This window comes from Saccostrea echinata, unplaced genomic scaffold (genome assembly GCF_033153115.1).
Source record: "Saccostrea echinata isolate AGI-Se365-2 ecotype Australia unplaced genomic scaffold, CSIRO_AGI_Sech_v1 ptg000008l, whole genome shotgun sequence".
NCBI classification, from domain to species: domain Eukaryota; kingdom Metazoa; phylum Mollusca; class Bivalvia; order Ostreida; family Ostreidae; genus Saccostrea; species Saccostrea echinata.
This window is the reverse complement of record NW_026889757.1, coordinates 8,347,901-8,492,079: the sequence shown is the minus strand read 5'-3', so window position 1 is coordinate 8,492,079 and position 144,179 is coordinate 8,347,901. Positions and strand designations below refer to the sequence as shown.

Genomic DNA, 144,179 nt, shown 5'->3' with positions numbered 1-144,179 from the left:
GATTAGTCATATTGATATGGAATCATCCTCAGGTAGTGTAGATTCAAGTTTGTTCAAATCATGACCCCCAGGGGTAGGGTGGGGCCACAATGGGGGATCAAAGTTTTACATAGGAATATATAGAAAAAATCTTTAAAAATCTTCTTCTCAAGAACAACAAAGCCACAATTAGTCATATTGATATGGAATCATCCTCAGATAGTGCAGATTCAAATTTGTTCAAATCATGACCCCCGGGGGTAGGGTGGGGCCACAATGGGGAAACAAAGTTTTACATAGGAATATATAGAAAAAAATCTTGAAAAATCTTCTTCTCAAGAACAACAAAGCCACAATTAGTCATATTGATGTGGATTCATCCTCAGGTAGTGCAGATTCAAGTTTGTATCAAATCATGACCCCTGGGGATAGAGTGGGGCCACAATGGGCGATCAAAGTTTTACATAGGAATATACAGAAAAAAAACTTGAAATATCTTCTTCTCAAGAACAGCAAAGCTTTGTTAAGTCATATTGATATGGAAGCATTCTCAGATAGTGTAGATTTAACTTTGTTTGAATCATGACCCCCAGGGTTAGGGTGGGGCCACAATGGGGGGTCAATGTTTTACATAGGAATATATAGAAAAAAATCTTGAAAAATTTTCTTCTCAAGAACAACAAAGCCTTGTTAAGTCATATTGATATGGAAGCATTCTCAGATAGTGTAAATTTAACTTTGTTCGAATCATGACCCCCAGGGTTAGGGTGGGGCCACAATGGGGGATCAACATTTTAACAAGGGAATATATAGGAAAAAAATCTTTAAAAATCTTCTGCTCAAGAACAGCAAAGCCATTTGTTATATTGATATGGAATCATCCTCAGGTAGTTCAAAATCCAAGCCCCCCCCTCCCCCCCCCCTTAAACTTTTCAATACTGAAGTGATTTGTGCTTTTTCCTAGCCAATGTGCTCAGGTGAGCGATGTGGCCCATGGGCCTCTTGTTGTATTTTAAATTTAATAAAGACTGATTTCTGCTTTTTTTGCTGCAGGTAAGTGATGTGGCCCATGGACCTCTTGTTTTGGGAGGGGGTCAATATAGGGGTTATTATAATGAATTATATTAGTAATTTTTATTTTCTTGAGAAAAGTTGGGTTTTTACATCACCTTAGCAAAGGCTCCAGTGAACTTTGATGGAAGCCCATTGTCAAGACTGTAAAAATCATGGCTTCTTGGTCCATGGCTTAACCCCCCCAGGGTGGAGCAAAGTTGGACATATATTGAAATCTCCTTAAACTCTGAAAATTATCTTCTGTTCATAAGAATTTAACAGGAAACTTTGCCTAATTATACCCCACGCAACAAGTTGCGGGGGGTATAATGTTTTTGACCCGTCCGTCAGCCAGTGTGTCAGTCAGTCAGTCAGTCCGTCAGTCCTGTTTTTTTTGTCAGCGCAACTCCTCATAAACCGCTGCACAGAATTTGGTCAAACTTTGCAGATATTTAGGACACAATGTGTAGATGTGCATATTACCAGGAAATTTCGATTCCTTTATTTTTTCTGGAATTTCGGCACTTTTCAACTTAGATTTTTGGCCATATCTTGAATATAGAGATGAAGAGTTTGTCAGCGCAATTCCTCATAAACTGCTGCACAGAATTTCACCAAACTTTGCAGATATTTAGGACACAATGTGTAGATGTACATATTACCAGGAAATTCTGATTCCCTTATTTTTTCTGAGAATTTTGACACTATTCATTTTTGGTTTTTGGCCACATTGAATATAGAGATGAAGAGTTTGTCAGCGCAACTCCTCATAAACCGCTGCACAGAATTTCACCAAACTTTACAGATATTTAGGACACAATGTGTAGATGTGCATATTACCAGGAAATTCCGATTCCGTTATTTTTCTGGGAATTTCGGCACTTTTCAACTTAGATTTTTGGCCATATCTTGAATATAGAGATGAAGAGTTTGTCAGCGCAACTCCTCATAAACCGCTGCACAGAATTTGGTCAAACTCTGCAGATAATTAGGACACAGTGTGTAGATGTGCAAATTACCAGGAAATTCCGATTCCATTATTTTTGACTTTAGAGTTTTGCCTATTATTGAAGATACTTTCCAGCTAGGTAATAAGGAAATCCACTGGAATCAGCTTTTGTAATGAAATTTTATATGAAATATTTTATAACCTTAAAAGAACCCTATTGATTTTGAGATCAAAATATTAATGATTTAACACACACACACACACACACAAAATCTTAGATAGTTCTCAACCCCCCCCCCCCCCCCCCTCTCAAATTGATGCTTTGGCTTAAATAATTTCATAAGTACAGTTTATAAACAAATTCATATGACTACATCATAATTTTGTTTCCATCAATTATTTAAATGTGTAAATTGTCATGTGTTGGACATGGACTTACACTCGTTAACAAATCAAAATCACTGAGGAATTTAAATAACAGTTTGTCAGCATAACTCCTGCACTGAATTTCCTGAAACTTTGTAGGTATTTCAGACATAATGTATAGATTTGTATATTACCAAGAAATTTTGATTCCATTATTTATCTAGAAACTTCAGCCCAGTTAAATTTGTAACATACAAAGATTTGAATGTCCTTATATGCAAGAAGTTTTGATGTGATGATTTTTTGCAAGTAAGGCCAAATAAAAAAATATGTGTGGTTCCGGTTACCCGACCTTCCCTATTTTATACCCCCAACCCTAAACTTTTTTTTGGCAATTTTCAAATTTTTTCCAGAATTTTCCCCAATTTCCATCAATGGCTCCAGTGTAAGTTTTAGTTTCAGCAATGACGGCCTCCTTGCAAAACATAGTGCAAGTGTTTAATAGTGTTAAATCCAAAGCAAGCTAGCATGTAGGTGTCCCCTACCAATATTGACTAGTATATTATCACACCACATCTAAATGCTATTTGCAAAGCAGTGATAGGTATTATTTAGAAAAAATTAAGAAAATCATTTTGTTTAAAAAAAAAAGAAAAAAAAAATCCCTACCTACCTACCCTAATTTTTTTGGAAGTGTAATCGGAACCACACATATTTTTTTGTTTGGCCCAATGCCCCTTTTTGAATTATTATACTGTGTATTTAAGATGCACTATGCCATTCATTATGTGTTGCATTGTTGAGTTTTGGGGGAGCGTGGGGTATGTGAGCTTGCTCACTTTTTCTTTCATTATAAATTGAATCTTAGCTATTTATTAAAGTAAATGTGAAATTTATGGGGCCTATGCCTATGGTTGAGGCCCCCAGGGTGATGTGGCTTAGTTGGTCATATATTGAAAACACATTGTGTCTTTGATGATCATTATACCCTCGCTCCAAAGGAGAGTATACTGTTTTACCCTCTTTCTGTCTGTATGTCCATAAGAAATTTTCATCACAGTTTTCTCAGCAACTACTCATTGCAGATGCTTGAAATTTTAGCACACTCTTTGTTTAGGCATGCCACATGGTGGGATTAATTTTTGTTCAAATCTGATGTTAACTTGCTGTTTATCTGTGCATCTGTCCATACTAAATTTTCATCACAGTTTTGTCAGCAACTACTCATCACAGATGCTTGAAATTTCAGCTCATTCTTTGTTAGGCATGCCATATGGTGGGATTCATTTTTGTATCAATTCAGTGTCAATTATTGATACCCCCTCATAATGAGGGGGTATATTCACATCAGAGTGTATATTCACAAAAGAGTTTTACACATCAAAGCATGGGTATTACTAGTGAGATCTCGCTCACAGACTTCTTGTTGACTTCTGCATAATTATATGTAAATGTTGCTTTGGTCTATATCACTGCAGTTGTATTTAATTAGGGTCCTGCATGAAAATGCAGGAACCCAGTATAAGAATCACATAATCTATTTCTCTGTCCATTTAGGTCCATCTACACTTGCTTGTCCAACCATCCGTCTGTCCATCACCACTTTTGTTATGATTTGGCTACTCAAACAGTTTTTAGCTCACCTGAGCCAAAGGCTCAAGTGAGATTTTCTGGTCAAAATTTGTCTGTTGTCTTTCATTGTCGTCATCTTAAAATTTTTACAATTTCATTTCACTACTGTAATGATTTTCCCCTTAGATTCCAAAAAATCCCCTGACGTTCCCCTGTCTGTCCCTGACATTTTCCTGTCTCCCCCTGACTTTCTCCTATGATCCCCTGTCGTTGTCCCTGACTACCCTGTCTACTCCCTGACGTCCCCTGACTTTGCCCCTGTTATCACTGTCTACCCCCTGATGTCCCCTGACATTCCCTGACGTCCCTGTCAACTCCCTGATGTCCCCTGACTAAGTCCCTGACCACCCTGCCAAACCCCTGTCGTCCCCTGACATTCATTTTGACCAGGAAAAAGGGTTAAAAAATGTTTTTGTTTCTATTTACTTGTGAGAAATACGTTACTCTTGGCAATTCTTAAGTTTTGTGAAAATATATATCTAGTAAATTGTTATTTTTTTGAATATGTTTAGTAATTTATTTCTTAATATGATTGTATTTGATTGTTTTAGTTTAGTACATGTAGCTTTTAGATAAGTTTTAAGGAGAATAAACGCCAGTTACTTTGAAAAGAATGAATTACAAATTTATTGCGTCTTGTCATGAATGGCAAGTAAATATAACTATATTTATTTATATGTTAATCTATATATCCACATGTATTTATTTATTTATTTGTTTTATTTATTTATTGACTAATTTATTAATTTAATCTATTCATATATTTCTTTTTAGATATATTTTCCTTATTGAATTATTAATTAAATGATTAATGTTGTATATTTATTTAGTTTTTAATTCATTTTATTTTAATTAATTATTAATTCTATTTTATTCAATTTATTTGTGAGTTTCGCATAAACAGTCGTAAGGTAAAACAAAATATGCTTCAAAGTATCTTTTAAGCATATTTACATTTCTTTTAATTCTTTTAATTTCATGATGGGTATCAAAATGATTGTCTTATTACACACAATCTGAATTCGGAATTTGTTTAAATGCTTCTTTTACTTTGGTAAAAAAAAAGAAAAAGAAAATGTTCCTCAAAAACTGTCACGGTTGTGAGAGTAGTTCCGAGCTGTTGATAGTTGACCAGTGACTCTGGGTACACAGACCAGACACCTATTGTTCTTTTGACTGACCACTATACACAGTTTATTCTGTGGCAGCACGACCGTATCCACTCTGCAAGTGTTATTTCTTTCACAACCGTGACAAGTTTTTGAGGAAATTTTTTTTTTACCAAAGTAAAAGGGAACAATAAAACAAATTCCAGATTCAGATTGTGCGTAAGTAAAAATAAATTAAATAGATAGATTGAATACAAAAATAAATATATAAATGAAAAGAAAAGAATAAATAAATAAGCAGACAAATTAATAAATAAACAGATACATGAATTAATAAAATCAACAAAAAATTAATACATAGATAAATAAATAGATAAATAATGAATAAAAATATAATTAGATAAATAATGAATAAAAATATATTTACATGCCATTCGTGCTACACAAGACGCAATAAATTAGTAATTTTTTTTTTTAAGTAACGGCATTTATTCTCATTAAGATTTATCTGAAAAGTTACCATACAATCAATAAAATAATATTTTGAAAGAATTTGCTAAAGCATTTCAAATAGAAAAACTAATTATTACATCTACATTTTCACAAAACTTGAAAATTGCTAAGAGTAAGGTATCGATTTTCTCACAAGTAAATAGCAACAAAAACATTTTTTAACCCTTTTTCCTGGTCAAAATGAATGTCAGGGGATGACAGGGGTTTGGCAGGGTGGTCAGGGACTTAGTCAGGGGACATCAGGGAGTTGACAGGGACGTCAGGGAATGTCAGGGGACATCAGGGGGTAGACAGTGATAACATGGGCAAAGTCAGGGGACGTCAGGGAGTAGACAGGGTAGTCAGGGACAACGACAGGGGATCATAGGAGAAAGTCAGGGGGAGACAGGAAAATGTCAGGGACAGACAGGGGAACGTCAGGGGATTTTTTGGAATCTAAGGGGAAAATCATTACAGTAGTGTTTTCTTCTCCAGAGCCACTGGGCCAATTTCAACCAAACTTCATTTAAGTTTGTTCACAGGATCTTTCAAGGGGAGATAATTAAGAATTTGTGAAAATATAGTGGCATCTTTTAAAAATCTTTTTTCAAGATTTACTGGCTAAGAAAAGATGAAAGCTTCATTACGTACTCTAGATCAAGTTTTTTCATATCATATTATTAGTTATTTATACAGAAGCAACCTTAAATATTATAGAATCAAGTTTTTTTTTAGCTCACCTGAGCCGAAGGCTCAAGTGAGCTTTTCTGATCGAAATTTGTTTGTTGTCTGTCGTCGTTGTCATAAACATTTCACATTTTCATCTTCTCCTCAAGAACTACTGGGCCAATTTCAATCAAACTTGGCACAAAGTATCCTTGGGTAAAGGAAATTCAAGTTTGTTCAAATGAAGGGCCACACCCTCCTCCAAGGGGAGATAATTACGAAATAGCAAAAAATTAATGGCATTATTGAAAAATCTTCTTCTCAAGAACCAATGGGCCAGTAAAGATGAAACTCATGTGAAATTATTGTCAGATAGTGTAGACCTCTATTCAAGTTTGTTCAGATCATGACCCCCGGGGGTAGGGCGGGGCCACAATGGACATTCAAAGTTATGCATAGTAATATATAGGAAAAATCTTCAAAAATCTTCTTCTCAAGAACAGCAAAGCTATGATTGGTCATATTTATATGGAAGCATCCTCAGGTGGTGTAGATTCAAGTTTGTTCAAATCATGACCCCCAGGCATAGGGTGGGGCCACAATGGATGATCAAAGTTTAACATAGGTGTATATATGAAAAACCTTCTCAAGGACAGCAAAGCAATGATTGGTAATATTTATATTGAAGCGTCCTGAGGTTATGTGGGTTCAAGTTTGTTCAAATCATGACCCCCCCCCCCCCCCCCCGGGGTAGGGTGGGGCCACAATGGACAATCAAAGTTTAACATAGGTGTATATAGGAAAAATCTTCTTCTAAAGAACAGCAAAGCAATAATTTATAATATTTATATTGAAGCATCCTCAGGTGTTGTAGATTCAAATTTGTTCAAATCATGACTCCCAGGGGTAGGATGGGGGCATCATGGGGCCACAATGGATGATCAAAGATTTCATAAAGTATATAGAAAAAATCTTCAAAAATCTTCTTCTTAAGAACAGCAAAGGTATAATTGGTCATATTTATGTGGAAGCATCCTCAGGTGGTGTAGTTCAAGTTTGTTCAAATCATGACCCCTGGGGTAAGGGTAGGGCCACAATAAACGATGAAAGTTTTACATAGGAATGTATAGGAAAAATCTTTAAAAATCTTCTCAAGAACAGCAAAACCACTGTTTGTCATATTTATATGGAAGCATCCTCAGGTGGTGTAGATTCAAGTTTATTCAATTCATGACCTCCAGGGGTAGGGTGGGCCCACAATAAAAGTTCAAACTTGTAGAGAAAAAAGTCACAGTTAGTCAAAAAAATTATGTAAGCATCCTGAGTTAGTGTAGATCTAATTTTGTTCAAATCATGCCCCCACTCCCTTTTAGGGGTGGGTTGGGACCACTTATCTGATGCACTTAAGCTTTTCAATACTAAACTGAATTTTTGCTTTTTTTCCTAGCCACAGTACTCAGGTGAGCGATGTGCCCCCTGGGCCTCTTGTTCAAATTATGATCCTCAGGGGTTAGAGGGGTGCATAACAGAGGGTCAAAGTTTTATATAAGAATATATAGGAATCATCTTGAAAAAATCCTCTGCTCAAGAACAGCAAAGCCATGATTAGTCATAGTATTATAGAAGCATCCTTAGGTAGTTTCAAATTTGTTCAAATTTAGGGTGGGTAGGGTGGGGCCACAATGGGCGATCAGAGTTTTACATAAGAAATAAGAATACATAAGAAAAAATCTTTAGAATTCTTCTGTTCATGTCCAGCAAAGCCATGATTAGTAATATTGATATTAAGAAGCATCCTGAGATAGTAAATTCAAGTTTGTCCCCAATAAACTTTTCAATACTGAACTGATTTCTGCTTTTTTCCTAGACAGTGTGCTCAGGTGAGCAATGTGGGCCATGTGTCTCTTGTTAATGAAATGTTTTCAATTTTTGAACGTTAATACCTTGCTCTAAGAACAAGACACCTATAGAGTTTATAATCATATAACTATGTACGATAAAACACACTTATAACGAAGTGCCAGGGACGGACGATTTTGCTTTGTTATAAGCATAATTCATTGTATTTGTTAAGTTTACAATATATTTTAAAGTTACAGGGAATGAAAATCACTTCGCTATAAGCGTCAATTCATTATAAGAGTGTTCGCTATAACCATGTTTTAGTGTATATCTGTAGTATAAAATTTTAAATGGTTATCCATAAAACTTCTGTTGTGATGAGGTAACTCAAATACAGTTGAACTTTGGTTTCTTTAACTCCGATATCTTGAATACCATGGATATGTCAAAATGATCTGGAAGTCCCAACCACTTGTAGTATTTTACCCTCAATTTCTCAAATCCTCAGATATCTCAAAGTTTTTTCTCGGCCCCATCAGCTTCGAATTGACGAAGTTTGAACTGTATATAGTTTTCAATGTAATTTTTTTTAAATTCCGCACAGAAGTATTTCTCTTTAAGAGGAAGGCTTTTTATAAAATTAAGGGGACCCCTTCATCTGATGTATATATGCCTGAAAGTATATTTATGTCCTTTAACATTGGGGCCTTCTCTGACTCTCAATTTACTAGTTATTGCAGTGGTCATTAGAGACCATATTTACAATCTTTGAAAATCAGAGTGCATGCCACTTCACACAATGCAATTGCTTTTGAGGTCTGAATCTCTTCTTTTTTCATCACAGTAGGCTAACATATTTACTAAAGGACTTTTAAAAAGCTACAAGTCAGGCTCTTATGTATTGGAGTAATTTTATATGATGAGTCTATTAAATACTTAAGGACATATGCAACGTAGTTTGAACTTTATTGTCTTTTTCCCTGGAGTTGAAGAGTTCCAATACTTAAAGGAACTGTGTGCTACATTTTAATATCTATATATGCTATTGCACCCTTCTTCTAAAACAAGTTTGGATAAACAAAACATCTAGAATATATGTTTAGTAATTTTGTGTATTTTTCTTTGAATTATACAAGAATTTGCATCAATTGTTATGTTTTCAAAACCCCTGGTAAATACTGCATGCAGATTTTTTGTCTACGAACATCTGATGGCACTATAATCTTAAATTAAGAATACCTCAAAAAATTATCAGTAGGTAAGGTATGTTGCGTGTGTCCTTAACACCCCCCCCCCCCCCCAACACCCACACCCATCCCTTTGCGTAGGAGAACTCAAAAGTGTTCAAGTCTTGTTATACATGTATTTCACTTTGCTATTATTGTATAAAAAAAGTTAAACCATTTTCATTCCTGTTTTTAACATGGTCTCTTTTCTCTTTTAGGTGAAGAGGACCAGAGTGAAGCAGACGTTGAGGGCTGAAGATGCTCTTCAGCAGCCTGAGGAGGTGGCACTGCCACTTCCTGAGCCTGTGCAAGAGCTGCCTCAGGAGAAGCTTGAACAGACTGTAGAAGTGACTGTGTCATCTCCACTGTGTGTGATTGCTGACCCTGAGGTAGAGCTTGTACAGCCTGAGGAAGTGTGTCTGCCATCCCCTGAGCCTGTTCTGGCTCTTCCTTGGCCAGAACCTGAGGAGACTGTGGAGATGGCATTGCCATCTCCTCTGTCTGCTCAGGCTCCAGTTGAGGATGAGGTTGGACAGACTGAGGAGATGGAACTGCCGTCTTCCCAGGTTGTTGAGGGTCGTCCTCAGCTTTCTAGCTGCGGGTCACCGATGACAGAGATCCCTCTGGTTCAGCCACCACCAGCGAGGCGAGGCTTCACCGTGGCAGATGTGGTAGAACATTTATTTAGAGTGGTAGATGTTCCTCTGCTTACTGGGGTTGTTTTCCCTTTCTTCCCTGGTTGGTAAGGGTTACATTTTTCTCTTTTTCTTTCCTGAGTTGTCTTTTTTCATTTATAAATAGGGTTAAATTTTCTTCCCTTGTTCTGTAAATTTAATTTCTCAAGGTTAAAACTAGATTAAATTTAATAAATTTTATTTTTTTTAAATAAAATTAATCATTTGTGTTTTGATAGGGTTTAATTTTCTTCTCTTTTCTTTAAATTTAGTATCTGAAAACTATAAATTTGTGTTAAAATTTTCCTATTTATTTTCTCGTGGATGCTGCGTCTAAATATCTCAATGCAAGCACACACCGTTATTTAGACGTTGTCAGTCATGAGAGTAACTAATGTTTGTTTCAATTGATAAATGTCTCAAGTTTCTTCTTTTCTTTAATTTCTGTTTAAAAGATTTAGGGTAAAATTAAAATAAGGTTTAATTTCTGTTTAAAAGATTTAGGGTAAAACTAAAATAAGGTTTAATTCTATGTAGGATTAAATTAAACTTTAAGACGTTAATTTAGTTGAAAAATTTTCTGCTTCCGAAATAAAGATTGAATTTGCATTTTTTTTCTAAAATCAAAAGAACAACCTGAGGATAAGGTTAGATTTTCCTATTTGCTAATTTAATTAGGCAAACACAAGCATGCACCTTTCTTTAGGCATAAGTAACTTAAGTTAGTTTTCATTGAAGTTTCATTTTCTCTTTCCCTTTTCTTGACTCAGTAAATTTTCTTGACTAAGTTGATGAAAAGAATTTAATAAAGTAGAGTATTAATTTGTTTATAAATAGGATTTGATTTAGTAGAGTATGGATTTAGTGGTTAAATAGATTTGAACATAGTAGGGTATTGCTTTAGTTGATAAACAGGATTTATAATAGAGTATTGGTATAGTTGATAAAAAGGATTTAATTTAGTAGATTATTGATTTAGTTAATGAATATGATTTCAGTAAATTATTGATTTAGTTGATAAATAGGATTTAATTCAGTAGCATATTGACTTAGTTGATGAATGTCATTTAAATTACTAGGGTATGTTCCTTTAATTTTCTTCTCTTTAATTTCAACTTTTCAAGTGGTAAAAGTAAAGTTAGCATTTAAATTTCTTCCCCCTGTTCTGTAATTTTATTTTATCAAGGTTTAAACTAGATTAAATTTAAATAATTTTGGGTTTTTTTTAAAAAAATTTATAATGAAAAATTTGTATATTTTGATAAATAGAGTTAAATTTTCTTCCCTTTTCTTTAAATTTAGTATCTTAAGACTACAAATTTGTGTTAAAATTTTGCTATATTTTCTCGTGGATGCTGCATCTAAATATCTCAATGCAAGCACACACCATTATTTAGACGTTGTCAGTCATGAGAGTAACTAATATTTGTTTAAGTTGATAAATGCCTCAAGTTTATTCTTTGATTACTGTTTTATAAGATCTTGCGATGAAACTAAAATAAGGTTTTAATATTTGTAAGGTTAAATTAAACCATAAGAAATTAATGAAGTCTAAAAATTTTCTCCTCTAAAATAAAGATTGAATTTTACTTTTCCTGAAATCAGATTAACAATTTGAGAATTAGGTTAAATTTTTCTATTAACTAATGCACTAAATAAGGGAACACAAGCACACTTTTCGTTAGGCTTAGGTATTAGTTTTCATTGACCTTTCATTTTCTCTAATTCCCCTTTTCTTGACTTAGTTGATAAATAGAATTTGATTTAGTAGCTCAAGTATTGATTTAGTTGATAAAAAAGGATTTAATTTATTAGTGTATTGATTTAGTTGATAGATAGGATTTGATTTATTAGAAATAAAGATTTAGTGATAAACAGGATTTAATTTAGTAGAGTATTGATTTCTTTGATAGATAGGGAGTAATTTAAGATATAATTTAGTAGCATATTGATTTAGTTGGTAAGAAAGGATTTAATTTAGTTTCTTGTTGATTAAGCTTATGAAAATAAGATTTAACTTACTAGAGTATTTTCTCTTTCTTTAATTTCAATTTTTCAAGTGGTAAATCTACAGTTAGGCTCAAATTTTCCTTAAAATTATTAACTAGAGGTTATGTAAATTCTAAAATCCATCTCTCTAATTATTATTGAATTAGTTCACTTTTCCTACTTAAATTCTCTCCATTTCCATTGTATTCTGTGTGTGCATGATGAGTTTTTTTGACACTTTGTATTCATATTTTGTACTTGGCAATGCACTGATTTTTTTGGTATATATATATCTTGGCAGTCCTGGGAGTGATAAACTTTATGATATTTGGTTAATTGTTGTGAAACTTGATTATCTTTTCTTAATTTCTCCCTCTTTTCACCAGCTGGTAAAGTAAAATGTATAATTTGGGTTTTCTTTTGATAGTTAATGAATTTATCTAATTTGTCTGACATTTCATTGTCCTAAAATTCTCATTATTAAAGTTAGGATTACTTTATAAATTTATGAACCATTTTGTTTCCTTTCATTTCAAATCATCAGTAGCTTTTAATAATATGTGAATTCAGCCTAGGTTAATTCTTTCTTAAAAAATAGTAGGCATTAATTTTTTTCTCTCGTGGGTGCTTTGTCTAAATATCTCAACTCAAGCACACACCGTTATTTAGACATTGTCATTTATGAGAGAAAAAGTCTCATGGTCTTATTGAATTTAAAATTGGTAAATTTAATAGTTTCAATTTTGATTAATTTAATTAATTTATCGAGATTAATTCTCTTCCTTCTACAACAGTGCAAATGGAACAAGATTTCAGTCATTCTAAATTTAGGAGTTTCATTGTTAATTAGGGTATATCTATTTTCTACCTTAATTTATTTTACTGTTAAGTGCATCTCAAGGTGTCTCTGTAAGTGAATTTTTGATTAAATAGGACTTAAATTTAGATTGATAATTTTAGATAAATTTAGTAAATGCAGTTTTCTTTCTTTATTTCAGCATATTGTCTCCTTTATAATTGTATTGATTCCAAAAGATATTTCTTGTTATATTTTCATATGAGTGTGGTTTATAAATATCTTAAATATCTTAATTAACTTGTGCACATACTATTATATAGACCAGCTGGTGCAATTATTTTATTCTCATTTCCACATTGAGGTTAATTTTTCAGTTTAAATTTCATTTTGTCCTCTTGTTAACTCCTCAGAAATGTTTTTTTCTTTTGGTTGTGAAATTAAACTGTTATATTGTTAAATTTTTAATTTGAATTGGCCGGGTTTCCATTTCATTTTCCTTAAATTCATTTACCTGTAATATTGGGATCTGTCCTTGAGATGTTTCTATTTGATGTATAAAGTCATTTATTGTTTTGTAATGTATGATATTGTATATGTTTGTGTATCTAAATGTGGGTTTCCTGTACATGTAAATAATCTGACCAAGTGGGACTTCTCTTTTTTTTCTTTGGGGTTGCAAGTTAAGTTATAATTTCAGGGCTATTATAATTATCATTTTTTAACTGAAATCAATTTATTTCATTTCATTGGATTTAATATAATAAATTTAGGACGTTATAATTGTTAACTATAATACTTGAATTTCAGTCCCCCTCTTTTTTTATAATGGAGTTTAATTTATGAAAAATTCAATGAGCATTTATTTCTCTCTCACGATTACAGGTTTATTTTTTATAGTGTTAATTTCTCTGGGTTGGGATTAAGATAGCTGTAAAGTTAAGTGATTTATTACACGATGGGTCTCCTTTATGCTTAGGCTCCATTCCTGAGATACCAGACTATTTTGGGGGTCTGTGATTGCATTGCTTTGTTGTACTAATACATCATTGTATTATGTTATAGATGAAACAATTGTTGCTGATAATTGATTGTTGATACGGCTTGCTATTTCCGTTCATTAATTTGATATTTCGTAATCGATTGTCGCTTAGAGATTTAAAAGCTTTCCGAAGTACAGTTTGCCTGATTCATATACCTAAAATGATCAAAACATGAAACCAAGAACGGTAGCTTGTTTGAAGGAACGCGTCCGCATATCTGATTCTTCTTTGTTAACAAGTTAGTACATTTACTTTCCTCAAAAACTCAACATTCAAAAAAGTAAAAATTACTTCTTTAAAATACAGATCGTTCCGGTCTTAAGACTTCAATTAGAAGCAATGATTGATTTTGAAAATTTCTGGATCTTTCAACACTTGAAGTATTATTGTATTAAGTTACAATCACTATAGCTGTCTGTCCATTATTTTTCCTGTATTCAGATCAAACATTAGAGGAGGATGCTCTTCCTGCTGCATTTGAACTATATCTTATGCTTTAGTACTTTGTAAGGTTATCTTATTTGTTCTCAGCATTTTTACAAGTCAGTTATCCAAATCAAATTTGTATATGATGCTTCTACTGTTGTGTTATTCAAACCAATTTGTACTTGATGCTTCCATGGATGCTTCCTTTAATGCTGTAATCAAACCAAATTTGTATATTATGCTGCTGCATCTGACCTATATTTCTTGCTTCAGTGGCTCTGTTTATTCTTAGCAGTTAGGTTATTGTTCTGATCAAAACTTGTATAGATGCTTCTTTGGATGCTGAGTCTGATGATGAGTCTGACAATGAGTCTGACATTATAGTCACTATGCCGAATCTGATGACAAGTCTGATGTTAGTCACTTACAGACCACACTTGCATGCATGCTGTCTCAATGTTGCATCTGCTGCATACATTTGATAGATTAATTGTATTCAACCTACATTTTAGGTGTGATTACTCAGAAAAGAGACAGAATTTATTGTTGGTGTACGCTCTATATTTTGGTATATAATTTTTTTTATACAGAAATATACAGTATTTGCATTGTATCATGTCACGTTTCCTTTGCTATTTTGTATGTTGCATTTAGAGATTGTATATTGTTTAAATGTCTCGTCTGCACACACTATTCTGTATGTTTGTCTGCCACAACCCTCGCCTCGCCTCAATTCACCTCAGCCTGCTAGATGTACAGTAAGTGGTTTCTTGTCTTGTACATGATCATTGCCACTTAACTGATGATGAGCTTGTAGCTCTACTGGTCAAAGACGAAAAAAGATCATGTGATGGTAAGGTTATGTCGTCAGTCCATCTGTGTTTATCTGTTATGTACATGTAATTGTTTGTATGTTGATCTGTAAAATAACAAAATTTGTTATTAAGATTCAGTGTCAGTTTTGGATTTAATCCCTACAAGTTTGGATTGATTTCAGTTAATTTTAATAAACTACAAGTAGGCAACAAAGTTTATAATTAAGCTTCAGTGTCGTTTTGGGATTTTGACTGACAGTGTTGAAATGATATCAAGAAAACTTGCCACATAAAGAGATTTATCCATGGATCATTACTAAATTGATTTTGATATTGTAAATTGATATTGCCATAGTTTAAGCCCAATAAAGTACTTTCCTTTAGCTTCCTTCATTAAACCAGTAGAGCTTAAGCCACAGTCAGAGACTTCTAAAAGTCTTCATTGTACAAAAAAAAAAAAAAAAAAAAAAAAAAATACAAAAAAAAAAAAAAAAATACAAAAAAATACAAAAATAAAAAAAAAAAAAATACAAAAAAAAAAATACAAAAAAAAAAAAAAAAAAAAAAAAAAATACAAAAAAAAAATATGGTGGGTTATGCTTGTTGTATGTAGTAGTAGTATAATGTGTGTGGTTATGAATAAGTGCATGTGTATGACAGGTGTACATTCATGTGTGGGTAATATTTGTGCAAGTTATGTTTGTATATGTTTATGTAATGTATATAATTATATGCAGCAGTGTGCTCTTTATACAGTGACTGAACAACATATCTTGACGATACAACATCTTGGTTAACATACAGACCTGACATCAGATTAGATTATAAATAAGAATTTTTTTTTCAGATTAAAATGCATGAATCATATGATATCTTCATCATAAAGATCTACCTTTTTCCTTTTTAAATTTAAAATTATAAATGTTAACTGATCTAAAGTCAGAGGTCATTTAGTTTTCTGCTATTCTACATCCAATGGTTCTCTAAAGATATCTTAGAAATCTTGCAGTTTTCAAATTATGCACAACGGTTGGACTTGATTTACAATCATGACCTTTTAAAGTCAAAATTTAAATCCCCATATTTCACTTAAAGTTTCATGAATCAAAATTCTTAATTATCCATGACGCTAGCTCATGTGAGTGCACTTAGTATAGGGTTGGGGTGGGGTGGGGTGATTAACAAACGGTTTTCTAGTATTTGTCAGGTGATGAGACTATCCAGTCCATCAGGAGCTGCAGACTATGATGAGTGTTTCATTTGTTTCAGTTTATACCCTATATTGTGAAATGATGAATTCAATGTTTATTTTGAGTAAGTTAACTTAAGTTTCTTTAATTGCACATTCCTTTTATTAATGTTTTTCATCCATTCACTTAAATGTAATCTTCACATGATGTTTTTGTAATAATACTTTTATAGGAATTTTCTTGTCATTTTTTGTCAGTTATTTTGAATGGTACTAATCTTGTGTCTGAGTTTCTATCTGTGACAGGCTCTCAGGAGGGATGGCCAACCAAACGAGGAAGAGGAGACAATTGCGAGAATTAGGATACAGGGTATTCACAATACCAGTGGACCAACATTGGAAAAAATAGCAAGAAGGTGAACTTTTCATTTTGTGTTCTTTTTCTTCTTAATGAAAGGAAGCACTCGTTTGACCTCTTGATTGACTCTCTTTGATAGAAGCTATAGAATAAAAGGTACACAAGTCTTAATCTCATTGTAGAGAAGAACATCTCTCGTCAAGAAGAGTCCAGAAAGGGGAATCAACTGCAGCCAACCATGGTAAATGGGGTAAGATACCAAAAATGAACCCACTTCCTTGTACTGACCTCCATTTCTTAAGCTCATCCACACTTCACATCTACATTAATATTGGGACCTCTTTTGATCTTATTTTGATCTTATAGCTTTATTTTACAGAATTGATGACAGCTGTACCCCACTACCCGTAGTACCCTTAGGTTAAGAAGAGTGCATCACCTGCCAGCAAGAATACCAAGAGAAGGATAGATTTTGGCTAACCCAAAAGTTACGAAAAGGTAAGGCATTAACTCCATCTCTTACACTGGATCAATTAATATTGCTCTTTCGAATTCATTTAATAAAGTTTTTGTACCTTTGCAAAATAATCTTTCCACATTCTCTGTTAAGGAGGGATTCTTGCCTGGTTTCTAAGTAAATCATTCGAAGTATATTTACATGTTGTATATATTTAGAGAGAAAAGATTTTAAAGATCATATTTTTCTGTCCTCCTCATAATTCGATCTACATCTATAAATAGAAATGATAAGCTGAATTTGAAATCTTGCATGATTATTGTAATTTTTGGCAGGTGGTAGCATATGAAAATATTTCCTTTTCTGCTTCTCAAAATTACTACAGAGAAATGAATTCAGATAAAATTATTAAACAGTCAAAAACTTTAAGAATTTTTCTGATGTAGTAATAGACTTAATTTTAAAAATATATAAAATAAATATGATTTCCCATGTCCAGACCCCCCTTCTGATTTTCAGTCGTTAAATTTTATGCAGTACAGTAAGCAAAAATGAACTTAATTGTCAACCATTGTGCAGGTTACTGTAGATTCCTTATTTTTTTTTATAGAGTTGGGACAATACATTGAGATATCGATAATATCTTTTCTATGTGAAGACAATACCCATATCGACACAGATGTAGAAATATTGAAATATTGCAACAAAAAAAATTGTAACTCGCATTTCCTTTGCTTACTTAACATTTTGGGTTTAATGTATGAAATAAATATGCTTAATATAGACATAAATATGAAATACATAATAATTAACACCACATGTGTAAAATGATTTTGTTTTACAACAGATAAATAAATTATTCTTATTTGTGAAGAAATGTTTTGTCCATTTCAATACAAAAAGGACATTTTATATCCAGTTCAAAATATCATGATACATATTGTATCATGGCTCAAATATTGTGATACGAATTGAAATAGAAAAAGTTGTATCACCTCAGCCCTAATTTTACATGAGTACTAAATGCAGCGAGATGACTCGTAGATGTCAAATAGTGAGAACATGTATTTCAACCAAGTTAAAATAAGAGCGAAAAATTTTATTTTGGGAGCAGCTACTAGTGCTCGTATTGAAATTATACAATAATTAATTCTACAGTATAGGTAAACATATACCACGAGAAAAATACACTCATCATATTCTCAATGTATTACTTGAAAATTATGTATTATTTTTTTAAGTTTTCAAATTAAGATATATCAGAATCAAATTTGTTTCATACTAATTTTTAGATTTGTTTCATATTCAGAAACATCTCTGATAGGGTCTTAACTGGGTTACACTTTGACCTCTTGACTTTCATTTGATAGGATGTAGAGAAGCAAGGCCGATCAGAAGCACTAGACCAATTGACAGAGAGAGAACTGGTAAAGGTTTGCTTACCAGACGTAAGGTGAGCTGTATTCCTAATTAACATTAGTTATCCTGGAGGTACTAGGCATGAATTTCCCTGCAACCAACATAAAGTACATTGATATGTACCTGCTGTGAAGTGTACAGCTTTTTCTGCTGCTGACTAGGACAGACGTGCATGTTTCTGTCAGCTGCATTATTGTCTAGTATTGTACTTTATATTGTCAGATGCAGATTATTTTACTATAGTGTTTCTCTGTTTCTGCCATCACTGCATATTGGTATTATAGTTATTATAGAAATACATTATAAGCACTGCAAGCAGGTAGTTTAGTTTGACAGTGGGGTCAGTAAGCTTTGCCTGCACATGTTAATGCCTGTTGCTATCTTGGATTATTTCCAAGATGTAAGATAGCAGTATTTATTTTATTTACTTTTGTACGTATGGTTATACTTGTGTTTGTAGTTAAGCAGGTTAGCCACTACATGTAAATTTATATTTTGCCCTTTTGTGGGTTGTTGATTGAGATGGACTGTTATTTCATTTCCTATTGTTTGGGGAGGGGGACTTTGGGGCCTAGTATAGACTGGGTCACTCCGGTTGGGGGAAATGGCTAGGGGACACAGTCCGCAGGAAGTCCTGCCTTCTTTAAGCTTGACGTTTGCTCCAGCTGAGTGTAGCACACAATGCCCCCGGGGGAGGGTGCTCCTGATATTGTCACCCAGTTTGGGGAGGAGACTGTTGCTATTGATGGCTGATTTTGATAAGTCTGTAGAGACACAGTTTCCAGTAGTTTCATTTCCTGATCCAGGAATGACATACTTTCCTGGAGGGGGTTGTTGACCACATTCAAGGGGAAATAAATTCAAGAAAATATTTCCCAAGTCCAGGGTGACTTCGATGAGGTTAACAGCAGGGTAGATAGCCTTGTTCAAGATATAGGGGCCTTGTGAGGAGACATTGGCATATTGCACACCAATATGACTCAAATGGGAATTGTTGGAAAGAATATGGGTTCCATGGAAAGAAATATGGTGGACAGCTTTACTTACCTTGGTGCCAATGTTACCAAGGATGGTGGAGGAACTGCTTGCATCAGGAAGAGAAAAGGATTGGCCAGCACATCCTTCAGGAGTCTAGCCAACATCTGGAAGGCTACAGACATCAGTAGAAAGATCAAAGTCTCCCTTCTTCTCCCTGGTCCTCTCTTTATTGTTATATGGATGTGAGACTTGGAAGCTTACCAAGACAGAGGAAAAGAGGATTGACATCTTTCAGACCAAGTGCCTAAGAATGATTCTCAAGGTCAGATGGCAGCAGCATATCCCAAACAAGACAGTTCTGGAAATGGCAGGAGTAGAAAACATCAGTGGTAAGGTGAGGAGGAGGAGATGGAATTGGATCAGCCATGTGCTTAGGAAGGATCCAACAGATGACTGTGTTGTGGCCCTCGGGTGGACGTCTGAGGGGAGAAGGAAGCAAGGCCACCCCAAGACAACATGGTGGCAGATGGTGGAGGTGAAGTGGAATGATGCAGGCTGGAAGTCTTGGAACACGGCACGCTGTGCAGCCTCAGACTGACCCCAGTGAAAGAGGGATGTTCAGGCCTTGTGTGCCTTCTGGCATGGAGAGAATTAAGGTAAGACAAGAAAAAAATATAGGACTTGGTTAAGCAAGATTACTCAAATGCTTGCAGGAATGTTGAGGTCTCAGACAAGACTCGGTCAGTTATAAAACTGCAAAAGACCAAGTTCACTGACAGTCAGCCTGTAGTGACTAGTAGCCAGGTGAGTACCAGGGCATAGCATGCATGTAGAGCAGCCCGTAAGTACTGTATTGCCTCCAGGATCTGTTTCTGTTCATAATCCTGAGATCAGGTTTGTATCTGCAACTCAAGGTCAGTCACTTTCTTAAATAGGCTACAAAAGTTTGGGTCTGGGATTTGCCAAGTACCATCATGTTTGGCCACATCTTTTCAGGGGTCACACTTAGTGGGGGATTCCCAGTAGATCCCAGCATGGGCCCATCAGTTCCAGGTCATTTTGCTTGGGTAATGGGCATGCCCTTGATCACACTAACTACATCTGTGTATTCTAGTGCAGGTAATTTGGATAGTCAGGGCTCTGGCTACTATGGTGGGTTGGTAGAACTGTTGGCGGCACTGGGGGAGGGGGGTCGGTCATTTGTTCCTGGAATAGGAGGTTGGCCTGGGGTACCTCAAGGTCACACTTAAATGTCTATTGCAGATACCCAATTTCTAAGTTAAATTCCTCTTGGTACACAAAGCAGCATAAGCTGGAATATTCCAGCTGAAGTCAAATGTGATGAAATACAATAGGGATGAAGAGTGGGGACCATTCTATTAAAAAATCTCCATAATTGCTGAATACCATCAGTGGAGTGACCAATCTTCTGTTTGCCCTTAGTCTTACCTTGGAGGGGGCAGCGCTTAAGTATATGTTGATATTATGCATCATAGGGGTGCTCTGTTAAGTCTCGTTAAGTTTCCAGGAATTCATTCTCTGGATGAAGGAGAGGTTTGGGAAAACTTCCTTTAGGGCAGCCCTACAGCTGGAATTCAGTTTGATAGCTCAGAAAGCAGGAAAAAACAATAGAACAAAGGGGGATAGAGTCTTGGACACTGTCCAGAAGGCATTTGGTGGAATAACCTTGTCTGAATATTCCAAGAACAGGTTATTGTTAGGTTTGCTCTTGGGGGGCAGGGGTAGTGAGGCGGGGCAACAGTTAATCTACAATTCCCATTGTACCCTGGCAATAAAACAAGTAAAAACAGATAAGTCACCGAGCAGTGGTTTGTTGTCCATGTGCCGTTAGCCCATTTCATCAGAGTGGGACCATGAAGGGCAGAGAGATTTTCGCTCTCCCCCTGCTCGCTGGTGTAATGCTCTTGGACTTTGGAGTGCTGAGATAAGTCAGATGAGCAGAAATCTAGTTATCCCCCTTGTAATTTGCCAGAGACAATAAAATGATTAAAGACTTTCCATTTAAGTTAATGAGCAGTGGTTCATCATCCATATGCTGTTGGGTTGATTTCCTCAGATTTGGACTGTGAAGGATGGAGAGATTCTCGCTCATCTTTTGCTCACTGGTGTAAGCTCATGGACCATAATTGCCAAGATAAGTCAGAGGAGCAGAAAAATAGTTATCCTGGTGACTCCAAAGAGAGTCCGCAGCCTAAAGTGTAGACCTCAACAGAAAGTTCAGCCCAGAGGGTCAATAGGACTCAGAAATTGGGACATATACAACAGAAATGTGAATATAAGAGCAAGCTGGATTCCCTGTGCTCTTGGCTTAAAAAAGCTGACAAAGAGATGAAGTATAAGAGGCATTTCTCTAATGTTGCTTATAGAGTAACCTTTTCTTACATGCCAAATGTCAAGGCCACATTATTCCCTTAGTAAAGTTTGGGAGCCAAGGTTTTAGCTCCAGTGCATGGCCTGTTCCTACTAAGATAGGGGAGCCAGTAAATCAGTGCCATTATTGGTACAGCTGCTGACATCACCATTATCTCATGAGATGTTTGTGAGTGACTGAGGCCCCAGCCCGAGATAGTAAGAGACACCATTATCAGATTAGCTGGTGAGGGGGCAGGAATGACTTGCTAGTGTCTCGTAAGTCTTTATATAAGGACTATGGCTTTGCACATCAGATATGTGTTGGTCCCTTACAAGATGACATGCTCTTAGGGATAGATTTCCCACATGCTCATGGTACTGCAGTTTTGTGTGAAGCACGAACACTCAAGATCAAGGGTATAGACACAACCTTTAAAAGTACCGAGGCATCAGTGCAACTACTCAATGCGGGTTCAGCCTATAGGGTATGTGTTTCTCCACACACTGTGCAGGTGATTGAATATGATTCGAGTGCATATATGCCAGAAATTTTTACTGGAGCCTGCCAGTATTTTTCTTCCTGGTACATTAGCTTCACAGACTTATTATGCTGCAGTATGAAGAGCTAAGTTATGTGTACCGAACCTGACAGCTAGAAAGTTAAATAATTAAGACAGGTTATAACCAAAGTCAGGAAAGCAGTCCCTGCTGTGTTTGTTTGCTACTCATTAAGAGTGTATGGACACCTTATTGGAAAACTGCCGAGTTGGTAGATCAAGATAGCTCTGTAAGACCTGAAAAAGACAGCCTTTATATCAAAGTAAGTATGGGTTATTTGAATTTACAAGAATGGTTTTTGGTCTGTGCAACATCCCTGTGACTTTCAATAGGGCAATCAAACTAGTGTCACCTAAACTGAACTTGAAAATAGCCAAAGCATCCCTGGGTGATGTCTTATTGCTGGGGGCTTCAACACTAGCTCACCTTGACCACCTACGACAGGTATTAAGAGATTCAGAGAGTATGGTTTGAAATTTAAATGTTGGACGTGTGAGCTATTCAAATCAATTTTGAGTTCTTCGACAGAATAGTGAGTTAGCAAGGAGTCAAGATAGGGGACCAGTGCATTGAGGCAGGACATGACTGGCCTGTGCCATGTGATGTAAAAGATGTTGAGCATTTTCTAGGTTTCACCTACTACCATCACAGTTTTATTCCCCAATTTTCTCGTATTGATGTATGCTATATGCAGTTACTGGAAACAGTGGTTTCCAGTGAAAAGATGAGCAGCAGAATGGTTTTGAGGAACTCCTTATTAAGTTAATGACTAAGCAATCTCAAACAGTCAAGGTCACTTTATTCTGGACAATGATGCCTCAGATCATGCGGTGAGGAATAAAGCCAAGTCCAGAATGGGAAGGAGGGAGAACAATATAGGTGATGGCAGGGCAGTGCTGATACTGTACTACCAGGAAAAAGAGTTGCTGACAAGAATTCAGTTCACTTGTCAATTCCACCATTACCTGCATGGCAAGGAGTTCACATTCAGAACCAATCATCATAACCTGGTCTGGTTGATGAATTTGAAACATCTCCAGAACCAGTTCAGTCACTGGCTAGAAGAACTGAGCCAGTATAATATGTGGATTGTTCACTGCCCAGGGAAGAAACACTTGAACACTGATGTACTATTCCATAACATAACTGATAACATGCCAGAATTTACTAGAATTCCAGTAGCAGATTTGCCTCGCAGTGGATTCAGATACTGCTGTTTAAACGCATAAATGCTGGCACAACTTTGAGACTGAGATAGACGATATGACTCCTATATCTCAATTGTTTCAGGAATTGCCTGTGAGAGAAAGTCAGTCCACTGAGCAGAGTACGTATAGGGGATTAATTTCACGGGTTGTAATTTTCATGTTTTTCTCTCTTTTGACATAATTGCAGTTTGATGAATTTGCGGAATGGGTTAATTTCCACCTAAATCAAATTTTTTTCCCACTCCGCAGCAATATTCATATAATGAGAGAATCAAAATACTTGCCGTTAAAAGGCTTTGGTGATGAACACTGAATGACTTCCCTGCTTGCTATTACGGCGAGGGGTGTGTACTAACCAACAATTCATATATCAAGGCAAATCTGAAACAAGTCACCCAAATGTTCTCCTTTTTGAATGGATGATAAGACATCACAACAAAAACCATTGGGTCAATACATTATGTTGATGAAATAATATTATCTGGTATTTATAGGAGTTCCAAGAGTTATTTGAATTAAAAAAATTCTAAGGAAAAGAAATTATGAGTTACTCAAAATGTCAATAAAATTAGGTGATCAGTGCCCAAAGCAATGTTAGCTACGCACAGGTAATGAAAACCTTCGATACATGTACTTGTGTTTTTAGCAAACAATGGGTGTTGGCTATTGAACAGCCATTCAGCAAAAATTATAGGTCATTTTCTGCAGATTTGTATTTTAGAAAAATGTGGTAATTAAAAGTACAACTCCTAATTACAGAATGACTACATGATATATACACATACCTAGTGGTAGCCTAGAACCCCCACCCCCACCCCCCCACCCCCGAAATTTTATTTAAACTTATAGTGTTTCTTGAATTCACGGAATTTATTAACACAGTGAATATAGTGAATATTTACACTGCGAGCTAAATCCCCCCTATACAGTTATTGTGAGACATTAGATCCTACTCTCCATTAAGCTACTGTGTCAAACACATGGGATCATGATCCGTTGACTGCGGGTACCCCTGGGGTGCCGAGTTTTGAGACTGCTGTCAATGGATTGACAGGTCCTTATCCTGAGATTGAGAAAGTCAAGCATCAGATTAATTTGTAAGGTATCTCAGGATGCCACTGCAGGAATTTCCCTTAATCGTCATACAGTTCAGCAGAGTTGGCTAGCAAGCAGAAGTCTGATAATGCCATTGTGTACTTCAGACAATATGTAGAGTCTGGGGTGTTACCTACTGAAAGTGACATGATCATCTCGAGTCTGGAAGTGGAATGTTATCTTCTGGGAAGAGATTGTTTTTACCTAGATGAGACTGGAGTTATTTGGAGGGAACCAAAGAATTTCAACATGCCTCGTCAGTCATTAGTTCCGAGAAGTCTTACATGTAGGTCTGAGGTATTATGCATCTTGTTATGATATTCCATCATCTGGTCCCCAGGGGGATCCAGAGGACTAAAGAAAGGCTCAAATAACAGTTCACAGTCTGAGAGCTCCAAATAAAGTGTATATTTGCAGATAAAGTGCATTGAATTTTACAAAATTCAGATTAAATTTTAAAACTGTGCATACAGATATGCATTAGTAATCATAATTATGCATTGAACTCCGAAAGTAATTAATGCATACTCTTTATAGAATAAAACAAGTATGACATATTTAATAATGTAAATTGAGGTTAGCCCAAGTATTTTCATTTTCTTATATGAAATATACACTTAAAGGCATTTAATTGATTGTTTGTTGTTTTACATCCCATTCAAGAATTTTTCACTCGTGTAGAGACATCACTGTATCCTGGTGAAGGCCTTTACTCGGCACTTGTGGCCATTGAGCAGTGAGTGATCTATCGTGTCAACACCTGCCGTGACATGGGACCTCGGTTTTTAAGGTCTCAACTGAAGGACCTGCAACTTTCACTTAAAGTGCTGAGTGCTTGGCAAAGGAAGATTTGCTTCCTTTTTTTTATTGACATAGGTCAGTTGCGGCCAAGATTCAAACTCATGACCTTCCGATCACCGAATGAGCTCTCTACCGATTGAGCCACTGTGATGGTAAAAAGCGTTTTTGAATAATTACAACAAATCTTAGTCATGGTGACCGGTTTTGGAAAAAGAAGTAAATCAGAATAAATGGATTTTTTTTAAAAGAAAGACTCTGCAGCAGGCATGTTTACTGCTGATACAGTCAAGCTTGTGTCTGCTATTTTGGAGGATACTATTACTTCTGTTATAAATGAGGAGAAACACAGGGTAGAAAAAGTTATGGAAAAAACAATTGGTATCTGGAGGAAAAAGTATCCTTTGTTAATAGTGCAAGGTGAGGGAAATCAGAATACATATATGTAGAATTTGCAGCAAGCAAAATGTGAAAATGGTTTGGGCAAACCAAGGTTTATCTGATTTTCAAAAAACTGCATTAAAGAGATGTAATACATGTCTAGAACATTTTAAAGCTAAGAAATTAAGTTTAAATTGCTACACAGAAAAATTGGAGGAAAAGCATCATAAACAGGAGTACAGATTTAACAGTTCAAAAACATGTGTCAAAGATGGAGAAGCTGTTAAAAATATTTTAACCAATGTTTCTATTGAGGATGAACAAGCAGATACAAATTGTTCACAGAGTTGTCCAGTGTCGGGAAGAGTTTGGCTTAGACCCAATCAAAGATTCTCTGATGGAGTTTCAACAATGATAAGAAAAAAAACGGGGGTTGTTGTTCAAATAAAATCTAAATATTCTATCTTTCTTGTGCAAACACATTGTATTGCACATCCTCTAAATCTCGCCATTTTTGGTGCAATTGAAAAATGAGCCAATACTTGATAAATTCAAGGGAAAATTTAATTCTTCGTATCGCTATATGCATGGCTCAAGTAACCACACAACAAAATTGGCAAAAATACAGAAACTCTTTAGAGACCCAGAGCTCACTGTTATTTAAGGAACCCATGTCATTAGATGGCTGGATTTGAAAAATGCAGTAGAAGCAGTGTTTGAGTCTTAAAATTCAGTGTTGGCTACACTGTTCAACTTTGCAGCAGAAAAAGCAGTCCCAAGCTCAGGGACTTTCAAAGTACTTTTTAGAATACAAAACTGTACTTATGGTTGCTTTTGTACTTGATGTGCATGAAGTTTTGGGGTGTTTGAGTGAACAGTTTCAAAAACAAGATATTGTTTTCATTATATTCAGCCTTTGATGGAAGGTTCACTAAAAAGCTTGATTTTCTTGAGGGTAAAGATGGATCAGCACAGTGAGAAATAGATGTTGCATAACACTAAAAACTGAAGAGGTTAACAGGTTGCCTTTTTGAGGGAGGAAAAGCTTACCCATTATTCAGAAAAGGTTGAGAGTGATTTGATAGTCTGAGGGAAAGATACATAGCCCCAGTGGAAAAAAAATATAAAGCATAGATTCATAAAAGAAGACAATCAGATAGTTTTCTTCAAGAGGCCTCAGTACTTTATGATGCTCATGAAAAATAAATCAGACAATGCCATTGAAGCCTTTGGTGTGTTCTTTGGTGAAGTCAGAAAGCTGTTTATTTAGTGCATTGGGATGTGGAAACTGCACCAGGAAGGAATTAATCAGGTCTGAATGCAAAAAAGCTAAGCGAAGAGTGGCCTCTGTTGAAAAAAATGCTGTCAGGATCATACAAAAAATTGCCAGTGTCTGCAGTGTACAAAACAGTTATCAGGGCAGATGATATGTTTCCTGAATTTTCAAAGTTATGTACAATTGCCCTTTGTATTACATGTACTTACATAAGTGTAGAATGTGAGAGAACTGAAAACAGAGTAAAGTCAAAATACAGGAGCTCTCTCTAGACAGAGAATTTGAATAATTTAATTACCATTGCTCTGAATGAAATAAGTTTGACAATATTCAATTGAATAGATTTCATAGCATTATGGGATGCCAAGAAAAGAAGAAAATCTAGGTTGACCCAAATGATTAAAGCAAGGGCCACAAAGATTAATTGATTGTATGTTGTCCCATTCAAGGATTTTTCACTCATGTAGAGACGTCACCATATACCGGTGACGGGCTTCAAATTTAGACCTTTACTCAGCACTCAGGGCCATTGAGCAGTGAGGGATCTTTATTGTGCCAATGCCTGCCGTGACACGAGGCCTCGGTTTTTAAGGTCTCATCCGAAGGACCCACAACTTTCACTTCAACGTGCCAAGTGTTTGGCGACTATTCGTCGCAGCCAAGATTCAAACTCACGACCTTCCGATCAGGGGAGCGAGCGCTGAGCTACCATGACAGTGGGGCCACAAAGAAAGACAAGTGTTGATTCAATTTCAGAGACTTGAAATTTTTTGTTATTTGAAGGTGGAAATCAGACAAATCACAATAGCTTACTTTTATGTTATAACAGAATTATGACAAATGCATGTAGTCATGTTAGTTTTTTTATTTTTTTTAAATTAACATAAATTAATGCAGGAAGTATTCTATCTAAGAAAATATGCTTAGCTTTTTGTCAAGAAGCAAAATCTGCATTGATTTTAAAATCTGAGAGTAAGTACACTTTAAACTAAAAAATCTGGAGCTTTGACAGTTCAACTTGTATTGTATGGTCTAGGACATTAAGGTATTTGTCAGGACACATGACATTTTACTCAAATAAAGAGAGGTTCTTTGATAAATAGATTGAGTTGAAGAGTTAGACTGGAAGCCTGATGGAGAGGGAACACTTTGACTTTCTCGGGCCATTACCCTGCACTGAGGGCGGGAATGAGTGCAAATACTTAGGTCTATTGGCAGGAGCATCTAGTCAGCAGTAAATCGTCATACAGGGTACATACCAGCTTATGCTGGGTAGAGAGATCTGCACACCAGCAACTTTGATGTTTGCCCCACAGCCTTCAGAGTCTTTTTTTTTTTAAATGGGGAGGAGGATGAGGTAGACAGATACATGTGAGATCTAGAGCAGGAAGTTCAGAGTGTGCATAACATAGCTTGTCAGAAGTTAAAGACTGCTCATCAGGTGATGAAAAGAGCTCATGATCTTAGATCTGCACCTGTAAGTTCGAGGTAAAAGATTTAAACTCGGAAAACGGATGCCCAAGACAAGAGTCTTGTGTGATGTATCGTTTTTGTGAACTAATATTAACTGTTATGGTACTGTGAACATTTGTAAATTTGTAATGAACATTTGTGTTATGTGTATCACAATTTTTTAATATGGTAAGCCCTTCTAGGTTTTAAGTGTGTTCATATATGTACATTATAATTTGAAGAGATGCCCTTAAACAAAATGAGAGGAGTGTAGTGGTCCTGGAGGTGCTGGGAATGAATTATCTTGCCACCTACAGATACATAGTACAATGAATAAACATCTGCTGTGATGTGTACTGCTTCTTTCTCTCTTTATCTGTAAGCTACCGAGTAGGACAGACATTTCTTTCAGCTTCTTTAGATTTGCCTTGTGGCTTATGCAAATACTGCTGATGAATGCACGATAGGAGCTAGACGATAGGAGCTAGACGATGTGATTCCTCTAACCCAGTTGTTTCAGGAAACTAAGGAAAGGCTTAAACAACAGTTCTACTAGTGAAGAATGGTCAAGGACATTAAGTTATATTTCAGGACATGTGGCATTTGCTCATATCAAGAGAGGATCTCTGATGAATCGATAAGAGTTCACATGTTATCAAGCTGGAAGCCTGATGGAGAGGGTGCACTTAGACTTTCTCAGGACATACCCTGCACTGCACGAATAAGGACATAATCGTGATGGTCAATAACTTTACAGCAATGGTCCAGTAGAACTGTACAATCATACCTTAATGGATGCAGTCAGTCGTTACATTTACTGCCAGCCCAAGACTTGGGACAAATACTTGGGTCCATTGGCTGGAACATTGCGGTTGGCGATAAGTCATCACACAGGGTACACACCAAATTGGCTTATGCTGGGAAGAGATCAACATATCAGCAACTTTGATGTTTGCCCCTCCCCTTTAGAGTCTTTTCAAAATGGTGAGGAGAGTGTGATGGACAGATATGTGCAAGATCTTGAGCAGCAAGTTCAGAGAATGCATGACAGTGCTTGTAAGAAGTTGAGGACTGCTGAGAAGGTGTAAAAGGGGCTCATGATCTAAGATCTGCACCTTCAAGTTCAAGGTAGAGGATTTGGTTTATTGGTGCTGTAGTACAGAAAAGAAAGTCTGGAAAGGTCCAGGTATTATGATAAAGGCCAAAACCCACACAGTGTTTGCTGTTAAGTCTCAGAGCGAGGTCAAGATGATACAGTACCATGACAAACTCAAAAAGTGCAAGTCCAGACAGTTGAAATGGTTGTGTCATATATTATGTGAAAGTTGTCTGGGTAAAACACAGACCCAGACAGTTGTAGTTCTCCTCTGCATGATGTAGCTATTCCCGGAACACCACTGGAGGCATGGGTTCTGGATTAAGTTTTGGGGACAAGGGGAGGAAATTACAAAGTAAAGTAGACTGGAAGGCAGCAGAACAAGTAGGTCGTACATGGGTACCTAAGATTTATTGGTACATAAGACTTATTGAAACCAATTTGGGGTCCTTCAGGGGTACTCAAAAATGGGTGAGGGAAAGGTTAAGTTCAGTGTACTCAGTACACCCAACTGACCTAGAGCTACTTAAGGTAAACTAATAAGTCAAAACAATGCTGTGTTTGTTTGAGAACTAACCTCAAGAGATTAATGGTGCTATGTGATAGTTGCCAGGACTGGTTTCACCCAGGATATGTAGGTATTATTGAGGCTTATGCAAAGTCCATACCCCGGTATACATGCCCTGTGTCAGTGATCACTAGAGTAGGGGGTTAGGGTCCCCCAAGAATGTGGAACCATGTGTAACAGTTGGCTGTATAAATTGTACATATTAAGCATGTCTTTTGACCTATACAAGGATTTGCCCTGATTGAGAGATACTGGTGTTATTGTGAATTTTCTAAGCATGTCTTTTGACCTATACAAGGATTTGCCCTGATTGAGAGATACTGACTGGTGTTATTGTGAATTTCCTAAGCATGTCTTTTGACCTATACAAGGATTTGCCCTGATTGAGAGATACTGGTGTTATTGTGAATTTCCTGCTTGATTTACTTATACTCATGATGTTAGCACGAAGATATTACCCATTTCAGGATGGAGCATTCATGAAAGAGTTGTTGGCATGAAGTTAAAGTAAGACATGTTTGTCAGGGGGTTGTGATGTACGAGTATGTGTTTAAGTGCATTCATATGTATGTATGTTTGTATGTCCATAATAATTTGCCCTATGGTATAATGAGCTGGGACATCCTTATACAAAATGGGGAGGAGTGTAGTGGTCCTGGAGGTGCTATTCACAATTTACCCTGCCACCTATGGGTGCGTAGTATACTTATTACGCACTTAGTGTGACATTTACATCTCCTGTCTGTCGTTTCTGGTAGCTGCTGACTTAAAAGACATGTTTCAGTCAGCTCTGTTACTGTCTAGTACTGTACTGTATACTGTAAGGGCAAGCAGTGTAATAAATTCTGGATGATTTTATTATAGTGTTTCTCTGTTTCTGCCACCCCTGCATAACCGTTTTAGTTAATATAGAGAAACGCATTATTACTAAGCCGTTTTCTCTTAATCATTGTCTCCATTTCTGTAATATTTTGTATTCATCACTTGCTGTATTTCTGTTATATTTTGTAATTTCATCACTTGCTGTATTTCTGTAATATTGTTTTCATCACTTGCTGTATTTCTGTAATATTTTGTATTCATCACTTGCTGTATTTCTGTAATATTTGTATTCATCACTTTTGCATTTGTTTAGGAATTGTACTAATGTTGTGTCAGTTTCTATATTTGACAAGGATACAGTGGAGGGGCAGACAACTCAACCCAGAGGAAACCATTTCTAGGATACCATAATGCAGGATACAGGATACCATGATACCAATTAACAGGCCAACATTAGCCTAATTAGTAAGAGATTGAACTTCTGGATTTTTGTTTTAAATTTTTTGTTTGAACCAAGTAGAGCACTTGTTTGACCCTTTTTTTTCTATTTTGATAGAAGAAAGGTTACACAGACTTCAATCCCTAAAATTGGAGAATGACTCGGTCACTCATCAAATAGAGTCCAGATACAGGGATAAACTGTGAACATCCATGGAAGAAAGGGTAAGATACAAAATGTATTGCACTTATCCTGACTTTTTTATTTATCTTCACACTTGATGTAGATTGCGACCTATTTTGATCTTAATGCTCCAAGGGTATGTCTTACAGAAGCATGGACAGCCATTCCCCATTACTAGGATTATGAAGAGTGCATTTAGGTTTTGCAGGCATCAATCCCTCTGTAGAGAACAACTCCATTATTTGCCAGAAAGAATGTAGAACATTGGTCAACTGTCCATAACCATATAAGGAAGAATAAGGTACAAGCTATCTTCCTTGACAGGATTACTACTGCAAGCAATACTATTAAAAAAAATTAAAACAAGCACATGCACTCAATTAAAAAACCTGAGCAGAAAATGAGGGGGGCCAGTTTATATCTTCTTTTGCTAGATGCCTGTTTGGACCATAATTTCAGTATTTTTTTTTTTTGAATTGTACTGTGTTATATTTTTCTTGATTTCGAGACAGTACCTGCTTTTTTTTATTTTACTATTTTCAGAGTTTTAAAAGAATTACTTTAAAACTTCATGTCACCAAGGAGGTGTACATGTCCACAAGACTGTTATACAGAATCTTTTTGATCAACCATTTTAAAATATGCATTTCTGTTAATCTTAAGATATTTGCATGTAAACAATTTAAATTTTCATATTAAATATTCAAAATTATGTGAATTTTTTTGGAAGGATGTGAGGAAATTTAACATGAATATATTTATATGTTCCATTGAAAATCTTCAATCTTTGATTAAATCTTCAATATCTTAGTAGGTTAATAATTTTTATTTTCATACATTATAAATATATTGTGATCTTGAGGTATAACTTGATAAACATGAGAGCATATACGAGGGTTGTCCCAAAATTCCGTAGAATGAGCCTTTATCTTTTACAAAAATAAACGTATCTCTGTAAAATTTTCTTGGTGGATGAAGTATGTTATTAGTTGGTAAATTATGAAGATTTAACATGATGGTTTGAAAACAATTTGAGTAATTACAATTTCAGTATTAACATTCCTTACACCCGGAGCAATCCCCGACATCAAAAAAGACACACTTAACATTACCAATTTTGATTGGGGTAGATACACTTATTACAAGAATCAAAATTTTTTAATTCATTATAAAGATTATAGAAATAAATGAAAAATATCTTGATTGCTATGATACAGTTTAACATTAGAACTTACAAACAAAGTATGCACATGTATATGTATCCAATAATAATGATTTTAATAGCCCTATGTCTCTAAGGTTTTTTTCTTCAGTCTTTGCAAATGAAGTTGCAAAAATGTCACTTTGACAATGATTTATTTCCCCTCTCACTTGTCTATTATTTATAGTTTTACTTTTTTCACATGCTTAAAATTTTTTGATATTATAAGGAATGGAATACATTTCCATGCGTACCAAACATTTACAACTTCTATGTTTCTGTAGGAGTGAATCCAATTTATAACATTTGATCACAGTCCAGTGTGCCGCCTTTGTCAACCGCTATTTTTAGACAAGTCAGATTTCAAATCGGTGCATATAAAACATTATAAAATTCATATTAATCAAGACATAAGCCACAAAATTTGAGGAAATGTAGTTAACAATTTTTATTTCTATTTTCAAAATACTGAGTGTTAAATACCTTTTCGTAAATTTTTAAATATCAAATTGATTTTTAATTGCAATTTATGGGTACTGAACTGCCTTTTTATACCAGACTCAAAACCAAGCTTGTCTGTGGAAATTTAGGACAACCCTTATACTTTTCTAGATGTTGAAATATAGCTGTTTAATTTTGAAGGGTCTGTTCTACTAAACACCTTGAATAAAAATTAGCATGGTAAATTATATCTTACATGGGCTAATTGTTAACTTTAAAGTGGTTTTAATTACTTAAATAGAAAAATTATTTCATTAACAGGAAATTAATTTGAAAGCCCAGACCTACTTTAATTGAAAGAATGTAGAGCAAAAGAGTCTTCTGGATTAGTTTATGCAAACTTTTGAAGATGCGGTAAGAGTCAAATCTTTTCACGTGCTTTAGTTTTAATTTTTTATTTATATAAATCTAGACTGGTCCCACTTTGACCTCTTATCTTTCAATCGACAGGCTGTAGAGCTGTAGGGGCTATCAGAAGCAGCAAAACGTAAAGCTTTTGGAGAGTTTGTAACGGTTAAGTTTTTGTCTTAAAAATATTACATGAGGTAAGCTGTTTTGTTTATTATGTGAATATTTCTGTCTTCTGTGCTCTACCCTCACTATCTTCATTACAAATCTCTTTACACTTTCCCTTTATAATTTGATTCCTACTGTGTCATTGTCTCATTAACTTAATTTAATTGTGATTAGTTTTCTCCTTCTGTCATTTTCTTTCAATTGTATTGAAACTATACTAATTTTGTGTCAGCTTCCATCTTTTGCAGAGGAAGGATGGAAAGAAGATGGCCAACAAAAACAAGGAAGAAGAGATTACCTGGATATAGTAACCATGGATACAGAATGTCCACTTTGCCAATAGACCACCATTGGTTAAATTGGTAAGCATTTGTTATGCAATTTGATTATTGTATATTTTTGATTGAAATCAAATGTTTGACCTCTTGACCCTTTATATTGACAGAATAAGGACTAGGCAAATCTCAATTCAGCTGTGGAGAAGAACTCAATCACTCATGAAGAGGAGTCAAGACAGCAGGGATCAACTGCAGGAGTCAAGACAGCAGGGATCAACTCTAGGAGTCCAGAGAGCAGGGATCAACTCTAGGAGTCCAGAGAGCAGGGATCAACTGTAGGAGTCCAGAGAGCAGGGATCAACTGTAGGAGTCAAGGCAGCAGGGATCAACTCTAGGAGTCCAGAGAGCAGGGATCAACTGTAGGAGTCCAGACAGCAGGGATCAACTGTAGACAGCCATGGAAGACAGAGTAAGATATAAATTCTTTATTTTTACTGGCCCAAGTCATTGTGCTCTTCCACTTTTGATTTAGTTTGGGACCTCTTTTTATCTCTTATCTTTATCTTACTGAATCAAAACAGGCATTTCTCTATACTTAGGAAGAATGCAGCACCTGTCAGCAAGAGTACCAAGACCAGGACTGATTGTGGCCAAACCCTGTAAGTAAAAGTAAGATAAAGATCCACTCCTTGCACTCTTTAAATTTATGCCACTTTTTCATTGATTAAAGTCTTTGTGCTTTTAAGAAATAACATCTTCACATTCACTGTTAACAGGCTGAGGGTTCTACAAATTGCCACCCTGTGTCCAAAAACAGATTCTCATGTTAGAAGAAGAGTTTAAAGGCAGCTGATCAACCCAGGCCCAAACTGAAAGTAAGGATAAAATCTAAGGTCTACTATGTTCACTTTAAAAGATTACTTTATTCCTTTTTGCTTGATGAAGTCTTGTTCATTTATTTTTAAAATTAATATGTTCAAATTCCTCATTCATAGGCAGATGATTTTGCAAGCCTCCATCCCATCTTTAGGAGCAGATCCTCATGTTAGTGGAAGTTTTAAGACTACTGATTGCCTGCAACTTAATCTAAACTGAGGGTAAGACACAAATTGTACTCTTTCACTCTAAGAATTTTCTCGTCTCTTATTTGCTGGTCCAAGTACTTTTCTTAACCTCTCAACATTCTGTGTTAATAGGCAGAAAATCAGACTGACCTTGTTAAAAAGGAGATGGTAATTCTTCAACCAGAGTTCCAATAGTAAGAATTGACTGTGGCCTAAGTTAGAAGTAAGGATAAGACCCCAGTTTTAGAGGACCCTGTTAGACAGAAGAAGAGTCCCAGCTGGAAGCTTTACTGCAGCCACCCAAACACATGAAGGTAAGATGCAGTGTTTAATGCTTGCTCACTCTCTCTCAATTTATATTAAACCATTTCCATTGGAATTTTATTTTTACCTTTAGTTATTTTTGTCTTTGCAAAAGGTGAGAGTGGAGCTGCATACCCCAATCCAGCAATGAAGAGGAGTTTCCCTATTCATTTGAATTTAAATCTCGCATGGTAATGGTAATATTAATTTGATTAGCAGTTTTTCCCTATGAACAGGCTAACGGTCAAATTGACCGCTTCAACTGATAAAAATGCTGCTTTAAAAAAGAAAAATCAAAATTTAATTGTTGTAAGGTCCACAGAGATTTGTCATAAACTTTAACCCAATCCTGTAGCAATTGATCTTTTAATTTCCCTTTACTTTGAAATAAAAGGAAAACACTAGACTAGACAAATAAAAAATGAACTCAATAGTCTCTGTACCTAGTATTTTTAATTTTGCACTTTTCTTCCTGTACACAAAATTCTTGTTTTTTTTTTGTCCTATAAATTAAAGAGGGTCCAGTGTTGACCTTCTTTTGACTTTCATTGAAAGTGAAGGAGAGAAGTATTGTAGATTCCTAAATATAAGTGAGGAATTTTGTGCAATTTTGTGAGGTAAAAATATATAAAAAGTCTATGCAACAACTCTAAAAAAAATGTCATTTTAATGTAACAAATGCATAGTTTGATGTTCTTCTCACATAGCATAAATAAATATTATGAGGATATACAATTTTTTGGTTTGTTTAGTTTCAAAAATATTCTCAACATAAATACAGAGTATCGATTTCTTATTAAAATCATGTGCGTAAGATTAACACTTGAAGTAAATAAAAATCAATACATCCAGTAAGACTAATTTTGAAACCTGTCAGCCAACCTGGAAAATTACGGACTCGTGAAAACTTGAACTCTTGCATATTGATCTCTCGAAGTTTTTTCGCGGACTTCGAGGTATCAAAAATTAATGAAGTAAGAATGCATTAATTATTTGAAAATCTCTACTTATTAATTAAGGGTTGAATTATTCGCAGGTGACCATTAAGGACTTTTAGCCTCTTGTTTTTGATAAGATCTATGATTATATGCGTAACGTTCCTTGTATTGAGTAACTGGTAATAGTCATTAGCACTTGCGCGCAGTAAACATTTATTATTTCTTTCAGATGTGGCACTGAGCATGTACGTGTAAGCAGATACAGTCAACATTGAAATTATGAACATGAAAGATTCACCGCAACACAGGTAAAAGACTGCCATTAGATAAAATGTGTATTTGCCAACAAATGCCTTGTTCACAAGGAGAGTTTAATCAATAAAAACATAAATTACTGCAAATTAAATTTAAACTGTGTTCACAGAGAATTTAATGCTAATTAGTTTAATGAGAATTCATTTACTGTGCATCAAATTACTTTGCATTAACTCTTTATGAACGCTTAACAAATTAAAGTTAAGTCAAATTAAATTTTGAGCCATGTGTAATAGTAAATTAAAGCCACATGCCTAAATATGTTGGTGGTCAGATATAAGTACTTATGCTATTTTTGGGTGAAAAACAAAAGAAAATCACTGAAAATGTGTATGTACATTTGACAATATGTTAAATATTTTATCTGCTTTGCATAAGGTGATGTGATTATATAAATTTAATATATAAATATAAATTATATAAAATTTCAATGTATATTGGTTTACTTTGAATTATTTGCCATTGAACACAGTTTAGTTTACATTTTTTTAATTTGCATTATTTAATTTACTGCACATTAATTTATGCAAAGTAAATATTTAATGTGCATTTGTGGGAACAGAGCAGAAATTTCTTACCATATATACTAGCCTATAAGTCAGTTTTTGTGGAGTTAAACTTTGTACCAAAACTCTTTGTCCAACTTATACATGAGTTATGAAAAGATTGGTATTTTAGTGGGTCAATCCCTCTAAGCTGAAAAAATGCAACCAACTTAAAGGCGAGTATATATGGTAATTACCAAAAACATTTTTGATCATGAAACAAAAGTTATGATTTTTATGTCCCCTTGATATGAGATTCGGGGGCATGTAAATATAGTTTTTAGTCTGTTTTTCTGTTTATCTTTGCCAAAAAAAAAAAAAAAATTGGTCATAATGGCTTTTGTTAGGGTTATTTTGACCTACTTTTTAGAAACTTGAACTTTGAACATGAGCTGTAATACAGAAGCATCTGTGCTTCCAAACACATTATTCTTGTTTAAGGTGGCAGTTATTATGATTGCATGGATCTTTTGTAGTGGAGGGAGGAAAGGAGGATTGTTTGACTTGGACTACATGGATACCACAAGGAAGGATATGGTTAAAGACTTACAAGAAAGGACATAACATTGTTAATCATCATTATTGAATGTATATATATATTTTTTTTTTCCCAAGGGTCATTGTAAATTCTATTTTTGTCTTTTTTCGAACCTAATAGTTGTCTGTTAGCCCTTTCTCAAATGTACTGTTCATATTCTATATATTTTTAATCTTGTTTCATTGAAAAGTTACGTATATCTATACATTATCAAATTTTCAATGTGCACATTTGTTGTGCTGCAATTCAATGCAAATTCACTTGTTTTGGGGGGTTCTATTGAGGTAGGGGGGGGGGGGTCTAGGAGTTTGATTAAGTTGAAGGAATTGCAGTTATAATCTTTGCATGCACTAATTTGGTGCTGGTATGAATAATTCATATGTATGATGAATGTGTCTAGTCTTAGATACTGGTCCCATTTGAACATCTAAATTGTACATGCTTGTTGATGAGCACAATGGGTGCTTACATGCATACTGTTTCAAATACATGTCAGAACTGTGCTCTGATTGGATGTTACTTCTACTAGAACATCTCTCTGGGCTTTGTGTCATATTCTGGTTTTGTAAAACAGAGCATTCACATCTCAATTCTTTCTCATTTCCAGTTTCCACCATAGAAATTATGAGTATGCAAAAGAATTTAAAACTTATGCCAATGAGTGGAAAGTTTATGCACTGAAATTTTCTTGGATGCTGAAAGGTTGTGTGCCTATAATTTTGTGGATTTAATTTTGTTCTTAAAAAATGTAGCTGACGTATGTTATCAACTTTGAATTGGGGAGGGGTGTAGCCATAGAGTAGGTCACAGTGACTCACCTAATTTCCAAGGAGGGGTGGGGGTATACAAGGGGGAGAGTAATTAACGGTTCATTAATAGTATTTTTGGATTTATTGGTTATAATATAGCATTTCAAAATTCATGCAATTCTAATGCTATTACAAATACCTTCCATTTTGTATCCCTGATGAGAATGTACCTGATCTAAATTGATATTGAGGTCCGATTAAGATAAGAAAATTTTTTGTCCCTGACTAGTAGATGATCAATAATGTATTCACTCCAGTCATTCTAAATATAAACTTGTTCCCTTGTGTAATATTGCCAGAAAGGGGGGGGGCATATATGCATGTTTCTCATATATTTCTTGTTTACTCTGACTTTGTGCTGTATTAGAGTGTTTGTTGACATAAACAGTTTCCACCATGGAAACTTTGTGTGCAAAAAGAGAACTGAAAACTTGTGACGGTGAGGTGACATTTATGCGCTGAAATTTTCTTGGATGCTAAAACGGTGTGTGCATTTTATTTTCTGGAATCAACAGTGTTCTTGAAAATTTTTAGCTAGCATAATTGTATTGCCTTTCTGACATGGGTTCAGTTATGCTTCCAGTTTATATCGATCGATTGCTTGACACACTCAAAACGTAGGTCACCATGACTTGCCTCATTTTGGAATTGGCTTACCTCCTGTATGACTTGATGCATCTTGATGGACCGTGCACGTGTTGCAGCCTAATAGTAGGTTGTGATGACCTGTAGATTTGTTTCTGAATGTATGCAGCAATTGAATACTGATTCTGTTAGAAGATCTAAATCACAGACATTATTGTAACATTTTAGGGATTGCTCAGGGCTGGTAATTATAAGGAGATTACTTTTGAAGGGGGTAGTATAAATTTTCTCTTGCAGATATTTAAAGATACATTTGTCGATTTATAGTTTGCACTTCAATTGTCATTTGGAAAGGGGAGAGAATCCATAGAAGGCTTATGGTTTACCTATAGTGTTTGTGTCTTTATTTAGATACATTGTAACAGCATTTTAAACTTCATGTACTTCTTGTGCTGGTACAATATTTGTTTCATATCCCCTATTACAGTGTGCCTGGTGACTAAACTGGACCTTTTTGAAAATCTTGTGTTCATGCATATTTTGCTGTCATTATGAACATCTTGTGCTTTCATGCACACTTAATTTATCTCATGTGTATATTTAATGTCCTCATGAACATCTGGGGCTTTCTTGTGCACTTATTTTCAAATCTGTGAAAAATTTATGCCCTGACTGGGTAGTATTTCCATTAAGACATAAGTAGTTTTCATTTGCTCTGGCTTTGTGCTTTATTTTGGTCTTTGTTGAAAAGAGCTAGCATTTCCGTCATATTTCTTATTTCCAGTTTCCACCATGGAAATTGTGAGTGTACAAAAGAATTGGAAACTTATGCCAGTGAGGTGAAATTTTTATGTGCTGAAATTTTCTTAGATGCTAAAACGGTGTGTGCATATTATTTTGTGAATTAAATAGTGTTTTTGAAAATTTTTAGTAAGCATAAATGAATTGCCTCTCTGGCATAAATTTATTCTGATCCCTGTTTAAACTTTAAATTTTGGGCTTGTAGTACCCATAGAGTAAGTCACAGTGACTTCTGGGTTACCTCATTTCCAGAGGGAGGGGTGGGGGTATTCTTCTATGGGAGGGAAAAGCTAGTTTCTGTTATTGTGGATGTATAGCATTTCAAACTTCATTGCAATCCGGTGCTTACTGGTTCAGAAAAAAAAAACTCAGCCATTTTATAACTCTGATGAGAATATGCCAGTGTCTGGATCAATACCAGTTCCATTGGAACATCTCAAGTGCTCTTATAAGCACATCTGGTCCATGCATACTGTTTTGAAACTGTGTTGAAAGTATGCCCTGAATGGGTTTTGCTTTGATCTATTGCATCGGTTGATAATTTTATGTCTCCCTTGAAAAAGAAAGAATATTGCTTTGCACATATCAGCCAGTATGTTGGTCTGCTGGTATGTCTGTAGACCAAGTGTTGTCGGCTCAATATCCAAGAAGCCTTTGCTGATAGTCGTCAAACTTGGTACACTGGTGCCCCCTGAAGAGAAGTTGATCCCATTGATTTAAGATCACAAGCTAAAGATCAAGAGTCAAACTAGTACAGATATTTGAAGATATATTGTTCATTCATTATTTTGAGAACCATTAATTTGCTTGACAGTCATCAAACTTAATTTACTGGTGCCTTGTGAGGAATAATGACTTCTGTTGATTTTTAGGTCAAAGGTTATGTCAAATTGGATATGGGGCAATATTGAACACTCAATATCTCAAGAAACCTCTGCTTAACAGGCATCAAACTTGGTACACTGGTTCCCTGAAAAGAATAGATTATCCCTATTGCTTATCAAGTCACAAGCTCTTAGGACAAGGGTAAAACTAGACAAAGGGAGATATTGTCTAGTTGGTATCATAATCTTCAGAACCCTTCCCTTGACAGCCACCAAATTCAGTACACTGGTTTCCTTTATCAAATATATGATTCCCATTGAGATTGAGGTCCAAAATCGAAGGTCAAGGGTCAAATTAAAAGTAAGAATGTATCTTTAGAACCCCTTTAACTTGACAGTCATCAAACCTGGTACACTGGTTCCCTTAAAGGAGTAGATGATTACTTTTGCTTATTAAGCCACAAGGTCAAATGTCAAACTGAATGGAGGAAGATATTGATTACTCAATTTCTTGAACAGTTTCCACCATGGAAATTGTGTGTGCATATTTACTTAAAACTTGTGCCAGTGAGGTGACATGTTTATGCACTGAAATTTTCTTGGATGCTAAAACGGTGTGTGCATTTTATTTTCTGGAATCAACAGTGTTCTTGAAAATTTTTAGCTAGCATAAATGTATTGCCTTTCTGACGTGGGTTTAGTTATGCCTCCCATTTCTTGATGCACACCAAAAGTAGGTCACCATGACTTGCCTTAATTTGGAATTGGCTTACCTCCTTTCTTATCATTAACATTGCAGGGCTAATATAAATTGATGTATCTGGGGGGACCATGTGTGTTGCAGTTAAAGGGTAGGTCATGATGACCTAATATGTTTCTTGAAAGTATTCACCATTTGAATATTAAAAGATCTAAATTAATTTTGAAGTTACAGACATGATTCTTGTTTCCTTTTTGGGGTTGCTGAGCGCTGGTAAGGAAATTTATTTTGAAGGGGGTTATATAAATTTTCTCTTGGCGATCGATACTTTAATTTACACTTGTTAATTTATAGTTGGTATTTCAGTTGTCATTGGGAAAGGGGAGGGAATCTTCTTGGAGGGAAAGCTTACAGTTTGATTAAATAGCATTTGCTTATTCTGTGTTTGTTCGGGTAATGTCATTTTAGATATTATATGCACTTCTTGTGCTGTTAGGGTACTCATTTCATATCGAAGATGAGAGCATACATGCCTTGTAAAGAAACTGGTCTAAGTTGAACTTATCAGTACTTATTTCATATCCAAGGTGAGAACTTACATGCCTTGTAAAGAAATTGGTCCAATTTGAAAATCTAGATTTTCCACCATGGAAATTATGAGTGTGCAAAAGAATCTGAATCATGCCAGTGAGGTGAAATGTAAATATGCACTGAAATTTTCAGTGACGTCCAGATATGTATATTGGAATGTATGCCCCATTTGATATTCATTCTTGAAGAATATCTCTTCAATTTGAAAAACATGATTTGATTTCTCTTTCCTTTTATTGGGGGGGGGGGGGGGTATGCTTAAAAGCTGATGAGATTAGTTTTGAACAGGAAGGGGGAGGGATATGAAATTTCCCTTTCTGATAATAATTTCCACTTCAGGGTGTTGACATTCTTGTTCTGAGCATGTTGTACATGTTTGTCAGTTAATGGTGATTGTTGTGGGAGTATCAATGTATATTAGCTCACAATCACCTTAATCCAACCTTTATTTTAGAATATATACATGTAACCTTGCTTTCCCTGTTCAGTTCTTATTTTCTTATTTTTACGTTATAGAGAAAGGGTAATTTCTAAAAAAAATATGACCTTGCCAAACAAAGCATTGGTTTAAACCTAATCATGGGGCCATGATGATATCCCCAAAAATAAGTATCTAAAGTAATAGGAAATGAATGATCAATATATGATCATGGTATAACATAAAGGATAATTTTACTAAATTTGGTCTACAAAGGAATATATACTGCATCAGTTTGAAATTTTCGATTTTATTTCAAATTTCAGATAATTATTTTATTTAACACTCTTACTTTATTTTCTGAGGCATGACACAATGATTAGAATATGAAAGGGCTAACATAATATTCTTTTGTGTATTTTTCTAAATATTTCAGGTTCTTTGTTCATTCTATGCATCTTTTATAGAAAAAATATGTTATATTTTGAGATTAATTGTAACTGAGCCTTGTTTTAAAAATTCTTTTTTTGAATTTCAAATATGTATTTTAATTAAGGGATGGCAATTGCCAATTGATTTAAACTGCAACCCATTTATGAGAGCCAATTTAGAAACCAGTTAATCATATCAAAATATTCATTTCTTTGTGTATTAATTTATTTATTAAATAGCTTTATTTCATAAAATTTTAAGCTCTATTCATATACATGTTTTTTTAAAATTCAAAATATTCAGGTTATGTTTAATCAGAACAATTAACGTATGATTTTGATTTCAGTAAGCATGAAAATAAAATCATTTAAAAAAAGAATCTGAAATATCAGAAAAATAATAATTGATCAGATGTTGTAAATTCAACTGCCACCATCGGAACTACATCTACATGTATATGGGGGAAAAAAAACTAAAATTTTTTGTTTCAAAAATAACTAAAAATAATCAATTACAGATGACAGACGAGTAAGATACATGTTGAAGGCAGTTAATAATATTTTCAGTATTCAAAAATGATAATTAATTTTGATATCATTTGCACATGATTAAAAATATGCCTGACAATAATGCGATGTTTACAGTCTAATAATAAACTGACCAGTCATTCTGGAGAGCCATGCATAGCTATAATTTTTTCTCAACAGTTATTTAATATGTAAAAATTATATCACACATTCAGCTTCATTTAAGAATTTCAAGTTTGATTTATTTGCTCAAACCAAAATATTCATAGATGTACAGTATAATGTACTATACAATTTTTTTTACAAACAAGTCGGAGATACATTTAATTATACAATATAACAGAAATTTACAGTTAATGAATAGAAAGAAAAAGATCAAGTAAAACAGCATAGTAAATTTTCAGAATAAATGAGTTATTTTCATTATCTATTGTTTTTGCTCGACATTTCATGAATTTGAAATAATTACTTTCAGATATAGACAGGTATAAAATATTTTCAAAACAATTACTGTAAACGTATTGCATTTAGGTGTGTATTCTACTTTTGCAGAAAGTGATCTGCTAAATAGAGAGTACATTGCTAATTGTCGTGTATATATATAAATATTCATATACATCACATTCAGAAATTGCTAAATCAATTCTAGTCAATGAAAAATTTTTATTTCCACCTTATATCATACACACCAAATAAAATACATTTTACAATAATTAATGACAGATTTTCCCAGAATTACCAAAGTTCTGTCAAAGTTACTATTGACCAGTTACAGATTGCCATCCCTGTAACATTAATTGTGTATGCTGTATGTAAAACTGTTTCCTTTAGAATTGTCTTTATATGCATAATATTTGTAAACGTCTTAATGTATTTTAAAATATGTTGATTTTTTTTATGTGTGTTATCTTTTTCTCTATTTATACTTAGGCTACATTGGGGAGGGGGATAATACAATCTGTCCTATAAATAGCTATTTTCCCAGCTCTTTTAGAAAAGATATGTGTATTAATTATCTTTTTCTGCTTCATTGGGAAGGGGGGATAATTCAATCTGTCCTTTGAATGGCTATTTCCCCAGCTCTTTTAGAAGAGATTTCTTAACCAAACTTGAACTAAATACAGCTGTATGTATCTTATTGTAGCTTATTTGTTTTCGTAATCATAATTAAGGACAGAGTGTTTTCCACATCATCAAATGCATTATCTAAACTGAACTTAAAGTGAATATATAGTGCACTGCATACTTGACCTTATACACTAATATAGATTAGTCAATCAGTAGATTTGTGCAACTCTGTCATAAGTAAAAATTTGCTTAAAATGCACAAAAAGAATGATTTTGACATGTTGAGCCACTTTTAAGCAGAGTGTCAGATAGATAGGTTGAATCAATACTACATTCCTATATACTACAGAAGCCAAAATCTGCACTCAAGTTAGGTTTGGGTCTGCATGAAGAATTAAGGCATCAATATGATTCCTTCTTTTAACTACAATCAGATTTAAAGGAAAAAACAAGGTGAATTTCTTTTCTTGTTGCAATACAAATGAACATTGAATGGGTCATTCATGGTGTAAGACAAGAGGGGTAGGGTATTAAGCACAGACAAGTTCAGCTGATAATTTGGGGTTTGGATATTTACTCTCTTAGAGGGTTGCCAAAAAGTAAATTTATTTTCAATATAGGCTTGTAAGAAGAAGGGTCCATTGTTTGTGTTGTTTCTGCACACAGTCCTCAAAAGATTTTGCACCAAGGATGGGATTTCTGTAAGTTTTCCTGGGTGGGGCAAGGGAAGGTTAGGGATTATTTTGTGAATTTGTACAAAACTTTATTGCATTGTTTGTTCTTTTTGCATATTATTGATGTAGATGTTGAATTAATTTGTTTACAAGAATATTAAAGCTTAGTATTGATGTTGCAATTCAAATTATAATACATAATAATTGTGTTAGATGTGTAAAGTTAATGATTGAGTGCTGTTTATATCATTATGGATGATATCTTTAAAACTGAACTTGCACATATTTTACGTAGATCTAGGAATGCATGCAGTCTGATACATGCAATGATCTGACTTGGAGCACACATTACATGTTGTAGTGACTCCATCTTCCCAATGTATGCATGAGAAACAAGACCAAATGCAGGTTTCCAATAAAGGGAGTCAATTGAACCATATCACATCAAGAAGACAAGCTTAACTTGTGCTTATAAGTATGCACCTTTAGATATTGAGGTGCTTGAATGCTCCACACCTGTTTTTTAATGACTGAAGGACAGTGTTTAGGAATGTTTTCATCTTAATACAAGTAGTATCAAAACCAATCTTGCATTAATGCACCAGTGGGTTCTTGGTCAAATACATGATTTGGATGCTGTATGTATACATCTATTGATGCCACATCTGTCTGGATTCATCTTTTCTGAATTTTATGATTTAATGGATGGATGAAAAAAAATGTTTATAATTGTTCATAGCTAGATTATACACCAACCAGACTTGCACATCTGGAGCATTTTAGGAGATATTTAGTGCAGCAGTTTAGATGTGAACTATAAAGGGACTGTAAGAACATGAGCAGAAAATTTTATGAATTTAATTCATAGGTGTAGGTTGAATTGATTGCTGTACAAATTCTATGTTGTAAATATATATTCAGATGTTGTTCAATTTAATAAATCTTGTATACAATTTGAATCAGTGTTGTGTTAATTTACATAATTTCACATATTGTCACATAATTTGTGAAGCACAAGTGAATTGGGTTCATTGCAGTTTACATTTCCACATATTTTTCCTTAAGATTCTTTGCAAATTAGAAAAAGATCATGTTCTCATGAACTACCATGGGATTAGTAAGAATATTTCCATTGTGATGTGATTGAAGTCAAACAATGGTGCAAACTTTTTTTTCAAAAATGATCATTGACAAAAATGTGTGACAAGTTATCAGAAAAATAATGCAAATATAAGACATGAATTTAATTTTTGAGAATTCATGAGGTACATGACACGCTGCATATTTATCATGAAGTGCTAACACGCTTCATGAAATATGCATGGGGAGGTGAAGTTTCGTAGTTTATGTCCTCATGAATTCTCAAAAATTAAAATTCACTCTTAAGGACAGATGATACATTCCTCAATGGTATGTAATTTTTTCCAAGGTTTTGTCATTGAAGTATTGCTACTTTAACATGTTTACTCACAAAAAATTGAGGTACATTACCAGGCATTTGTGCAAGATACCAGAGGAATATAGTTTTCTTAAATAATCCTTTTGGAAAAAAAAAATTAATTTGACAATATCAAATTTTTTAGTGTTTGGATTTTTAAAGACGATTAAAACTGGTTTAGAAATCAGAAGGTAATTAAAATTTTGAATATTTTTCACATATTACGAAGATTTACATAACAGATATCTGAGGAACGTATCGTCTGACTATAAATTGCACTGCTAAGATCTAAGATTGCAGAGCTAAGATCAATCCTCTGGTAAGGGAGATAAATCTTACTGGGAGAAATAATAAAATTATAATGAATAGAAAGTAAGTTTTTGTCAAATTTTGTCCCATAAGATATGTGCTGAAATGTGTAAATTTTTATGCCCCGCTATGAATATGGCTGGGGCATATAGTGTTTGTCATGTCCGTCTTCCATCCTTCTGTCCTTCCGTCTGTCCTTCCGTCACACTTTGCGTTTAGCTCTGTTCAAAGCTCAGTTTCAAAGAAACTATCCAAGATATTTTTATCAAACTTCATATGCTGATAGATATTGATGAGAGCTATGCAACTGCATCAACATTTTTGGACCTTGACCTTTCCTTTGACCTTGACCTCACTTTTCTTAAATTAGTGTTTAGCTCAGTTTTAAAGATACCATTCAAGATAGTGTAATCAAACTTCATATGTTGATACATACTGATGTAAGGTATTCAACTACATCAACATTTCTTGACCTTGACCTTTCTTTTGACCTTGACCTCACTTTTTAGCTCACCTGAGCCAAAGGCTCAAGTGAGCTTTTCTGATCAAAATTTGTCCGTTGTCTGTCGTCGTTGTCGTTGTTGTTGTAAACTTTTCACATTTTCATCTTCTTCTCAAGAACCACTGGGCCAATTTCAACCAAACTTGCCACAAAGTATTCTTAGGTAAAGGGGATTCAGGTTTGTTCAAATGAAGGGCCATGTCCTCTTTCAAGGGGAGATAATTTAGGAATTAGTAAAAAAGTAATGGCGTCTTTTAAAAATCTTCTTCTCAAGAACCACTTGGCCAGGAAAGATGAAACTCATAGTGAAGTATCCTCAGGTGGTGTAGATTCAAGTTTGTTCAAATCATGACCCCCGGGGGTAGGGCGGGGCCACAATGGAGGATCAAAGTTTTACATAGAAATATATTGGAAAAACCTTTAAAAATCTTTTTCTCAAGAACAGCAAAGCCGTGATGAGTCATATTTATAGGGAAGCATCCTCAGGTAGTGTAGATTCAAGTTTGTTCAAATCATGACCCCCGGGTGTAGGGCGGGGCCACAATGGAGGATCAAAGTTTTACATAGAAATATATAGGTAAAATCTTTAAAAATCTTCTTCTCATTAAGAACAAAGCTGAAATTGGTCATATTTATATGGAAGCATCCTCAGGTAGTGTAGATTCAAGTTTGTTCAAATCATAACCCCTGGGGTAGGGCGGGGCCACAATGGAGGATCAAAGTTTTACATAGAAATATATAGGAAAAAACTTTAAAAATCTTCTTCTCAAGAACACCAAAGCCATGATGAGTCATACTTATATGGAAGTATCCTCAGGTAGTGTAGATTCAAGTTTCTTCAAATCATGACCCCCGGGGGTAGGGCGGGGCCACAATGGAGGATCAAATTTTTACATAGAAATATATAGGAAAAATCTTTAAAAATCTTCTTCTCAATAACAGCAAAGCCCAAATTGGTCATATTTATATGAAAGCATCCTCAGGTAGTGTAGATTCAAATTAATTCAAATCCTGACCTTCCTCTCAGGAACAGCAAAGCCCTGATTGATCATATTTATGTGGAAGTATCCTCAGGTAGTGTAGATTCAGCTTGTTCAAATCATAACCCCCTGGGGTAGGGTGGGGCCACAAAGGAGGATCAAATTCTGAAATAGAAATGTATAGGAAAATATCTTCTGATGAAGAACTGCAAAGCCATGATTAGTCATTTTGATATGGAAGCATCCTCAGGTAGTGTAGATTCAAGTTTGTTAAAATGATGACCCCAGGGGATAGGGATGGGGCGTAATGGGGGATCGAAAATTTTACATAGGAACATATAGGAAAATATCTTCTTCTCAGAACTGAAAATCATGTTTAGTCAATTTGATATGGAAGCATCCTCAGGTAGTGTAGATTCAAGTTTGTTCAAATGATGACCCCTGGGATAGGGAGGAGCCACAATGGGGGATCAAATTTTTACAAAGGAATACATGTATATGAGAATTTTTTTTTTTTAAATCTTCTCAAGTACAACAAAGCCATTTGTTAATTCCATTTAGCCATCAAGTTAAAGATATTAGAGAGGGCCCATTCCTTAGTTGCTGTAAGCAGTAATAATGATTGAACTTGCACTGATGATGCATTTAGAGATGCATGCTAATAAATAATAAATATGCTTTGAATCTGGGTCTGACTAACACTTTTCAGGTGATTTTACAGTTAATTTTGGGAACAGGTTCATTATATTCCTAGTAAGCTAAAAATCCTGCCCAGATAAAACTTGCACATGTTTTGCAATTAGATGCAGTACACTACTTGAACATTTGTTTACTGAGAGCCTTTGCCTTAAATTGTAGATGACATTTGTCAATGTGAGCTTTCTTATAATCTATCTTTTTGTTTTAATTGTCTTCTTTTGGAAGGAGGTATAATGGTAAAAAATATTTAAAAGTTTTTTTCCCCTCAAGAACAGCATGGTGGCTCAAATTTCTCAAATTTTAAAATAATTTTGATATAAGTCGAATTCATTTAAATCATGGCCTATAAAGTAGGGACAAGGATGTACAGTGCAGGAAACTAATTTTGTTACAGCATCGATGCTGATTTGAATGCTTCCTTTGCTTGCTGATTTGAATGCTTCCTTTGCTTGCTGATTTAATGTTAGTAATCCTTATCCTGATGCTGTTTTATAATTAGGTCAATGCTACCGGAAGTAGCATCATGCTACCGGAAGTAGATAATGAATTTCAGCATTGCCGTTTAAAGCAATAAAAGTGCCTTTTACAATTATTTGATCATAATATCTCACTATGTATCAATAATGTGAATACTTTAACCAATATTCTTCTTTTCGTTTTAATTTTTTACTGAATTAAAATTCATTGATTTTCTGATGCTAGTAGAATAATGCTGATTTTATGTAGGTCAATGCTGGTTTTATCCTATGCTTGCTGATGCTGATCCTGGTAATGCTGTTTTTTAAATGCTGATCCTGATGCTAGCTCGATCCTGATGCTACTGATGCTTATGCTGATGCTGGTTTATGTAACAAAATTAGTTCCCTGCACTATAAATGGACTAATAAGTATTGGTTCTTTGAAAAAATATATGGAAACTGTTAGTAACGTTAATATAAGCATATCCATGTACAGTGAAGGAATTTTTTTAGGTCACCTGAGTCAGGTGATTTTTGTCTGTCATCGTTCATTCTGCATTAACAAATGAACATTTTCAGGCTTTTCTCTGGAGCTACTGAAACAATATCAACCTGTGTCTTTCTTTGCCTTAGGTGCTTTGTATCCTACTGACTTAGTTGTGATTCAACATGTACTCTGGCGATTGAAAATTGTTAATTTAGTGAAAGACATATCTGTTGATCAATTTGCATTTGAGTCTATGTATTTTCAAGTCAAAGATTTTAACAGTGCACAAGCATGTAATTTTCGGACATATAGCAAAAGTATCTTACAATTTGAATAAATGATATTGTGTAATGTTTTATATACTTTTGGTAGATTTTAATTCAAACCGAAAGAAAATTAAAGCATTAATTCATTATTCATTGTATATAGCAAACAAAAGTGGAGATACAAGTAATTTTAACCTAAACTGTATACATGTATAAGTAAACGTCATGAAACCCAGAAACCGCAAAAGAATGGAATCAACAAAAAAGAGTTGAGCTTGCAGATATCCATATTTCGTCCCCCAAGTGCAATTAATCCATGTGCTTTATACATATATCATCTTTGATTTTCATGCCTAATCTCCTTCATCAGAGGAATGATCAATCTTCTATAAAGAAGAAACTTCAAATCTGTTCGAACAAATATATAATTTGCTAAGTTGTCCATGCAAATGCAAAGTTCTGATGAACAATTCAAGCACAATTTAATCTACTTTCAAACGGCAAAATAATATTAAATTATATATACTGCAGTATTCCGTATTTATAAAAGTTATGGCCTTCATGGATTTTTGTACTTGTTAAATTTAATAAGATTCTAAAATTACAAAGTGTATAAACTTGCAAAATTAAAAAAAGTGGAAAAATAAATGCATTTGCTAACAGGTTATTTATAATGACCTAGAAATTTTCGAAATGCTGACTTTTATTGAGACTGTTGAAAACCCTGACACATTATCTTATTTGTCAGTATCCTGCCTGTTTAAAAGTTGATCGTATACAGAGCCTGCTCTAGCGTACCGAATAAGTTAGAGACTCACACAACATATGCAGGTGTTTGTAGAATTTTATCATATAAATACACGTAAGAAGTGGCCAATCCGGAAATAACTCCGTTTAACAATAGTTCAGTTGTTAGTTGGCAATAAACATTTATAATTATAAGAAAGATTTAGATAACAGTTTCATCCTATAAGCACTATGACGTACCTACATGTATTGTGCGATTTTTGTTGTGTGCTGAAAACTCAATAGGTGACATATTTTATCTGAAGATAACTACCAGTAGTCAAGCGCAAATGTCCATCCGTACATCACAAAGAAGATCAAACATGAACCTTTAAAATATCAACAGAGGTGGGATCAGGTACCAAGAAAGAGTAAGTATCCCCTGTGACACACACCCGCTGTTGCTCATTGACATGATTGGGCAAACAGAAAATCCATAGACAATTCAGTGTGAAAATAATGGCTTAACAATTTGTATGTAAAACGTCAGTCAACATTCGTCTTAACGATAGATTGTAAATGCTAACAAGGTCATTGTATCGATCACAAACTTTGCGAATTATTGACAAAACAAGACTTTTCATATCCTTGTATTATCAACTTATTTGCCACTAGCTTGTCTCGTTTTAGAAATCGTTCGTAAGGAGAACATGTTCTCGCTTATCGAATGAAAGGAGAGACATTAACTCCATATGCAGGTGATAATGGTATATTGCTACATAAACAAGGGGAGTGGACGGTAGAAAAGCTGAAGTCTTCAAGTATATCATAGTTTTTTTTTTTTGTTAGTTTGCCGTTAGTGTCTTTCTCTAGTAAAAAATTCTAATAGGTATTATAATGGATCTAAACACATGTTAATATGGTCTTATATTACATTTTAATTGCGTCTTCTTCCAGTGTTTGTCAGAAAAACACAAGAGAATTAAACGTTGAGAACCAAACCTTGTCATCGATCACCTCTTCTAAACTTTGTATCACTCTGTTGGAATGGGTCTTTTTTCCACGGGGTCAATTTTTTATAGATTGCACATGTAAAAAAGTGACCCAGTGGGTCCTTTTTCTACGAAGACATTTTTGTTTACGACTGGGTGGTCATTTTTCAATGCCGAAAAATGACCCCCGGTTAGTCATTTTTTTTTCTAAGGGGGTCATTTTTCATCTTTACAACGGCGTGGGTTAGAGCGATTCTCTAGAATCGTGGAGTAAGGAGTTAGTCCTTACGTCGCGGGTTCGAAATTCACTTTGTGACGCGGATACCGGTCCTTCGGATGAGACCCTCACTGCTCAAAGGCCGTTAGTTCCGAGTATTGAACTAAATTTACTGCCCTTTACCGGCAAATGGTGGCTTCTCAATATGAGTGAAAAAATTCCCAAAGTACGAAAGCCCAGAAGGCTCATTCGAGATTCGAGTTTCGAAATACGAGATTCGAAATTCGAGTTTCGAGATTCAAGATCCAAACTAACCAATCAAAATGCGGATTCAATATTTGATTACTCCCCTTTGTTAAGTTTTTACTATTAAGAAATCACTGAATGTATTTATAACAAATGGGTCATTTGCTTAAATAATAATACATGTACAAGAAAAAATGTTATATGTATCAAAACAAAATAAAAATGAATTTTGGGTAACGTTTTGAAAAATAAAAATAAAATCTTATTTTCCTCATTAAACGAAACAATAAATACACATATAGAATATTACATGGTCTTATCGTTGAATTGCGAAATAAATTATTTAATAAGCACATTGATGAGAGAGAAAATTATTATTGATAGGAAATACTAAGGATCGTCTTTACACTGCACAGTAATTTAATTAAGGATACTTTTCATTACATATAAGGGTGCATTTGTGCAGTTAGACTGATTTACTATTTGATATGGAATAAGATAAACCATTCTGTATTGTATATATAATTTTTAAATAATTCAAGTATTCAAAGCCTTAGACCAAGATAAGTAATTGAAAACTTAATTTTTATGTATTTTTCCTATTGGGAAACAGTAGTGTATATTCCCTTCTGCTAATGTGTAGGCTAATGTGAAGTCACGGACTTCACCTAAAGCGCATCATTGCCGAATTGCGAAATGGCAAGGAGGGAGTCGCCGCCCCCTCTCAATGGGGGGGGGGGGGGTCGGAGGACCACTTTCTGCGATCTTGGAGACATCTATCGTTGTCATTTTTCCAGTGAATATAATTATTAATCATTTAAACATATTTTTATGATATAGAAATTTTAAAAAATCTTCATGACCACTCTTAATAAAATTGAGAAATTTTAAAATTCTTGGAAATTATGGAAACTTTTTTACTGAATAATCAAAATACAATTTCTAAAATGTTTTATGTTTGACTTCCTACTAACCCAAACATGTTTCCTAATTTCTATTCCCTGTCCTAATCGTAGACTCCTGTTGCTGTCATTTTTTAATAGTCTGATATGGACTCCAAGGTAACATTTCAATTTTAGATTTAACCAGCTATAAAAATCAAAAGTTTTGTATACTGTAAAAATTGGATAGACATAAAAGTGTGGATTGCTAAAAATACTTTCTTGCATTTGATGAAAAAATATTCTTGTAACTGGTAAATAAATAAGATTTATGATCAACTTCCCCTATTTTTCAACCAAATACATGTATAAATAAATATTTTTTTACATCAAGAAAATGTTGTGTAGGCTACAGCCTTCTTGCCTATATGGAATATATACCATTGGGAAAGCGAACGCGATTTTTCTTTATCACTACTACGATGTCTTTCAAGATTTCCTGTGTTCACTAAAAAGGCATACCTGAACTAAGTAATTTTAATACGTACTCCTTTAGGCTATACGATTATTTCAAAGTCCTAAAGGTGTATAGGGGGTCCATTGTTTTGTTAAAATAATTAATTTTTTTTATCATTATTAAATACTTTTATATCCTTTTTTTCTCTGTGGCCATTACATCATGTATTGAAACTAAATATCTTGCGAGACCTGAGCTGTTTCCTTATAAATAATTATCGAATATATAATTATTTTGCCCATGCATCGCAAGATTGAAACTGAAAGTTGATAACCGAACACTTGTATACCGTTGTAATAAAATAAACAACATAGCCATAGGACCCTGGGCACGTATCTCTCTCCCCTCCTCCCATTCCACTTATATTTTTACCGATATAATATATTATAGAAAACATAGCAACTTTATGCTTGTGTCCTTTCGAAAATAACGTCTAATAACCGTGATAACCCCCTGTTTTTTTTGGGGGGGGGGAGGGAGCTTAACAGTGATTTTTTTTTTATCATTTCCTACGGGCCTGAACAAAGAGAAATCATCATTATTAAGCATGTATATTTCAGCCATCCGCACTTAAGGGGCTGTCTCCTAGTTTCACAAACTTGGTCACTGATCGGTTTTTAATACCTCGTCACAAACTATATCCACTTTGAAACCCGTATTGGTCACTGGTCACTTTCTAATACTTTGTCACAAACTATATCCACTTTGAAACCCGTATTGGTCACTGGTCACTTTCTAATACCTTGTCACAAACTATATCCACTTTGAAACCCATATTATTAATTATTATCAATCGCTAGTCACTTGTTTAATTGCACACTAATAATTCTGATCGACTACAATACGCCCCCCCCCTTTCCCTCTTTGAATCCGATTAACAATATTTATTATTATGACATCAAACCTGTAAACAAAGTAGATAATACGATATAGATATTCTTGATATAAATCTATTTTAATATTTAAGAAGTTATGATATGAATTTAAGCATATTTTTCAGACCAAAAACCCAATATTTTTTTCTAATTTCGTTCTGATGTATATAACACTCTTTCTTGCATTGTAATATAGTCAAATGACCTCTTCGGTTTGAATATATTCAACGATTCCTTGAAAGTCAAAACTTAGCAAAGGGAAGTAATTGAATCTTAAACCGCCTTTTGATTGGTTAGTTTGGATCTTGAATCTCGAAACTCGAATTTCGAATCTCGAATTTCGAATCTCGTATTTCGAAACTCGAATCTCGAATGAGCCTTCTGGGCTTTCGTACCAAAGGGACTTTGAACAAACATTTGAATGCAGGTGCATGGAAAAGATGAAGCTAACATACTTATAAATCTTATAAATAAGAAAAATAAGAAAAATCGAGAACGGTGCAAAAACACGAACCCCTCGAAACACCAGAGGTGATATTATATGCATAGGAGGACTAAGCATCCTTTGTCGACTGGTCACAACCACCGTTAAACCTCAATGTTTTCATCAGCGACGATATGCATTATGCACTTACCCTTGCTGCATATATTGTCCATCGATATGTATTGTTGCAATGTAAATAGAGGGCCAAATGATGATACAGATATATACCGAGAATCTCTCTCTGTCCGATTGCAGTGAAATATTTTTCAAAACCAAGCTTTTTGGAGACAAAAAGTGTAAATGTTGGCAGCACATATTGTCGCCAAGAACAATTTGTGCCGACATGTAATTAAAAAAGAAACTGTTGCCCATTCTGCAGGGAGAAAAAAAGACTCTTCTCGGCACATATTATCCCTGGTGCTGATATATATCGATGGAAGATATGTAAGGTGGGGGTAGCTTTAAAATATCGCCAGGGTGTAATAAAGAATTTTTGCCCCGGGTTAAAAATAGAACCAACGTTCATTTTTCAAAGTTGAATATTGAACATATTGAATAATGAAATTGTGCATGCGTTTTGAATTCAAGGGTAGTCATGCCTCAAACCTCCAACTTTTCTCGGTTATATATAACATAAACTGCGAGTTGCAGATATTGCAAATATTAGAGTGGAGCATCGTTAATCTGGACCTCTATTCCGGACGCTTCACTTTCTGGACAAAATTTGTGGGGAACAATTCACAGTTAGATAAACCAAGTATGTTTCAGTAATCCGGACAAATATCTTTGGTAAACAAGCTTCCGGATTAACAATGCCAATATGAACCCAAACTCGTAAATCTGTACTTAATAGTACTAGTATTTTGCGTAACCATGTATAAATACTAAGTTTTGTTTCTTAATAAAAATATGCTGCTAAAATTGAGATAATACGCGAAATGTGCACTATACATAATGATTTATAATACATCATAAAAGTGTTAGCATATTGTAGGGTTTTTTGCGTAGTTCATTAAGAAATAAATCTTATCGTGATCGGTCTTTGGAAAATCTGAGATCTTAGAATGCAACATGTTTGGTACAAATTGTCTAGCTGAGATTGGTCATATTTCAGTTAACGAGGTTGGATTCTGATATTTAAAGTCTTAAACTTTTTTTGGTCAAGTATATTTTTAGTTTCTACACACATAGCTTATTTTAAAATCAAAACAAAAAATGGGGGTCAATATGCTTTTTTTGGCGCTACAGTACATTTAATATGATCTTTTTTTGCATTGAAATTTGTGTCTTATTCAAAAATCACATCATGGGACAAAATAAACCATAAGTCTATTTAAAAAAAGACACATTAAATTTGTGACTTAGAAAAAGTTTCAAATTGCTTCGCATAATCAATTATTTGACCTTTCTGCACTACAAAATGTGATTTCCTGGCATTAAAAATTTAACAAGCAAGAAAATTATTTTAAAGTCTTAAACTTTTGCTGAAATTAAGCTGATTAATCAAAGTTATCCTATATATTTAGAAAAGAAAATCAAAAGTGGGGGTTTATGATGTAAATTTTCAGAAATTCCTTGAAAAGTGTTAATTTTCTGTTAAAATTGGCTCATTTTTTCCCTGAACTTTTAGATTATATTTACTGTATTTTCACAATATGATGAAAGAATTCATAAGAAATAATTAAATGGATATTTCAGAACCAGCATAAAACATTTCACTGCAAAATACAGCTCTGTGTGCAACCAGCATGGAAAAATAGGAATCTAAACTTAACAGTACTGCAAATATTTCAAAAGGAAAAATTAATCATTTTCTTCTAAAAAACCTTCTGCCACAAAATATAGTTCCTGGCTTAATCCTATTTGAATGGAATTTAATCTAGGATTTTTCATTGGATATAGTTTAATTGCATTGTAGAATCCAGATTTAATGTTAGAACTTAAAAATGATGCAGGATTTTAGAAATAAGGTCCTGACAAAAGTCTGCTCAGAAGCTCAGGATCGAACCTCCGTAAAGTGAACAGGTCCGTGGGAAGACATTTCAGTTGGGAGGAAGAGGGGGCATTTATTAGGCCATTATTTTCCTGATTTTTTTAAAACAGATTTTTCCGTTTACCTGATCATTTGCAGGAGCACACGGCGTGTCTGACTGGTCCGTAAATCTAGAAATTTTTACTGTAAATTAATTTTAAGCAATTTTGCGCATGCAATGCATTCGCAAAAAATTCCCGCAAATATAAAACAAGATTTGTTTGTTTGTTTGTATGTTGTTTAACGTCCCTCTCGAGATTTTTTTCACTCATATGGAGACGCCACCACTTGCCGGTGGAGAGCTATACTCGGCACTGTGAGGGATCTTTTTCGTGCCAGCACCTATTGCGGCACGGGACCTCGGTTTATACGGTCTCATCCGAAGGACCAGTCTCCACGTCCCACAGTGGGATTCAAACCCGCGACGTAAGGATCAACTCCTTACTCCGCGACTCTAGAGCAGACGCTCTAACCACTGCGCCACGCGGGCGACTATAAAACAAGAAGAAATAAATCTAAATTAATTTTTCAACTCCAATTAATTTAATATTTTTTTTCCTTAATCAATAATTTTTGTCTGAAAGTTTGTTTACATTATTTAGTCCTTCACTCCTTATACGTATTATTACGACCTGACAATAATTTTGAGAATTTGGTAATGAGTTTGACTTTAATTGTCAAACAATTGGCCAAGTTCAAGTTCAATTTATTCAACCAAACCAAAATGATTACCTTCAGTAATTTTCTTTATGAAATCTATTGGAAATCTACAACATTCAATATCCTGTAACACACAATTCATTTTAAAAGTATTTTTCTAGATTTTGTAAATTTGTCCTTTTGAGGAATTATTTACGTCAATGGACGTTTTGAGTAAATTGATCTTGTAATTTTTGTTTTATCGCTGTTATCCATTTATAATTTATACTGGCACCCTGATTGTTCCATGTATTTGATAAAACACACATATTACAAATTTTCTGCATGCAATCTAACCATGGGTTTGTTCAATTTCATCAAAATACAGTTTAAATATATATTTGTATAATACATTTAAAATTTTGTTTTGCGGGCCTAAAAATATCTTTGTCAAATATAAATTATTCAACAATATACATACATACATACAACAAATAAATGAATATATATATATATATATATATATATATATATATATATATATATATATATATATATATATATATATATATATATATATATATATATATATATATACAAAAACTACCTGAACTTGTATAGATAATAATAATGCTAGTTATTACAAATAACGTTGAAATATATATATATATATATATTACATGTAAAAAAAAATGTTTTATCAGAGACAAAGTTTTTGTTATGTCTCTAGTTTTACAAAGTGGAATCATTTCTATGAAATATCTGGCGAATTAAGATTTACTAAGTGTAAATATTCCTATGAAATATTTGAGAAATCAACGTTTTTGTTTCATTTAAGTAAATAAATACTTACTGTTTTTTCCCGTAAATTTGTTTTGTTTATCAGAAATCAGTAAATATTAACATGTACAGTGTGTATTTGTACCTCGATCTATCGGTTCTATCTATGTTAACCAATTTACCTTGATCTTAATTCTCCTGTGTGTATATATTTACAGAATTGTTTTATTTTAAAAGGAATTATATGTGACGTTAGATATTTGATGACTTTTGAAAATATTAGTAAAAAATATTGATTTTATTGGATTTATAAAGATATGAAGATATCAATATTTTCAAATTATTACGTTTTACTTATCGACACCACATAAATAATGGAGATTAGAATAACTCTGCCTTAATTTACTATATTTAGACAATCAATAGCAAAGGCAACACTGAAAAAGAGCGATAGAAAAGCGAGCAAATAAGTTTGACAGATTTAGAGAGAAAAGCGAGGAAGAAACAATCAGATGAGAGAGGTTAAAAGAAAATTATGTTGTATTAACAATATTATGCACACTTAACAACCTCTTCTTTCACCATGGCTTTAATGCTGTATTTTCCCACAATCATGCACGTGGAGGTTGTTGTTCTTATTTAACACAATTACAGCAAAGTTTTAAATCAGTTTTACTATAGAAACACGAAGTTATTCAAGGTCGGAATCTGTGGAATATATAATTTTAACATACATACATGTAACATATATCTTCACTCTGCTTAGGTTTTTTTTTTAGATAAGATACGCCATGTACCTTTTAGCTAACTACATTTATAATACGACCTCTGTTGACTATTAGGATGAAAGCCACGGATGTGTTGGGTATACACAAAGTTATAAATATGAATTCAACAATCTGTGATCCTGCTTATTATTAACAAATGCCGGATCTAGAACACTAAGCTATCCTGCTCTCCTCAGACCCAGAGTGCCTGCTTGCTGGACCTTCCGAAAATTACTATGATGTCTCATTCACTTGGTATTTTGCTCTTGGCTTTTTGGTTCTCAGTTGTTCAATCTGACGATAGAGGTAAGTGTCATAAATCAAGACAAGCTTCTATCTGGAAAAAAAAGATTACACTAGATGTTTGGATTAAAATACTGTCAAAAAAAGATAATAATTTAGCATATGTTTATTGTTCTCGTATGGAAAATGTAACATTATTATTAGTTACAAAATTCTATAGAAGTCAAGAAGCACTAAACAAATAATTAAAAATCAAAGAAAAGGTTTGGCCTTTGTATGAAAATACAACGAAATGAAATTTTCTCGAAAGTATGTAGTGCAATAAAAATATTTGAACTATTCCAAAGAGGATTGTTTTATGAGGTCTTTTATGAACTGTTAACTGGTTATTATAATTAGGTGTCTACTATGATACAACGCCCAGAAGCTGGCACGAGTCTTCTAAAAATTGTCAGCAACTAGGAGCTTGGGAAAATACCGATTTCAGCATTGAAGGATTCAGAGTACCGGCCCGACCATCGGGTTTCCCTCAGGATCAGTTTTTCTGGATTGGAGCAGATGTTCATCAGACTCCATGGTTAACACTTTTGGGTAGTAGTTTGTGCATATATAGATACCCGGTAAAGGTATTTTATATAAACATACATAATTGTCTCTAATGGACATGACTGCTCTACTTTTTGGGGAAAAAATCAAACACCCCCATTAAAAAAATATGTTTGAAACACACTCCAAAGTAAAATAGTTAATCACGGTAGTTTCAGTTTTGTTTTACATTAAAAGGATTAGATGAAATTTCAATGCTTTCATATTTGCCATCTTTTTATAGATTTCCTACCGAAAGAATTCGATAGTGGAAATTCTAAATTTCTCTAAAACCAGGAGGGGGGGGGGGGACTAAAATACAATAGGAGGGAAAAAAACATAAAAAGAAAACAAAGCAAATGAGAAGACATTCTTTTAAAAATGATCATAAAAACTTAAAAAAATGTATGACAAAAATTATATGAAAGGACAAATGTATTTGCTGATTTACTTATGAATATTATTGAATTTTTGAATTAATTTTTTAAAGTAAAAATGTCTCAAAGAAACGCGTGTAAACATTGCGTGTAAACAGAAAAACAATTTGTTCAAAATTCCGATATGCGCCTGTGTAGGCATTTACCTTATAAATCAATTAAAAATATGCTTTTAAGCCTTTGGTATTGACTGGAGGTCTTATGAAGAGTTTTTGAATTTCTTATTGAAGGTTGCTTTGAGACCCGGGATGCGGATGAACATATTGATTTTGAGAACGCTGCTAATCATGGAAAACGCACATATGACTGCTATTCTTTCTGTGATAACTACGATGATATTACGACAATAGGCATATCGGTAAGATACTAAAAATAAAGTATTTAAGCTCTTTCGCGATATTAACTGATGTCTGAAATCTCCCAAAGTACCACAAAAGAACTATCAGAGAGAGAGAGAGAGAGAGAGAGAGAGAGAGAGAGAGAGAATGTACATCTCATTATAACGAAGAATGACCTCATTACTATTAAATTAAAAGAAATAATCTCGTTATTACGAGAAAACGATCTCGTAATTTAGAGAAAACGATCTTATTTTTAGTAGAAAAGATCCTGTTTGTTTGTTTGTTTAGCGTCCTTTCGAGAATTTTTCGCTCATATTGAGACGCAACTACTTGCCGGTGGAGGACTGCAAAATTAGACCTGTACTCCCTACTTACGTCCTTTGAGCAGTTAGGGATCGATCTTTTTTTTTAAGTAGCCAGCACCTACTAAGTTTATATGGTTTCATCCGAAGATCCGGTCTGCACGTCCTGCAGTGGGATTCGAACCCGCGGCATAAGGATGAACTCCTTACCTCGCAACTTTAGAGCAAACGTTCTAACCACGCCCACGCGGGCGACAAAAGATCTCTTCATTACGAGAAAAATCTCGTAATTGCGAGATAATATGTCATTATTACTAGAAAAGATTTCATTATTACGAAAAATTATCTCATAATTTAGAGAAAACTATTTCTTAAAGCTTAATTTAGAGAAAAATCCCGTTTTCACGAAAAAAGATTTCATTATTACGAAAAATGTCCTCATAATTTAGAGAAAATTATCTCATAATTTAGAGAAAATTATCTCTTAATTTAGAGAAATCGACGCATAATGTAATAACCCAAAATGGCATATCACAAATTTAGAATTATTACATTTTGTGTAATTACATTTTGCGTCGGGATTAACGCAGTATGTAAATATTCTCCTTTTGATTATTACATTTTGTGTTTTTTTTTAATTTTTGCGTTGTAAATGTAATAAAACTAAATGTAATAACAAAAATCTTTTTTATTGTGTTCAATACAAAACATCATTAAATTGCATGATATAGGCATATCTTTAATACTTTAAAATATGAAAAGGTTAATATGAGTCGGTTAGGGGAATGAAATACATTTAAGGTCCTTTATATAATTTTATATTTTTCCTTTGATTGTTTACAGGTTAGACAAAAACTGCAAAAGGAGATAATAAGTCTCTTCAGACAATAGTGCGAAATATTGGAAATAATGGAAATATTTATTTATTTTTTGAATGTATATTTTAATTTGCTCTATCAGCCATTCAGAGGTGATATGGACGTAGTCATTAGGCACGATAAATAAATTGCCTATCAATAATAAATCATGCAGTTTTGTCATGATTGAAACTTTGATTCAACCTTTGGTGTGGTATTATAAGAACGTAAAAATAATAAATTCTCTATGATATTCAATGTTATTAGATTTTTTTTTCCAGATTATAGAACTTATCTCTAAAAAACAAAAACTTACAACCTTTCTTAATGACATACTTTAGCATATCCATGTATATAGATACTATTTTATAATTTCTAGAAAACGTCATGTTACTGTTATAAGGACGTAGAAAAATACCGCAAGGAAGACGAAATGTGCTTTTATGAGACTTTGCCGGAGTACCCCGGTGAACTATTTGGAGGGCCATTTCTCGGAAGTGTGGTGGTATACAAATACAACAAACACAGTCCATTAACACACGGTAAAACTTTAGTTTGAAAGACATCATCAGTTAACATTTGAAAAATCATTTTATGATTATTATTTTAGATAAATTAATAAATTCCGCTACAGAATGTTCCCTATAAAATACGAAATCTAATACCTCCTATTTTTATTGACTTTACTTTGTACATGTAGTTAGATATTGCTTTGTTGGTGTCATAAAAATGATAATCGACTGGAATAAAAGTGAATAAATTGCTCAAAAAGAAACTTAATTGAATGGTGCAGCAAAATAAATTACTACACGCAAAGTGAAAAAAATATTCTCATTTCCGTTTTTAGCAAATGACTTTGGTAATTGCGCTGCTGTGAGATATTTAGGAACACTTCCGTTACATCATCAATTTTCTTCCTGTCTGAACAGAATTGGGTATATGTGTTCAAGTAAGTAAAGCAAGCGTCAACATAAAATATGTATTGTCATACAATAAGGGAAAAAAGAATCGATATGCATGCCTTGTGCATGAAATAATGACATTCTTACTTGCATAAACTGTACAAACCACAAGGAATGAATTTATTTTTTTGGCTGTAAAATTTGAACTGAGTTTCTAATTTTGATTTTATTACAGACGGCCAAGTATCTCCCGTAGAGATGACCTGGACAGAAGCTGTCAAACAGTGTGGTACTTTGAAGGCAGACGTCATTGGTCACTATACAGGCTTGACTGATTCTGTCAAATATCGTGCATTTTGGACAGGATTTTACAGACAAAGCTACGAATACTGGAGTAATCCTGGTAAGCAAGCATTAAGGTCAGACGACACGTTCCCCGAATATACATGTATATAATTTTTCTCGAGAATTTGTCATTGAACTATAGCTACTTAAAGCAATATGAGCTGCATTTTTAAGAATTTTAATTTTCTGTTAAAATATGCTGTTATGATAAATCAGTATGTAATTTTAACCTTTATGATCAATTAGACTAAAATAAAGTATTAATTTTTTTCATAAGAAAGGTTTTTGTACAATGGAATGTATAGTATTATATAAGAAATCAATATTGCACAGGACGACAATAATGTAATTTTGCTTCAATCAATTTCCATCGCAAATATGAACAACAAAAGTTTATAAATATTCTTTTTTTTTTTCTCTCATTGAAATTGTTAATTACAATTTTCCGCAAAAATTTCCGACTCAAAGTTGCAGCTCATATTGCTTTAAACAAGTTTTTTCACAAAAAATTGATGCATCTTACCAGGCATTTGGGCAAGATACCAGAAGGTAATATTTCTTATATAATCCTTATAGGTAACCCTTTGATTTGGCAATGTCACAATTTTTGGTGTACAAATTTTCTAAAAACATATTGAAAACAATTTAAAAATTCAGAATGACAATTATGTATAATTATTGATATAATACCAAGGTATACAAAACATATATTTGAGGAATTTGTCGTCTGACCTTAACAATAAAAGTTTTTGCATAATTATTTTTGACGCAGGGACCAGTAGGGCGTTTACGTCGTGATCGGGAGCCCCGGGTTCGATTCTCGTTCGCCGCGCCGCGTCAAACCTAAGACGTAAAACATAAGTAGTGATTGTTCCTGGAGTTGGAAGTGAAAGTCACGGGTCTTTCGGATGAGTCTTTAAAAATTGAGGTCCCGTGTCACGGTAGGCTTTTGCAGGATACAAAAAACCCCTCACTACTCAATGGCCCTGAGTGCCGAGTATAGGTCTAAATTTAAAGCCCTTCATCGGTATACGGTGATATCTCTATATGAGTGAAAAATTCTCGAATGTGACGTTAAACAGCATACTATCAATCAATCAATCTTTGATACAGGTAAATCCATACTTTTTAATCTTGATTTAAACAAAAAAGCTATTTCTTTATGTTCATCTTATATGACCAAGCTGTACCATGGCTTGTATATTTCGGCATTTGACTGTATTCTTATGAACTCACATGACATTAACTTTGTAACATTGGAGTTTCTTTTAAATTCATATATATTTACGTTTACTACAAATTAATCGTTCAATACAATGTGCGGGTCTAGAGGGCGCCCCCCCCTCTCCCACACACACACACCAATCCCGAAGGAAATAGGGTTTTCATGTTTAAACAAGTAATTTACTTTTATTTACGTGTCAACAAATTTCCGAGTCCGACATTTGTTTAAGTTGATGCCCCCCCCCCCCCCTTGTTCCGTGCAAACAAATTCTTTTAATCAATCAGTAACTTTTTAACTTGTTAGAACCGTTTTTTCAACGCCACCTACATGGAAAATTCCTTACGCAGTGGAGTCTTCCTTCAATGAAACATACCATGTTGTGCAGATAATTATTACACAATTATTAACGTACTTAAACATACTTTAAATACGACTATTCATACAGACATAAATATGATAAATAAGTATGCTGTCGCTTTTAAATTCATGACAAAATAAGATGTCTATATGTATCATGGTTTTGCTCAGGAGATGATGACTTAAGCAGCAATCCAGAACGTCACCACTGCGTAGCAGTTAAGGTGAACGAAGATGGAACACTTTACCCCGTCACTTACCCACAAGTTTGCTCAAAGATATTGCCTTCCTTATGCGAAAAATCAACAAAAGGTGACACTATTATGATATTGAAAAGCTATGTTAAAAACCATATATTAAACATTCAATTATAAAAGTTAAGGGAAAAAATAATTATATTTTTATTATGTACAGATCGTATTTTGGAAATTATATTAAATTCATTCAAGCTACTCATCTTGGACAGATTTCTAGTTACCGATAATGTTATTATAAAATTTACTAATGATATGATGTGCCATCTGAATATGTTTGCATTTATTTATTATTTTTATCACTAGTGGGTTATTTTAAACTACTTAAATATAATCTTTATACCATAAAAGAGTTATATACCTTTACACGAAGAAATCCCTTTTTTCGATTAGTAGTATTAATAATGAATACAATTAAATAACAATGTATAGAGTATTTACTTAATTAGTAATTAATAATTCTTTTTAGTTGATGGTGGTTGGACAGACTGGTCTAATTGGGGTGAATGCGTTCAAGTAAATGGAGAGTATAAAAAATCTGCAACTCGCACATGTACCAATCCTTCTCCACGGCATGGTGGAAAAGATTGCGAAGGAGAAGAAATTATACAAGAATCTTGTATTCCACCTTCAGGTAATACTTTCATGGCTTTTGAAAATCCAATTATACCCTCAAATTAGGGCTGCGCAATAATATCGATATTCCGGCATATTTCGATTCGTTAACAAAAAATATCGTATTGCGATACGTTTTTCCAGTACCAATATACCGGCAAAATGCTTGGGCTTTAGATTTATAATGTAAAATAATTATGAAATTTAGGATGTCAGAAACGTTTTCAATCGGGCCAAACAATACCAAAGGGTAAAGGTTTCTGTTGTATGGTCGCATTTAGTTGCCAAACTGTAATGAAATCAACTGGATTTTTTGTTACAACGTGTTTATGTTTTATACACTGTGCTTATAATTTGAAGTTAATAAAATAAGAAAAGAGCATTTTATTTGTTATTGAAAATATTGCAAGACATATCGCAATACAATTTGACATATCGCAATATATCGCAATAAGAAATTTCCAACCGATACCCAGCCCTACCTCAAATATTCCAAACACCAACAAGAGCCATTAACAGTCACATGAGTATGATACAACCCTGTAAAGGGTCCATGGAATGGTATATAATAACACAAAATAAAGTGAAAGAAACAGGATGATCAGGGATCACCAAAAAAGTTAGTCTGGTAATCATCAACAACTCAAAAACTTGCCTGTACATGTCATGGCTATATCTACACTCTATTACTTTCACCAAACATACAAGACAGTAGTGCTTTAGTATAAAACACAATATTCACGGAGTCTTTAGTTTAAAACACAATATTCACGGAGTACATCAAGTATAATCCCCACACATATATCATGGTCTTTCTTGGTGTCTGAAATTTTTTTATCTTATTTTTATTCATGTATCATTTACAAGTAAACCTGACCATTAAAAACTTAGAAAGTACCTTTCATTTTGTATATCAAGTCCTTGTAGAATTCTTGTATTAAATACCTCATATCGTGATTACTTAATTTAACTGAACTCTTTCGAGGTTGAGTAGGAAATGTCAATTAGCTTGGAGCAATGTGCTGATGAAAACACTACGAGATCGATCAATATAGATTTTAAAGGAAATATAAGAAATGAGTCCTGGTGAAATTTCTTGGTAATTGTTTTGTGGGCCACGCTGATGAGTTTAGTATATACTAGTTCTCTTGAATTATATTTTTTGTAGATATTTTCTGCTAAGCAGACTCTTCTATTTATAAATCCATTTCCTTTTGATAAAGGTTACTATTGAAAGTGTAAACATTCCGATATATATATATATATATATATATATATATATATATATATATATATATATATATATATATATATATATATATATATATATATAAAAGATAATAGTGTATTTCATAGGACATTTTATTTCGTTGGAGAAACAGAGGTTACACAGGAGGTCAACTAGAAACAATATGCTCATCAATTTCTATTGATATTTATACATATTTCTAACATTTTTGTTGCACTTCTGACCGTGGAAATTTTAGACTTTGAAAGGAATTTCTAGGCATAAATTATATCAGCACATGTTCTACTCGTATGCTCGTTACTGTATAATAATCGAATTATCTTAAGTTTATGACAGTTTTTGGTGCTTTGTTTCTCAATTTCATGAAACAAATTAAAAGAGAGGATATAAACACACCTAGGTTGATAAAATTGAAAAATAGAAGTTTCCATTATTAACAACGCCATCAATTAAGTTCTTAACCAATTAAATAGATATAAAATTGATGATCCCTGAGTCAGGGTTCAGGCCACCTGATCATGAAACATCTTAAGCTTGAGTCAAAATCTTTATATTATATTGAAATGTTGTAAAAATCAAGCAGACTAAAATTAAAATATTTTTCAATATTGCTTCACAAAAGTGTTGTTATCTACAAATTTAGAGATAAATTCTATAATTAATGAATATTCTATAGGCGATTGAAAATTTGACTTAAGTCTAAGTTTGTTTCATGATCCTGGGGCCTGGTGTTACGTCAGAGGTCTAAAGATCAGATTTTGAAAATTCATCAATGCACAAATTCTTTAATTATCTCATTCTCTGTCCTATATTATTTAGCATACAAACTTATTATATAGTTATAATGAGCGGGGATGCCTCTTCCAAAATTGTGAAATTTGTTGCCCACGGGTCTCTGTTGAATATATCGTGAAAATTCATTATTCCGCTGTAAAATCTTCCACTCTGCCCCTTGAAATTAAGCAAACATACTAAGTGCATGGATATAATGAGCATTGGTGCCTCTTCCAAGTTGTGAATTTCTCGGTCCCTGGATCTAGTATCTCTGGTACTAGGAAGGGGCTCTATTGATAATATAGTGAAAATACATAAATTACTCTGAAAATCTTTGCTCTAGAAAATTAAGCAATCAAACGAAGTGCATAGTTTAAAAGAGCACGTGTGCTTCTTCTAAAACTGGGAATTTCATGACCCCTGGGTAATGGGTTAAGGTGGGGCCCATTTGATTCTTAATTAAAAAAAACACTATTCTTTGAAAATCTTCTTCGCTAGTCCTTGACATCTAGGAAGAAAACAAAGTACAAAGTTGTAATAAGAAAGGCTATTTTAAACCAGAATTTTGATATTGTGGACTACTATGTCAAGAGTTCAGGTACTGGACAGACTCCTATTAATTAGGTAGCTCGTTCTGTAGAACGTTCGCTTTGTGATCGTTGGGTTGTGGATTCAAACCCCGGCTGCAACTGACCTAAGCCGATAAAAACCAGGTACGACTCTTCCTTCACCAACCGCTCGGTACTTTGAAGTGAAAGTTGCAGGTCTTTCGGATGAGGTCTTAAAACCGATGCCCATGTCACGACAGACGTTTGCACGATAAAGATCCCTCACTGCTCGGTGACCCAGAGTGCCGAGTAAAGGTCTAAAATTGAAGCCCTTCACTGGTATATGTTGACGTCTCTATTTGAGTGAAAAATTCTCAAATGAGACGTAAAAGAACATAAAATCAATCTATTGAGTTGTAGTCTACTGAGAAAAGTAATTTCCCATTGCTATTCACCTATAGCTAAGATAATTAATCACTGCAAATAATGTAATTTAAAGGTCAAGTTAATGAGAGAATTATAGAAGAAATTTTATAATATACTATATGAAGAGTACTTTCATAGTTTTTAATAGTCATTTAGAGTTGTAAGTAAAAGATAAAAAAGAGACAAAATAACTTTATCTCTGTACATTTAATGTTCTTAAAAACAAGAAAGGCCAATGTGAGAGGGAGTGAGATGGTCTTCTTATAGTGCTCAAACACTATTGATTTGTTTAGTCAGAACGGTGATAGTGAGAAATGGGGACAAGTACAGGCAAGTAAATATTGCTACTTTAAGATCTATTACTGAGTACTAGACTAATTATTTTGTTGATCCCTGGTCATTCTATTTCTCTTGCTTTTGGGCAACATAGCTTTATCTATCAGTTTATTTCATTCGATACTTCTATGGATCCTTCACAATGTTGTATTATACTCATGTGTGACCGTTAAGGCCCTTGTCCCCCCTCTATTTTGTTAAACTTATAATAATGATAAATGATTGATCTTTGATATGTTAATTTGATTGTCCAAATTAATGAATCCTTTTTTCTTTCTCTAACAGAAGAACTCTAATAAAGAAAGTTAACTCAAAATGGTATCAGGGTGAGTAAAAATTTGGAGATATTCATAATAATTTTGTTTTCAACTCAGAATTTGCTTTGTTTAGCTTCAACTTTGCCCAAGAATATTTAATACTTATTTGAACCAAATGACCTAGATTTGTTTTAGCCAGCCGTTTATCTGTTGACGCTTCACAATTCAAACTCGCAACTGACCTAACGATAAAAAAATAGGTAGCGACTGTTCCTTCCCCAAGCGCTCGGCACTTTGAAGTGAAAGTAACGGGTCTTTTGGATGGCACCTTAAAATCCGAGGCTCTGTGTCACGGCAGGCGTTAGCACGATAAAGATGCCTCACTGCTCAATGGCCCTGAGTGCAGAGTAAAGGTCTAAATTTCAAGCCCTTCACCGGTTAATGGTGACATTTCTTTATGAGTGATAAATTCTCGAACGGGACGTAAAACAACACAAAATCAATCAATCTGATTGAATTAACCTGGCAGTCATCTGTTGACGCATCACATTGGAAAGGTAACGAACAGTAATGCTTAAAAGTCCGTTTAAATAGTTCATGTTCTGATGAGCAAAACCAACGTAGACCTCTGAAAACAGAGATGCAGTCAGGTAGCAGGATCGACTAGTCACAACACTGTGTGCTTTTTGTCATTATCGTTTACACGGAAAAATCGTAGACAATAAATGTAACACTTATGGTTTACGAGAAACATCAGTCAGGAGTGAAAATGAATATTGTTAAATGATAAAACGTCGTCGATATATCTAAATGTCGATTGAATGCCACAACAAAAAACTTATTCTTTTGTTTCAGAACAAAAAAGTCAATATGATAGAGAGCATTAAAAAAAAAAAGAAATTCAAAATTTATCAAAGAAATAAAATGCCCCAGAAAACCATTTGGCCAGAAAAAGACAAAATATTTGTGAGGGATACAATGATTTCACGTTCATTATAGTGAAATATATCCGAGAGTGTGGGTACATCAAAATAAGTTGTAATGATTTAATAAATTATTTATTCACCTTCAATTAGCAATAAAAAAACCCATAAACCTACCACTTATTTTTTTTCCAGATTATTACCAAGTGGAGACATTTATATTTTTCATAAGAATATTTTCATATAGTTGGTCACCTTTTCCTTACTTTGATTTCAAAGAATGAGGAATACTGAAAAACAAGATGTGTTTGTGAAACACTGATGCCCCGTATGGCAACTTATAGCGAAGGTTAAACTTTCTCAAATGCAAATCAAATATGATGGTACCGTACCCAAAGTGTACTTGTACCAAGGAATATACCTGTGTAACATGAAAGCCCTAGCAGCAACCATTGAAAAGATATGGAAAAGGTTAAAGTTTTTCAAAAGTAGGTCAAACTCCAAGGTCAATGTCAAAGAGTCAAAGTTGTTGGTATCCAAAGGAAGGTCTTGTCACAAGGAATTTACATGTGAAATATGAAAGCCATAGCTTCAACCAATCAAAAGTTATGAGCAATGTTAAAGTTTTTGCAGACAAACAGACAAACAGACAGACAGACGGACGGACAGGGCAAAGACTATATACCCCCGAATCTTCGATACGGAGGCATAAAATAAAAAAAACACTTTTTACAAAGTTGAAAGCTAAATCATGCAGATAAATCTGTTTTATGTTTTGTATAACTTAACGAAAAATGAATGTTTTGTCAAACTTTTTTTTCCAGGAAATTCTGCGCAACATCGGATACACCAGAAGAAAATTCAATTGAAAGTTCGAACAACTTTGTAAATATTCTAAACAATGCTACTTGTTAAGCTCTTAGGTCAAAGTAATGCAGTATTCTATTTAACATCATCTTCAATTCTGAATTAAAACTTAACTTCACCTTTATATATACATGTATATCCAATCGTGCATTAATTGATTCGATCTGACGAGCTTTTTGTGATTCTTCACTTGCAAAGAAACGTATCTTCATATAGAAATATTGAGCAATCGAATGATTATTGTTTTAACAATGCCGTGAATCACATGTATTGGAAAAACAATATTTGAGTTGATGTTCAAAAGATTGTTCATGAGCAAGTATTTATGACATCACCACCAAATGTGCTTGATAAGAGCTAAAGCGACCATCCTTTTACTGTGATACAATGGAAGACAAACGTTTGAAATTTGTAAATCAAATTTAACAAGCAATATATATATATATATATATATATATATATATATATATATATATATATATATATATATATATATATATATTCCACGACCAAAAATATCTTATATGGGCATTAAATGAGATATATGTCACGATTTTTATATTCTCTGTTGATTTATATCTGTTGCTTTTGTTACTGGAATTCTAATACATTATATAAAATGAGCAAATTTCATCGTGTTTTTATGCCCCCATTTCGAAGATTCTGGGGTATATAGTTTTTGCCCTGTCCGTCTGTCTGTCTGTCTGTCTGTTTGTCCCCAAAAACTTTAAGATTGCCCATAACTTTGATTGGTTGGAGCTATGGCTTTCATATTTCACATGTGTATTCCTTGTGACAAGACCTTTCTTTGGGTACCACCATATTTGACCTTTTGACCTGACCTTGGAGTTTGACCTACTTTTGAAAAACTTTAACATTGGCCATAACTTTTAAACGGTTAGTGCTAAGGCTTTCATACTTAGCATATGTAATCCTTGTGACAAGACCTTCCTTTGGATACCAACAACTTTGACCCTTTGACCTTGGAGTTTTACTTACTTTTGTAAAACGTTTACTTTGGCCATAACTTTTGAACCGTTGGTGCTAGGATTTTATACTTCACATATATAATCCTTGTGACAAGACCTTTCTTTGGATATCAACAACTTTAATCCTTTGAAATTGACCTTTTGGACTTTGACCTACTTTTCGAAATCTTTAACTTGGACACAACTTTTGAAAAGTTGTTGCTAGGGCTTTCATATTAAACATGTTTTTACCGTGTGACAAGACCTTCCTTTGGATACCAACAATTGTAATCCATCGACCTTGACCTTGGAGTTTGACCTACTTTTGAAACACTTTAACCTTGGTCATAACTTTTGAAAGATTGGTGCTTCAGCTTTCATATTTCACCTGTATATTTCTTGTGAGAAGGCCTTTCTTTGGCACCTTGATGTTTGAATTACTTTTGAAAAAGTTAACCTTTTACATATCTAGTCAATGGTTGCTGCTAGGGTTTTCATATTTCACAGGTATATTCCTGAGACAAGACCTTACTTTGGGTATCAACATATTTGATTTGCATTTGAGAAACTTTAACCTTTGCTATAAGTTGCCATACGGGGGCATCAGTGTTTCACAAACACATGTTTTTTAGAAAGACTACTGGCATAATTTTGTTTTACCATACATGAGCATGTAGTAGCATAATTAAGGATGATCCATCATCATCATTAGGTAGAAAATATATCATATTTTGAGATTGCGCCGCCTGGTCATACATTTGCCTACAAAAACAATAATTTATTAAAAAATAAAACGTATGATTTATAGTTTATTTTCTAGATTGAAAAAGATGATTCAAACTAAATATGTAAAAATTCATTGATGTACCTCAAGTCCACAAACTTAATGAAACCCTCTCGTACTATTGTTGCATATAAAATATTGAACTCATTTGTCGTATTCTATGCAGTTTGCACGACGGTATTTAGTGCAATTCTCTGTTATCTTTGGACTTTCAGTAAGGCGTGGCATTCTCGACGCTACATAATTAGCATCTCTCTGGTGACCTAGATTCTCACTGGTTGGTAGCTAATCAATATTCATTACATAGCACAGACAAGTAGAATGGTGTCAATTCGAATAATCTTATATTATTTCATACAAGTAGAGGAAAGAAAACGCAAAATTGTAGAGTGTTGATTATTTCCAAAGATACTTTCCATTATGTAGGTTGCATAGAAGTCAGGCCCGTAGAAATGCTTTTTAAAGTAAAGGGGGGCTTAAAAATTACAAGCAAAGAGAGAGAGAGGGATAGAGAGAAACAAAGAGAGACAGAGAGTGAGAGAAACTACCTAAACTGCCTCAAGTCCACCTATAAGTTGAACTTGAGTGTCTTTGAATTGAAAATGGTTAATGTTGATAATTACCATCACATAAAAAACCTGTTTCTAAATTTCAATATATTTATCTAAAGATTGAGTCACAAATATATGTCCTATACATACTGCATACAAATACATACATACCCCCTCCCCCATTCTCTCACTTTTTACAATTACTATTTTAACTACAATGCTAGATTTTGGTATATATAATACTGTACATACTATAACAAAACCAACTGAACATCCCCCCCCCCCCCACACACACAACACAACTTTAAATAAAATACGATTATAAGAAAAATACTTGTATAATATATTTGTATCAGTAGTTACAAGTTGTAAGTATTAAACCTTGATATTTTTAGATATAACTTTATATTTTACTCTTGCTTTGAAAAACAGAGGAAATTCGATACAATCGAACTACTTGTCTTTTATAAAGTGCCTTTAAATTGTTCAACAATACATGTACATCAATTAAATTACGTTATGATGTTTGACTCACAGCGCCATTATTATTCTAGAGACGGGATTCTGAAGTAAGAAATATATTGAATTAATTTTTATATATTTAAATTATATATATATATATATATATATATATATATATATATATATATATATATATATATATATATATATATATATATATATATATATATATATATATATCGTCATTTTTTAAAATTTTATTTGAAATTCGACCAAATAACATAGCACGACCAACTGAAATTTACACAGCTTTCCGTTCCATGGGACAGAAATTCGGCCAAATGTCAACGAGTGTAGCAGGGAACCAGTGAAAGCGTTTCTTACGGTGAAGAGGTGGGGGTTAAAGGTCAAACGAAACGGTTCTTAACACTAGGGTTTTACTCTTTAAACATAAAGATTGGTATGAAGAATTCAAATTACGTGTAGTAAAGATTTTTTGGCTTTGTTTAACTGAGAAATGATGGAGTAAACTTGTGTACTTGATAAATTTGTTACCCGCTTATCGTTCTTGATTTGGTGGTTTTATGACGTCACAGAGACACATTGATGTAAATAACGCATTAGATCTAAAAACGCATTAGATCGTGTTGTAATTTTAACGTACTTTATTGAGTAAATTTTAGCCATTTTTGTTGACATAAATGTGATTATGTTTACAGATAAGCTATCTGATTCTATATTGTAGTCGACTCTGTTTGAACTAGACGTTTATTATTCACAGCAATTGAAAATACCCCATGGAAATCAAGATTCCCCTTCTAACAATATGATTACTTATTTTAAATTAATAGTTTAGAAACAAAAATATTCTTATTCATATATATATATGATACGTGCCAAAAGGATTTCAGAGTCTTTAATATTTAATTGATTTAAGTCATCGTTTGTCAACAACAATCTAAAGTTGCTGATGTTATTAATTTCTTAACCAATGAGAATCTAGATCACTATTTGACTGACAGTAAATTATCAAGCGTCTAGAATGTCACGCCGGAAAGTCCAAGGTTAACAGAGATTTGTACTATTTTCCCTTTTTGTATGCTGTATATTCGAACTTCAAATATAAAATTTTGAATGAGGTTTCAAAAAAATTCAAAGTTATCACAAAAGTATACAGTTATGGAATGGGTACTCACGAAATAGCAAAATTTACGGTTCTCCGATGGATGTAGTCCCATGGAGTAGCTCTGATTTTACCGGGTGTAGTCCTCAGATGGGGGAAGTAGTGCCTTCGCAAGGAAATAGACAATTTTATGGTATTTATCTTATATAGAGTAATAACAATAGAGTTATAATAATTAATTATAGTTTTCATATTGTCAAAGTTATCACTGTTGTTAACTATAGTAAACTATAGTTAACTATAGTTTACAGTACTATAGTATTTTTGTAAGGGTTAATTGATTTCGGCTTTCCTTGAGAACGTTCGCGTGCTGCATAGCATAATGAATTCTAAAAATCAAATGGAAAAACAAATTATCAATTTTCTTGTTCAGTTCTTCATTAAATTTATTCAATTGTAAAAGAAATGACAGCTTCTATATTCAGTTGGCACTCTTGCTCTCTATTTCGTATTCTCTCTCATTCTGTCGTTTTTATGTTCTCCTTTTTTGTGGAAGTCCTAATCAACGACTATGATAAGAACTACATGAACCTGTGTATATAATAGTGTTTTCCCGCGTTTCGAAGAATAGCGGGAAAACATTGTATGATAGGAACGTGTTTTATTGGAATTACTTGTCTATGGTAGGCGTGGCAAAAGGAAGGGCAATGAGAAGGCAGTATTCAGTAAGGTGTTTGGGTCATTCTAAGCCAGTGCTCTTCAGAACCACACGTGTTTTGCGGAGTTTTTCGGGAGCATGGAGGCCAGTAATCTTGAAGTCCTGCTAAGCAGAGTTTCCGACATGATGGATAATAAGTTGCAATCCTTGGAAGCAAAAATGGTCAAACAACAGAAACAGCAACACGAGCAACAGATGTCAAAATTGCAGTCGGTCACCGATAAAACTTTCGTTTTCAAGAAGAAGGGAAATGAGGCTCAGTTTAAGTTTAACAACGCTGTGAAGGAAAAGCTCGTGGGGGCTAACACAAGTTTAAACGATGGCGATGGAGAGTCGGCATTTCAGCAAATAACGGACGGTATTCAGCTTATTAATAATAGACAAAAGTTAGTGAAGCTTGCGGATTCCTCTAAAAACGGATGGAGAACCGTTCAAGAATATACACAGCACGAGCTTGCCTCAGATGACGAAGACGAAAAAAGAATATTAAAGGCAGAGATTCGGGCAGAGAAAAAACTGAAAGATGAAAGAATACAGAAAGCAAGAAGTCAACGCAGGAATGCGCCTTATACACCCCCAGAGAAAAGCGTGCAGGAGCGGGCAAGCAGAACCGATGCTAATAGAAAACCAGGAACCTGTTTCAAGTGTGGCTTTACAGGCCACTGGGCTAAGGAGTGCACAAATAAAGAAACAGTTTCTAAGATAAGTATATTAGATAGTATTTCTAGAAAGTTTTGTAAGAATATTGGCGATGATGAAGCGAAGTATCAAGAAAAAATTATCAAACACGAGGGTGTATTTTTAGAAACTGTAGACGAAAACGAAAGTCCAGTCGGTCGTTCAAAGACTCATTTATCAAAATGGGAAAGTATTGGGGCTGATAATTACATTTTAGATATTTTAAGAAACGGCTATAAAATACCTTTTAAGAATGTGCCAAGTCGTGCGTTACTTAACAATAACAAGACGGCTCTAGACAATAGCAATATTGTTTACAAAGAAATACAAAAACTCATTCAAAAAGGTTGTGTAACTGAGGTCAAGGATATACCTCATGTTGTAAATCCCTTAACTGTTGCATTCAACAAAACGGGTAAAGCTCGGTTGGTTTTAGATTGCAGACACATTAATCAATGTATACATAGTTTTCCTTTTAGAATGGAGGACACAAAAATTGCTCGCGACATTTTTAACAAAGGTGATTTTTTATTCAGTTTCGATTTGAAGTCATCGTATCATCATATTGAAATTTTTGAAGATCATAGAAAATATTTAAAGTTTTTTAAAGTTAGTAAAACTTCAAGGTCAAGGTCAAAGTTGTTGGTATCCAAAGGTAGGTCTTGTCACAAGGATTTCATATGTGAAGTATGAAAGCCTTAGTACCAACCATTCAAAAGTTATGACCAAGTTTAAAGTTTTTCAAAAGTAGGTCAATCTCCTATGTCATGGTCAAAGGGTCAAAGTGGTTGGTATCCAAAGGAAGGTGATGTCACAAGAATTACATATGTGAGACAAACGGACAAACAGACAAACAGACAGACAGGACAAAAACAATATACCCCCGGGATCTTTCGATCCGGGGGCATAATAAAAATGTCAAAATTACCTGAGACATAATTTTTATGACACTGGTTTTACCAAATGGAGATACTCTGATGAAATATCTGGTGAATAAAGTTGAACGAAGTGGAAATTTTCCTATGAAATATTTGAGAAATCGACATTCCTGTTTCATTTTAGTAAATGAATACATTTATCTTGCTTTGATTATCAAAAATCAGTAAATATGATCATGTACATCTATACCATTAGAAACACAGTTTCATCTATGCTAACCGTTTTACTTCTGTGCGTAAATATACTGACAGAATTATTTTATTTTTAATTTTAAAGAAATTAATTATATGATTTTCAAAAGGTGATTACCTAAAAGAAATAGTACAACATATTAATTTTATTGGATTTATTAAGATACAAATATATATTAAATAATAAAACAATTACCCTTTTTACCTACTCCACAAAAAAAAATGATGGAGATTTAAATAAATCTGCCATAATTCACTATACATAAATCAACAGCAAATTCGAGAAATAGAGGTAGATTAGAGGACACAAGCAGTTTCAGAGATTCAGAGAGAAAAGCAAGGAAGAGAGAACATTATGTCGTATTAACAATATTTTATGCACTTCACTATCCCTTCTTCCATCATGGTTTTAATTCTGTAGTTTCCCAAAGTCATGCGCATGGCATATCTTATTCATATTCAACTATAGAAACGTGAGGTTATCTGAACTTGGAATCGGTAAAAAAATTTATTTTAACTTGTATAATATACTAGTATATCTGCACTCTATTTCGTTATAATTATAACGAATAACACTGTAGGACTGACAGACACGGATGTGGTGTACACAAAGTTATCAATCTGAATTTAACAGTCAGTCGGTTCCTGCTCCCTGTTATATCTACTAACAAATGCCGGATCTACGACACTAGGCTGAACTGAGCTACTCAGACCCAGTCCGGGGTGTCTGCTTTGATGGACTGTTGGAAGATTACTATGATGTCTTATACACTTGGTATTTTGCTCTTGGCGTTCTGGCTCTCGGTTGTTCGATCTGACGATAGAGGTAAGTAAGTAACACCAAGACAAACTTCTATTTGAAAGAAAAATATTACACGTTGCATGGGATGTAAAATACTGTCAAAAAGGATGATAATTTAGCATATGTTCATCGTTCATCTTTTATGAACCTCTTTTTTTTTTTTTTTAATTTTTGGTTATTAGGTGTGTACTATGATACAACACCCAGAAACTGGCTCGAGTCTTCTAAAAATTGTCAGCAATTAGGAGCTTGGGAAAATACCGATTTCAGCATTGCAGGATTCAGAGTACCGGCCAGACCGTTTGGTTTCCCTCAGGATCAGTTTTTCTGGATTGGAGCAGATGTTCATCAGACTCCATGGTTCACACTCTTGGGTAGTAACTTGTGCATAAATAGATACTTAGTAAAGATATTTTAAATAAACATAGATAATTGAGTCTAATGGCAATGACATTTTTTTTATTGGGTCATGTTTTGGCTGACTTATTTCATATCGATTGTTAGGCCTTTGTTTTTGTGATGAATTGACTACTGATAGTTTCGTCTACCTTATCAATACATAGGGTTAACGGTGGGCATGACCAGTCAACTGAGAATGCATACTCCTCCTAGGCACCTGATCACTCCTCTGGGATTTCTAGGGGTCCGTGTTTTATGCCCTCTTCACATATTTGAATTGTTTATGGATTTTTTGAGGTCGATCACTGTTCGTTATCTTTACCTTTTACTTTTTAAAATCAAATTTCCACAAAAAAAAAATTATATATTTAAAACACAGCTCCAAAGTGAAAGTGGTAAATCACTGTTATTTCAGGTTTATTACTTTTAAAAAGGATTAAATGAAATTTCATTTCTGTCATTTGCCATCTTTTTATTAGATTTTTTTCATAAAGAAATCTGAAGTCCAAATATAGAGGAAGGGACACTAAAATACAATAGCAGAAACAAAACAAATGAAAGGATATCCTGTTAAAATGATCTTTGAAAAACAGGACAATCTTTTACAATGTTTGACAAAAGCTGATTCAGAAGACTGTGATGTGAAAAAACAAATTTATTTACTGATTAAACCTTTAAATATTGAATTTTTAGAAGCAATTTTTAAAGAAAAAAAATGTCTCAAATAAATACGTGTAAATATTAGCATAAGAATAATTCTATTCCGATATGTGCCTTTTATCCTACAAATCAATTAAAATATACTTATAAACCTTTGGTATAAAATGGAGAGTCTTATGGAGAGTTTTTGAATTCCTTATTGAAGGTTGCTTCGAGACAAATAAAGCCACCGAATTTATTGAATTAAAGGACATTGATGCTCATGGAAAACCAACATATGACTGCTATGCTTACTGTGATTACCACAATGGTATTACAGCAATAGGCCTATCGGTAAGATAATAGTAATCAAAGAAAATACAAAGCTTGTACATCTCATTATAACGAGGAATGATCTCAAAATTACGATAGCATTATCTCGAAGTAACAAGATATGATCCTGTATTAACGAGAAAATTCTGAGAAAAGATTTCGTTATTGCGATAAAAGATCATGTTATTTATACAAAATCTTCTCTTGTATTAAAGAGATCTTTTATCTAAACAACGAAATAATTTTCCCGTTATTACGAGATAATTTTCCCGTTATTACGAGATAATTTTCCCGTAATTATTAGATATTTTCTCACAATTACGAGATCATTTCTCTCTATTAAGATCGAGATCTGTGAAATCTTTATTTGTTAGTACGAGATCTTTTCATATAGTTAAGTATACTATTTTTTCTGTCAGATCTTATTTTCTTAGATCAGTCTTTAATACAGTACCGGGAACTAATTCTGTAACAGTCTTCATGCTGATTCTGTTGTTTGCTCGCTGAATTGAACGTTTCCTTCGTTTGCTGGTTTACTGCTAACAATTATATTTACTCTTATCCTGAACATATTGGTCAATACTGATTTTACATATAAGAAAAATGCTAACTTTGGTAGTACTGTTTTGCTCGAAAAACATGCTGATGCAAATTCTGACAATCTTTTTATATTTATACTTATGCTAATTCTAGGTAGGTACCAATGCTTATTTTGCTAATCTTGATGCATGTAAATGTATCAAAGTTAGTTTCCTGCCCTGAATCAGCCAATCAGAGATACATTGTCAATTACGAGGGTTGTTCCAAAACGTCGTACACTGGGAAAACAGTTTAGTTTCTCTTTGTCAAATTAAATTTCTTGTCTTAGTAAAAAGCAACATTCTATCATCATGAATTTTAAGTTTCATGATAATAGCACATTGAATAAGAAAATGATGTAAAAATGAAGAGAGCATATAAGTGCACATCGGCGCACGAAAGCAAGCGTAATTTACGTCTCTTATAACTTCAGGATCATTTTTTAAGTTCTGCCCCGTGTGCTTAACACGCATCAAGCATCTCGTTGATTTTTTTAAACTGGCAAACCACTCTTGACTGAGGGACTCTAGATTACCATATAAATACATATTACCAGAGAAACAAATGCATTTGGAATAGTTACATAATTATTCCGGATTTTGTTCGTCAATCGACAGCCCATATAGTTCTTCCTATAAAAGTCATAATATTATTACTATGAAAGATATCTATTGAAGAATTCACTATTTTAAGGAACATTGAATAAATTATGGCTTTACAAAATTTGGTTAGTATTGGTTGAATGTTAAGGTTGTCTACGACTTTTTGGGACAACCCTCGTATAAATCTGTTTCGTTGTGATCAAAGCCTTGATTTAACTTTTGTTTCAGTATTATAAAAACGTCAAAATAATTCATTCTCTATGTAATTCCATTTATTTAATCAGACATTTTTCTGCTGATTTGCCTGGAAAAATAAAACTGACTTCGGGAAAACAGAAACTTGTAACATTTCTCAATGACATACTTTAGCAATAAATGTATATAGATACATGTACTGTTTTATAATTTCAATAGAAAACGACATGTTACTGTTATACCGATGTAGAAAAATACAGGAAAGTAGACGAACAGTGTGTTTATAAGACTTTCCCAGAGTATCCCGATGAACTATTTGGAGGACCAAACGACGGAAGTGTGGTGGTATACAAATACAACAAACACAGTCCATCCACATATTGTAAGGCGTCAGCTAGACATAATCAATATTAACATTTGATAAATTATATAATGATATAATATTAGATAAATTCATTAATTCCAATATGGAATTTTCCATTTCATATATAATACAAAATCTATTACGAGTATTTTAGTGGACTTTTCTTCGAAGTCCTGTGTTTCTTTGTTGATGATATAAGAAAGAAACCCAAACCCAAATAAAAAAACGACAGGATTATAATTATAATAAGGGAGAAAAAGAATAAATTGCCAAAAAAGAATACTAGTTTGAATGGTTCAGTAAAATTAAGATAACACATGTAAAGTGATAAAAATGTTCTCATTTCCGTTTTCAGCAAATGACTTCGGTAATTGCGCTGCTGTGAGATATCTAGGAACATATCCGGTTCGTCATCAATTTTCTTCCTGTCTGAACAGAATTGGATATCTGTGTGCAAGTATGAAAAACAAACGTATTGTCATACAATAAGGGAAAATAAAAAAACGATGCGCATTCCTCATACATAAAACAATGTTCTTACTAGCATAAATTGTACAGACCAGAAGGGATTTCATTGAGCAGTAAGATTTAAAATTGAGTCCTTAATTCTGATTTTATTACAGACGGCCAAGTATTACCCATAGAGGTGACCTGGACGGAAGCTGTCAAACGGTGTGGTACTTTGAAGGCAGACGTCATTGGTAACTATACAGGCTTGTCTGATTCTTTCAAATATCGTCCATTTTGGACAGGATTTTACAGACAAAGTTACGAATACTGGAGTCCTCCTGGTAAGTATGCTTAACAATTAAAACATTCTTTGTAGTCCTGATACTGTCTATTCTATATTTCGAACGGCCATATTGGTCCCAACTGCTCATAATTACGGTAATTATTTCCTCTTATCAGGCCACACATAATTTACCGGAGTCACTTCAATGCAATTAACATCTTTCGTAGTAGATGTGCTAACGTGTGTTTACAGGTCAAGTTAGATGTAAATTAAAAAAAAAATACTTACACGATTAACTTGCTTTCAACTCCATAATCACACAAAACATAAAATCAATGACATTATAGGTACACGATTTACAAATCAAAATATAAATCGGGATCGAAACTCAATAGTCTCTTTTCAAATTGGCGCCATAGAATTGGAGGGTAGACGTAAATGTTTACATAAAAATTAAATTGTCAATTCAATAAGTATCAAATCGTAATAAATTTTGTTTATGATTATGTTGAATGCGCTTTTGACATACAAAACCCGCGCTTGATATATACGTGTCTGTAGATTTTTGACCTAGTTAACATTTCACGTTGAAAGTCCCAAACTTTGTGAACGACAAAGCTTTTTTGTTTGTATGTTGTTTAACGTCCCTCTCGAGAATTTTTCACTCATATGGAGACGCCACCACTTGCCGGTGGAGAGCAGCAAGTTTTGTCCTATACTCGGCACTTACGGCCATTGAGCAGTGAGGGATCTTTTTCGTGCCAGCACCTACTGCGACACGGGACCTCGGTTTATACGGTCTCATCCGTAGGACCGGTCTCCACGTCCCACAGTGGGATTCGAACCCGCGACGTAAGGATCAACTCCTTACTCCGCGACTCTAGAGCAGACGCTCTAACCACTGCGCCACCCGGCGACAACGAAAAAGTAAAATTGACAGTAAGCTATGCGATACTCGTGAATAATTTTTATACTCCAAAAATATCGACTTATTTTATCATTTTATTATATTTTCCCAACATTTGCATTGTACTTATAAATAAAACAACAGAAATTAATTTAAGATATTTTCCAGAATTTTCCTGCAGTCCGGATTCTGTCTAATCCTGCCAAATTTTATCAGGTTTGGACAAATTATACTGTGTATTAGCCCTGCGAATTTCTATATATATATAGGTGAAAATACATTAAATTTCACTTGGACTGCATACCTATTAAAAATGATGAAATTTTCTCGCTAGTCGGTGTATAATGACGTCATGAAATGCGACATTATCCTCAAATCCTAAAAATTTCTTCAAACTTGGCTAACACTTTACGCTGTTTTTTTTTTTTAAAAATATTTTGCATTGGCCCCAACCACTGATCAAAAATGTTTAATTATATAATGAAAGTATTCTTTCAGAAGATTATAATTCATGCTTCATTTTTTGTGTACTCAAATACACCAATTTTCTTCAGAATTCAAGAACATTGCAATTTCACAAAGCCTGTTTTTCAATACCTGGACTCTCGGAGGAAAAGTTTTTATAGGAAATGGAAGCACTAAGTCTCTATTCTATATTGATGTTTAAAATGGGACATTGGGACTTGGTCAGTTAATTGGTATATTGACAGAGCTATTTAATGGATAAAGTGAACCTAGCTCTTTCATCCTGTTTTGTTGAGAAATCATGCGTGTGAGTTCATGCTAAATTTACCATGTCATCTTGTCTAGACTACTAACATATCTTTATATTCTGAAATTCAAAGCATTATTGAAAAATATAAAAGTTAAGGCTATATCAAGTATATCAGTCATTTCACTCTTCGCAAGCGCACGCACGTGCATTCATGTTTCGGCAAAATGACTAACGTTCCGCAAATCTACACAGCATACAAATTAACCCTAAAGAAGTTTTACCTTAATCGGATGAGATCACCTACGGACAAAAATGTACCCAGGAAGAAGAAGAAAAAATAATAACTAGAAACTTGTTGCCGTGGCAACAAGAAGGTCTTCCGTCCCTTCTCCGTCATCAGAGAAGTTGATTCTTCTCTTTTAACACAACACGTATTACGTTTTGCATTCCTATTCAGCTAAAATCTTTATTTGAGCTGAAAAAAGCAAAGAAAATGGATATTCTTGGCATTGGTACATGCAACAACGTAGTGACATATAAAGTTGAAAATTGCTATGGTAATATACCTTACGTTTGGGGAACATAATATAGGTAACAGAGCTCGGCACTTTGAAGATGCGGGCCTTTGGGGTGAGACCTTAAGCACCGAGGCCTCGTGTCCCGAGAGGCGTTTGCAAGATAAAGATTCCTCAATACGCAATGACTGAGTTTCTTGTATAGGTCTAAATTTGAAGTCCTTCATCGGTAAATAATGACGTCCCACATAGGTAAAAAACAGTGAAAAATACTGACAACCGTGAAGGGATGTAAAACAGTTTTAAATTAAAGGACAATGAAAATATTAATATAGATGTCCTGTCGCTTTTGAATCCATAATAAAAATAAAATACCTATATATATGTAATATCATGGTTTTGCTCAGGAGGTGATTTAGGCAGCAATCCAAAGCGGAAACACTGCATAGCAGTTAAGGTGAATGAAGATGGAACACTCTACCCCATCACCTATCCACAAATTTGCTCAAAGACATTGCCTACCTTATGCGAAAAGTCAACAAAAGGTGACACTTATAATTTTTAAAAGCCTGTTTTAAAGCTTTAAAGTAAATAATCAAATATAAAAGATAAGGAGTAAAATTATATAGCATTTTTGCATGTAAAAATTGTAGTTTGAAAAATAAACATGTATATTAAATGCATTCAAACCACACATCATGGACAGAATTATATATATACTGGTGTCTCATAATATCGCGGTACTTAATTTTTTGCGTAAAAAAAGTTATTCCAAATTCTTACATTAACTATTTACCAAATACTATTCATAAACCTATCAATGGCCTAACTTTTTAGTGACTAATTATTTTCTCAGCTTTCTTCGTTTATTTTGTAAGAGTCTCATTGTATCGCGGTATTGAAAAACATGGAGGCTTGGCACTGTCACAGAGTACAATTTTTATTTTTTATTTTATGATGTAAATCTACATAAAAACTTAACAATAATACAAACGTAAGGCTTTCAAAATATGAACTTTATTATGGATTTTACTTGATTATATATTCATTGGTCTAAATAAAAAAAACGGGAATGGAAATCTGTAAAATTTCATTTTATTTGAATAAATATTTTTCCAACAGGTGTTCCATACTTTTTAACCATCACAAAAGTCAACATTCAGACGACAGACAGATAGTCCATCAACAAAAAGGATATGAACTATGTATCCTAATTTTTGGAAAATACCGCGATACAATGGAACCCGCGATATAATGAGAATTAAGGATAGTTAACGATGATGTAATTATAAACTCTACTATTGATATGATGTAACATTAGTAGATGTTAGCATTTATCTATTTTCCTATCACGAGTAGGGGATTTTAAGAATGCCGACTAAACACTTTTTAACCTCCAGACAGCAGTTATTTTTTTTATGCATTCTGGAACATAGATTTTAAAAAATTAGCATTGAAATTTAAATTTTCTGAAAAATAAAATTTTTAATACCTACCTACCGACCCAGTTTTTTCATCCTGAGTCGGGAAAGGGCAACAAACATTTTTTAAATCTTGGCCTAATATATATACTTTGTACCATTAGTGTTATTAATAATTAATGAATTTAATTCAGTTAACATATTTAGAGTAATTACTTTTTTAGTAATTAATATCTCTTGTTCAGTTGATGGTGGTTGGACAGACTGGTCTGATTGGAGCGAATGCGTTCAAGTAAATGGAGAGTATAAAAAATCTGCAACTCGTACATGTACCAATCCTTCTCCACGGCATGGTGGAAAAGATTGCGAAGGAGAAAAAATTATACAAGAATCTTGTATTCCACCTGCAGGTAATACTATCATGGCTTTTGAAAATCTGACCTAAAAGTCAACAATTACACCCTCAAATTACAAATATAACAAGAGGCCCAATGGCCTTAACCGTCATCTGAGTATAACACAACCCTGAAAATGATCCATTAAATGGTAAATAATTGAATAATAATGCAAAATAAACTAAAAGAAACAGGATGATCAGGGATAAAAATTAGTCTTATAAACAACTTGAAAACTTGCATGTATTAGTCTGGTTATCAGTAACAACTCGAAAACTTGCCTGTATTTGTCAATTTATTTACACTTTATTACTTTCATTAGACATAAGTAGATAATATGAGTAGAATAAAACACAGTATTCACGGAGTGATCATTAAAAATTATAACATCCTTTTTTTACATTATATATCAAATTTTTTTTATAATTCTTTTGTTTAATTTACCCATCAATCACATTATTTAAATGATAAATTATTATAGGTTAAGAAAAAAGGAGAATAATTTCTTTTAAAGCAGAGAAAATATTCCCATACATATGATCATAATAGAGCACCACTTCAAAATCCCTGTTTCAGGGGCCATGAATTTCACAGTTTTGAAAGAAGAAAGCTTTCTCATCATTACCATGCACTTAGTTTGTCTGCTTAATACTGAACAACAGAGAAGATTTTCAAAGAATTAATTCATTTTCACTATATAATAATACAAAGTTTCCCTTATATATATCAAGAGGAGAAGCAAATAATGTTCAAATGTTAACGAATGACGAACGACGACGGACGAAAACAGATGACATAGGCCACGTGGAATTATGTATTGGAAAATATATAAAATGCATTCAAACAACGCATCATGCATGAACAGTTTTGAAGTTATGGATAATGTTATAATAAAATCTTCGAACGAAGTAGATGTTTTCATTCACTTATTATTTATTTTTAAAATATTTTCAGCACTGATTGGCAATTTTGAAATACAGTTAAACTTCGTTATCTCGAAGTTGACGGGACCGTTGATGAACTTCGAGATATCCGGGGGTTCGACATATCGAGGATTATAATTCAAATGAACTTCAAATAAACTTAGTGCAGTGAACATGTACTTAATAGTGAAAATATGTCAAATTCCTTCTTGTTGTTCGAAATTCTGTATACGATTTCTTTAATATACATGTACATGGATTTAGCATTCAAAAAAAAAAATTAAATCCTCTTTATAATCCACAAAATAAATGGCTTGTATAATATGCACAGAACCATAAACCTTCTACCAACGCGGGAAGTCAACCGCTAGCACCCATAACCGGATATCGTCTATGCATTGTAAATTTAAAAGCGGTCGCTGTCAGAATAACGAAAACGAAATATACATTTTCTTTTATTGGAAAATAAAATGTTCACACATGTAAAATCAGTTAAAAGAAAATTATTTTACCATAATAAAATCAAATGCAAAAGAAGAATCACGCACTTTGGTCTAACAACAGAACAACACTGAATCACAGGGCACTACAGCACAAGTTTTCACTGCGACAAATGCTCACATGATGGTGTGTACGGACGATTGTAAATTATGCACGCTCATATAGGGAAAATAAATTCTAATTGCATTTAACTACAGAATTTTGTTTTACTTCGATGTTTATAATTTTCACTTTCATATCCATAAACTATGTATGCGCGCATATTTCACATAGCATTAAATAGCGATTATCAAGATAAACGTACCCAAGCCACAAAACAATTAACGTGTCATCCACGCGTATGCAGTTAGACTAATACACACAACCTTTGGCTTGCATAATTACAATCAAGGTAAGCCATACATACACTTCGTATAATTATCGCGCTATTATCTGTTGATCACAGTAACACAGGTAACCCGAGCGTGACAGACAGGTGGGTGTTATCAAGAGAGCATTCAGTTTACCTAACGGACTTGATCATCAGAGCGGATAATTATCGAATCCTGACTTCGAGATAACGCATGATTTTAATGAATGGGTACACAATTTTACTTCGAGATAACCGGGGTATTCGACATTACCGTGTTCGACATAGAGGGGTTTATTTTAATCATTTATAAAGCAAATTTCGTCGGGACCGCGACCTAACTTCGACATATCCGGGGTATTCGAGATATCCGTGTTCGAGATTTCGAAGTTTAGCTGTATTTAGATAAAACTTTTATACCATAAATAAATTGTATTGCTGTCCATAAATGATATGCTTCGTACTACATGTCTTAATAAGACTAAAAGTTAATGAGTGCAATTCAATCGACATATTTTAGAAATTTAACAGTAATTAATAATTCTTGTTTAGTTCATGGTGGTTGGACAGACTGGTCTAATTGGGGTGAATGCTATTTCAAAAATGGAATGGATAAAAAATCTAAAACCCGCACATGTACCAATCCTTCTCCACGGCATGGCGGAAGAGAATGCGAGGGAGAGGACCTTAAAGAACGACATTGCTTGGATCCTCAGGGTGTTAGAGGTTAATGTTAAAATATCTTGAAAGACATATTATTCAAAACACTAACAGTCTCTTAACTTCATTTGATTGGAGCAAAAATGAGCTGTCTGCGACGTAAGTTAATGTTTTATAACAGATTCATTTTACAATGGACCATTTGTCCTGTCTACACAGTATCAGGGATACTTGTTACTGTTTCATATACCCAGTAGTGTATTATTCATGATACGAGTGTTTTGACTTGCTGAGACAACTGCAAGGTCTCGGACTTTTCCCCTTAAGGCTAAGAATTCTCCATCTTGGCCTTTAACCAGAGGCCCTATGATTTCAAACTGTTTTTCTTTAGGTGATTGAAGAGTGAAATAATAATAAAAATTCATATTGAACACTGAAAATACTTTTGGATTTCAAAAAAAAAAATATGCAGCAGATTATAGATGAAAGAAAGCTGTTTTTCTTAAAGTGTACCAAATGTTGTTACTTGTGAGGTAATCGAAGTATTTCTTGCTTTATCAGAATACAACTCCGCATTTTAAAATCAGAAGCTACTAGTATATGGTTGAATAAAAAGGAATGACCTGTATATTATTTTTGCACTCGAAAATTTCAACTTGCTTTGATTTTTTTTTTACCACGATAGCATATATTTTTTTTATTATTTTAGTCAAAATTTACAAAGTGGCAGTAGAAATGGACAATTGTATTAAAAGGTTTACGATTTTTTTTTATTAACAGATCTTTTTTGAAAAATCAAAATATTATTTCATCTTTAAAGACTTTCTGAAATACATAATTCCTGTTTGAAAAAAAAAAATGTCTATGAAATTTCTCTGAAGTTACTTTTTGGTCAATCTAGTAAATACTGAATGTATTTTTTGCGAAAGATACTAGAATTTAAAGTGGCACTGATCAACCCTATTTTATTGGACACCTGACTTCTGATATATGTATTGATAAACTTCATCTTGAAATCATAATACACAATAACTAATACAATTATTTTAAAGTCATTTGTTGTTTTTGAATTATTATTTTTCAAAAAGAGTGGTAAGTGGTGAAAATTTTTATATAAATTGACTGAAATATGTCCAAAAATGTTTGCATTTCGTTGAAAGACATATTGATAGAAACTAAAAAATAGTACCAAAGTACTCTCCTGTTATTGGTGTTTAAGGGGATATAAATGTTCTTTATGACAAATGAAAAAAATTTCTTGCACTCCTGACTGCAGTATAATTTATATATATATATATATATATATATATATATATATATATATATATATATATATATATATATATATATATATAGATATATATATATAGATATATAGATATATATATATATATATATATATATATATATATATATATATATATATATATATATATATATTATTTCGTGAGTGAAACACTGGTAGCAGAGAAAGTCAACTACAAGTAGGAATAATGTACTCATCAATTAATATTTGTATCTATACATATTTCCTTGTTGATAATTCTAACAATTTGTGCACTTCTGACCATGAAAATTTTAAAGGATTTTCTAAGCATAAATTACATCAGCATATGTTCTGTTTGTTCCTCTAAAATGGTGGAATTATCTTAAATTTGTAAAATTTTTCCGGTGTTTTATTTCTAAATTTCATAAAAAATTTAAAGAAAAGATATATACATAACTGGGTTAATAAAATTTAGTTCTAAATCAATGAAATAGATGCTATTTGATCAAATTCTAATAATCAGTACTTGTATGAATACAAGTCATTTGATCTTTGAACTTGGATCACTTAAAAAGTTTTCCTCTCCATACAGCGGAAATGTGGATCTGCAATAAAACAGATTCCGGAGAATTGATAGATTTACAGATAGAGAAGATTGATGGAGACAAAAAATTATTGATAGAGAAGTTATGTTCTTTTGGTCTTTGTTTTCCAAAAAGAAAGCAAAAAATTAATATCATTCCATACCCATCAAAAAGTCCGACTCATAATTTTTGAAGAAAAAGCCAACAAGCAAACAAGAATATAATCATCAACAGAAACAAGAGGCACATGGGCCACATCGCTTACCAGAACACTTTGGATAGAGAAAAAGATATCAGTTTAGTACGGAAAAGTTTAAAACTATAAGTTCTCCCAAGCTACACACCATGGGGAGTAACTGTGGTAGAGGCATAATTTGAACTTAACTTAATTTACATTAATTAACTGAGGATGATTCCACATACATGTAAAATGAATAATCATGGCTTGAAAAGATTTTTAAAGATTTCTCTCTATATTTTCCTATGAAAAAATTTGATCTCCTATTGTGGCCCCACCCTACTCCCCGGGGGTCATGATTTGCACAGGCTTGAAACTACATTGCCTGAGGATGCTCCCATATAAATATGACTAATCACGACTTTGCTGTTCTTGAAAAAAATTCTTAAAGGCTTTTTTCCCAATATATTCCTATGTAAAAGATATCTCCTACTGTGATCCCAACCTACCCCAGGGGCCATGATTTGAAATTACTTGAACCTAAACAACCCGAGGATGCTTCCATATACATATGACTAATCATGGCTTTGCTGTTCTTGAGAAGATTTTGAAAATATTTCCTATATATTCCAATTTATAACTTTGATCCCCTGTTGGGGACCCCTACCTACCCCAGCGGTCATGATTTGAATACCTAAGGATGCTGCTGTATTAATATGATTAGTCATGGCTTTGCTGTTCTTGAGAAGAATTTTAAAGAGCCTTCCTATATATTCTTACGTAGGCTTCGCCCTAGCCTGGAGGTCATGATGTCAACAAATTTGAATCTACATTATGTAATATTTACATCCACTGAATATTTTCTTTATTTCTTAAGAAAACCATTGTTGTTCATTAGTCAGTAAACACCGCCTAGCTTATCACCTTTACAGATTTACTGAGTAGTGACGCTTCCATCAATAATGAAACGTACAATGACGTTTGTAGTTTGTAGTTATGCAAAATTTAATCTCTCTCTCTCTCTCTCTCTCTCTCTCTCTCTCTCTCTCTATATATATATATACTGTATAAAGTCACTAAGATTTGTGTTCCCTTGGGAATGGTCATACAAAAGCAATTTTTAGTTTCTTTACCACTTTATTTGGTTACCTGTTTCTCACGCATGATATATTGCTATGGCTTGTTTGTCGTCGTCCATCATCCGTCGTTCGTCAGTAGTATACTTTTGAACATTTTCAGCTTCGTGCATGACTATGATGATCAAGGGTGCATCCTTCAAAATTGTGAATTTCAAGGGCACTGAGTTTAGGGCCTTTGGTGCAAGGACAGGGCTCTATTGATTATAAAATGAAAATACATTAATGCTTTGAAAATATCTGCTCCTGGATATTAAGCAAACAAACTAAATCCATATTTATGATGAGCAAAAGTGCCACTTCTAAAATTGTTAATTTTATGACCTATGGGTAAGGTGTTCTGGTTTTAGCGCGGGGCATTTTGATTTTATTGTAAAAATGCATTTTCTTTGAAAATCTTCTTCTCTCCTCCCGGGCATTTAGGAGGCAGAGTACAAAGTTGTGACGAGCAAGTGTATTTTTAACAGATTTTTGAAATTCTGGACCACTATGTCAAGTGCTCTGGTGTTGGGTATGCTTTCATTAATTTGTAGTATACTTGGAGAAGTTATTCCCCCTTGCTTTTCACATACATGTATTATAATTAATCTCTGCAAATATGGGATTTAAAAGTTAATTGAATAAGTGAACTTTACAAGAATTTCTATAATATATGATACAAAAAAAAGCAAGTTCATAGTTTTTAATGTTTGATTTAATAGTCTTTAATAGATAAATAAAGAGGCAAAAATACCTTAATTTTGTACATTGAATGTTCTTCAAAGAACAAGAGAAGTCAATGTGAAAGGGAATGAGAATGGTTTAAGCACTATTATTTTGTTTATATAGTTATAATGGTGAAGGTAGTGACAAATGGGGGCTAATACAAGCATGTGAATAGATCTGCTTTAAGATTTGCTACTGAGTCCTAGACTATACTTATATGAATCCTTTACAATGTTTTATAATACTCAGATGACCGTTAAGGCCCTTGGGCATCTTGTTTTAATAACTCTGAATATCTTAAAGGGAGATTTTGGTCCTACGTTACCTTATTCCGCCGCTGAATTATTTGCACGTATTTTCTTTGTTTTTGTTTCCCCTCTAATTTGTAAAACTTAAAAAATGACAAATCATTCATCCAATGTTGAACTTCGATATGTTAATTTAAATGCCCATATTAATTTATCTTTCTTCTTTCTCTGACAGAAGAACTCTAATAAGGGAAGCTAACTCAAATGATATCAGGGTGAGTAAAAAACTGAAGATTTTCATAATATTTTTGCTTTCAACTTAGACCTTGCTTTGTCTAGGTATAACTTTGCCCTTTGATACTGAAAGTTTATTCTAACCAATTTTTTTTTATGGAATTGTGTGCTGTATCCAAGTTTTAGCCTGCCATTCATCTACTGACTCTTCAAAGTTTCAGTATGAAATGTGAAGATAAAGAACAGTAATTATGCACAAAGTTTCATTTAAAGAACACAAGAGCTGGGCAGAACCAATATAGACCTGTGAAAACAGAGGTGGGAACAGGTACCATGGAGGAGTAAGTACCCCCTGTGGACAGGTCACACCCATGTGTGTTCCTTGTCATGATCGGTTAAACGGAAAAAGCCCTAGACAATTCAGTATTAAGATAATGGCCTAACCATATGAAAAACTTCCGTCAATATTCAACTTAAATAGATTGTATTTACTAACAAGATCATTGAATCGACCATGGAATTTGCAAAATGTTGACTTTTATTGAGATTATTTATATCCTTTTATCATCAATTTATTTGTTAATAGCTCGCCTTGTTTTAGAAATACGTGTATTTCGAATTGTAGAACATGCTATTACGTATCTTATCAACTGGAAGACATAAATTCAACATGTTGTTTGACAATAGTATATTGCTATTTATCACATGTTTACCCCTTTTTGCAGTGGATATAGCTCATGCATTTTCATATCAACAGTTGTGACGTCACAATGGTTTCTGCATAAAAGTGAAGTCAAATGAAGTTGACTCACATATAAAAACGCATATTAAAACCCTGTAAAAATTTGATGGCTTTATGTAAAACGTGATGAAAAGAACCCCCCATTGGTTTGTGGTTGGAAATAATTTCTATCCAACTCGTTGTGTGTTTTCTATCCCATCGCCAAGCTCCGGAATAGAAAACACACAACTCGTTGGACAAAAATCCTAATTTGCCATTAATGTGTTTGTTCAATGAATTATCCAAATATGATACAGAAATGTCATACTCTATGGTGTCTTTTCTTTCTAGTTCAGAGGAATATATCGAAAACAATGTAGGAATGAAAATAAATAAAGGTAACTGATTAAACAACGTCCATGTAATGTCGAATTGAGGGCCACAGCAAATGACTTCTCCTTTTGTTTCAGAACTAATTAAGCCAACGTGATACAGAGTATTTTTCTAAAGTAAAGATATTTCAAAGGAATAAACTTGCCTTCAGAGAACCATTTGACAAGAAAAGACAAAAAATGGAAATATTTATATTTTTCATAATAAAAAATATTTTCGTATACATGAAATTAGTCACATTTTTCCTGCTTTCCTTTGAAAGAATTAGGAATACTGAAAAAGGAAAAAAAGAAAGAAAAACATATATTTTCCAAAGTTTAAGGCTGATTTATGCAGATAAATATGTTTTATGTTTTGTAAAAGTAAAAAAAAAAATAGCTGTTTCGACCAACTTTATTTCAGGAAATCCTGCGCAACATCAGATCGACCGGAAGAAAAGTCCATTGCAAATTGGAAGAACTTTGTAAATAACCTAAACGATACCTATTAACTCTTCGTTCTATAATGCAAGATGCTCTTAAATATTACATTCAATTCTAAATTGAAACAAAACGTCATCTTTATGTGATCCATTAGATGTCAAGCTAAACTATCGTCATGTAGAAATTTTGAACGATCGAATTATTAATGTTTAGCAATCAAGTAATCATAAAAAAAAATGTTTGCAGTAATGCTTTTCAGCTTTACTGACTGTCCCTTGGAAAACATGTCCAGCTTGTGCCCTTGATAAGAGCTATAGCGGCCATCATTTTGCTGTGATACAATAAAAGACAAATGCTCTTGCTTTTGTAGATTAAATTAAAATGAAATATATACGATTTTTCACAAATACAATCATCTTATGTGTACTTTAATTACATTAGTTTTATATTTTCTTTCGATTTTGTAACTGGGACACCCTTACAATATCTGCATTAAATGAGCTTAATTACATCGTGTTTTTTTTTTATTTTAAAAAATATCCTGGATTAATTTTGTTTTACCATATATGTTCATCAAAGATGCTCCAATGATAATCTTCGCCCTCCAATGCAAGTAAGAAAATTGTAGAAATATTTTAATACAGAGCACCAAGGTTATGATTTGTATTTAAGACAGGCACTGTCTTATATGGGGATCAAACATTATACACATTGTGTATCATTATATGTGGCGCTACTTTAATTAGATGAAGTCTTTCTTACATTATATCGAGGGCAGCTTCCTCTATTTACAGTACTTCCTTCATTAAATGATACATAATGTTATTATAAATTGTACATTTATTATTATATGAGGTACTTTTAACATTTCATGTGTCGTTCATACACTCAAAGTGGTGGATACTACCCATTAGATATTTGCTTTATCCACGAGTATGCTTTATCCATAGCCATTTCGTTTTTGGCACAATCTCTCGTTTCAAAATATACAATACAAATGAAAAATTATAGAATACAAATGGAAAATTATAGAATAAAAATGGAAAATTATAGAATACAAATAAAAAATTATACAATACAAATGGAGAATTATTGACTACAAATAAAAAAAAGTATACAATACAAATAAAAAAATTATACAATACAAATAAAAAAAAATACAATGCAAATGGAGAATTATTGAATTATATCATAACGCTCAATGACTTTCAGAAGACCCCTTTCGATTTTTAGGTCACAAGGTTAAGGTCAAACAATATATCTTTCTTTTTTTGAGGTTTTGCACTGAAATTTTTATACCTTTAGTCAATATTACTGAAAGATATGCCTATTGATTTTCTCTGACTCTAATTAAGCTTGTTTTAAGATAATATAAAGAAAATAAAAACCTCTCAATATTATTATAAAAGTTTTTCCCTTCAGATATAAGCAAATTATATAGATTATCGCTATTGATCAGTGTAAGTTCAAAAAGTTTAGTAAGAAGTCAAAAAAGCAACCTATTTTATTCTAATATTCCCATTTTTCGCTTATATTATATTACACTAAACTTATAGTAGAATAAATCTAAATGAATTAATGCAAATTGATGAAAATTTATTCAAGTCACGAACTTCGAAAGTAAGTAAAATTTAATACGTGATGGACATTCATAACATCAACAGTATCAAAAGATCTGAAGATAAGTATTTGTAGGAAAGGGAAAGATTACATTATTTAATTGTAAGAGGACATATTAAAAGGAAATGTACAGTCACCCAGGTTTTGTTTTAGCGGATTACTGTGTCTTTGGGGCGACAGTGTTAATTTCCCTAGGAATAGGTATCTTCTATGCATTTTCTGGTGGAAGACAAAGTACTACCTCGGAGTACTTGGTTGGCAACCGTCAGATGAAGATACTGCCCTTAGCACTTTCCTTGATGGTGTCTTTCGAGTCCTCCATCATGATGCTTGGATTTCCGGCGGAAGCTTATGTTTACGGTCTTCAATACATCTGGTACAATGTTGGAGTTATGACTGGTCTGTTGCTGGGTCTTTTCATTGTTGTGCCTTTGATTTATCCTTTAAAGCTTACTAGCGTTTATGAGGTAGGTATCTGAGAGACAGAAAAAAAAATTCTTAAATAAAATCTTTAATAAACGAAAGCAAATGTATTTTTTTGCAGTAGAAAAAAAATTGAAAGGCATATGAATCGTTTTCTAACGTTTTAGAGGACACTTACATACTCAACGTTTTCAAAAGCACATCTGAAACAGGCAATGAAATTATTGATACATTTACTCAGTATTTCGTTTTTTACCACTCATAGTTTTTGTTCATATGCGGGAATCTACCACTCATAGTTTTTGTTCATATACGGGAATCTTGGTTAGAAACCTTAAAAGTAAATACTTTTTTCATGCATTTTGCATTCACTTGGTAAGTCACGGAAGTACTGAAGTAATGCAATAGTATAAAATACTTGACATATGAGTTAATTTTTTCTTGTTGACCAAACCTATCGTGATTCTCAATACTCTTGGACGAAAAGAGAAATTGTGATAATTAAATTACAGTTTTGCAACTTCATACTTTAAGCCCTGTCCATATTTGAAAGCAAAGTAGAGGTATGGATAAATGGAACACAACACAGAAGGTGGTCGTCCTGCGTGTTTCTTTTTACCTATGTGTTCGTGTTATGTATGTTTCTCTACATACCACTCGAACATAATTGATACTTTTAATTCTAGAAAATAATCTTTATAGCCAAATATCTTTTCTATGTCTTATCATCAAAAATATGCAAAATGAATTTTGTCACTCCAATGATCCATACATTTTCGAAGTGTGTTCTTATATTTGATTTTTCTATCAGTACATGGAATTGCGGTTTCAGTCCAAATGGGTTCGAGTATTTGCTATGATAATAGGAGCAATGTATTACGTAAGTATTGACTCATAATCTATTTAATGATATTGAATATTTGTTGTATCTTTTTCCACCTTTAGATATTACGTTATACATGCTACAGCAAATTCTTTCGCAAATTAATCTTTGTTCCCGATGTAAATATATCTTTGTTTTAATGTTTTCAGCAGGAACAATAGAAATAAGGAGTTGCATCTGATAATTAATTATATTAAACTATATATTACAAATAAGCTACCTTAATTGAAATTGAAATTGACAATTGAATTAGAAATTGACAATAAAAACTTATTTTTGACGAACCTTTATAGATATTTTATATGGGCATTGTGCTGTTTGGTCCTGCTATTGCATTGGAATCAGGTATTTATAAACCGATTCGATTAATAAATGACCTCGATTCAAACCATGCTTATGAATCTTATTATTTTATTGAAACAATGAATAGGAAATTCAGTTGTTTTGTATATGTATCCAGTTTGTAATGAAGAAAGTATATCTTCTTGATGATCTAAAAGAAGATTTCTTTTCGTTGGAAAGATAATTAAATGTATGTAAAAAAGTGATTTTAATTTATACTTGCCTTCTGTATCTTCTTCCTTTTAAAAGTCACAGATTTTCCTTACTGGGCCTCCGTTTTGGCTGTTGCCCTAGGAGCCATGTTATATACGTCCATCGTGAGTTTCCTTAAATCTTTATAGGTATCAGTTGGTAAAGACCTTTACAAGAATAAGCATAGTTTCAATTATAACGCCATTTAAAGGTAGCAATTGGTAAAGAAGTATTTTAAGCTGAATACTTACATGATAAGAATTTTTTTTCTTTACCTGTCATTTTATTTCAAACATATTTATAACCATTTACAATTGCTGTGTTTTTATACTTCACCAACATGAAATTGATTTGAATGCCATTTTCGTGTATACTCACTCATAGAAATATACATGGAGAAACTAATGTGACGTCATGATGAGGCTACAGATGAGACGTTCATAAAAGTAAAACGATATAATTATAGTGGAGCGAGATATTCAAACTCTGATTATATTTTGGTGTTTTTAAATTTATAAATGTAAACATAAGGAATGCTTTATTTTTAAGTTAAGTGTGAATTATTGGTGTATAAATCACCCAGACATGAAGTGCACTGTATTTCAGGAAGCGCTAGCGCACTTCATAATATATGCCTACGTAAAAAGTTTGGGTGTTTTACACACCAATAACTCAGGCAAAACTTTTAAAAAATCCTAAAATGAGCCGTATTTTTGTAAACTTAAGGTTACACGATACGTCCCTCAAAAATATATTTTTATTTCTAAGAATTTATCATTGAAGTATTGCTACTTTAAGAAGTTTCCTCACAAAAAATTTGAGGAACCTTACCAGGCATATGTGCAAGATACCATATAATGGAGTTTTCTGTATAATTTTATATAATGGAAATCTCTTGAATTGTCAATATCACAATTTTTGTGTATTTTTTTTTAAGACATTTAAAAAAGCAGTTTAAAAATCACAAGATAATGATAATTATGAATATTTTTTTCTTACACAATGTATTATTGAGAGATATGGAACAGATATTCGAGGAACGTGTCGTCAGACCTTAATTAATTAAATTTTGCACTAAAACAGTCCTTACAAACCTTACTGTTGCAGTGTACTACCAGAATAAGACTCTCTATTTTAGGGCGGAATAAAAGCAGTAATTTGGACCGATGTCTTCCAAACAGTGGTGATGATGACAGGGATATTCGCCATTTTAATTCAAGTATTCAAGTAGATTCAAGTAGATATTGAACATCTGTTTTGAGATCATGACTTTTCTTATATCCAATTAATTTTACACAATGTTGTAATTTTTAACGCTAACGAAACAGCTACCATAAAATGCTTTATTCAAAAGACAAGGTGCACTGTATATAACATATGATTAAAATATAAATTCATAAAAATATATTGAGAATCTCTCTCTCTCTCTCTCTCTCTCTGACCCCATTTACACATTCTTCAAAACAGTAATTTTGGTGACAAATGTACAGATGTTTGCAGCACATATTGTCTCCTACGACAATATTTGCCGATATGTAATGTACAATATGCAAGCGACAATGTTTGCGTATTTTGTTTTGCAACCGACGGCAATATGTTCCGATAAACGACAATATGTGCAGGGAGGATAGGTGCATATTGTCGTCAACGACAATTTGTACAAAACGACAAAATGTACCATCATAGCAACTAAAGTATTTTTCTGTCTCGTCATTAATTATTTTCCAGGATATGTCACGAAATAAAATCTTCGTTTTTCTGGGATTTTATAAACCTGTAAAATGTATGTTTTAGGGAACCATTTCTGCTGGTGGTGTTGGAAATGTATTTAACATCAACAAAGCTACAAAAAGACTGGATATATTAGAGTGAGTGTGACATTGGAATATCAGGCCTTTGATTCGAATACTGATCAGGCTTCATTATACAATTTGGATAGAATTCCGAATAAATTGATGGTTATGATGCCATTAAAAATGAATACTATAAATTCTTATCTTCAATAAGTCAGATGTTGAATTTCAGCTTCAACCCTGACCCTTTTGTTCGTCATACTTTTTGGACGCTGTTTGTCGGGAATACAGTTAAAATTCTCAGTATTGCCTTCAACCAGTCCTCCATACAGCGGATATCGTCTACACCGAAAATGAGCATGGCCAGGAAGTAAGTTTAATTGTTAAGTAGATGTAATAAAGTACTGTATTACTTCGCACAGACTGATGTCCACTGAAGGGGTTGTATCCAATTTAACTTGAATATTTTCAGAAAAAAAATAATGTGATTATTATCAATACTCTTGGTCAAAAGCGACTGTCCACTTAAGTTTTTCTAAAGGTAAAATGAGCTGTTATACGAAGGTTGTCTCAGAAAATCTCGAATATTTTCACTAATTTTTGTGTCATTAATGTTTTTAAGTTAAAAATTGACAGGTATATTATCGACATTTTTCGAATTCTACATAGAAATTTTAAAGAAATATATTTATAAATAACATTTTCCTCTTAGTTAAACAAATATTACAACATATTTGTCGATGCAACACTGAAGACGTCAAAACGAAGTTCGTGGCGTTTGTGACTTTGTTAAGGAAATGTACCTCATTTTAAAGATTTTTATTGAAGCAGTAATTTAGTACATTTGATTTTCAGAGGGTAAGTAAGTTATCCATCTCAGACATACTATAAAAAGATCGCAAAATGAATTCTTTGAATAGACAATGACAAGATAGGCTAAGACCCCCTTTTGGCCCATGGTTTGGGGTATCTTTTAGAATGATGCAACAGTTTATCTATGAAAACCTGTTGTCACCCCTACCACAAAATGAGTATTGGTTCTAAGTTATGGGATACAGAGAGGTCACAGGAAGGTAAGAAAATATGTCAATTTCCGAATTTTCTCATTTTAGTCAAATTTTCATCGATTTTACAGCACATTATATTTTAGAAAACATAGAACACAAGCTTGCCTATCTACCAAATTTGAATATTTCATACACTAGTATCAGATGCATCTTGTGTATAAAAATCTCAGATAGGCAAGCTTGTGTTCTATGTTTCCCGAAGTGAAAAGTATCTTAAACTTGACGAAATTCCACCAGAATTGAGGAAATTCGGGAAAATGTCTTACTTCTGCACCCTCTTGTGGCCTCCTTGTAAGCTTTGAATGAAAATTAGTGCTGGTTTTAAAACAAGCATCATTTTAAGTTCTTAACAACAACCTATCACAGTTTTAACTGATTTTTACATCAAATAAGGGGCCAGATTCGGCCTTTACCATACCTTGTCCTTTCCAACTCCGTCATGAACTTCTCGAGTAATTGAACGGCGATCTTCGCGTATAACGGCAAGCTTCAGTTTTTCGTCTTTTTTGGTCTATCAAGCGCCTCTGCCATAGGATAACTAATCTATTCATCCCTGAACCTCTTGTATCAGGTATAAACCAACTATCTGTGTCGTTAACTCGTTCCCATCTCTTTTCCTTTATGTAGAGGAGTCATATTGCGTTCAATAGCGGAATGAGCCTTATTGCCTTACGTCGCCATTTTTTTTTTGACAATATCTAACGGAAAGTGTTTTTACATTTAACATAATATAATTTCCATTTATGATGTAACATTAATGAATTTTCACAAATTGATAATTCAGATTATATTTTTTGCGATCTTAATTTTGTCATTAAATTTTAGAACAATCTGTACAAACAAAACGTCGATGACATTGCTGTTTCTAAAAGTGAAAAAAATGCGGTGCGACGACCACCGATTTTTAACACCCTATAAATGCAATTTCTAAAGTCATATTATAGTATCATTACCTCATTACGACCTCATTATATTATGTCACAATAACAAAACTATCATTTCCTAACATTTTTTAAATAATTAATTTTGGTCGGGTAGTTTGTGAAATATTTTTTAAAAGTTTGCATTTTCTGGGAGAACCCTAGTACAAGTCGGGCATCGAACTTTAATAGCAGAATTCAATGTATTGATTTTTATAACATCGAATAATATCAGTCGAATGTTCAAGATAAATCTGACATTTTGGCGACAACTTTGTCCTTTGCCGTATTCTTTGCAGGCAGCATTACAATATTTTCTATATATGTATGCATATTCTAACTTAAATGCACAACTTTGAGTATGTTATTATGTTAAAACACAAACTTTTGGGTTTTCCTTTTTCAGATCTTGTAGAACACTTCTTCTTCATGTAATACATTTTAGTATATACCGAAAACACATAGGCATCTGGCAAGAAACGCGAGTTTGTTTCTTTCAAATTCGAGCAAGTGCTTGAAAACAAGTGTTGGGAATACCCACTCCCTCTCCAATAAAATACATAATACCACAACTTCAGCACGCCCAAGATTTCATTAACCTTTCAGAATCAGAAACTTTACATATCTTTAGCATTTCGTAAAAACAAGTCCTTGTCCTCTGCAAAAAATGCCTAAAGTGAGAGAGGAGATTCGAGAAATGTTATGCTTTGGTCATTTTTTTTGCCCTAAATTTCAAATGAAATACTGCCATGCATACTACTGATTAGAAACAGAGCAAACATTTTAATTAAAATTTTAAAACTCTGAGAAGTAACTGCATTTTTTTTATATTAATCCACGATCCTTTTTGAACTTCTCGGCTTTGCGTCTTCAGCATGCCTGAGGCTGAAATGGCAAAAACAAGACTTTCAGAACACCTTTGATTGCAATAGAACACTATACAATTCTTCTCACCGAACTGTCCTTAATATGGAACCATGCAATACCGTCCTCTTTCAGGATTACCGTGAGTGGCAACTCTCCGGCAGGCAATATGATTAGGGTAGTTCATCTACGTAATTCTTTTCTAGTATTCAAGTTCAACAACTGGAAAAATGTGGAACTTGAGACAATAAGTTTAACTGTTTTTGGAGGGCAGTGTAGGAAAGTAACAAAAGCTTCACAATCGTTTATCTTTCACAATGCCTTTTGTTGGCGTAGAGTGATGGTTTGAGAAGCATAACTATTAGTGGAGGAACACCCATGGTGGTCATCAACGGAAATCTATCAACAATAATTCAGTAAAGGGTTCATAATTGTTCAACAACATATCACGCACTTTATCGAAATCTTACTTAAAGGTATAAACAAGACACGAAAGACATGGTATGAACGTCTTCATCTTTATATTAGTGAGTTTGTTAAACAACAGAGCATGTATGAAGGCATTCTTCTTTAGTAAGTTTCTTAGACAGCAGAACATGAATGTAATGCATTTGTCTGCTGCTTCCTATGATCTTTAATCCTTAAAAATATTAGAAAAAATTTAAAGCACAACTCCACCGATGATGTTGCTGAACTGGGTCAGGAAATTTTTCTTGATTTAGGACATCACTGTCTTTTTAAATATCAACCATGCGTCGATGCTACATGCGGTCATGCCCATTATTGACTGTGAATCTTTTGAAGACATCTCCATTCTTTTTTTTTCTTACATTGAATTGCTAAGTTTTGAAATTATATATGAATTATGAGTTTCTAATGAGCAGTTGTTATCAAAGAAAAATGTTTGCAAAACAAAATGATCTTGTACAGTGTACGAGATTAAAGTATTTGTTACATGTATTTAAAATAATAAATGAATACTAGTATGCATGCCTGGTATCTAAGGTATCTTATTATTTAAATATGTAACTTTTTCCCATTAGTATAAATAATAAAAATGAAATCTGTTTGAACAAAAATGCTCCAATACACGCACATCATAAAATTTATAGTATATGTTTCAAGAAATTATCATCGCTAGCTCTTTTCCAGACTTATCTTCATGATAGGCACAATACATGTAAATTAAGATGAAACTATTTCTAGGATATTTTTGATCACCGGTCCATTGTTCTGCATTACTTTATCCCTGCCCTTATTCGAAGGACTAGTTGCTTATGCGTATTATTACAAGAAACGATGTGATCCACTAACTTCCGGTCGGATTAAGAATCCAAATCAGGTATGCTTCTTTGAAAGTTTGTCTAATAATGTATAACATTTGTGCAGTCATTGTTGGCTGATAAATCTATTGTATTCTAAGACATATGGAGCTAATAACTGGACCAGGACAACAGAAAGACTACAGTAATAAACTCAGTACCGGTCAATACAGTTATTATTCAATATTGCTCTTTTGTAGTTGATAACTTCATTAACAGTGTGCAGATTCTCATCTCTCTATCACTATTATGGCGTCAAAATTCGATTGAAATTTTCATACTGTATTTGGATTTCATAATTAATTTCATTTTTTCATTTAAATATAATTACGTACCTGAAATATCGGAATCTAGATGTTTAAGTCTGAAATGCTTTTTAAAAAAATTCTCAGTTATGATTTATTTGAGAATCTCTCCCCCAAGCATTTATTGAAGAAAATTTCTTTTGATTTTAGTTAACAATACTTGATAAATAATTTTTTGGTTATTTATTTGTATGAAAACTTTGAAAGATAATCCCATACCTGGTGCTGGAAATTTTTGAGCATCTGCCTGGAATGCCCGGGCTCTTTATGGCATCTTTGTTCAGCGCCTCTTTAAGGTAAAGTATAGCAAATTAATTGTTCTGAACTTTGATAAAAATTATAGAAAAAAAGGTGAACTGATGTCAAGCAATTTAAAATGCAGTTTTTATAATTATTTTTTGAATGACCATGTTATAATTATGTATAAATGAACTTGTCTACAGTAATTAGTGATTTCATTAAATTAATGAACCTACATCACAAACATATCAACTGGAGTTATGTGCAATACAGAAGCAGCTCATTTTTCAAAAAAAATAAAAAAAATAAATCACACTTTAATGAAAAAGCTCACCATTTGGCAATCACTAAAAATGACGTTGTAATATGAAACAAAGTGCATTAGCACTATGGCCAACGCGCCAAACTAAGCTAACTCTACGCATTCATTTTAGTCTAAGTCTGGTTCCCTGGCTCTGTTATGCTTCGTGTACTCCACGGCACTTTGCAAGGATGAGTCAAGGAACCAGGCTATTTTAGTCTAACACAAAACGCACTTCTCCGATGAGATTGGTTTTGTCCCCTAGCTTACAACACAGGAAATAAGAGCAAGACAAACAGAAAAAGTCCATTTTTGTAACTTCTCCTCAAGTATTACTGGGTTTAGCCGATGAAAGAATCCCATTCTCACCTCCTTTCTCTAAAAAATACATTAATCACAACTTAACTTTTGTAAGTGTGACAACTTGACAGCATATCGTTTAATATTGCTGCGCCATGATTCAAGAAAGGCACTATATACACTGTGCTTTTCTACTTGGTCCTATTAGGTGGGGCGTATAAACATATTTCTGACTTGCATTTTAATCACAGACACAGGTTTTATTTTCCAAGCACCTCGATTGGGGAATAACTCTCATTTAATTGTTATTTGCGACCGTTAATGCTGATTTAATGGTCGTAAACTGAGTTTTACAGGTGACGCGTCAGAGGAAATCAGCATTAACGAATAACAAATGAGAATATGATGATGAGAAGATAGTTATTCCCATTATAATGCAATGTATGCATGTTATTTGATGTTTACATCTTATTATGTGGGGTTTGTTTTATGAAATACGTCACGTCAGCGCAGTTTTTCTTTTGCGTCGTTTTATTATTGTCATGTCACAATCAGAAGCTTTCACTCTCGTTTCTAACTCCTTCAAACATCAGTGCAATAGCCAAAAAATGCAATTTACCGAACAGTTGTGTTAGAATTTTATAATAAAAACAGTGTTAGATGTAAACCTAACCGTTAAATTTTTTTTCCGTTTTAGTACTTTGTCATCTGGTTTGAGTAGCCTATCGGCAATGGCAGCGGAAGACATTGTGAAACAGATATTTCCCTCGATTTCGGATCAACGCCTAACTTTTGTATCAAAACTGTCAGGTTTTATTGTTAAACTTGTTCTTTCTTGAATGTATCAGTTTCTCTTTTTGTTTCTTTAATTTAAAATGAAAGATATTATAATCCTTAATTACAACTGAAATATTTGTGATGTAAGTTTTGTTGTTAGTCTGAGTTAGGAAGTTTCATCCCCCTTTTTGGATGAACCTTTGGATGAACCTGGAGAGATACTTGGCAATCATATTTTAAAGAATTAATTCAGATTTGAAACATTTATTATTATGTAAAAAAAAAAATCCCATTTCGTAGCGAGATTGGACTTGGGGAGTAAAATGAGGCCAAAACGAGGGATGAGTTTTACTTGAGGATATATAGAATCTTAAAAGAATCTTTTCAAGAGTATCAGGGCCACACTCAATATATTTAAATGCAATCATTCCCTAGTAATTTGGATTCGAAATTTGTTAAAATTATGGACCCTTGGATTTGGATGGAACTTAAGGCGGGGTTCAAAATTACATTATGTAAAACTACAGGAAAAAAAATCTTTTCAAAATGTACTTCTGACGAAAAGCAGAACAATGGTGATTTAGGTGAGGGCTATGGTCCATTGGCCTTGTTATGTTCTTTCCGTAAAAACAAAAATAAAAAGAAAGTTTCAAGTCATAGATTTTATTTATTTATTTATTTATTTATTATGAATGAAAACTTAAAATGATTATTTAGTGCATTTTATGATTAAATTTTCTTACAAGTACATACTTATTAAGTATATTTCAATTGCTGAAAATATGCTTAAAAAGTTTTGAGACAGATGAGTATAAGAAGCTTATAATCTAAACATGATTCCTAACGCTAGTAGCTCTTATTACTAGATTATTGTGTCCAACAATTCTTGTAACTAGACGATTATCTATATGCTAAACAGTTATTATTACTAGATCATTATCGTATCCTTTACAGTTCTTAGGACCTAACCATTATCGATATTTTTTTTACACTTTAGCTGGACCACTTTTGGTATTCTTTACAGTTCTTGCAACTTGATATTTTTGGATATTATTTACAGCTTCAGTATCTGAATAAGTTTGGTTATTATTTACAGTTCTTGTAACTGTTTTATTTTGGATATTTTTTTTGAGTTTTATAACTGGATCATTTTAGATTTATACAGACTATACAGATTTATAATGAATGATTTTGAATATTACACAGTTCTTGTATCTGGGGCATTATCGATTGCTGTCTCATTTATGATCGCTGGAATCAAAGGACCTATGTCGCAAGTATGATCCTATAATTTAATAAAGCAAAATACACTTTATCATTTTAAGAAAAAAATGAATGCAAATTTCACTTTTCATCTTCATCAGATTTCCAGCACAATTCTTGGTTGTTTTACTGGTACTTTGTCTGGAATGTTTCTGTTTGCCGTGTTTGTCCCTTGGGCTACCTCAAAGGTTTGATACTTTAGGAAAAAAATCTGTACAACATATTCAAAAAGGATATTTATATATAGTGTTCCCAGAAGTTTCGAGAATTTTTTCATGAAATATTTTTTTGAAATATTTTAAAAATAAATATCTATGGTATGGAAACCAGTTTTTCATCAAATGACAATACTTGCTACTTTCTTATTTTATATGCAGTTTTCGTGAATAACTTACCGTTTTCTTTGTTACTTTCGGTCGATTGCTAATGTTCAAAATGAGAACTATTGAAAAAGAAAACATTAAATTTAAATATTTATTTTTAAAGAATTGCAAAACTAACGATACGTCTGAAACATTGAGTATTCCACTGCCTACTATTGATTTACATGGGACAAAATATTGAAAAATGGAAAGGAATTCGGCAGAGGGAGAGAGCTGGTAAGGCTAAGAATGAACCCCCTATTTTTCTACACTGACTTGTTTTTTTTTTACTGAGCAAATATCCAAGCCTCCTTTGATATGTGAATGTTAGTTTACTAGGCATACACACTCTTTTCGTTAAATGAATCCCTCTGCTTTTTTGATATTTTGTACCAGACAATGCAAAGTATAGACAGTGAAATTCTCTTTATTTTAGAAACATCACTAGATTTAACACTTCCTTACTAATATATAGCTTAAAGAAGCCTTTCTATTTTCGATAGCAGTAATTTTGAACATCAGCAAACAGGAAGTATATAAAATAAATGGGAGGCTATCCATGAAAACTGCATGTAGAAAGTAGGGGGTATTGTCATTAAATAAAACAGTAATGTTAAATTACATTATATTGTATCCAACGTTTTAGATAAATGTATTAAATTTTTGTTTTCAATAATTTCTGTCAGACAACAATATGTGGAGGACTAGTGAGCACTCTAGTCACATTCTGGATTTCTATGGCGAAGAATTTCTCAAAAACGCTTCCACGTCAACCATGGTTGGAAATGCCATCTAATGATAACTGTGTTCAGACTCCTGGAAGCGAACCAGTCCCGATGGACACAGTCGCATTTGGCAATTATACAACCACGGCCGATACCTTTCCATCAGATGTATCAAGTGTATCTAGTGTGTTCCATGAATATACACCGTATGTGTGTCTTTTCATTTATAAGATTATGAACATGAGGATGCAAATTTTACAAGAAACATATAAGTCTTAAAATTAATTGATTTAAACAATATGCATTTCTTATGCCACTGAAAAAAAAATCGATGGAAAAATTTCTTTATATTCTCTATGTTTGTTAAATTTTGCTAAAAATAATAGCTTAGACATAATAAGATAAATACTTCATGTTTGGCCTCGAGAAATCAAAAGGTATTGCCTTCAAGACCAAGAAAGTCAGGCTATCATTCAGTGATATGCTACTGTTGTCAATGACATGAAATGTTCTGTACATCTTTTTTTGATTATTGACATACACTTCCTTTCTAAAGAGAGGGGTTAGAAAAGCTCTACTCCATTTCCTACATGTGGCTCGCGCTGATCGGAATAGTGATTTGTCTGGTTGTGGGATCATTAAGTGCACTAGTTCTAAGTACGTATTTAGTTCATACTTAAAAGTATTAACTAGTAACACATTTAGGAAGCGAATTTCAATGCCAACAATGCCGTAATTTTTCTGAAACTGTTTCCTATTGATACACCATAATATTTTAAATCTAAAAAAGGATCGAGCGACGAAGTAGTATTTTTTTTTGTCCAAGAGTCAACCGATTCAGAATTACTAATTCATAAAAATGTCCTAATTACTTCAAAGGATTTACTCAAAATTGTTACAGTTACCTCAGTAACAGCTATCTAAAATTTTGTTTCACTTTTAATTTAAGAAAAGTTTAGCGATGACAAACCAGACGTTCGGTTCATGTTGCCATTTTTTGACGTTTTCATGCCGTTTTTACCAAAGTCTCTGAAACAAAAGTTCTACTTTGGACTTCCATTTCACAAGGTAAGAAGGACGTATATTGAAATGAAAGGCTTCGGTTACATCTTCCGTTGTAAACTTTTCCTTGACAAAGCATGAATTTTCAGTATTTCTCTAAATGAGTTTCATTTCTACCATATTTGTTTGATTGTTTAACCATAGTTTCAGCATTTTTAGACTGTCTATCTTCAAAGAGTAAAGCATATTTGCAAATTAAATTTATCTTATTTAAAAATAAATAAAGTACGACTTGTAACTTTAATGATAATTGCAACATGTTTTTTGTAAAGTATTATAGAGAAATGTGTTTAAGTAAGGTTTTACACCTTGTATTAACATATTCCACTCTCTGTATACTAAGATATAATAGTTATTTTTGCTGTATACCTATAGATATATAAATGATATCGATTGGAATACTTATCTAATGAATTTTCAATACAATCGATCAAATCGTTTTAGCGAGAAGAATTATTAAAGGAATACACACAGAAACATTTCATATTCTTAAATTCGGAAAAGAATATTGAAGTTAATGGTAAAGACAGTTCATTACCTCTGAACGACGCCATCTTGGACAACCCTGATGTGGAGGACACAAATGAAGGAGCGAGGTTGCATACATTTAAAAAAGAAACTATTTAGATATTTTGGATGATTTTTTTATATTCCGATTAACCCAATGAAATAAATAAATAAAAGAATGGTTTCCGTGTTGATTTTCTTTCTTAAAAAATAATGGAACATTGAACAAATACTGGTAGCTATTCACAAAAAACATAACTCTCCCATTATCAACCGCCTCTCATCACTCAAGCAAAGTTGTTATGTTTATGTGTTCATATCGTTATGACACCAAAGACAATTCTGATTAGCTGCTAGGGACTACTTCTCCATGTACATGCCTATTATGGCATAATATGCAGGTTGTTTGAAAACATTTTTTTAAATACTCTTTGAACTTTTTCCTTGTATATTTCCATATTTAAAGATCATCGAGGAATAATGTATTTTAATGAGAAAGCCAACTTCTTCAGTGCCATGTATAATTCACCAAGACAACACAAGTATAATGGGAGAAAAAGGTTCCATAATCAGTGCTCATTAGAAACCGGTTTTCTCAAACTCTCGTTCCGAAATTTTTATTATTTCTAGAGACACGAGGCAAGCCTCGTGTCTCTTAAAAATTAGAGAAAATGATCGAGGAACGGGAGTTTGAGATAAACATGTTACTAACAAGCACTTGCTAGGGAACCTATATTTATCTGTCGATCTTTAATAACTTGTGTTTTTCATTAATACAAAAGTGGGCTCCTGTTTGTATGGAACGTTCTGTTGACCTCTCCATGTGTCCATCTAACCGAATGCCAAACTTCATTTATTTAGAAGTTTCTGTTGTCCATTCTTTGGACTCTTACTGTGCCAACAAGTTCAAAAACTTGATAGGAGGTTTTTCTTCAATATTTAGTAAGTATTTTATTTTATGAAAGAAAATCCAATTGAATAAAATATGTGATAATCATAAAAGTAACATATTTGAGTTCAAAAATAGTTCTTTATGCTGGTTTCATTGAATTTGGGTTGCCAGCTTTTGTGTTATAATGGTATGACTAGTCGACAGGGGATGCTTACTCCTTCCAGGCACCTGATCCCAACTTGAATTCCTAGGGGTCCATGTTTTATGCCCTGTTCACAGATTTGTATTGCTTGTAGATATACACACCCTCACACACAGACAGATATATATATATATATATATATATATATATATATATATATATATATATATAGAGAGAGAGAGAGAGAGAGAGAGAGAGAGAGAGAGAGAGAGAGAGAGAGAGAGAGAGAGAGAGAGAGAGAGAGAGAGAGAACAAATTTAAACAAGAATAAAAACTGAACATCCTTGTGTCAATTTATATAAAACCACTTAACCTAAGATAAAGATTTTAAAACTGTCATATCAGTCTATATAGAAAGCACTTATCCAAGATAAAGATTGAGGAAAACCGCTAATGTAGATTTATGAAATGACTTGATGAAGAGGAAAATTATAAAACCTTACAATCAAAAAGAGCAGTCTCAGAATTAAAATATAAACATTCTATAAATGTATGAGCTCGAATGATGGTAATTTCATGACCACTTCAGGGAATTTGAAAGCTCCAAATTGTATATTTTCTTTCAAAAAAACATAAAAATGATTAATTTGATGATTATATTAAAGGAATAAAAAATCTATACAAAATTAAATAATACTTTATAATCACTAAAATAAAAATTTTCTTGATAGCATATTTTGCTATTCATTGTTTATCATAAGTGCAGTAAAATATTTCCGAAAGTGTGTAATGCATGTCAGATAAATTAGACCTTAATAACAGTTTATGTTCAAAGTGACACAAGAACATTATCATCTGCTATAGACATCACTAATTTTTATAAAAGAGAACATTCTTAAGAATCGAAGATAATAAATACGACATAGTTAATTAAATATGCAAGGTCGTTTTTTCTCACGTGTATATTTATCTATCGACCAAAATAGAAAAATCATAACACACGAAATGTACGTATTGTGATTTGAACAAAGTTATAATAATTATATGAAGATGGAGTTGTTGATTTCAAAAGTTGCTTTTTTGTAGTGTGGTAGCTAATTCCTTTTGAAGGAATTTTTTTTATTTTACTTTGCAAATGTATTCTTAATCTGCATCATTGTATCAGAAATTTTGCTACTGCGTGTAAAATTACTATTGTACACAATTACTTTTGTTAATTATCACAATCGTGTTAAAGCTGAAAAGCTGCTTCAAAGCATATCTTTATTTGTGTTATGCTTCATTTACCGAGTGGAGCTTTACCATGTAATTCATAATTATAGACAATTAACTCGTATAAGTGGAAGAAAAAGGTGATCTTTCCTTATTCATTGCATTATTTTGCGCTCCTATGTTGTTTTAAACATTTCCATGTGCTAAATTTTGTTTCGAAAAGTACGATAAAAATAATATGCATGTAATATTGTTTCAGAGCTGTTGTGCAAGGGAGCAGTTCACTTTTCGGAATAAAAAAATCACAGATAAGATGTAAAAAAAATGTCTTTTTATGTATCCTCCCTCTTTTGAAAACTCTGCCACATTCCTATATTTTTGGTATGAAATAATGTAATCAAGTTGCTTTTGTACAGAGTTTTATTATCATACCTGAACATGCTTAATAACGTAAACTTACACCAAAAAAAAAAAAAAAAAAAAAAAAAAAAAAATACAGTACCCTTGCATTTCGACAAATTTGACACACATTAACATGAAGATGCTTGGGTCAAGTTTTGTTCAAATTGGTCAAGTCGTTGTGTAAACAAATCTTAAGTATGAAAAGTTGTCAGAAGACAACTAGTAAATGGAGGACATATGTTTCAATAAAAGGAGGTGACTTAAGAATTTGGTAAAGGTCGATCTAATAAAATAGGTAAAGATATCGAACAGTGATCGATCTCAAAAAATTACAAACAAAATAAAACAGGGCATTAAATACGGACCCCTTGAAATTCCAGAGGTGGGATCAGGTGTCTAGAAGGCGTACGCATCCCTTGTCATTCAGTCACACCTAACGTGAGCCCCTTGCATTTATCAGGTAGACGGAATATTCCGTAATCAAATTAAATTTAGTATTAAAACAAAGGCTTTAAAGGTGCTTAGACACAGATTTGAACTTAATATTTTTCTCAAATTTTCTGTATAATATCACGACTTATATATTGCAATAGCATTTCACACGAAAATATAATTAAAAACTTATTTTATCTGAAAATTATTTGAACTACGAATTCCGGAACGCGTTTGGTTAATACATCTTTGCACTTACACAAATTTTAACTTCATCCTTAATATTTAAGAAAAGATGCGATTTTGTTATGTATTTATGAAAAATATTACATCTATAATCCAGAAAATTCAGAGTAGAAATGTTCGAAAGCAAAACCAGCTCAACAGTATTGTCAGTCTGTGCTCTGATGTGTACACAGTTTAATAAATTGAACACACCCGTGAAACGTAAACAGTTTTTGTACACAGGGCACGAGCTCTATTATTGTTAAAGTTTACGATTCACCGGGTGTGTTCAATTGTTAAACTCTGCACACACCACTGAGCACGGACTTACAATACTGTGAGTGGGTTTTGCTTTCGAACATTTCTACTCTGAATTTTCTGGGTTATAGTTTTAATATTTTCCATTAATACACAACAAAATTGCCACTTTTCTTAAGTATTAAGAATAAAATTAAAATATGTGAAAGCGCAAGGATGTGTCAATCCAACGCGTCCAGAAATTCGAAGTTTTAATAACTTCGAGGTGAAATAAGCATTTTATTATATTTTAGTATGAAATGCAATAGCAACATACAAGTCATGAAATTATACAGAAAATTTGAGAAAATATTAACTTCAAATCTGTGTCCAAGCACCTTTAAAATTGGTATGAAATATGTCAGTCAAAATATGAACCAAATAAATTAAAGTTGAAATAATAAAAATGTGCATATAAAAACAGTCTATTTTGAATTTCCTCAAAGTAATAAAAAATTACTTAGAAAATCAATATATTTTATCATATTTATCTAATGCATATGCTTTTAAAATATCTCATGAATTATAATTCTGTAATTGATTTTAAACCCACATGATATATCCAATCATAATATATTATCAATTAAACTTATGACGTGCTCTCAGGTTTTACTTATATAGCGATCAAATGGTCTGTTACAATTTATTTCTTTTTCAAGCTTAATCATCGAAACATGATAAGTTACAGCGCAGGTCTTGTGCTACTAGTCGCAGTTCGATTTTGTTCAGCAAGTATTTTAAATGGAGATAGTTTGAACTTGGTCGCCAGGGTAGGTTTATACTGAGCTTTGCCGACAGGATAGAAAGACTTAAGCTCAATGAAAAAATTAAATAATAATCATTACCTTTATGGAAATAAAAATCCTGTTTGTTTACCCATGATTGATTTATTGTTTTATTTTTGTATCTATTTTTAGAACCGTGATACGTGTTGTAAGTATTTTAAGTCTGTATTCATTAAAAATTTTAATGCAAAATTTAAATTTACATGCAAAATTTCTTTTAATTATTATTAGGCATATATTTTAAAATGCATGTAGTTTTCTTAATTAGTCCTATGCCATACTCATTCTTCTCTTTGTCCAAGTTAAATCATAAGTAATCAAATATAAAAATGGAAACTCAGTTTCTAATTAAACTTAATATAAGAAGTTATCAAAATTCTAAAAATAAAAAGATACATATATTTGAAAATTTTAAAGTATATTTCTTCATTTCAGCACCTTGCACCGGGATTAAATGTCAAAACTATGGAACTTGCAAAGCGTACGAAAACTATCCAGTTTGTCATTGTGCAGATCATTTTATAGGATTCACATGTGGAATAAAATTAGCAGGTAATTTTGTACCTTTTTTAACAAACCTAAGAAAACTTTTGATAAATATGTTTTACGACTCACACCACCATTGAGTTCAGTTTCCTCTGTGATTGCTATCTCTTTGTACTAAATTTTGTTTGACTTCACACTCAGATATTGTAATAAAGGTTTTCATGACAATTATTATGAAAATCGTAAAAAGGCTTAAAAATTCTCTAACACAAACTCTTTAAATAATTAAAGGAAAACGTTTACATAAAAAATGTTCGTGTATGTATCAAAAAAATAAATTACAATATCGGATAAATATTGAATGATCTTTAATGTAGAACTTGGAAAAAAATATATAAGCGGATAGTGTTTCAAAATAAGATGTACTTTCTTTGATAAAATTTGCAAATATTAGATTAATTACTTTCATCGTTCACATAATTGAGTGTAAATATTTGATGGAGAGAATTTAAAATCATTGAAAAGATTTTATTATTGTACATTTATCGTTTAGGGTGTATTATGGAGCAGTTTTTCTAAATACTGTGTATTTCATTCCTAACAATCTACGATTGTATACAAAATTTATGACAGTGCTAAAAGTAAAAGAAAAGAGGGAAATTTCGTGTATAACTTTCATAATTACATATGTACAAGGACCAAGGACTTGGTATATTTAGTTTCATTTTGTATTGTTATAATAAATATATAAAAATATATACGTCTATATTTACTTTTGGTACTTTACTAACATTCAGATTACACCTGCGAGACCTATCTTTGTCTTTTTCAAAAGTCCTTTGATGCTGGTAAAAAGCAAGGCATATGGAAACTTAGACCAAACGTAAGTCCAAAGATATTATTAACATTTAAGTTTACCTCATCATAAATTAATTGCTCAAAGGTTTATATATATATCATCAAAAATGAGATATTAAAATAACAGTTGAATATTTATTAACATATAACTCTTTTCAAAGAGTTATTTTAAAAAGATATTGTTAGGATAGAGTATGAAATATTAACGCTCTAAACTTAAGTGTTTGATAAAGATAAATGTTACTTTTTTGAAGGAGAAAGAATGGATTTGTATTTTCTGATGGTGATGTTGATGATAATCTTGTCTATTTGACTATTTCCAGTATGTTCATAACTCCTTAAATCAACTAATACCAGTACTGACGAAGGGCGGCACTGCAGTCCTTTCTACTGGCCACATTCTTTGGGGTACATATTGTTTTGCTGAAATCTTTAGTTTTTAAAACCTCGTTTCGGTTTAAATTTCGATCAAGAACGCCTATACTGAAGGACGGAAATGAAGAAATAGTATTCTACTTGAAATTTCATATTCTTCTCATTGATTAAATTTCAAGCAATTAGTTAACGTTTAAATAGTTACGATTTTTTTTATTAATGCTGTTATGCATTGAGTTGCTTAGTTAGATCAACAGTATGTTCTAAACTGAAATGCACACATTTTTTACTTATTTCTGTAATTCGCTATATCGATTCTTACAAAATTCTAAGGGAAGTCCAGTTACATCCTGAACTTGAGGGTCAGGTTCCACAACCCAAAACATGCAACTGGAGCAGACAAGATCCTGATTGTTGTGGACTATCCTTATGCAGGGGGTAAAAAAATTGTAAAGGAACTTCGCCGCTCTGACTTCAAGTCAAACTATGTCTCCGCTGAGCAGTGTATTCTCCTTGACCACAAACCATCGCGGTTTTTTTCGGTGAGTAGATTTTCTCATACATATGATGGACGAATCTCAGGAATATAGTCAGATACATCTTTAGTGCATTTCTTTTGATGAAAATTTGAAGGAGTTAATGAAAAATATCCCTAAACATATCAAGTGAATCATTAAGACTATTGAAAGAGAACTACGGCTGTATATGATTAGAGGAAATGGCAAGGATGACAAAATACACATATTCGTTACACAAAATATTTTGCTAATCATTTTTCAAAACTTTTTCATTTACATGTTTATAATCAGTGATTGGCAACCTTCTTTATGAATCTCTTTTAACTCATTTCTTTTAAATTGTTCACTTTTTCACTTCAGGTGTCCATAATCGTAAAATGTGAGTCTAGAGAATGCGGAGAGGTACCAAAACATCATCATTACGCAGATATCACCGAAATTGTTTTGCAGGGTGTCGTAATTCAAAAGAATGCCGGAGGTTGTGGTCAAGGATGATTATTTTGTAATTTTTTTGACTTTGTGACAGAGAATAATAAAACAAAAACTATTGCATGGTTACTGTATTATTCTTCATAAAATCGAAAACTGACTCAACTGATGACACATCACAGTATTTTTACAACCAATATTTTTATTATTTATTATTTTTATCAAATAAATTCATAAGAATTTTTAAAATCACAAATTCTGTATTTAAACTTACGACCTGCACCGAATAGGAGAACACAATACTTGCTTGTTGTTTCATTAAACCGTGTATTTTGGAATGGTTTCTTTTCATTGTCGTGTTTTTATTTTTAAAAATCGTTTAAAAAACAAAGATACATATAAAACAAAATATTTCCAATTTCTAATGATAAATAATATGATGCACTTATTATTATATCTTTTTTCTTTTCAAATCTCAAACAGTGGCTATGATATATGCGTTTTAAATTCATATATCCTTTGATGAAATATTTCATGTAAAATGCAATGAAGGGGAAAATAATTCATATACTGAGCTTTTCATGATTTTCGATAATGAACAAATAAGTGTAGATATTTTACCTGAATATAAATAATTATAAGATTTTTTTTCTTCAAAATGGTGATTTGTCTCCACAAAATTGATTTTTTTTTATATCTTTCACTAAAAACACAAAATTACATGTACTGCCAAATAAAAAAAATATCGAACTTCATGTTTATTTATGTTTTTATGTTTGCAAGAACATATTGCATAATCTTCGTAAATGTTATATATAAAGTGTACTCAAGCTGTATTTAGTTATTTCTAATAACAACAGATACAAAGTTGATCAGAGGACCCTATTACAAAATTACAAGATGTTTCTAAATACAAACAAATAAATAGTAAATCTTAAATATTTTTGGAGTGGTTCTATCTACAGTCTTAAACCAAGGAATCTGTAAATACAGTGAATTGTTGACCTGCAAAAACACTAAACTGGGACAGCATTCCACGCAAAATTATACTAAATGTGTAAGAGACAGAGTCACAGGACCCATCCGTCACACTCTAAAAATTGAAGCGGGATTTTGCACTCCAAGATAAAAATCAAAAGCACCAATTATCCACACAAAAAATTGGTACAAATTGCAGTAAAAACCTAAATAATAAAACAAAACGCAAATCGCGCTCTATGACATTGTAAATTAAGAAATGCAAATTGCATTTGAATAAACAAAGCTGCAACTTGCACATACACAAAACTTCTAAATGCCAGTCATTTTTAAAGAAAAAGTTGGTGAAACAAAATTACCACAAATGAAATGATCCAATACATTCCTCAAAGAATCTGACAAATGAACACTATCTTTTTCTAAATAAAGTCATGTGTTGAGCCCTTATATCTGGATAACTGATTGATGCACTGTGCCCCTAAAATGACAAAAATGTGAAAATATAGAACAGCGATTAAACTCATAAAGCAAGTAAAGAACAGAATTGTAAACAGGGCAGAAAACCCAGACCCCCTGAAATCCCAGACTTAGGATCGGGGGAGGAGTAGGCATCCCCTGTGAACAGTTCACAACCACTATTGGTTCTCTGTATTGATCAGATAAACGGAGTATTCTGTGTTCAAATTTGTATGAAAGAATGACCTGACAATTGGTAGGAAATATATATCGGTCAAAATACTACCCAACGATATTTTGTATTCGCAAAGAGGTCAATATAACGACCGTAGAATATGCGAAATGCTGACTTTAAAAACCAATTACATCAACTTATTTTTTTGCACTCTGTCCCGTTTTGAAATTGAGGACAGGACATGCTATCAAATCAGTTTGGAAACATAAAAACCTTATGCAGGTCATGGTGGAATATTGAAAATAAATAGGGAAACATGCATATGACGATGAAAAAGCTGAAGTCATCCCGTTTGTCATATACTTTAGTTGTAAGTCATCCATTAACATCTTTAGTCGAAGCAGATGCTGCAGATTCTGTTGTCTTTCATGTCGAGTTTAACTGGAATATATTGAGTTGACAAATGAATGAAGATAGTTATTGTTAATTGATAAAAAGTGCGTCGTTGATATATCAAAATGTTTAATTGAAAGCCACTGCAAGAGTCTTCTTCTCACACAGAAGTTTTTGAATAAAATCTGCTGTATTGCACAAGAATACAAAAACAGGTCGGCTTAAAAAGTTCAGTTCGTGCTAATCAGAATTCCAATAGATTGCTTATGACAAATTTTTGCACATGCACCATTAATTCTCCTCCACATGTAACACGTTTGACTCTGTGTTTGCAGGACAGTTTGCCCAATAATTTCGAGGCAAACATTAATTTTTGGGGCATAAACAATAAAAACTGAAAAAAAAAAAAATCACTGAACGTTAGGAGAATTTGAAGATCAAACATGACTTTTTTGTATAAAGCGTTAGGAGATTTAAAATGATGAAAAAGTAGAAGATAACGATCAGTGATCGATCTCAAAAAAATCTATAAACAATACAAATATCTGAACGGGGAATAAAACACGAACCCCCGAAAATTCTAGAGTGCGGATCAGATGCCTAGGAGGAGCAAGCATCCTCTGTCGACTGGTCACATCCGAATAGAGCCCTAAGTATTGATCATGTAGATGGAATATTCCATAGTCAAATTTAGTATAAAAACAAAGGTCTAAAATTTGGCATGAAAAACACCAACCAAAATACAGCCCAAAAATAGGTAATATTTGCTAACAAGGTCATTATAACGACAAAAGAATTTACGAAACACTGACTTTAAACGCGGTTGTTGAAAACCCGATAACAACATATCTGTCAGTAGCTTGAAAATCAGTAGTTAAAAATTGATCGTACTCAGAGCATGGTCTTAAGTATCGAATAAGTTGGGAGACATTATTACCATTTGCAGGTGATTAACAGAATATTACTGCAAAAATAAGGAAAGTTGACAACGTAAATCTGGTCTTTTTGCCATACAGTTTAGTTTTTAATTGGTCTTTATTGTCTATAGTCAGTAAAACATCCAATTATGAAACAAATGTGGCGGACTCTTTGGTGTCTTTTATTTCGAGTTCACTGAGATATATCGATTCAGCATATAAATGGCAGTAACTATTGTTGATTTATAAAAGGCCATCAATATATCTGAATGTCGTCGAGTCGAAGGCCACAACCAATGTTTTCTTCTTGTCATGTAGAAGATTTTGAATAAATTCTGCTTCACAGGAACATAAAAACAGGTCAGCTAATAAAGGAGCACAATAAGTGCCGATGGAAATTCGAAATATTTGTTGCAATAAACTTCATAAATGTTGTCAATGCGGAAATCCAGCATCCTTTTAATATCAACTTCAGAGTACTTATGTGTAAAATCAAAGTAATTTTGTTGTGATGACCAATCACATGATATGAAAACTTCAGAGTTCCATTTTTATTGAAGAGCAGTTGTCTATGCAAAGGTTGTTTAGGTATAGAAAAGTCGCACATTTGGTTCTATCTATCAATTCTGCAATCACAGCTTATTTCCATTGCTAATAAACTTCTGAATATAAGAAATACAACAATCTTTCAAAAAAAAAAAAAAAAAAAAAAAAAAAAAAAAAAAAAGAAGATTTATCATATGTAACTAACACTAATATTTCAAATGCCATGTGACCATATTGTTTTAATACAATAATAAAAATAAAAAAAGTGCACATTTTTATTATTTCAAGAACTTGAAAAAATGCAATTACTTAAGGGAAGGACGTCAACAAATACCTGCGACCTCTTGTTGTAATAACTATTGATATGTAAAAAGGACCTTATAGATCAATTAGGTACATGTATCAAACTTGCTAAATGTTCATCTGTGTGAAATTTTTCATCTCTTAGAGAAGATAAGTTAATTTACTCAGTCACATATTCAAGCAATCGCATCTTTTCAAGTTTTTATCTAAGCTTTTTACTTAAGTGGCTTAAAAGCAGTGCAATATTATTACTGATAATATCGTTCCGTTCTTTCAAATGCATATAATTTATAATTATATATATTAATAAAATCAATAAAACTACTTTGTTAGAATGATATTTCATTATAATCTGACGAATAGTTCAATAAAAACGTATTTATATGAACTCCTTTATATGTGATTTATCACTTTTTATATTCATTTTAGATAGAAAACCTCCTCCCGAGAGATGCGACTAGTAGCTTGCCTTCTGATTTTGTTCACTATTCCGGTGTCTTCATATGAAGGCTGTGGTATGTCATCCTATGCATATTATACATGTATTAAAATTCAGTATTTATTAAAAAAAAATTATTCAAAAATATCAAATGAAGATTTTGAAGAAGATTATTCAAATTAAGATAAGGACTTGTTTTTTTCCTCAGGTGAGTGTGACAGAGACAGACAATACTGCCATGGGAAAGGCCTCTGCGTCCGGGGTGATGATTCACGATTGGTACATTGTAAATGCGAATCTGGGTGGTTTGGAAGAAAATGTGAATTTTCTGGTAATTGCATGGATTTTTTTTTTACAGTTTACTTTCTGCAAATGCAATTTTAAAACAATCAAAGATACACTCAGAATTAAGCATTAAGGCTTGGAGCACTTGTGTTTTTAAATTCAAAATAAGTGCGGAATACACTTCAATTCTTATATATAAAATTTTAGATCTAGCTACTAGTAATTGATGACTCATAGTGAAAAATGGCTCCTTAATAGTTAATGGTTTAATTTAAATCAATTTTTTATCTTGATTAAAGCGGAACTGAATGCATAAAAAACTAACAGTCACAGGTTTTTTCTAAAAAAAAAAATCCTCCAAAATATTGCTTAAAGATCTACAAAAAGTGGGGAATTTTGAGTTTTAATCATTATTAAAATTATCAGTAAAAGTCAAAAGAAAAGCAACTTGAAATCGAGAACGATATATTTTCTTTAAGAAAAGATGTTAGACCAGAAGGATATATAATTTTACAATGTGTTTCTCTATAAAGAATAGAAAAAGTGAAAATATGTATTAGGGTTTAAATTTATTTATGCTAGTTATTGATTTTATTCTTTTTTTTATTTCGTAGAGGAATGTTCCAAGAATGACCAGTCATGTATATTTTATGGCCGGATGCAGGGAAATGCACGTTTAGACGAAATAAGTGTAAGATTTTCTGTTATCTAATGATAAAGGAAACATGGTTAAACTACAGATAAATGATGTTTTTCAATAGGATGATTCGCAATAATCTCTTGAATAAGCTGCTTTACTGTAGATTTATTTTTTCATTAGAGGACCATAGGATTTGAAAGTGCAAAAGACGGAACTTTCTTAGCCACAACCAAACCAATCTTTGTTGGTGAGATTGTATAAAAGCACTACAATTCATCAATTTATATTATGAGTTCAGAGCATCTTTTTTGAAGAAATGTTATTTCTTTAATGAAATATCTAACGCATTAGAAAATCTAATTATTAATGTTTATCACATTAAAGCTCAACCCTTCCGTCTGATTTTGACCTACACACTGGCTGCTAATCTCCTTAATTACCATCCAAAGGTCATATATTACTCTCCGTATGACTTTGACTCCTTGGAAGTATTGCTGAGGGCGTGCACGCAAGAAAAGGATGGCTTCTGTATGTTTAAAGAACAAAAAGAATGCAAGAAACCATCTTCTGGCTATAACGTCTGCAGCTATAAGAAAATTGATTACTACGCCTATTATCCTCGGAATTACTCTGACAAGAAAAGAGTCGTCTGTATCGACATTCGACCATTTCAAGGGAAACGTTTCATGGAAGTAAGTACAAATTTTCTCATGAGAAAGTCACATAGGTCCTGGTTTCATTAATTTTTCAGTGGATCAAATTTCGTGGTTTTAGCCAAGAATACAATTTATTTGATATGTAAGTTCGTGGACAGCTACATGGTTTATATTTTATTAGTTTTCTAGTTTGTTATTCAGTTAATTTTTTGGTCTATCTCAACCACGTAATTTAGTTGCCAACAAAGCATAATGAAAGCGCAGTATTATATTTCTAAAAGGAGAAAAAAAGAGGAATTAAAGATATAGAATAGTGAGGCAAAATTGTAAGAAGTTAAGAAATATATTGTCTGGTTCTAGAAAATAGTAGCACACATTTTTATCAGATCAATTACACAAGTCAGACGGGTTAAATGAAGAGAAATATCGCACTTTGAAAAAAGTGTGTAATATTAGTAAGCAGTAGATGTGAATGTAAGATTTTCAGATCCACGACTCACTAGTCTGAAAATTCACTTTATCGGGGAAAAAAGTAGTCGGAGAAAGGTTTCCTATAAATAACATTTCACATAATATATTTTTGCCTTCATTAGATTGAAAATTTATGAAATACATTTGACAGGACCACCTTGCTAGGTAATAAAGTTAATAAAGTGTTTTAAATTAACGTTGTCAACTTGAATCATTACAAACATCTACTTTTATATTTTTGTAAATTTCAGTTTGGTGTCAAAGCAAGTTGCAATAATCCAAAGGGGTGTAGCGCGTATAATATTGGAGCAACAACGATAAAATATTCCATAAGGTTTGAGCCTGGTACATGTGAACATTTCAATATTGTTCATTGAAATAAATTAAGTGATACCTGAATAAAGAAATGTTTTCCAAACTTTTGATCATCTTTATATTTCAATGTACTGAAAAAAAACCAACAACACTGTTTATCATAAATGTCGGATCTGCTAAATAGATACACATGTGTTGGCTTAAAGGGCATGTTGATGGGCAACATCCATAATCACAAACACTAACCTGATTTTCTATAATAGAAGAGTCCAAGTTTGGATTTACTTTTGCTTCTTCAAATAATCCATTAAAAAAAATCAAGGGAACCGAGTAAAGTTTAGTGCGAATGTGATGAAAACCTTATGGTTTGCAGACGTAACATAAAAGTGAATCAAATGAGACATCATATATATTTGGTCTTTTGTATGATCGATGTCTATGATTACGCCTACGTCTAGGTGTATTGTTAACAATTCCCATCACATTCACACCGGTACACTGTGGGCTTGAAAGATTACCTACATCATTTATGTGGTCGTCGCAACCATACGAAAATGCAGTGCCTATATTCTCAATTTGTGTGAATGTCGAGTTGAATTCACAACAAGTACTGTTTTCTTCTTCCCATGTAGAGGTTTTTTGATATTTTTTTCGCCATAGGAATATAAAAAGTAGGTCGACTAATAAAGAAGGACAATTAGTAACCATCGGAATTCCAACAGTTTGTTGGAAGACCTGGTCACCAAAGACTACATAAATATTGTCAATGATGAACACCCTTTAATACCAACTTCAGAGTTCTTGTGTGTAAAATCAGAGTGATTTTTAACAAAGTAATTTTTTTTGAAGAGCTATCAAATATAAAAATTTCTGAGTTGCATGTTTACTGAAAAACAGTTATTTATGTTATCAAAAAGCCTAGATTTTAATTTATCGAAAGGAATTGCTGTCTATGGTGTAGAAGAGTCGAACGTCTTGATGTCACTAATATTTTTATTAAAGTGATTTTAATTTTATAAACGTTCTTTGGCTTTTTTGAGAATCCATAGTTGAATTACATCGCCTCTCGTATATGCTGTAGTACAGTACGTCTGAAATTTCTCCTTTACAGCAGTTAATATTTTTATGAGAAGTAAAGATAAGGGTTTAATAGAGCACTTTTTTGTATCTTTGTTTATAAGGATTTATATGAAGTTTAGGGGTCCAGTATCTTATTAGGTATGGTCTATCGAACTTACTTTCGTTGACTTGAATGTTAAGAGTATTGAAAAATGAAATGCGATTTTGGAGAATCTCCTCCCAGGAAAGTGAACTGTGGGTATAAATTGGATTTTCAGATGTAGAATTAAAACAAGTCCTGAAATACAGTTTTAATAATGATCCTTATAAACTAGGACGAAATTGTTACAAGCCTTGTCTACTGGAACCATAATATATTGGTCATACAGTCATCTTAAATCTGTTACCACCTCCGATTTAGTGAAAACGGAAGCATAGATGGTTCGCATGTTGCCTTTGAACTTTCTAACACGATTTTTTAAATATATTTCTAAAACACAATCCATCCTGACAAAGTGTTCAGATCTTCTTTATATTTCGCCCAACGTATGACATGATCTTCAACAGAATTCATAATAGAAATGAAGTTCTGCCGCCAACTGAAAGACGTTTGGAAGCAACAGTTTGGGAATATCTGTCCAAAATGCAGGGTGTAGACCTCAACTTAAAATATAGTGGAATACAAGACTGAACTCTTTTATGATTAATAATGTTACTAGTGTTCATAATACAGGGCTTTAATTAACGACTAATTTAGTCGCCATGGCGCCTAAATTTTCTCTATAAGCGCCAGGTTGGCAACCATTTTAAATTGATTTGAAGATTGTCAAATTCTAGAACTATAAACATTTTCAACATTTTTTTTTCTGAAGAGTCGAAAGAAATTTTAAAGAAACCATCATTTTGCAAGTTTTATGGTCGATATAATGACTTTGTCAGCAAATGCAATCTATCAGTAAGTCAAATGCTAACTAACGATTTTCATACTAATTGTTAGGACTAAATTTTCTACGGATTTTTACGTTTTACCCAATCATGACAAGGAGCACACGGCAGCTCACTCCTCAGTGGCACCTGGTCCCACCTCGGATGTTATAGAATTCGAGTTTGCTCAGCTCCTGATTTGTATTGTTTGAATAGACTTTTTGAGCTTGAATACTCTTCGTTATCTCCATATTTAATAATCATTTTTACCAATGGACATGTCTTGTGTTTTCTTTGTCACTTTGTTTGCTTTTACAGCGCAAGAGCGTACGAAATTTCGCGTCGCGTCATTGCAAACAGAGGTCAGATAGACCATAAACGACAATAGCTGTCTCAGGTATTTTTTTTAATCCAGGAAATCGACAACTGTGGAATGCAAGAAATTGGACTGGTGATGTGGACAATTGTTTGCAAACTAAATTCTCACTCATTAGAGGTTTTAATATTGTCAACACTATAGTATTAGGTCGTAATTGTACAGACGAGCATAACATGTTAATCATATAAAGAATATTATAATATTTTTAAAGAATATTTTTTTTAATTTTTAGTTTCATTAAAAGAAATAATATATTATAACTTTTTGAATATTAGAGTCTTACATACAAGCTTGATTAAAAACCTCTAACAATTATCTGCTTATACAAGGGTTATCCGGTAAAATCGTGGACAAAACGTTTTCATTGAAAAATAATGGACGCACTAAGCTGAAATTTTCAGGAAATGTTTATTTATCATAAATAAAGTACATCTAAATTTTTGCATAAAATATAGACAAAAAATAAAGATTTTATTATACTTGAATGTGCAAAGGGCACGGTTGTACGGGCACGATAAAAAAAAATCAGGGTTTCATTAGAGAATATATTATTAGTATATAATATATAATATAATAATATAGTTTTATTTCGAAATAAAAGTATTGAATAGATAGGATTGGGGTAAAGCTTATCATATTTTTAATCCACCATCTATTATGTTGTCATTTGGAAAATTTCAAGACATTTGCTTAATTATTGGCAGTTTGGTAGTCTTCAGAAGGACTAACGTGCGCGCGAGATTAGTTCCTCGAATGTTTATGGATGAATAAAAGGAAACTCGAATTATGTGCATCAATGAAATTCCCGAATTAAAGTGGGGCTTATTCAACTTTTTTCAGCAAAAAGGAAACGTGACGTTGCTTTAGACTCTTTATCATCCGTGCGCAAAAAGGCGATACCATGCATAACATAAAATCGCAAATTTTGTTTATTTGAGCTTATATCTATTTGAAATTTGCTATGTTTATTGATGAAAAATGTTCTAAAACTAAAGAGTAGTGAAAATTTTTAAAATCAGTGATAATCATTTCTCACTCTAAACAACTTGTCCACGACTTTACCGGACAACCCTCGAATTTGATATTGATTTTTTATTTACGTTTTCTTGTTTGTGAATGCATTTATTGCTCGTGGAAAGTAAAGTTAACCTTATATTATATATATTATACAAATTATTATATAATTATAATATAGAATGTTTGAAAAGCAAGAATGGATTTTTACAATTCTACCTTGAACATTTCCAGTTACTGTATCACCTATATTTCGTTTTTGATCAGGAGGTGTGATTGGGGGCACAAAGATACTCCTGTCCCCCCTTTTTCAAAATTGGAAGGGGCACTAGACGTCCCATCCCGTGACTACTCCCATGCGTCCCTATATAGACTAATATCAACTTTAAAATTGGCTCCTTAGAAAATTTGCCTGCAGACTAAAAATTGCATTGGCGACTAATTTTTGGATTAGGAGCCAGCTGGCGCATAAATTTTAGAGGTCACTCAGAGGCCTTCAGCATTTTTTTTTGGGGGGGGGAGGGATTTGAATTTAAGGAACCGATGGATTAAATCAGAATTATTATCTTCAGACACATGTGATGGATTAAAGAATCTGCGCTGGGCAATATTCATAATCACAAACACTAGCTTCTATTCTGCAATTGAAGATTCCAAGTATGGACTTGCTTTAGCTTCTTCAAATAGTCCATTCAAATAATTTCAAGGGAATCGAGTAAAATTTAGTGAAATTGTGATGAAGACCTAACTGTTTATAGACATAAGGTATAAGTGAATCTAGAGACATGTATATTTGGTCTCTTGCATGACCGGTGTCTATGATTACCACTTCATGTAGGTGTATTGTTAAAATTCCCATCACATTTACACTGGCACATTCTTGGCTTGAAAAATTTCATACAATATTTATGAGACCGTTGCTACCATACGGAAACACAGTGCCTAGTACAGAATGAATCGTCATGCAGATAAATCTATCAGTAGAGAGCTGCTGTTTCCTCTAATATAGATGAAAATCTTAATTTACTTATTAGGTGTGTTACTGGCTGTCTACAAAAATACATCGGTTTGATCAATCTCATAGACGGCTAGGCGAATTTCCAGTGGGATTCGTACCTGCAACTTAAGGATCATCTAAATATCCGACTTTCGAGCAAACGCTTTAACCACTGCGCCATACGGGTGACGCTACGGCGTTTGAATGATATATCTACAGCAAAACACTATTCTTAAAACAATGGCAGTCCTCAACTCCCCATACCGACCCTCTAGGACAATTGTCCTGCAAGAAATTATTATTTAGTTGATTGAATACAGCATACTTTAATTCGAAATTAAAGCGCCCAAACATCTTGACTATCGTCAATATCGTGTTTCGTCCAAATTCACATTGTCAAACTCTTCAAAATTATCAATCTCCTTTTAACGTCAATTTATCTTGATGAATCTTTAAAGCACCTTTATATACTTTTTTACTTTATTTACTGTCTAGATTCCAATTTACTCTTGTTCACGCTAGGCTTACCATCACTTGTGACGCAGTCACAAATTCTCTTGAATTATCAAATTCATGCAAAAACAATTGTGCTGATACAACCGTGGATATGAAAACTATATTCTACGAGCTATATCCACTGTATAAAAGAGAAAACATGTGATAAAAATATATACCGTCAGACGTCGTTATCTCGAACTCAATGGGACCGAGAAAAATCTTCGAGATAACCAAGGATTCTAGATACCCAGGGTAAAATACTTAAAGAATAAAGGGTTGGGACTTCAAAATCACTTCGACATGCCCATGGTATTTGAGAAATCAGTGTTCGAGATACCGATATATCAATATAAAATACAGAAAAACTAATGAGTCTGTGAGTTTTGTTTCCATTTGGATGTTTTACTCAGTAAAGACGTTGGCCGGTCACGGTAGCCTAATGGTAGCTATAGGGCTCTTGCTTCGTGATCGGGAGGCCCTAGCTCGATTCTCGTTCGCCTAAGATGTAAAAATTGGTAGTGACTGTTCCTTCGCCAAGCGCCCGTCACTAGAAGTGAAAGTCACAAGTTTTTCGGATACCTTAAAAACCGTGGTCCCCTGTCACAGTAGGCGTTGGCACGATAAAGAACCCTCACTGCTCAATGGCCCTGAGTGCCGAGTATAGGTCTAACTTAGGTCCATCTTACGTAAATAAATAATTAGGCCTTCATCACATTCATCACCAAACTTTACTCTGTCCCCTTGAAGGTTTTGAATAGTCTATTTGTTAAAGTCGAGGAAAGTCCATATTTGGATTCCTCGACACCAGAATACAGGCTCTGTGGTTATGGATATTGCAAATCATAGGCTTTTTAAATCGCCACGTTTTATCGAAGTAAATACAGCTGAAACTACCCGTTTTTTCCTCAAACTTCAATATGCCAACAAAGAAATTGAGACGCGGTTAATATAAGTAATATTCTTAAGGTCAAGATCTAGTAAATGACTTGACTAACGTTTTGGTGCTAGATCCATTATGACGTCATAATCAATTTCAACTTTCTTTTTCCCGTACTTTACGGCTCTAATAGATTTATGTAGAAAATAAAGTATTTTCATGGAATTCAATTTGAAACCATGTGAAAAGTAACCCCGATACCTATATTCAATTTAATATTATTTTAAAGAAAAAGCCAAGAACATACAAATTGCCGTTTCCTGAGAGACTGTAGGCAATCTGGATACATTTCCTTTGTCTGATATGGAAAAAACTCCCCTATTCATGACTGGTTTTCTTAATTTTTCATCGAACATGACAGTTTAAAATATGATTTTTCGTCTTGTTTATCTACAAATTATGCCCAGAAACATTTCCTTTGTCTGATATGGAAAAAACTCCCGTATTCATGACTGGTTTTCTTAATTTTTCATCGAAAATGACAGTTTAAAATATGATTTTTCGTCTTGTTTATCTACAAATTATGCCCAGAAACACCTTATTTGACCAAACTAAAGTTATAAAGCATCATTAAAGGAATTGATTTCTCAGATTTGAGAAATCTGTAGGCACCTTTCATTTACTAGATCTTGACCTTAATCACAAAAGGGTCCAGTCTTATATTCCACCATATTTCAAATTGAAGACTACCCTGTATTTCCTACAAATATACATCGACTGTTGCTTCCATACTTCTTAAGGAGGTTGGATCCTGTTATCAAAAGTAATGAGAATTTTTTATCAAGTGTATTTTTAGAATCTACACACATAGCTTAATTAAAAATCTGATCAAAAAAATGGTGGCCACGGAACATTTAATATGAGTTCTACGCACCTTTTTATGTCAAACACAAAAATAAATTTTTCAAAGTTTTTCCTCGTAATATTTTTTGTCCAAATAAATAACGGGAGCAAACACAGTCTTCTTTCATCTTGAATAGTCACATTAAAATTTGTGACTACAAAAAAGTTTCAAATTACTTCGCATAGTCAATTATTTGACCTTTCTGCACTCAAAAATGTCATTTTTCTGGCATTAAAAATTTAACAAGCAATAAAATCATTTGAAAGTAATACTATTTTACTGAATTTAAACGGAATGGTTAAAATTATCTTATATATTCATAAAAGAAAATCAAAAGTGGGGGTCTGTGATGTAAAATTTTAGATATTGCTAAACGTGATGCCTTTAACTTTTCAATCATCAACTTCCCTTACTTATGCAGCAATATATATCCTTATCACCTTCATATGGGGTGTACCGGTATATCTCTCAGTTGATTCGATACGTAAGAGCATGCTCTGCGTATGAACAATTTCTAAAACGAGGTAAGTTATTGACATACAAGTTGATGAAACAAGAATATCAACATTCTCGTTTAAAGTCATCATTTCGTAAGTTCTATGGTCGGTGCAATGACCTTGTCAGCAAAAACAATCTACCATCTAGTCATATGCTGACTGACGTGTTTTATACTAATTGCTGGGCTATTATTTACACACTGAGTTGTCGACGGATTTTTCCGTTATTTCCCGATCATGACAAGGAGCATACGGCGGTTGTGACCATTCGGCAGGGGATGCTCACTCCTCCACGGCACCTGACCCCACCTCTGATGTTTTTTTTAGGTCCGCGTTTGCTCTGCTCCCGGTTTGTATTGTTTCAATGGACTTTTGAACTTGAATACTGTTTGTTATCTCCATATTTCATTAAAGGATTTATGAAATTGGTAAAGCGGCGTTATTTTTATCCCTTTTATGTAAAACTTTATTATGATATAAAAATAGTGTGTCAGTACTCAATCATCTCCCTTGGTGAAAACAGTCAAATCAAATTGAAGAAATTTGATACTAAGATAAAATGAAAACACTGCACAGTTACGAAATTATATACTAGTAAATAAATTTCACAAGATATGGTGTGAAACAGCATTTACAAGTCTCAACCATTAGCCATGAGCGCCCGTTTGAGGATGCACTGTCTTAACCTTCATATTTGTGACTTAAGGTCAAGATCTAGTAAATGAAAGGTGCCTTCAGATTTCTCAAATTTGAGAAACAAGTTCTTTCAATGATCCTTTACAATATAACTTGAGGAAATTAGGTGTATTGGGCATAAATTTTAGGTAAACTCAACGAAAAAAGATACTTTAAACTGTTATTTTCAATGAAAAATGAAGGAAGTCAGGTATAAATATGGGACTTTTTTCCTTCTCAGAAAAAGAAAATGTATCAATATTGCCTACAGTCTCTCAGAAAACAGTTTTTCTTATCTTACTGACCTCTTCTTTAAAATAATATTAATTTGAATATAGGTATCGGGGTTAATTTTGACATGATTTCAAATTGAATTCCATGAAAATGTTTCATTTTCTACATAATTCTATAATAGCCGTAAAGTACGGGAAAAATTAAGTTTAAATCAATTATGACGTCATAATGGATCTAGCACCAAAAAGACAGTCTAAACTCATTTACTAGGTCTTGACCTCAAGCACACATTTGTGGAAAAAAAGAAAAAAAGACATTTAAAAAAAGAGGGAGTAATGTGAATCATTGCACTGGTGGACTTTTTTTTAATCATGTCCAGATGCAGAACTATGATTTCCGGTAGAGAGGAGATGTATATTATAGATAAAAAAAATAAAGATTTGTATTATATGCTGTGGTGATGTGTTATGATTTACCAATGGCTCGCTCTGCGGCAATTTTTAATACCATATTGTACAGAAATTCCTATTTTCATACTCCTAATTTTGGAGCCAAGAAGTGTTCCCATAATTACTATATCATAAATCAAAAAATATATATATTTATCATCACAGATAGCAAATCTTTTAAGGTTTCATACATTGCTGATAATACACCTGGCGAAAATGCTTTTACATTCACTTAATATCAAGCATAGTCAATATTATGCATTAACGAAGTACAACCTATTTATTGTTAACTACTTATGAATTTTCTTACGTTTTAAAATAATCATTGGTTTCTAAAAATTTGATTACTGATAAATTTCATAGGAAGTATGTCCAAATCTTTATTTAGGTCCATAATCCATATCTTTTTTAATAACATATTTACCGTAAATAGAAAAAAAGATAAATGATATGGTATTTAGATATGTAATAAAATAAACTGTTAAGTAGTGGATGGTTCATAGAATATTTTTTGTACATGTATTTCCCCTTGAAATGCATTAACAACAATCAATATATGTTATAATTCATGTCAGTATTTAATTGTGAACACCGTATGTTGTGAGCAGAAAGATGTGGTCTCTTTTGATCCTTTTTGCTTTGATACATTTTACACAGGAATCCATATTTGGAGTTCTTCCACATCCAGAGGAATTAAATTTGAAGAAAAGACAAACTTGTTTTGGTTTGTAGAAAATATTTCTCTCTCTCTCTCTCTCTCTCTCTCTCTCTCTCTCAACATATTTCATGACAATATCCTATTCTATTTAAGACACTTGTTCCAAAGAGCCACACTATTGCAATAAAAGAGGACTGTGTATTGGTGGAGACTCGAATTGGACTGTACACTGCGAATGCGATACTCCATACTGGGGAAGGCAGTGCCAGTATGTTTGTAAGTGCCTTAATATTAGTGGACTATTGCAAGAAGAGCCTACTTTTACAGTCAATGACTTACTTTTACGCTAGGGCAATATACGGTAGCTCTTTTACGATATAAATATTTAGCTTAAAAGTTAATGATAAAAATGGGCCATATTAAATCAAATATTACGTTGTCAAGGAAGGAAACGGCAACCACCCTATCCTTAATCCCTCCCTTCCCACTTTGACCAACTCCTGCCATGTTTTCTTCCTTATCTGTTTCCTTCAGAAAATGAAATTGAAAGGAAATACTACCCCTCAGGAATATATGTAAAGTATTTATGTTATTTTATTCCGCCTCAGATTATTATATACAGGTAAATAATATAAGCGCCCCTAACACCATACCTATAACCACTATTAAGGATTTCTTATCTATTATCAATTCCATTCCTCCGCACTTTTTGCAGGTTTAAATGCTAAAGTAAGCCATCGACTGTAAAAATCAACGCTTTGCACAAAAATTCAGTATTAACAGTTATTCAAAATCCAAGGACAGCTGAGATAAATTTTGCCGTTTTGACAAATATATTTATGAGACTTATTAACATCCAAACGATATTTTATCTCTATGCCATTCTTTTCGAAAAAAATACATATTCGACTTCAATATTGGCATGTTTTTATTATAAGCAAGGTCGATGTTGAAAGTGTTTACTATTGGATGATAACAAACAGTATATTAGATTGGTTTTGCAAAGAAAAAAAAAATCATCAAATATATAAATGTATGCCGTTTAATCTTAATTTAATTTCTGTGACACTGTTCTGATGATTTGCAAGAAACTTTTATTATATGTATCGCCATAAAACCATTCCTCCTTTTTTCATTTTTTTCTGTTTCTGTTTTGTTTTTTGTTTCTTTGTCTGTTTGTTTTGTTTCGTTTTTTTTTTTTTTTTTTTTTTTTTTTTTTTTTTGTATGTTTATTTGTTTGTTTCAATGCATTTGTTTTGTTGTTTTTTTTTTCTTGCAGATGAATGTCAGTCTCCTTCTGACACAAAGTGCTTTTTCAAAAATATCATCGGGAACCATTTTACAGAGGGTGTAAGTCAAGTGTTACCTTTTCATATTTACAAGGTAGTGAAAAAATAAAAGATTTCGTAAAATTATTTGAAATATAATCTCTTAAGTTTTCTATTGTGAGAATTTATTTATTCATTATATCAGTCAAATTTTCTTTTTTGTAAATGCCGTACATGTATATTGTACATATACTTATATACTTTTCTTTTTATATTTCCTCAAATATTTTAATAAATGTAAGCTTTTATCACTGATATATATATATATATATATATATATATATATATATATATATATATATATATATATATATATATATATATATATATATATATATATATATATATATCAGTGATAAAAGCTTACATTTATTAAAATATTTGAGGAAATATATATATATATATATATATATATATATATATATATATCAGTGATAAAAGCTTACATTTATTAAAATATTTGAGGAAATATATATATATATATATATATTTACACATTCAGAACGAGATTTGGAGCAAACTTAACTCAGAACCAGGGGAAATCATTACTGTTGAGTCAGAGGAAATTGGATTGGGTAAATTTGATTAGTGCATACTTTTCTAATGAATTATAAACCGATTTAACAAAGTAACGGATAAATAACCATAAAGAACAAAAAAGTACTAACAGAGGAAAAGTTGGTGTTCCAAGTTGTGAACTTAATCATTGTCTTTTCGTATTATATAATATAATACATGTTTAACATTCATTTTATCACGCACTGTACATTTCATTAATTTTCAAGTACATAGCTACCGGTTCACCTTAGCGTACACTATGGCGGTTCATGAAAGCAACCACGACAACCCTCAACTGGTCTTCAACTCTCCAAATGAGTATGACTCTATAGAAATCAAAACAAGGACCTGTGGAAATGCGGTACATTTCCCCCATTGCTTTTCTAACCAGACTGCATCAGATTGCGCTGGTGTCCAAGAGACCAACAGGCCGTGCAGCTGGACATCGCAGACCGTGTATGCTTACTACACAACAGAACACAGTAACAAAGAGAAAACTCTGTGTGTAGATGTCAAACCTACGGAAACAGAACATTTTGTTCAGGTGAGAAGGCGTCAATTTGAAGATTTTATTCACTTGTTTTTGTAGAAGGATTGTACGAAGAATGGTAACTAGATGATTATAATTAGATTGAAGTACATGTACATATTCTTGTTATTGCAATTTCTTCCAGAAAATTCCACCAACCGATTTCGATTCTGACGAAAAAGCAAATCTTAAATTCATATTAATCCCTAAGTATGAATGCATCCAAATTAATGATAACTTCAAAAGAAAATAATTTTCATATCTGAAGAGTTAATATATTTATCATTCCACAAAATTAGATGGACTTTAATAGAAGAAAGAATATTGGTTAAAAAAATATGGAAATATGTTGTTTCATCGTTCTACTCTTTGTAAATTGTGCTCTCAGATGTTTTATAGAAAACATTGTTTATCATATTGAACCTTTGTGGATTACTGTGTCATATAATTTTTTCTGAGTATTCATAATTGTTTTACTTGGTCAAGGAGAGACGCAATTTTTTAAAATAAAATCAACTGTTTTGTCCAGCCTCTCATGTCAATAAAAAATAATTAGCACAGATGCATCTTTCCTTCCTCGCGTAAGTTATGACCATTCTAATAATTCAAAATTGAAAACTTAAATTTTATCGGGAAAAGGAAATAAAGTAGATTTAAATGTAGATGTGTCCTCGTCAACACAAGTTACACACGAGGACTAGAATATAGCGTGAGGAGCTCGAGCGTGTGGAACATAGTCAACTTAAATAGATGTGGTAATAAGTAGATATTTACATATTTCCTTCTTGGAAGCAAGTTTCACCTATTTGTTGTTGTGTGTCACATATGATCAACAAATTAAGGTTTTCTATTATAATATTCATTTATTTGATAACATATTCAAAATTTATGAACTTTGAAATTACGGATCATTATCAATTCACAAGTAAAGTCTGAACATATATTTACCTGCTTTTCAATTTCTGAAAATCAAGATTATCCAAAACATGATTGACCTGTAATAGAGAATCAGCTGGTGCTAAGAAGAAATATAAAGATGTGAGAGAATACGCAGGCACTTGACGTTTCATATTTTTTAATGAAAATAATTGACCTTATACCTTATAAATCACAAGGTGCACATTTTGTGATTGGGATAATTTTGTAAAAGAAGATTTGTAACATCAAGTGTCTGTAACAGAATAGTTCTAAGTCACTCTCTTGCCTCCAGTTAACTTGAATCTTAAGATCCGTTTACGTTTTCAGGTCGAAGATTGAAAGTTTGAAATCCATCAAAATATATGTGTAAAATATCTTTTGATACATATTAAAGATAGTCAATTTCTCCGTTTGATATTATTTTTCCTAAGAATATTTCAGCAAAAATATCAAAATTTTGTATCGAAATCAGCTAAATTTAAAAATTGAAACTAATAAGCGAGCATCCTTATGTAGAAAATTTTAATTGGATAGCTTTAAGAATGCCTGAAATGACCCAAATTTTCGAACATTAGTAAATCGGATGTGAGTATGCTCAAGTTCTCTAATTACCTTTTATTCAGCTTAAGTGATTTTTTTTCAGATTGGGATAAGAGCAAAATGCAACAATAAAAATGGCTGCAATGTTAAAAGTCATCCCGGTAGTGAAAGCTGGAAAATAGGAAGTACCATTTTTCATTTTCGCATGAAAGTAGAGCCTGGAACTTGCCATGGTCAAGAATTACCTATTCACTGAAAAGTGGTTTAGATGGTTTTGTGACATTTCATAGAATTAAAATGTATTTTCCCCGATTTTTCTAATGTATGATTCAAGCCATAAGAACAGAAGCGTAATAGTGCCATTTTGACACTTTTTATTCTTTAATTTCTACACTTTAATCTGTAAATTTACACTTTATCTGTAAAATTTTACACACATTAAAGTGTAAAATTGACACATTATTCTGTAAAATTTACACTTTAAAGCACTTTAATGTGTAAAATTTACACTTTGAAATGTAAAATCTACACATTAAAGTGTAAAATTGACACATTAATCTGTAAAATTTACACTTTAATCCGTAAATTTTACACAATAATCTGTAAATTTTACAGTTATATCTGAAAAACTTGTACTGTAATTTTTAATAATCGAACGCGGTCGTTTCATGATGTTATACCTATGACATTTGAAAGAGAGTTTAAATCTGAGATATGCACAAGTGTTTGCATAACAGTTTATACATGTATATATGAGGAGTAAGGATAAGCGATTTGCTCATTGGCTTCGAAATTCTCCCCAGCAAAATATCGGGAATCTGCTTTCAATCCGGTATATTTCTTTAGTACTATAGTAAACAGCGATGAATATTCAAATATATATATATCAAATATTTTTGTCTTCTCATTTGCAGTTCAGACTGCTATTGCAAGTTTATGGGTCTATGGTCATAATGTAAAATATAACAGTTAAAATTACGGTGATTTTAGAACGTAACAATAAAGAAACATCATTGAATCAAAGGATATTAATTTCTATGCTGTTCCAAAATTAATATAAACTCATATACTTTAATTTTTTACATGTATATACTTTAATAATTAATATATTAATTGGTTAGTTAAAAATGTTCAACTCAGTAAGTAATTCAATTGGTGCCCGTAATAGATGTAGAATGTAATATTCTATGAAAGTCTCACTTATACATGTATCAGTCATACTAGATTACTTATTATTTGTATTATATCCATACATAAAATATCTGATAAGTAATTATTTTCCACATTTATTGTTAAATAAGAAATCAAAATTAAATTGTATCATGCAGGATTCATGTTTTTTTTTAGCTTAAAAGCGTGTTACTTAAGATGTATGAAGTTGCGAAACTGATTATATGACGTAAACATATAAAAGTGTAAATTATACAGATTAAAGTGTAAATTTAACAGATAAATGTCTAAAATTTACAGATTAAAGTGTAAATTTTACACATTAAAGTGTAAATTTTACAGGTTAATGTGTAAAATTTACAGGTTAATGTGTAAAATTTACAGATTAAAGTGTAAAATTTACAGATTAAGGTGTGGAAAATGAAAAATAAAAAAAGTGTCCAAGTGGCACTAATACGCTTCTGTATGGAATACTTCAAAGACCATCTGAATTTTGATCTGATTTTGAAAATATTCTAGTCTAGTATTTAGACAGACACTGTTCCCTTGGGAGTTCAGTAGTGAACACTAATGTTTCTAATCAGTCTCCTTCAGAAAACTTATTCTTTACCAACAAATTTTGTGCAAAGAAATTCATCTATAAGAACTTTCTTTGTATTTAGAAATGTCATAATGTTAATGTTACCCTACTTTCACAATTTTATGATTTCTCCTGGAAAATGCATATTGCAAATCGCGACCGATATTAGAACTCCTAATTAGCGTTGTAAGACAGCAATCTTTATGCTCTAAATTCTTTTTTATGTTGCAGCAAATCTGTTGTTGTAATGTTTAAAATGTTAACCTCCTGTTCGAAGATCATATTTATTATTACATAAACTTGATGATATTTTTAGCAGTGATTTTCGTGGGCTTCAAGTTTTAGTATGAATGTGAGCTAGAATTACCAATTTTTGCTTGATAAAAGCTTGAATTAAACAAGAAAATGGGTGTGTATTTAATTTTGTTTTATCATAAATATGCTCTCTGGAATTTATTATTGATGCTCACTCCTCCATGGCACCTGATCCCACCTCTGATGTTTCTGGAGGTCCGTGTTTGCTCTGCTACCGATTTGCATTGTCTAAATTGACTTTGAGCTTGAATACTGTTCGTTATCTCCATATTTCATGTGCTGCTCTAAAGTATTAAAAGACAATGTTTTTGTTAGAAAAAAAATTCGAAACTGAAAGCTTAATATGAGTTTCAGCGTTCTACATTCACCGCAGGCTTCATTTTGCGTTGACTTTTGGGCTTAATTTTGCACTGATTTTTCGTGACACACACGAATATTATAATGTCAATCTATCTTTAATCACCAGAACTTCTTTATACTCGTAAAAACTGAGAAAAAGACAGTTGTTGTTATGTTCCAAATGTATAACAATCTCCAGAAAATATTCTATTTTCTTATAGTATACTAGTATGTATACTGTACAACTTTTCCTGGCTGTAATGAATCTGTATTTGCCTTAAGGGTACTTAACACAAAGAAAAATTTGATGCATGGATTAATAAATGTTTTTTGACTGATTTTGATTTGAAATGACATAAATAATAAATCCCTAAAAATAATGAAATCGTATTTATTTATTTATTTATTTATTTTTTGGTGCTTAGATATGAGACTTTGTGTCGCTTTTCTATTTAATTCTATACCAAATTTTGTACAACTTTTTACCCTTATTACAAAATCTTATAAAATTATCCCACTATACCTAGTAAACATTATTCAGGTAACTAATTTAAATATAAATCTATGATGAATATTGCTGATTTCTGAAAAAAAAAGTTTGTTTCTGTTATTTATCTGTTATTTATCCTTAAACTATGATATTTACAGATTAATGCTTCTTACAAATAAACCATATGAATTATCTCTCTTTGAATGCTAATTATACTCCCGCTTTTCAAGGTGTATAGTGATGGGGGTGTGACTGTCCGTCTGTACGTCCATTCGTCTGTTACGCTTTGGGGAACCCATCACTTATCCGCAACTCATCTAATACCACTGAATAAAATTTAATGAGACTCACAGAATCTTTGTTACATAGTGCCATCGCGCATGTCCTATTTTACTTTTTGATCTAGCGTATATTTTTGGGGTCTCACATAGCAAAACATAGACACTTCCATTCTTTTTTAAAAATCGGGGGTACCCATCTCTTATCTGCAACTCCTCTTATACCATTGAATAAAAATTAATAATAATTTTAAGGAATCTTTGTCACACAGTGCCATTGTACACTTCCTATTTTACTTTTTGAATAAACACATATTTAGGCTTCCCATAACAAAACATTGGCACTGCCATTCTTTCTTTAATATCAAGGGTACCCATTTTTTTTTAATCCGCAACTCCTCCTATACCTCTGAATAAAATTTAATGATACTTTCACAGAATCTTTATTACACAGTGCCATTGTGCACCTTCTACTTTATGTTTTGATCGGACAGACTTTCCTATAGGAAAAAATGATCCGTGCCATTATACTTAAATGGAGCGGGGGTATCATTTTGTGAACTCAGTGTTCACAGTACCTCTAGTATGAAATGTGTTGTTGCATGTTCTTTTGATTTTCCGATGAGATTTTCCAATTTTTGCGCTTATTTTTATCTTAACACACACATCCTCACAACACATACACACCTTGAAATGATGTTTAACATAATCATTACACATTTTGCTCATTAATTCTAGTAAGAAAATAATTCAAGCACCTAAATGTTTTATCGTTTAATTTTCAAAATATCACAGCTATTGCATATTAAGAGAAATATTTTCAAATCTTATATGACATTAAAAAAAATAAGAAAATGTATGTGAAAAATACATGCACATGAAATATCAATGTAAAATTATTGTGGATTTCTGATATATTTCAGTTACTTTGCTACAGGTGAAAGTTTTTAAGTTTCAAAGTCAACAAATATGGCGTATTGTCTGCGATTTGTTGCCACTGCCACTTCCACATTTGACGCTGAGAAACAAGGCGTGTTTCCTGAAAAAAGACAAAGAAAGCAATAAGAATTGAAATATATTTTAAGAACTTAAGTTTTATTAAAAATATTCCATAAATTGACTTTCAGTTGAATAACCAGTCAATGGTGGGCAGGTATTGCAGAAGCAGAAGCAATTATATGTACCCTGAGTACATATCAATCTAATAACATAATCGCACTTTTATCCAAAAGATGTCTCCAATTAATTTATAACTAATACATATAATTAATACTGTGTTAATTATTTGTTATTGATGATTAGTTGAACAGTCTAAAACATGTTTCAAGCTCGTTGACCTTTTTTACCCTTATTTCATATTCTCTTGAGTAGACCTGATACAAAAGAGAAACAAGGCATCTAAATGGTCACAGATCACAACTGTAAGTTACTAACAATATTTGAATAAAGCAAAGGAAATATGCCAAATACAGCTCTATGTGAAAATCTTCAAATTATTTGAGACCTATTAAGGCCGAAAACAGTCTAATAAATCTTAATGTGAAACTGTTTAGCATATATACTACATAAACCATTGCTATAATTCTAAATAAATTATATTTAAAAGATTTTGGAAAGAACAAAAGAAAAGTTCACTGCAGTCCTATATATTATGTTTTCAGACTGTTTTGTGGTATTATTGAACTCCAACTGGTAAGTGTTTGAACAAGGGGAGCAAAGTAATGATCCCACAGCAATGCCTTAACTACATCTGAATCAATTGTTACTTTTGTGAGAACCATTAGTAATTTTCTTACTTTTCGGTTTCATGTAGAGATATATTATGAAAAATTGGCAAACAATACCGTTTTTTGATGTTGAGATGTATATATAAATATTCAATAGTGCTATAAATCACACGATATAGTTCATAAAAAACATTCCATGCTTTAAAAAAAATTGACTGTCCATAAAAAAAAATTCCAATTTACCTCTATATGGTGTGTTGCTTTCATTGTTTAAAATCACAGAATACTTGGCAAAAGCCACGGGATATCGACTGGTGAAGCAATGAGGTGCATTCTGATTCAGGAACTGCACATGCAGGTGCGTGTCCTTGTTTGGCAAATGCCACTGAATTTGTCCCTTGTTACAGTCGGCAGGTACAATCACAGGTTGACTGTTGGAAACATCGACGTCTCCACCACTACATACATGAGAAGAAATTATTCACCGTTTATCGAGATCGAGTTTAAAAAGGGCAAAATATAAGTAGATAGAAGCGAATAGAGATTGTAAATTATATGAATGTTAAGAGGTACATAGATTTATTTTTAAAAATATGTATTAATTTCATTCAAACGTTAATTTTAATTTATTGCTCTTTAATTATATGAAAGAGTTACAACAACAATTATTACACAATTAAAACTCAAAAACTAATTTAAATTTCAGAAAAGTTCTATAATGTTTTTTTTTAAATTCAAGTACAGATCTGAATAATACTTACACACGTATATTGTCACAATTAAGAACAGCAACATTTCTCTTTGCATTCACACCAAATACAACGAGAACTATAACAGTTAATATATGTAGTCTGTACGCCATCTTGTTTAGCACTGCTTAATTTCTGTAAAACGTTTTCTTATTTGTCAGATATACATACCCTGTGCCATATTTATACACCTCAGAGGCACTTGGCTTCTACGTTAGCACCCTAACGTGATGTAAAGTAGTAACATCACTTATGAGGCTCACGAAAGGGTATCCCTTTCTATGGTGCATTTTAAAGGTATTTTAAATCACTGAATATGTATTTTATTTAACATTCAATGCATTTTTTTTTGTTTTGATCAGATATAGAAAAAATATATTGTTTAAAATTCATAATTTTACAGGTAGTTTAATTATAATAGAAGTCTATACCCAAACGTCCTCTGGCTATATATTAAAGAATTTATCATTGCCATTAGGTTTTATTTCATGTTCATATCTCAAAGTAAAATCGGAAGGAAAACAATAAATGACAATTTCCTATCCTTGTAACAATTGAGGTATGATGTATTTTTATGTGACCCTCTTGATTCGAGTGTGTGACACACTGACTATCCGAAGATGACCGAAAATCGACGACCATACCATATAAGGAGTTCTTAGCTTCGTCACTAACTATGCATCTGATGTTTTAGATACTGGTGGCTATTTTGATTCTTAACTTAACGATTCAATAATTAATTTATATGAGAATGAGGTACTGGCATGTAAAACGTTATGTAAAATTCGATTTTCTTGTAATTTAATATCTGTACTCTTTAATGTTTAGATTTGTTAATTTTATGTGAATTCCATTAATATTCGGTAATACGATTTATTTTTTTTATATACAAAACAAATTGACAACTATGAAATATATATATAAGAAAAGAGGTACATGGGCGACAACGCTCACCTAAATCATTTTTTGACCTTTAAAAAATACAGCATTCTGAAATCGGCATGATAAATTAAATCAATGATATACATGTAACTGATAGTTTCAAATGAAATCCATATAACTGCTTTATTAGGGTTCAGTGATACTCTGATAAGAGAGATACAATGTAACTCTTAATAACACGAATGTCTATTATTCCTTTATAAATTTGTCATGTTGAAGTGTCTTTTTGGTCCAATTTTGCCTCGCAATCTATGCTATAACTGTTTGTATTTTACTTACCAAATTTATTTTTATAGTTTATACATTCCTTTTTGAAAATCATGAGTTAAAGAAACATTTTATATGAGTGAGCAGAGGGTTTATGAACCTTAAAGGAATGTACGTCACAAAAAGTCAAAATTTTGATTTCTAAAGGCTATACTGGATTTTTGATTGTTACGTTAGTAGAAGACAGACAATACACGTTTTTCTTACAAAAAATATATTTTCAACAAAGAAATATATACCAGTAATTAAAACATGAAAAGCATTAAAAAGTTATACGGTTTCATGGCAATAAAAATTCGTAATGTAATTTACTATGTTTGTTTATTAACTACACTGATTTGTCTACGGATTTTTCCGTTGCCCGATCATGACAAGGAGCACACAGCGGATGTGACCGGTCGATAGGGGATGCTTTCTCCTCCATGGCACCTGATCCCAACCCTGATGCTTTTGGAGGTCCGTGTTTTCTCTGCTCCCGATTTGTAATGTTTTGATGGACTTTTGAGCTTAATTACTGCTCGTTATCTCCATATTTCCTTACTGTACTTTTTGTGACAATGAGATAAACTCAATTTTTTTATT

The 144,179-nt window shown here is 32.9% G+C and overlaps 6 protein-coding genes and 1 long non-coding RNA gene across 7 annotated transcripts; 6 read left to right on the top strand and 1 right to left on the bottom strand.

The window, feature by feature from the left end:
- The first annotated feature begins 16,486 nt into the window (after nt 1-16,486).
- On the top strand, nt 16,487-18,581 carry LOC133181369 (uncharacterized). The gene is made up of 4 exons (XR_009720464.1): nt 16,487-16,662; nt 16,787-16,854; nt 16,984-17,102; nt 18,432-18,581. It is a non-coding gene; the product is annotated as an uncharacterized LOC133181369 (long non-coding RNA).
- Nucleotides 18,582-82,259: 63,678 nt separating this feature from the next.
- On the top strand, nt 82,260-88,990 carry LOC133181260 (netrin receptor UNC5A-like). The gene is made up of 5 exons (XM_061315793.1): nt 82,260-82,272; nt 82,424-82,591; nt 85,078-85,215; nt 86,337-86,501; nt 88,812-88,990. The coding sequence occupies exons 1-5, from the start codon at nt 82,260-82,262 to the stop codon at nt 88,988-88,990; spliced, it is 663 nt and encodes a 220-aa protein (XP_061171777.1).
- Nucleotides 88,991-96,459: 7,469 nt separating this feature from the next.
- Nucleotides 96,460-110,257, top strand: LOC133181366 (sodium-coupled monocarboxylate transporter 1-like). The gene is made up of 16 exons (XM_061315883.1): nt 96,460-96,894; nt 97,662-97,730; nt 98,027-98,078; nt 98,325-98,392; nt 99,406-99,486; nt 100,062-100,135; nt 100,293-100,430; nt 104,118-104,253; nt 104,746-104,834; nt 106,077-106,189; nt 107,363-107,433; nt 107,521-107,607; nt 108,468-108,712; nt 109,063-109,163; nt 109,456-109,574; nt 110,013-110,257. Exons 1-16 carry the CDS (start codon nt 96,553-96,555, stop codon nt 110,193-110,195), a joined length of 1,968 nt encoding a protein of 655 aa, XP_061171867.1. The 5' UTR covers nt 96,460-96,552; the 3' UTR covers nt 110,196-110,257.
- A 4,094-nt stretch (nt 110,258-114,351) lies between these two features.
- On the top strand, nt 114,352-117,313 carry LOC133181259 (uncharacterized). Its single transcript, XM_061315792.1, has 7 exons — nt 114,352-114,447; nt 114,595-114,610; nt 114,898-115,014; nt 115,746-115,831; nt 116,130-116,214; nt 116,515-116,723; nt 117,060-117,313. Exons 1-7 carry the CDS (start codon nt 114,352-114,354, stop codon nt 117,192-117,194), a joined length of 744 nt encoding a protein of 247 aa, XP_061171776.1. The 3' UTR covers nt 117,195-117,313.
- Nucleotides 117,314-121,399: 4,086 nt separating this feature from the next.
- LOC133181258 (uncharacterized) lies at nt 121,400-123,764 on the top strand. Its single transcript, XM_061315791.1, has 5 exons — nt 121,400-121,411; nt 121,544-121,666; nt 122,441-122,507; nt 122,645-122,952; nt 123,639-123,764. The coding sequence occupies exons 1-5, from the start codon at nt 121,400-121,402 to the stop codon at nt 123,762-123,764; spliced, it is 636 nt and encodes a 211-aa protein (XP_061171775.1).
- Nucleotides 123,765-132,821: 9,057 nt separating this feature from the next.
- Nucleotides 132,822-136,996, top strand: LOC133181257 (uncharacterized). Its single transcript, XM_061315790.1, has 6 exons — nt 132,822-132,933; nt 133,036-133,143; nt 134,147-134,217; nt 134,698-134,770; nt 134,981-135,297; nt 136,844-136,996. Exons 1-6 carry the CDS (start codon nt 132,822-132,824, stop codon nt 136,994-136,996), a joined length of 834 nt encoding a protein of 277 aa, XP_061171774.1.
- A 3,675-nt stretch (nt 136,997-140,671) lies between these two features.
- LOC133181365 (uncharacterized) lies at nt 140,672-142,555 on the bottom strand. The gene is made up of 3 exons (XM_061315882.1): nt 142,401-142,555; nt 141,883-142,097; nt 140,672-140,951 (listed from the first exon to the last, which is right to left on the bottom strand). The coding sequence occupies exons 1-3, from the start codon at nt 142,499-142,501 to the stop codon at nt 140,860-140,862; spliced, it is 408 nt and encodes a 135-aa protein (XP_061171866.1). The 5' UTR covers nt 142,502-142,555; the 3' UTR covers nt 140,672-140,859.
- Nucleotides 142,556-144,179: the final 1,624 nt, after the last annotated feature.

Bases quoted from the DNA above. Each gene is read 5' to 3' on its own strand.
- LOC133181260 (XM_061315793.1), top strand. The intron at 82,592-85,077 runs GTAAGTATGCTT...GGTTTTGCTCAG, and splicing joins CGAATACTGGAGTCCTCCTG to GAGGTGATTTAGGCAGCAAT. The intron at 85,216-86,336 runs GTGACACTTATA...TCTCTTGTTCAG, and splicing joins ATGCGAAAAGTCAACAAAAG to TTGATGGTGGTTGGACAGAC.
- LOC133181366 (XM_061315883.1), top strand. From the start codon at position 96,553: ATGTACAGTCACCCAGGTTTTGTTTTAGCGGATTACTGTGTCTTTGGG. The intron at 96,895-97,661 runs GTAGGTATCTGA...TTTTTCTATCAG, and splicing joins AGCTTACTAGCGTTTATGAG to TACATGGAATTGCGGTTTCA. The intron at 100,431-104,117 runs GTAAGTTTAATT...AACTATTTCTAG, and splicing joins AAAATGAGCATGGCCAGGAA to GATATTTTTGATCACCGGTC.
- LOC133181259 (XM_061315792.1), top strand. From the start codon at position 114,352: ATGATAAGTTACAGCGCAGGTCTTGTGCTACTAGTCGCAGTTCGATTT. The intron at 115,015-115,745 runs GTAATTTTGTAC...ACTAACATTCAG, and splicing joins ATGTGGAATAAAATTAGCAG to ATTACACCTGCGAGACCTAT. The intron at 116,724-117,059 runs GTGAGTAGATTT...TTTTCACTTCAG, and splicing joins AACCATCGCGGTTTTTTTCG to GTGTCCATAATCGTAAAATG.
- LOC133181258 (XM_061315791.1), top strand. The intron at 122,508-122,644 runs GTGAGATTGTAT...ATCACATTAAAG, and splicing joins AACCAAACCAATCTTTGTTG to CTCAACCCTTCCGTCTGATT. The intron at 122,953-123,638 runs GTAAGTACAAAT...TGTAAATTTCAG, and splicing joins AAGGGAAACGTTTCATGGAA to TTTGGTGTCAAAGCAAGTTG.
- LOC133181257 (XM_061315790.1), top strand. From the start codon at position 132,822: ATGTGGTCTCTTTTGATCCTTTTTGCTTTGATACATTTTACACAGGAA. The intron at 133,144-134,146 runs GTAAGTGCCTTA...TTTTTCTTGCAG, and splicing joins AAGGCAGTGCCAGTATGTTT to ATGAATGTCAGTCTCCTTCT. The intron at 135,298-136,843 runs GTGAGAAGGCGT...ATTTTTTTTCAG, and splicing joins AAACAGAACATTTTGTTCAG to ATTGGGATAAGAGCAAAATG.
- LOC133181365 (XM_061315882.1), bottom strand. From the start codon at position 142,501: ATGGCGTACAGACTACATATATTAACTGTTATAGTTCTCGTTGTATTT. The intron at 142,098-142,400 runs GTAAGTATTATT...TCATGTATGTAG, and splicing joins AATTGTGACAATATACGTGT to TGGTGGAGACGTCGATGTTT. The intron at 140,952-141,882 runs GTAAATTGGAAT...GTCTTTTTTCAG, and splicing joins AAGCAACACACCATATAGAG to GAAACACGCCTTGTTTCTCA.